Source organism: Crocodylus siamensis, chromosome 3, assembly GCF_052110815.1.
Source record: "Crocodylus siamensis isolate JL-2025a chromosome 3, ASM5211081v1, whole genome shotgun sequence".
NCBI classification, from domain to species: Eukaryota; Metazoa; Chordata; order Crocodylia; family Crocodylidae; genus Crocodylus; species Crocodylus siamensis.
Genome location: NC_143397.1, coordinates 107279868 through 107424046, shown reverse-complemented (window position 1 = coordinate 107424046; position 144179 = coordinate 107279868). Strand labels below are relative to the sequence as shown.

General features: G+C 45.1%; 1 pseudogene; it reads right to left on the bottom strand.

The window, feature by feature from the left end:
* Positions 1-140474: 140474 nt before the first annotated feature.
* On the bottom strand, positions 140475-140629 carry LOC149868632 (U2 spliceosomal RNA; annotated as a pseudogene).
* Between the last annotated feature and the right edge of the window lie 3550 nt (positions 140630-144179).

Here is a 144179-nt window from a genome sequence, read left to right as displayed (position 1 = left end):
CAAATCAGTTCAAGCTTTGCAGATCAGACTAAACCATATAAGTCTGTAGATGCTAGGGGTCCATCTGGTCTCCTCCCCTATGTAGGTAGTGCTGCAACTTAACCCTTCATTCCCTGTGTATAACTTAATGAGGTAAACTGAGACACATATCATTATAACAAAATGAACATATTTAAAACAGAAATATTACAGTAAAACCCCTAGGCTGTCACACATACATTTAAAAAATAACTTGGGAGAAAGATTTCTTTTTTTCTTTTTTCTTTTTTTTTTAAATACTGACAAATTTATGTCTGATCCTGAAATGATTTATGGTCTGAAATCTCCTCATAGTAAGTGCACATAAAGATAAGCACACACATAATCTCTGCTGGACTGTGGCCTCAGGCATAGAACAGGTCAAGTTCTTAGTGGGGATATATAGCTTAGTTCCATCAATGTCAGTGGATCTAAATCGACTTGCACCATTTAAGAACCTGGCCTGAAGTGTCATTCAAAGAACTTTTTTTTCTGTATATAACCACAAACAAATTCAAGCATATGACCCTAAGTTATTTAGAAGATTTATTATATAATAAAAGGATTGATGACATTTAAGGCTATTTAACTCATAGAAGTGCCATGTGTAAATTAACTCATGTTAACTAGACTGTGACATTTGGCTGTGTACCCTCTTAAATCACCATCCTATTAATCCCATAATTAACTTTAAAGAGGGCAGGAGCATGAAAAAGGTCAGGGTACAAGTTTTTGAACCCGCTGATAGAAAATAAAAAAGATCTGTCCCTTCTCTGGTCACTGGTCAGTAACAATCAGTAACAAAAGAGGATCGTTGCTGCCTGCATTCAGGTACTATAGACAGGATCAGTTAATCATACTTGCCTTAAACCCTTTTTAATCAGAGCCCTGTTGAAATTAATAGCACAAATTAAAGGCATAACAGCATAAGTAATATCTAACAAGATATAACTTACTCTAGTTTTATGATATGCTGCATCATCTCATTGGAAACAGTGGCATTGGCAATGCTAATTCATAGTACACTGGGATAATAGTGTTGCTTTATCAGCTGGTAAGGGTCCTATTAAAGTGTCAACACTGCAGAAGCAAAATTGCTGACAGGCCACTTATCCCTTAAGCAGAACAGTATTATTACAATATAATATATATTTTTACATGAAGGCTGTGTATTATAATGGCTACTTATAGTTTCATTAAAAGGAAGACTGCAGGCATTCTATTCCTTTTGATGGAAAAAAAATATTAACAGGGAAAACAACCTATTGTGCAGTTCCATAGCTAAAAAAAAAATAGCACAAACAGCTCAAAACTTCAGACATTTTGGCCAGGTACAGACATTATGATTTTACCAGCATAACTGATTGAAAGCCAATCTGTACCTGTAACAGAACAGAAGTTTGACATACAAAGACTGGCTTAAAAATGGCAGAATCAGGTCTAAGATGTGCAGCCCTCACACCAAAGGGCAATTGTGTGTTCTGTCCGGTACCAATCTAAACTTCACTGCTTACAGAAAACTGTATAACTTGGACTGATTTCACCTCAGGCTTTTTGAATGTCTGTGCCTAGCCTTTAAGTTTAGTCATTGGCAAAGCTGCTGCCTATGTACCATCTTGTCATTTTAAGAAATTCTAATGTATTTGTTTACTGTTGTAATGATCTTTTCAAATGGGGAAAAAAATAATAAGAAGAAATATAAAGGGAAGAAAGTCTGGGTCTCCGTTTGTGTAAACTGGCACTTCTCTATTGTGTTAACTGGACCCATGATGATTTACGCTAGGCAAAGTCTGGTCCAAAATGTTTAGAAGCTCACATGCAAAGATCATGACTTCCATGATTGGCGAATACTCAAGATTTCCAGCCCCAACAAATTTGGCATGAATAGAAATGCTGACTGGCTCTTCTCTCTACCAACCCTGCTGGCAGGCGCTGCCATAAAACAGAAACATTTGTTTATTTCAAAATGAGATCTGACAGCAGATATCTTGTAAAATCAGCTCCTCTGCTGTGCTGTCATATTGTTGTGCAGTAGGAGAATTTTATGAGGTGCCTGGTGTTGAGATTGCAATGGAGTCTACCCTGCGAAACTGGTCCCTTTGAAAAGGCAGTATTCCACTGCCTTTACCTGAAGAGGCAAAATTGTGCTGAAGCAATTTGCATTCACGGTGCTTTGTCCAAGCTAATCAACATTCAGGAGGGTGGGGTTTGTTTGTTTGTTTTTAAAACTGCTGCTTTTAAGTGCTGTGAAATATTCTGGCCCTGATTTAAAAACAATATTTTCATGAGTCTCATTAGTGGTAATGGGAGTTAGATAAGTCAGTTCCTTACACAGCTTTGAAAATCTCAGCCCAACTCTATTGTCTCCCCTGGAAGATAGCACTGTTTAGATGTGGGCACCTAAAAGCTTGGAGTTCTTTCAAAAGAGGAACTTTTCACAAGGGTAGTAGTTGGTAAATTCTAATTGCTACGTGTGAAGGAGATAAGAACATTTCAGATGCAGCAAATCCTCTCCAATTTTAACACTCCTTCATCCAGGGTGAAGCAGGTTTGTTGAATTTGAATCCTTAGCTTATTCACATGTAAGAACATGTTAGAACAGAGTTTGGCAACCCCTGGGATGTGTGCCAGAATGTGGCAGGTGAAGGCATTTTGCTTGGCAAGCACACCTCATGACGAATGGTGGGGAAAGGGCCGGGGCTGTGCTGCCACAGCAAGGATCAGGCCCCTTGCAGCTTCCCCACCATCTGCTCAGAGGCATGCATGCACCCACTGCCAGCTACAAGCTGGGCTGGGGCTTTGCAGACCTTGATGCGCCTGCTGTGAGTAGCCTAGATGCTGTGGTGGGCAGCAATGGCCAGCCCAGAGCCCAGACTAGCTGTGGCAAGAGGCTGGGAGGCTTCAAGCCAGTGCGCTGAGGTCTGTGGAGCCCAGGCCTAAATTATAGCCAGCGACAGGTGCATGTGTGCCGCCTGGCAGTCAGCAAGAGAACCATAAGGGGCCCGATCCTTGTGATAGCAGCACAGCTCCAGCCCCTACCTCACTGTCTGGCCCCTGTGTTAGGACACTTAGTGTTAGAACAGGCAGGCAGTAGAATAGACTGCCTAGGCAACTTGTGGACTCTATCACTGGAAGTGTTCCAGAGGGGACAGCTACAGATCACGGCTGATATAGTTGTAGCTATGTCTTTGTTCTACTATGGGCATTTCCCATGCTTCTAGGCTTTGCTGGCTTCTGTATGTGGCTGAGAGGGAATCCTGCCCCTCCCCTCTGCTTCTCCCTCCTTTCTCCTACATGTGTCAAGATGTTCTTTCTTTTTTTTTATTAAGTCTTCCTCATAGGCATTGGGTGTTGGCTGAAGTGAAGGCTGGGGATTTCAACTGGGGTATGCCAATGCTCCTGCTGGGAATTAAAGCTGGGAGTTCCTGGCTAGAAGGTCTTGCCCCTCTGCTCAGGGTTATACCAATAACCATATTTGGGGTCAGGAAAGAATTTTACCCCATGGTCAGGCATGTTTTTTTGTCTTCTTCTGTAGTGGGGGATGTGGCCCTGTTCCTGGGTTCTCTTGAGCATATATTAACAGCCTTTTACAGAAGAAAGGTATTAGCTGCCATGGTCTCCCTGCTTTACCTGAAGCAAGTTAGTGTGTTATAGAAGCATATAAAGAAGGACTGGAAGGGACCTGTAAGATCATCAAGTCTGGTCCCCTGCCATGGGCAGGGGGTAATGGGCTCAAATGAGCTCAACAAGGTGCTCCTCTTAAAGACTGCCAGGGATGGCGACTGCACCACCTCTGCTGGAAGTCTGTTCCAGATTCTAGTTACCCGTATGGAAAAGAAGTTTTTCTGTATGTCTAGCCTAAACTTTTCCCCGATTAGCTTGTGCCCATTGGTCCTCATCCTCCCAGGGGATGCTTTTCTGAAAAGTTGCTCTCCCAGATCTGACTGTCTTCCCTTCACGTATTTGTAGGCGGCTACCAAGTCACCCCTCAGCCTTTTACTCAGACTGAACAAACCCAGATCCCAAAGTCTCTCCTCAAAAGGCCTATCCCCCAGGCCCTTGATCATGCAGGTGGCCCTTCTCTACACCCTTTCAAGCTTGTCCACATCCTTCTTGAAATGTGGTGCCCAAAACTGGACACAGTACTCCAGCTGTGGCCTGACCAATGCTGAATAGAGGGGGAGGAGCACCTCTCTGGATCTATTGGCAACATCTGCTGATGCGCACCAGAGTTCTATTTGCCTTGCTGGCAACTTCATCACTCTGATGGCTCATATTCATCCTCTGGTCGATTGTCCCTCAAGTCCCTTTCAGATGCAGTGCCAGCCAGTGGACCACCACCCATCATATAAATATGGTGAAGGTTCTTCCTGCCCAGATGAAGGATCCAGCACTTGTCCCTGTTGAACCTCATCTGATTGCATTCAGCCCATAGGACCAGCCTGTCAAGTTTGTCCTGGATCTTTGTCCTGTCCTCGGGCATGCCCGCTTGTCCCCACAGCTTGGTATCATCCACAAACTTAATCATTGCACTTTTTATTCCCTCATCCAGATCATTAATAAAGATGTTAAAGAGCATGGGCCCAAGCACTGATCCTTGGGGGACACCACTGGAGACAGCCCTCCAGGATGAGGTTACCCCATCAATTACCACTCACTGGGATTGGCCACTGAGCCAGTTGCCAACCCACCTCACTGTAGCCTGGTCTAGGCCAGTACTCTCCAACTTAATTGAGAGGATTTCATGGGAAACAGTATCAAAGGCCTTGCTGAAATCTAGGTAGATGATGTCCACCTCCTGTCTCATGCTTAGCTGGTTAGTTACCAGGTCATAAAAGGGCACCAGGTTTGTTAGGCATGACCTCCCCTCAACAAAGCCATGCTGGTTGCTTCTCAGTGGTTGATGGCCTACTTGACAATTTTTTCAATGATTTTTCCCAGGACCGAAGTCAGATGACCAGTCTATAGTTTGCAGGATCATTCCTCTTTCGTTTCTTAAAGATGGGTATCATGTTAGCCCTCTTCCAGTCATTCAGGAGCACTCCTGAGTTCCACAACTCTTCAAACAGCCTCGCCAGAGGCACTGCTATGAGCTTGGCCAGTTCCTTCAGCACTTTTGGATCCAGGTTGTCTGACCCAACCAACTTGAAAACATTCATATGATCTAAGAGTATCTTCACCTGTTCAGGACTGATTTTATGTGGACAGCTGTCATCACTGTACTCTCTGAGTCTCTGGACAGATGACAAGTTCTCACCTGGTTTCAGGAATACTGATGTGAAGTAAGTATTAAGGAGCTCTACTTTTTCACTGGGGTCAACTGTGGGCTTCCTCTCTGTGTTCAGTAGGGATGCCACAGTGGAGCTTGATTTTTTCTTTCTCTCTATGTACCTACAGAAGGATTTTTTGTTGTCTTTAATTTTGGTTGCCAGCTTGATTTCCAGCATGCCTTGGCTTTCCTTGTCTCATGTGTGCAGACCCTGGCCACATAAGTGTCCTCTTCTCTGGATGCTGAACCATTTTTCCACTGCATGTACGCTTCTTTTTTTTTTTTGAGAAGTTCTCTAATGTGTCTGTGGAGTCAGGCAGGCCTCTTGACCCCTTTCCCTCTTTTTGACCACATGGGAATGGCCTCTTTTTGAGCAGTGAGAATAGTCTCCTTAAGGAAGCACCATCCTTGCTGGCTATGAAGGGCTTTACCAGCTAGGCTCCTGAGTTTACCAAAGTCTGCATGTCTGAAGTCTAGGACTTCTGTTCTGCTGGTAGAATTCCCAGCCTTTCAGTGGATGGTGAATCTAATCAAATTGTGATCACTGTCACCTAGAGAACTTCCAGTCTTCAGGTCACCTACCACATCTTCCCCTTTGGTCAGCACCAAGTCCAAAGTGGTTTTACTCCTAGTCAGCCCCTCCACAGCCTGTGTCAAGAACAGGTCATCTATAGTCTGTGTTTCCCCACCACCCAGCAATTAACAGGGACTTATTGTTACAGGCACAACTGCCCAACCACAAGCAGGAGGCTACATAGCTCCCCACAACCCTTCTCCCCAGAGTGGTACAGTTTGAGATGCCTGGAGGACTGAAAAGACACTAGTCACAGAATGCTTTGTGTCCACACATGAGATTAAATGAGTTCAAGGACTGGGTCAAAATACTTCTTGATTTTCCCTATGTGCTTTTGAAACATTCTTGGAAGTTAAAACCAGTCTAACGTGATGTGCATGTCTAGACTCTTGGGGTTGAAAGTGTACTTAGGGTGCTCTAAGTGTTATGCTTGTCCACACTTCGAAATGCTAACACAAGCACCCAAAGGCTTGATTGAGCTCAAACCTGTTTTAATTCTCAGTTATGTAATAAAGGTCTTAATCATCTTTCATTCTCATGTGCTACATGATTCTAGTGACATGTTAGCAGACATTGTAGTATTTTCTCTTAGAATAAGAGCTTGAGTTCTCTCTCCTTGGAAATACCTGCATAACTGATAGCAAAATCAAATCTGAGGATTCCCACTTGACTTCAAGGTTTTCCTTTCTCCTCTCCCACTGCTCCCAAATAAAAGCTCAGGTCTCTGCATTCTGTCACAGGTAACTAGAGGGCTTTTATTGCTTTACTGCCATATATCTGGTACTAGGTATAATATTTTCACCAGCCTCAGAAATGAAGCAATATTTTTGTGATATCTTGCCTAAGAAACACCCAAAGGTTACTAAAGACCTTGGCAAGAAAATATTTTATTCCAATCTTCAGGAGAACAATAAGTGATTTAAAGGACTTTCAAAAGAAGACATCAACATCCCCATCAATCTTGGCCTAGTCCTGCTAAGTGCCAAGTACTCTCTATTATCACAGACATCAATGGGCAATACTAAAGGGCCAGTTTGTCAGAGTGGCTCTTTTGTAGGTATAGAGTGCACGTGGACCTTTCTGGCTTCATGAACATGATAAGCAAGGTTCATTTACAATTGCTGCTCCCATACTCATGGGAGTCCAGGAACTGCTGTTTCTGTTTGCCACTGAGGATGCACATCAGCCCAAAGAAGTGAGGAAGAAGCAGAATATTGAGCTATTTGAGGAAGAACTTGACTTTCCTGATGCCGACTTTTCCTTCTGCCCAACCTTCCCAAGGGTAAGGGTGCATTGTATCAAGATGAGCCAGGGACTAATTGCCACCTTTTGGTCCTCAAACTATTATTTTTATATGAAGAAGCCTGATTCTGTTTTTAATTCCTTCTTGGACTTTTCACATTAGAAATTCAGATTTGTTCCATCTTGCTTTTCCTAGGAGACTTTCTGGATGACTGGAGAAGTTATGGGATAAGGATATCAGAGAAAAAAATATAAGAAAAACATAATTGATTAAGGAAGAAGTGATTTTCATTCAGGCAGCTGAATCCTGGGTATTTAAGCAGTGAACCAGGAGAGCTGGTTATAGCCCTGGCACAGATTAGAACAGCCTGTGTGTTGCTTTAACTTGACAGCCAGTGTTAAGCCCTAAGGAAGTGTCCACTGCTTAAACATAACCACAGTGCATCATATTCAAGCTTCTCCTCCTCCTTGTCCCTGCCCACCCTGTCAAAAAACATTTGCTGGGAACTGTGTGGAAAGCAGCACGGGAAGATCTGACATTACATTGGAGGAATCCTACCCAGAGACATGATCATTTTCTGCAGGGCCCAAAATGAGTGGAGTGGAGCAGAAGATGGGCCCCTGCAGAGCAGTGGGAGCAGTGGGGTCCCTTATTCACAGGTTGGACTCTAAATATAATTCTGATAGATAGGGGCATCCCATTAAACATACATTTTTTAAATGAATGTGAAAGCTGAAATATGTCATGCCATCTGCTTCTTTTTTGATTCGTGCCTGCAGGGGGAAACAATCATAATATAGGAGAAGAATCTATTGTATAATTGTACAACACCTAGCATAGGGGGGTTCTGATCTAGTTGGCACTTGTAAATACTAGAAATAAACACAATGAAAATGCATATACTGCCAAGGAAGATTAGCTCGTAGGCTCGCTACGTAGGGCCTAATTCTGCTCACACAGAAATGCACAAATGTCAAAACCCCCACTGATTTGAATGAGAGCAAAATCAACCCCTATGGTTAGAATATATTGTGAAAATGGTAAAATGTCTGATATTAATTTCCCAAATGCAAAGACATGAAGATTATAGTTTCAGGGTACAGAGAACACATAGAGAGGAGAAAAAAATTGAAAACTTGGTGACTGGGGCTGTAAAGATGCCATACAGTTCTGTATGAACCTCATACTGGACTTAGAACATAAGAACGTACAAGCTGCTGTTTGTTTGGACTAGGTACAGACATTCAAAAAGCCCAAGGCAGAATCTATGTTATGCAGTTTTCTGCAAGCAGCGTAGTTGACGTCAGCAGTGAACAGAACGCACATTCACCCTTTGGGAGGGTTGGGGGCAAATCTTAGACTGGGTTCCACTGTTTTAAAACTAGTCTATGTATGCTGAACTTCTGTTCTGTTATAGGTATAGATTGTGGGGGGTTTTGCGGCAGACTTCTGTTTTGTTATGAGTACAGACCAGTTTCCAATCACTTATACCAGTAGAAGTGTAATAACTGTACCATGCCTGGGTTAAACGATAGTTCCATCTTGCTCAGTATCCTATGTCACACAAGGTGAATGCGGCCTGCAACTTTCTCAAAAGGAATATGACTCTGGTAAGTGGCTAGATCTTTTTTTTCACATGTTGTTTTCACTGATTGCATTATCACAAACCTATATGCCTGTTAAGGATGGCTTCCCTATTCAAGAATGGAGCTTAAACATATGGTTAACTGTGGGCACATCTACATGTGCAATTAATGCAATGCAATAAATTCCAATGCACTTTATGCCAGAATTTATTTCTCCCAGGCATGATGTTTATATATGTACCCCCAGGACCACAGCACGTTGAGCTGAATTAGAGCAGCCCTGGCTGGCAGGAGGTCCAGGGGTCAGCTTGCCAGCCCAGGGCTGCTCTGACGTGGCTCAACCTGCTGCAGAGGGGCTGGCTGGGGCACAAAGGTGCTCCAGTGTGGAACTAGCCAGTAGGTAGCCCCCGTACTGAAGCACTCTCATGCTCCAGCCGGCCCCATCAGTGTCTACAAGTGTGTTGCTCCATGCTAAAGAATGATGCCATAGGCTAGTACTTGTATTTACAACTACTAACATAGTGCTGAGTTAATTAGTTTATTGCAGATTAATAGGGCCACACATGTAGATGCTGAGACTTTACTGTGGAGTTAATTAGGCAGCTCCACAGTAAACGTCTTGTATAGATATAAAATAATACAAAGAGGGTACATCACATCGAAGTAAGGACAGACACAACAGGGGGGGAAAAACCTACTGCAGTAATTTGGGAGATCACCTGCAAAACAAACAAATAAACCCCACCAAAAACAAAACAGAGATAATACCACATTTATTTCAATTTTGCTATTGCGTAACTCCATACATTTCAGTTCATTTACTTCTGATCTCCACCTGTGCTTGTGATACCAGAATGTGTCCCAAATACTTTTTTTTATTCACTGAAGTTGAGCATTTAATAGCTTTCCATAGTACTTCAGATTTGCTGTCACATTTTCAGCTTGTTTCCATGATCTAAAGATTATTTTATTGTTACTTATCTCTACATAAGAGTGGAACACAACTTTGGCACAAGAATTTCCCTCTTAAAGATAAGCACTGATTTAATTTTGTATGTGGTACATTCTGTTTTCCTCTGTGTTGAGCTGCTCATCCCAGAAAGCAAATGATATGGGTGGGTGACTATAATTCAGGAGAGGTTTTTACATTTCAACCAACTACATTTAGGGCTATACCAGCAAACAGCTTTTTTCTCAGTATGCAAATGGTTGAGGATACTCAGCCATAGGTTGCTGTACAGAATTTCCTCTATACATGTAGGTCTAAGGAAGGCCTCCATCCTGAAATGAAACTACTTGGATAAGAGATGCAGTTGGACGGGTGTACAAATTTTTTAAAGGTAGAAATGCTGGTTAAAGCACAGTAGGATACCCAAGCAAGGTAGAATTAAGGATGTAAGAATAGGATACTAAGGGCCCTTCTATAGGAAGGCACTGGAGCCCAAGTTGCCTTTATCTGGCCCCTTTTCCAGGTTTTGTCTTCTGTTATATATGGTTGGGTTAATAATTGTGACATATGATGACATGTCAGTATATTAAGGCAAAAGGAAAGACATGGATTTGGGCTGTAGCTAAAGCAATCATCAACATCTTTACCAAGGCATACAAAAAATGGGACTGATGCTTAACATTCAGAAAACTAAGGTACCAACAAGCTCCTAATGAACAGTTCCCAACTATGGTAATCCAGATCCATGGTGAGACTCTGGAGAATGTTGAGTATTTCCTGTACCGCAAAAGCCATCTCTCACTGAAGGCTGACATCAATGAAGAAATCCAACATTGCCTGAAATGTGCAAGTTCAGCCTTTGGATGCCTGAAGAAATTGGTGTTCAAAGATTGCAACATCAGATATGAAATTAAGCTCATGGTTTATCAAGCAGTCATGATCCCCACGTTGCTGTATGCAGCTGAGATGTGGACAAAATATAGGAGACACCTAAAGTTGTTGGAGAAGTACCATCAGTGCTGCATGTGGAATATCTTCCAAATCCAGTGGACAGAGAGATTCACCAATGTTAGTGTCCTCCTGCAAGCAAACTCCATGAGTATAGGCAATAATCATCCGGCATCAACTTCATTGGGCTGGCCATGTCATCCTGATGTCTGACTCCAGACTCCTGAAGCAAGTTTTATTCTTCCAGCTCAACCAAGGTGTATACTCAAGAGGAGGGTGGAAAATGTTTTTCAGGGACATCCTGAAGGCCAACTTTTAAAAATGCAAGATCGGTGTCAATTTGTGGGAAAGTACTGCCCAGGACTACCCCAAATGGAGAAACAGTCTGCTGCAGGGATCTCAGTACTTTGAAACCTCATGGCGACAAGAGGAGATGGAAAAGTGGAAGAGGCAGGAACAGCGTGTCACGGACCAAATAAAAAATCCTGTGCCACTCACCTAATGTGGAAAAAACATGTACTAGATGGAGTAGAGTCTGTCGATCCCAGATAGGCCTCATCAGCCATCTTTGGACGCACAGATAAGAAAATCATGGAAGAAAATCATCCTCAACTGTGAGGAATTGTCAAAGAAGAAGAAGGAAAAAGACTGCTAATTCTGAAATAAATGTTTTTTATTTGTTTTTAAATTTGTGATGGTGGGTTGTCTCCCCATCCTTTACATATGGACATGGGGCCCTTCAACTCCTTTGGGTTGTGAGGACAGTATTGCAGAGTAAAAGATTAGAACAAGAAATACAGCTCATAAATCAAGCCATTGTGTCATGTTTATATGCAAACACCTGACTGAAAATCCACATATGCAACTTTTCTCCTCCCACCTCTCTTTCCTATTTAAATGCCATGAATCACTTGGAGAATATGCAATGGGGTATAAAAGTCTTGAGTTCATTCTGTAAAACATAATTTTTATAAGATTGATGGCAGGCAGATGTGAATGAAACAAAAGCTAATAAATGTGAACTTTTTCAAGCACTGTACTACAGTAGTATCCAGATCATATATATTCAGGGGGGTCTTAACCTGCTTACTTCACAGCAAGTTTCAAAGTTAAAAACAACCTGCTCAGCAGCTCGCTGTGGTTTTTACTTGAAAGGCTGCTGCTTTTCCAATCAGTTGGAGCTCCTCAGCAGTCCCATACAGTTGCTTGTTGTGTGTATCCCTCATCTTTGCAGGGGGGTAAGGAACCTCACTCGGCAAAGTACCCAGCATCCTGTTTCATATTAATGGAACACTGAGTCAGTATCAGATTTGCAGCAAGTTGTAAATATAACCGTGCTTAAGTGAGCCGTTGGTCATGCAACCTACTAAAGATGTTCTACAGTTTTCATATCCTCATTAGGTATGCAGGGTGAGCAGGTTCAGTGACAATTGGGTGACAGTTGAGAGGGATGAAGGTGGCCTGTGGGGACAACAAAGAAAAGCTCCAGGGCTGTGACTGGAGAGCCCCAGAGCCCAAGGGGACCTCAGAGTGGAGTCCTCCATTGACCTCATTCTCTCAAAGGTTGGGAAACCCTCACTGGTGAGACAGAGGGACAGCTGTCTCACTTGTAAGAGCCTGAGCTGGAATACAAGAAGGCGCACCCCCATTAGCCACCCTAAGCAGCAGCCAGCACACCGCAACAGTGCTGACAGAGTGGCAGGGTGAACCTGATGGCAAGAAGCAGCACAACAGTGACTTCAAAAGGTGGCAAGCAGTTTGCTTGGTATGGGAAAAGGTGTAAAAATCAAAGTTCATGTTGACAGATGCAAAATCTGCTATGTCTTGCAAATACGTCAGTAGAAGCTGCTTTGATTCACAGCAACTACTGGGCCAGATTACAGTCCAGCTTACAAAACCAAACAGGGATGAAGAGGAGATAGATCTCTACCCACACACCCTTGAATGACCTCCTGCTTTTCTGTTGCGACCTCCAGGGCAGCATCAGATGCTGCATTCTCAGCAATCATTCAATTACCTCGCTTCTCCTGTACAATGGGCAGGGGGGAAAAATCATCCCATTGGCTCCAGCTCTTTAATACACAGGTCTAGGCAGTTGAACTGATGTTTAGTTGTATGGTGTGAGAAAATTCCTACTCACAGTTCTCATGCAGAAAGAATAAGGTTGCACTCATATGAGGCGTGATTTCTTTCCAGGTGGTGTGGGTAGCATGGTTTCTCATCACCTCTTGCACAATTCAACCTGGAGAACCTCCTATATGTAACCTGCTAACAAGTCATGCAGTCCATCCTACACATGACATTCACTGCTGGGAAGAAAATCAGGGGTGTCATCTGTAAAGCTCTGACAACATTTCAAAGGCCATTCTTCCTCACTTGCCATATCATATTTTGTGCATTATTTCCCTGACTTCTATTGTACTAGGTACCAGGAGAGGCATTTCTTGTAAGCAGAGGGAAGGTCTGATGCCATTGCAGAAGGTGCTGGGGAGACCTGGTCCAGAAAGACTGTGTACAACCCTGGCACCCATGTTCAAGGCAGAGGAATTCAAACTGGAACAGAAATGGAGATGGACTACTAGGATTGAAGAGCCTGCTTTACAAAAAAAGACTAAAAGAACTTAGCTTGTTTAGCCTGGTAAAACAAAGGCTGAGACCCACTTAACATCAGGAGTATAAAAGGGAAGCAACAGATCTATTTAAGCTTAAGATCAAATGATTAAAAACTGGGCATAACTAAACTGAGGCTGGAAATTAGAAGATGATCTGTAACCATCAGAGGAACCAAGTTCTGAAAAAGCCTCCAAATATGAGCAGTTAAAACAAATAACTGTAGTTTTAAGATGGATTGTAATCAGCCTGTGGAAGGAATTGCATGATGTGATGCCTGCAATAGCAGGAGTTTGGACCTGATGCCCCAAGAAGCCTATGTTATAGATATCCACAGTGCTTATAGTCAAGCATCTGGGGAAGCTGTCACTTCTTTGTCAACATCAACTGGGAACAAGGACAACCCTCTATTTTCTGTCACACTATCCAGCCCCAGTGTCTTGTTGAGCGGTAGGCATGCATTAGTGAAAGCACTTCGACCTGTGATGTCTTTCAGCAGCAGACACTGTCACTCTTCACATATTTAGTAGATTTATACAGGCTTATTCTACATTGAGATGTGCAAGTGAAACAATAAAGTGAAGTCAGGGGGAACTGCAGGCACAGCTTATGAGAGAATTGAGCCTCGAAAGATCATCACCTATGTATGTAGTGTAGTATGTTTGCAAGCACCAAAAACTAAGGTTAGGAGGAAATCAGCAGCTTCAATTTGCCAGGGACTGACAAATGGGACAAATTTGTGCCTAACCCAGAAATTTCCATTTACGGCTGAAGGTTGGAGAAAGTTAGAGACTTTACACTAATTAAGGAATGCAATGATTTGCATATTTTAGGGCAATGCAGTAGCTCATTTGTGTATTTTGTCTCTTTTTGTCAGTTGGTTTCATTTTCTTGCATGGCTTTAGCACATTATCAGTTGCTCTGCTACAGTTGCAGGTATGCCCTATAGAAGTCAGTAGAGACATTAATACTTTTACTAACCTTTTAGGTGCTTTTAATTGATGTATAAATAGTAGGTGAATTTAAAAGCTTGGGGTTATGATTTTAAAAGTCTTCCTGGTACTAACACACCAATGAGGTCTCCAACTGTCACTAGGGAAGGAACAAAGAATAGTTCGGATTTCATAGACATTAGGGCTGGAAGGGACTCAAGATTATTGAGTCCAGCCCCCTACCCAAGGGGCAGGAAGTCAGCTGAGGTCAAATGATCCCAACAAGACAGGCATCTAAGTGTATCTTGAAAGCATTCAGAGTAGGTACTTGCACCACATCTGGGGGAGTGGGGGAGGTTATTCTAGGCCCTGGAGACTTGGACAGTAAACAAGTTTTTCCTTATGTCCAGTCTAAAAGGGTCTTTCAGGAGTTTGTGACAGTTGGACCTTGTCTTTCCTTGTGGTGTCCTTGTGGTGAACAGATGTTCTCCCAGTTTGTGATGCACACTCTTTATGTACTTATAGGCTGCCACCAAGTCACCCCAGAGCCTATGCTTTTCCAGGCTGAAGAGTCCCATGGCTCTTAGGCTCTTTTCTGGACCCTCTCAAGCTTCTCCACATCCTTTCTGAATTGCAGAGCCCAGAATTGGATGCAGTACTCCAGCTGCAGCCTCACCAAGGCCAAGTAAAGTGGGAGGATGACTTCCTGGGTCTTGCTTGAGGTGCATCAGTAGATGTAAGCCAGAGTTTTGTTTGCTTTTCCAGCTGTGGCGTCACATTGGTGGCTCATGTTCATCTTGTGGTGAATCATGACCCCCAAATTTCTTTCAGTCATGGTACTAGCAAGCATAGCATTGCCAAGCCTGTAAGTGAGATGTGGATTTTTTCTCCCAAGGTGGAGCACCTTGCATTTCTCCATGCTGAACGCCATCAGGTTTTGATCCACTCACCTTGCAAGCCTGTCGAGGTCAGCCTGGATTGCTAGCCTATCCTCTAGGGGGACTACACTTCCCCATAGTTTGGTGTCATCAGCGAACTTAGCCAGGTTACTTCTGACACCAGAGTCCAGATCATTTATATATACATTGAAGAGTACAGGTCCAAGAACAGAGCCCTGGGGGACACCACTGGTCACCATGCACCATGCTAATTCAGTTTCATCGACTATCACTCTCTGGGTCCATCCACAGAGCCAGTTCCCCAGCCACCAGAGCGTAAGGTTGTCAAGGCCACAGTTCCCCAATTTTACCATGAGGACATCATAGGACACCAGGTCAAAGGCTTTCTTGAAATCCAAATATATAATATCAACCTCTTCTCCTTTGTCCAGGTGATGCATCACCTGATCATGGAAGGAAATGAGATTAGATCCCATAGTGCGAGACAGATAAGAAAAATGCACCAAATAAAGCAAAGCTAATTCCACCACATACCCCAAGGGAACCACACATGGGTTGTGTAAAGCTGATGAGAACTACAAACATACTCATTTTATTATACTATCTTGCAGCAAAATTCTTCTGACCAGGGAGAATGTTGTGATGTTCAGATCTTTTCAGGCAAACAAAGTCATATGCCTCTTAATAAATTTCTGCCCCTTGTAATATATTTTGACAGGGCTAATTTCAACCCTTAGGTATAGAAGACAGAAAATAAACATATATGATGTTGCTCATCACACATGCTGAGAAAGTATACAGAAGTTATGTTAGTACTCCCAGCCTCTCTGCATCCTTCCCATAAGACCCATCTGTCCATCAGGTTTGACACTGTGATAGCAGTAAAGGGAGCACACTGGGGTATGCTTGTGTATAGTCTTTTGATGCTTGCCTATTCCCCACTCCTGATCCACTGCATTTAGGGCATTGTTTCCAGGGCAAATGGAGATCCTGGGGTCAAAAAAACCTGCACAACAAAAAAGTGGGTTAGTGCACACAGGGACACTGCATGCCACCCAAAACTGAAGCCTGGCCAGCCAGAGCCATGCTTCGGCTGCCAGCCAGACTCTGAGTAGCAGGATTGCTGATGCTGCAGCCCCAGGGGGCCCCCAGCACCCCAGGTAATGCTGCTGGGGCCAGCACAGTTGGTGGCCCCAACTTCCCCTACCCTACCCAAGGTAACCTCCAGCACACCAGAGAGAGTGTGGCACAGGTGTTCCTGCCGTGGCTTCTTGTCTCCAGGGAAAAACAGCCATGCTTGTGCAAACACAGCCAAAGGTGGTAAAATACTGAATACTACTATCAATACAGTTTCTCAGAGAATGTTATAATGAGGAGAGGTGCATAAGCTAGAAAGGTTGCCACATAAAATCCAGTATATGTCTCAGTGGAAGGCTTCTTTGCAGCAGGTTCTGGATATGGTGGATATGTTCTGTGGGTTTGAGATGGTTTCTTCTTTTGTTTGTTTTTTTTTTTGGGGGGGGGAGGGTCAAATAGCATCTTTCCTAGCCTTGTTACAGTAATGCACAGCCAGGCAAAATATGGCCCGCGAGCCAGATCCTGACCACCAGGCAATTCTATCCAGTCCGTGGGGTCCCTCTAAAATTTAGTCAATTATAACCTACACGGTGGCTGCCTATGTGAAACCTGACAAGGCACCAGTGACAGGAGGCACCAGCAGCATAAGGCACTGGCTGCAGCAGCAAGCAACTCAGGCTCTGGTTGTGAGACAACCAACCCAACCCCACCCCACGCCACTCTGCCCCCAGCCTGAGAAGCTTCTGGAGACTGGAAGATTCTGGCTAGCAAAGGTTTCTGCCCCGGTGAGCCTGTGGCTGTTCCCTAACCCTCCCTCATCCAAGAGCTGAAATTCAGATAAGAACCAGGGAGGGCGGCAAACGTCCCACTCCATGGGGCTTGGAGGATTCTGGTTCTGCACCTCCATGTGCTGCTCCCAGCTAGAGTGCCAGGAGCACCATGTGGAGACACAGAGCTGGCCCAGCCTGATGGCACAAGATTTCCCACAGTTCTGGAACTCTAGTGTGCCACCAAGCCAGGCCAGGCCAGCTCCATGCCATGTCATGCAGGTCCCAGCCATGTAGCCAGGAACTGCATGCTGCCAAGAGGAGATGGGCTGGGCTGGCTCCATATCTTTCCGTGTAGGTCCTGGCTATGCAGTGGGGAACCATGCGCTGCAGCCAGGATGGGTCAGCCTAGGCCAGCTTCATGTTGTGTCATGTGTGGCAAGGCACAGAGGCAGCTCATCCCACACCATCCCCTGCTGGCAGCACACAGATCCTCACTGCATGGCGGGGACCCATGTGGTGTCTCATGGAGGGAACAGGCTGGGCTGGCTCCATGGTACCCCAATAGAGGTCCCAGCCTTGAAGCTGAGGCTGCATTGTGCCGGGATGGGTTGGCTGGCCCTGTGCCACACCGTATGGGTCTTGGACTTAGATACAGGAACTGTGCCCTGCAGCTGGGGTGGGTGGGGCGGGCTCCATACCTCCCACCATACCTCAACCACACACCCACATCCTCCCACACACACCCACCCCAGCCACATACTCCACACCCATGCCTCTCCAAACCAACCCCTGCATCCTCCCTCACAAACCCCAGTCACCATACCAATACCCCACACCCTCCCACACACCATCACATCCACTCCTCAACCATACAGCCGTCACATACACCCCCTTATCTCCCCACACAAAATATACAAGAGTAAGATTGTATTTTGAGCTATGCCTCTAAATACATTATGAAAAAACACATAAATCAGGGCAAAAACATTTTTTTAAATAAAATGAAAATAAGTTATAGTAGTTGTTTGATTTTTTTTAGTATATGACTTTTTTTTTTTTCCAGTTTCAAGATGGCAATGCCTAACTACATCTCCCTCCAGGAGTACTGGGGGTTAGGGACAGGACTTATGGCCCTAAGATGGTAAACAGGGGGCGGGGCACCTGCCAAGGGGCAAGTCTACCCTTGCAGCTCTCAGCTGTTCACCAAAACTTGTTAAGCGGCCCTCCAGCTGAAATAGTTGCCCACCCCTACAGTAATGAAATGGGGCAGGTTTGCAGTGTGCACTAATGAGCACCCTGAAGAGACAGGGTCTGCTTATCATCCTGCGTGACACACAGGGTTTGCAGTAGACAACACATATACAAAATACCCAAGGGCATCTGCTTGCCACACTGGCAGACTACTTGGTGCAACCGACATGAGTGATGTTGACGGTACTGGCAAAGCATTGAGACCACAAGCCAAGCATTGAAGTCCCAAGATTAGATGAGAAGTCTGTAGCAAATTAACATGGAGCTTGCTGAAAAGCAGGAAAACAGCAAAGTTGTTTTAATTTTGTAGCTGCATTGCTGGAAGCCTAGGACACTTCACTACTATAGGAGTATAGGGCTTACTGCTTCCTCTTTCCTTTCAGCTTTGGCTTAGACCTAGGACTGTTTTAAAAAAAACCAAAAACCTGCCTCTAACATTTTTGGACCCATGGAAAAGATGTTTTTTTCACCAAACAAACATTTTCAGTGAAACTTTCTGATTTTCCTGAAAATGTTCAGTTATTACCAGAAAATCAGTCATCCCCAAACTTAAAAAACTGGAAGAAAAAGAGTTGTATTTTCTGTAGTTCTCAGGCACTTGCTTTTTTGTTTTTAAGAGCTAGCACTAGTTAAGGGTTTAAAATTACAGATCATCTCCCTTGTGGCAATTTTGAAATTCAAAGACAGGCAGGTCTTCTAGGATTGCCTTGACGGCTCATTACTTTAATCCTGCCGCTCTTCTATATATGTTCCTCCATTGCCTTCCATTCTCCCTTGTATCCAGCCACATTTCCTATTGCCACTTTTAAAACTCTTTCCCATTTGCCACTGGTCCCAGTAGCTATCTTTTATACTTAATATTTTATCGCCACGGTGTTGACCTTTACCTTCACTCTGTCAATAATGTCAGCCTTTATTGCATACTCGCGAATTTTTCCAACAAGCACCTCCCATGGTGCTCATATGCTCAGGAAAAACCTGTCAAAACCTAGGAAGCTACTGTCTTGTCTACCCTCCAGCCCCTCCTTAATATTTACCTCTGTCACAAGGTCTACAAAAAGCTACCAGCTGTCAGCAGCTGATCAGAGTGGTGAAATGGAGTGTAGCAGGTTATCAGGTTTCTCAAGCACAAGTTTTCATTTTTCAGGGCACACCTGCCCCTCAGGCTACAGTATAAAACATAAATCAAGTCCAAACACAAACATTAAATGGCTACCTCAAACCCTGAGTCTTTTCCCAGACGCTGACTGATTATCCTAGCTCAGTGTTGCAGCTGCTAGCCTGATAACTCATTCTCTCTCTCTCTTTCTCTCTCTCAGCTCTCCCTTCTCTGACGCTGAGGGGGTTCTCTGGCTCACTGCTGCTTCTAGCCTCACAGCCTTCTCTCTCCCCCTGTGCTCTTTTCCCAGACCCCAAGAAAGCCAATCCAGCTCTATGCTGCAACTTCTGGTCTCAGACTTTTCCCTCTCTCTCAAGCACCCCCTGCATAGCTCTCTCCCTGGCAGCTTTTAACTTCTTCTGGCCAGCCAGTTATTCTCAGCAGGTGGCTCAGTCCTCCTAGCAGGCCTGCAATCAGAGCCTGCAGCTGTGCAGCAGCCCTGGAGGCATGCAGTCTGCTGTACAGAGTTATAATTTACTACGTGTAACACATTTCATTTCTATTTAACCATTACTTTGTCCTCCTCTCATCCCATTCCCTACCCTTCTATTTCTCCAGATCTTATGTCATATTGTATTTCTATTTTGTGGTCTCATTTACATATCCATCCAGCATTTGTCATGTGGCAATGGTGATCCTGGGCTGGGGCCTCTGGGCACTAACACAATATAAACACAAACACTAAAGGATTCAGAATCTTTTATGTCCCCAAAATTAAACCTGTCTCACATTTCAGTCTTTAGTACAAGCGCCAAATCTAATCCCATTTTCAGAGGGCACCGTTATTTATCCAAAGCCAAGTTTCTGTTCACTACAATAAATGTCTTTACAATTGTTACCTGATGGTGTTACGCATTGTTCTGCATTTCTTGCAGAAACCTTCAATCTGAGACAAAATGATGAGAGAGAACTGAGCTTTATTGCCTGCTCTGATATTAAATATTGATTGTAACTGCTGAGAAAAATAATCAAAAATGTCCATGTAAAAGAGAAACCAATTAGATCTGCTTTATAGCTTTGATCTGAATTTATAAAACTAATTTCATGAGTGTTTTTTGGAAATATATTATGATTAAATATAGACCAAGAGCCTGGGTCTATTTTACATTAACTTCATACTTCTAAACCGTAGAACAAACAATCTTCCCATCTTACATAGTAATTAAGCCATCATTTTTAGGGTTGACTGACAGCTTAGCTAAGCTAGTTCTATAGGCACCCTCAAGGCAGAACTAAAATTCATGTCTGATGCTTTCTTAAAATTGAATTCTGTTACAAACTTCTGTACTGCATTTTAATTATTTCTGTAAATGCATTTGAAAGAACCAGTGTTGGAATAGCAGTGCCACCATTTGCCCTACTGGAATCAATCTGTCCCCTTCTCTGTAACTTGGTAGAGTTAAGTAGGCTCTGAATATAATCACTCAGAGCATTTTATTCTTTTTAGACCGGACACATAGCTGTAAACAAGAGAGCATGATGGAGGTAGGGCTGCTTGTAGACTGGCATGGATCTCATACATGTTCAAAAACTGAGCCAAACAGACTGAAGCCTGCTTTTTCCCTGGTGTATGCAGGACCGGAACAGTCTTCTCTAATACAAAAGGGCAAGTCTGCAGAAAGTAAGTTGGCACTAACTGTGACGTAGCAGCTACCTGCCTGGCTAACCTACCGGTCTGAGCTCTACACAAGCTAGTCCTTTCATTTCATTTGCATATAATTGAGAGAGGAAAGGTGTCTCTACTGCAGCCAGATATACCCCATACAGTAGGACAAAGGTAGAAGGTACAAAGGTAGGAGATCCTACTTTGTGACTGGTCAGAGTTTGGAATGATACAGACAGGTATTGTTATCTGTCATCTGTGTAAATTTAGAGAGAGGATAAACTTGGAGAGGTAGGAATTGGAAATGTGTCTGAAGGCTTGCTGTAGGTGTTGGGACTTGGCATAACGTGATTTCAAATAGCACAGATGGAGTCTTCTCCTCAGCCAACCCATGGTTGGATATCGTTGTTGGGAGGGAGACACCAGGAAAACATGCATGGGAAAGGGGCTATATTGCTGTTCCTGGGAGAGGATTTCTGCTCACATGGAAGTAAGGATTTCAGGCCACGGTTAAGGAATGGAACTCCTGCAGTTACACATGTTGCCAAAATATACTCCATAATTCTGTTCTTCTAGAGCTGATTTTTGCCCTGACCTACTTACTCATGTTAAATACCACCTTACTTTATGAGTAATCCCAATGAAACCTAATGTGTACTAGGTTGATGCAGTCCATATGCTCCTGAGATGTGGGTCACACTATGAGTCAGAAGGGTTGAGATCAAGCCCTTGATTGCAGATATGTTTAAATACCACAAGCAAGAGAATGCCTTATTTAGCTATACACACAAACATGGGTTTCAATAGGAATACTAGCTAATAAGGAAGGCAATGAAAACTCACAGTGTACCTTGACAATTCCTCAGTGCTTTGTTTGAAAGAAACATTTCCATTCTAACCCTTTGCACACTGAAGTATGAGATTAAGTCTTCCATATTTTAGCTTACATGATTAAAATGCTATTTATGGCCATACAATGTTCCTATTCTTTTCCTATTCCAGACACAGTATTTGACTTAATGATCCTACAGAAATAAATTTCCAACATCCACTACGTGCTTCATGAAGTAGTATTTCCCTTCATTTGATCTAAATTTACTAGACATTAATTTTATCTCTTGCTCATTGTTCTTTTATTATAATGCAGGGTACAAAGAGATTGGTCAGTTTTCACAATATCTTTTATAAAGTTAAATATTTCTGGTCTGATAAGGACCTCACTTAGACCTGATTTACATAGATATGACCCATAGATTTCATAGATTTCACAGACATTAGGGCTGGAAGGGACCTCAGAAGATCATAGAGTCCAGCCCCCCGCCCAAAGGGCAGGAAGTCAGTTGACTTCAGTGGAATTACATCAGACTGAGATTATAATTAGGCTGCATATCCTTACTAACTTATTTCCAGGCTAGGTAACCTTATTTTTAACAACCTCTTAGCTGATTAACTCTTCCTGATATTTGTTCTATTTGGCTAAAAACAGAAGGATTCCCCCCAATTCCTCCGTACTGACAGGTCACCCGCCATGCAGGCTGTATGTCACATTATGCTGGCACTCCCACACTGCACAGTGCACCACAGTCCTCTGGAGCTGCCTGGTTCTGGGCTTCCATGGGGCAGGAAGTGAAAGCCAGAGGAGGGGAGGGGAGCCTGGAGATTAGGACCCTGGGGGCCACAGCTTAACGCCTCAGGGCCCCAGATGCAGCCTGTGGGCTGCCAGTTAGCCTTGGTACAGAACACAAAGTATCATGGTACTTCATATATGGGTAACCACTTTTCAGTGAATTGTCATTCAATCTCTTCCTTGATATCCCTTTTTTAAAAACACACCAAAGCATCCTATTTGTTGTTTTAAAATGTTATTTCTCTATTAATGTTTCCTGTGGCTCACTGGGAAGACATTTCACTGAGCTTCCCACCGCCTTCTCCAGAAGTTCATTCCACCTCAGATTTATCAGCATATTTTAGGAACTGAATTTGGTTTATAATGTTCATTGCCTTATGATTGTGCAAGTTGTCATTGTGCTGTCTAATGCATTTAAGTATGTCCAGACTTTCTCAAAATGCACCATGATTGTTACTAACCCTAACAATTTAGAAACAGTGGCAAATCTGCGCTGACATGTATTTTAACACTTCTCCAACTTGAGACACAGCCTATGACTTTGTCTTCTATCACTAAACTCATTTTAGTCCATAATGTGCATTTACCCTGATTACTGAAAACCTCAAGGAAACTATGTTTGTCAGACCCCTTTTGTACTTGTGCAAACACTAGTGGTTTTGATAGACAATACCTTTTTCCTTCAGGAGCTATTCTGGGGTTATAATTTCATCTCACCACCCACTCACCATAAATGCAACTCTGTTAACAACAGCTGACTACATGGATCAAGGTCAGCATTTTGCCCTGAGAGCATAAATTATTTGAGCAGATTTATCCTTGCTGGCTTCATTCAATTTCTGCCTCTATCACATAGTAGCATATTTCTAACTTAATCTTCTTGCCAAAAAAGAAGGCAAATTCACTCCTTCTGCAGCTCCACAAATACAAAAGCAGAATAAGTGCAAATCTAAAGATTTCTTCTTTGATGAATGGCACAATACTGTACCCTTTGAATAAGAGATGTCATATTGATTCAAAGGTATATAATACAAAATTTTAAGACCCCAGACTGCTCTTAGTCATATATATCACAGGCCTACACATACACACACGCACGCACGCGTACACACACAGAAACCTGCATTAAAAATCATTATGGTCATACAGTCAAGTACTCAAAGATCATAAATGCCAACTTTAAATTGGCCTGTCCAGCCTTAATTCAGTCCCCTAGTGTACGTACATAATCACTAACTCTAGGATAGTAGTCTTATTGTTAAGTCAGTCCATGAAGCCTTGGATAGACACCTTGTGAAAAAAAATAATGGATAATATAAAATGTATCAATTATTATGTGATAATAATAAGCATCCTATCAGTAGACCTGATTCTCATTTACACTGAGTATAGACTACCAAAATCACAATTTTGTGATTTTTGCAGAAACTTCAATTTCAGGTGGTTTCTGCAAAAAAGCATAGGCCCTGTGAAAAAGCACAAAATTGCAAAGCAGGGGATAAAAAAAAAGGAAAGATGCAAACAGAGAAAGGGATAGGAAGCCCTTGTGTCCTGAAGCATGAGGGGGTGGGGAGGGAGCATTTCAAAGGCTGAGCCCCTAATACAGGCTCAGTCCAGGAATGGAGGGAGAGAGGTGGGGGGATGGGGGAGATAGCCTTGCCTTGCCCCCAGACTTTCATTCCATTCCCTGTCATTTGGCATAACTCCACCTCCAATCACACTACCCCACTCCTTTACCCGCCTCCCATTCCATAATTTGCAAAACCCAATCCACATCCCATCCCCCCCATCTTTCTTTAAAATCACTCCACCTCTCTCCCTCTTAATTCCATTATTTGCATAACTCAACCCTCTGTAGAGACAGCACCACTCTACCACCCCCTCCCTTCCTCCCTGTCTCCCCTTTGCCCCCCCCCCCCATTTTCCCCCCAGACCCACACTCCATGACTTCAGGACTTTTCTTTGTTTGCTGGAAAGTTTATTTATTTTTTGCAGACAGCTGGTTGGGGATGGCCCAAAACTGTGGCTTACTTACCCTGATTGAGCCTAGGAAAGCCATTAATCCACGCTTAATAACATGTGTATTAATGGCTTCCCTGAGCTTAATCATTCATAGATTCATAGACATTTGGGCTGGAAGGGACCCTGGAGGATCATCGACTCCAGATCCCTGCCCCAGGGGCAGGAAGTCAGCAGGGATCATAGAGTCCCAGAAAGATAAGCATCCAGATGTGTCTTGAAGGCGTTCAAAGTGGGTGCTTGAACAACCTCCGACAGCAGTCTATTCCAAACCTTGGGGGCTCGGACAGTAAAGAAGTTCTTTATTATGTCCAGCCTGAATCACTCGTGGCGGAGATAGCGATCGTTCGATCTTGTCATCACTTGGGGTGATCTGGTGAACAGATGTTCCCCCAGATCCTGGTGAAGACCCCTGATAAACTTACAGGTGGCCACCAGATCACCCCTGAGCCTACGCTTTTCCAGGTTGAAGAGGCCCATGGCTCTCAGCCTCTCATCATAAGGTCTGTTTTTCTGACCTCTGATCATGCACGTGGCTCTCCTCTTCACTCTCTCAAGCTTCTCCGCATCCTTTTTGAATTGTGGAGCCCAAAACTGGACACAGTGCTCCAGCTGTGGCCTCACCAAGGCCGAGTACAAGGGGAGAATGACGTCTCGGGATTTGCTTGAGAAGTACCTATGAATGTAAGCCAGCATTTTGCTCGCTTTACTAGCTGCAGCATGACATAGAAGGCTCATGTTCATTTGTGGTCAATCATGGCCCCCAAGTCCCTTTCATCTGTAGTGCTAACCAGCGTAGCTCTACTGAGCCTATAAGGATGCTGCAGGTTTTTCCTCCCAAAGCGGAGAACCTTGCATTTTTCGGTGTTAAACACCATCAGGTTCTCATCTCCCCACTTCATGAGTCTGTCAAGCTCTGCCTGGATCAGGGTAATTAAGCCACCATTTTGAGCTATGTGGCAATCTGCAGGGAGGGGTGGGACTTCCTGGGCCCCTCAGCCAATCAGAGGCATGGGAAGGCCTGCTGCACTTGGCCCACAAAAATGGCATTGGGCCCCATGCTCTGCCTGGGAAATCAGTGGGCAGCCACCTTGAACTTGGTAGATCCCTAACGTTAAGGCTTAAAACAGACATTGGATTTTTCCCAGGAGAAAACTTTTTATTCTGGGATCCTTCACATACACAAACTCATTGTCCCACTTTAAGAACCTGTGATGTATCTGAGAAATACTAAAATAACCCTTTTTCCCCAAGAACAATCAGAGCCAATTCAAGTTAATTGCCATTCAGGCAAACAGTATAGGGCTCTAGGAGCAGCAGTGGGAAAGAGATACCCAGGCACTGAACCCTGGCCTCTGGATTCCCCCTAGAAGTACAGCAAAACCCAGAGAGAATGCAGGGTTAGCAGGGTGTGCTGACCCAGGAAGTGCCAAACACGGAAATGCCCTTGAGAGTCTGGGGCTGGGGGAACATGGCCACTTGGGGATTGCCCAGGATGGAAAATGTCCCAAGAGAGTTCAGGGTGGGGCGGGGAGGCATGGTTGACTGGGAAGTACCCAGGAAGCCCTTGGGGGTGATTGCCCTGTGTTTCTCCCTGGCAGCCTCAGAATGGGGAACGAGGGAGGGAGGCAGGGGACTCCATCAGTTGGGAGTTCCCCAGGGGAATTGTTTGGAGTCTTTCCCTGGTAGCCTCAGAGTTGGGAGAAAGAAACAGGGCTACAGTGACTTGGGAGTTCTGCAAGGTACATGGTCTTCTGTAGTGGGCAGCCAACCAGGGCTGCCCTTCACAAAGGGACACTCTCACATCCTGAGTCCGGGGGGTGGGGGGCAAAACCCCCATATCCACTCCTATACTTCTGTGCCATGGCTTAGTACTCCCCATCCCCAACACACCACTGGCCTGCACAGCTAAAAAACTGCCCTGTCCTCAGCACTGCCAAGTCAGTGGCCAATCTGAGGGGGGTACTTGCCCCCCATACCGTCCTACCAGTCGCCTGTGCCTTCACACTCAGTTGCCTCTGGGAGAGGAGCCCGCAGACCTGCCTGGGATCTGTTCCCAGGGGCTCCCTGGCTGCAGGCCATTGCCAGTGCAGGCTGTCTGTGCTGCTTCAGCCCCAAAAGCCAAACATGTATACTGTTTTCAGTCAATTAGGGTTGTAACTGATTGCCCCAAATGGTTTACATGTACCCTAAGTATTTCTCCTGGGAAAAAAAGCCTTTTATCTTGGGACCTGACAGAGGTACAAGTCCACTGTCCTGCTTTAAGTTCCTGTGAAATATCCAAGATAACACTTTCCTCAGGACAATCACTGGTAATTCAAGTTAATTACCATTCACTCCAGAGACAATTTGCATGTGTAAAATGCTCTGCCACTCCCACATTCTGACTGGGAACAATCAGAACCAACTCAAATGCAAGGTCTGTTTTTACCCTAAAAGTGCAAAAAGACTTTGAAATCAATGGCAGTGTAATTTATATCTACTTTATGGTCCCAGTTCACAGAACAAAGCAAGCAGGGCCTTGTATAAATGAGAATCAGGACCAGAAAGTGTAGGAAGAGCTTGTAATGCTGAAATATTAGTTTGGATATAAATGCTGAGTGACACATACAGGAAAAAAGCAGTTAGGGCAAGAAACATGTGCCTCATGGAAGGATTTGACAATTCCAATAAATAATGATAAATTGTGATGTAAAATAGAAGGCCCCTAAGTTTCTGCTTTCAAAAGTACATATTTTAAGGATAATTTTTGTGAACTTCATGCTAGGTGAAGAGGTGTTTTGACAGAACACCACTCTTGGAAAAAAAATACACTGATATTGCCTTATTAAAAGTGAGATTTGAAATGTATTTGGTTTTTAAGAAAAATATACCTCCCTGGTAGCAGTTTTTCCTTTTTATGTAAATGTTCTTGGGCTCCAAACTGTCTATAATAAATTAGCTTAGAACACTTTATCATTATTGCATTATTTAAAGGTTTTTAAAGTATCCTGCCAAAGAACTGCTTAATTGGCAAGCAATTTGAACCATCTCAAACCACTCTCATATTAGCAACACTTTATTTATGACAGGCTATCAAAGTGAAATAGCTTTAGATGAGAAGAATGACAGGTATTCCCTCTCTTTTTCCTTCCTTTCTTTCATATCATAAACATTTTGTTTCTTTAAAAAAGGTGTCATCATATCCTACAATACAGAGAAAACAGGCCCTAACACTTGATATACTATGTATCACCAGTTGTAGCATGGTTTTGTGGGACAGGACTGTGAAAATATTATGCCCCTCACTCAGCATCGCTAGTATAACTCAGGGGTTCCCAACCCCCAGGCCACAGCCCGGGACTGGGCCATGAAGGGTTGGCTGCTGGACAGGAAGTGACCACAGACAGGCAAACTGCAGACTGGAAGTATACTATGGACTGGCAGCCTGCCCACAGTATGCTGGTCACTTCTGGTGTGTAATCTGCTGATCCTCAGCATAAAAAGGTTGGGAACCTCTGGCATAACTGATTGGGTGGGGGAAAGTTACCTGGGTAGCAACCCCCAGTACTGACTTTTTGGGAAGGACACATAAATAGCATTCGCTGCTGCTGCCATTAGCACTCAGCAGCCAGTGCTGCCCTGTGTGTTATAGCTGCCCTGGGTGGTAGGTCTTCAGCTATTCAGCTCCTCTGTCTTTACATAGCACTGCCAGCAGAACTCCCTTTCTGGACATAGCTATGCTGTTAGAAAAGGGAATCTGACTCCTGGCTTCTTTCATTCAGAGGGAGTCTGACAACACAGCTACTACGATCATAGACCTGCAGTGACAGCAGCTCTGCAATGTAGACAGACCTTGAAAGCAATGCACACGAGCCAGATCATCAGTTCCCAAACTCTGGTAGATTGTGCACCAACAATTTAATACAATATAACGTTACGTCACCAGCAAATTTTTCAGTTCAACCTTAAGTACCACCATTTTTTGTCATATGAAGTAATTATAATAAATATGTTAATGCATACTACTGGTGGTACATATACCACAGATTGTGAACCACTGAACTAGATAAAGGTAGATTGGTCCAGTTGATAAAGCATTGGTCTATACCCTGAGAGACTTGGTCCTATTCCTTGCTCTGCCTCTGACCTCCTGCTTAACCTTGGGCAAGTCGCTACTCCTCTGTCTCCCCCAGCACCCTTTCCCTGACTAAACTATTCAGCTGTGGGATGGAACCTGCACTGTCATGTGTTTTGAGCAATGCCTAGTTCAATGCCATCTGCGCCATGCTCTGGCCTGAAAGCAACTGCGATAGCAACAACAACAGCACCAGCAGCAACATTCCACACAAGTCATCTTCTTGATTTCGGTGGGCCTGCCTGCAAACAGTATGTGTCCCCAATAATTGTTTGCACTCAGATATTAAAGTATTTTGCTGCAGTTGGAGCACTAACATATTTCGCTGTAGTTGGAGCCTATAGGTGCTACCACAGCATATATTAACTAGTTGTCTAATTAGCTCCGCACTAAAGTGTCTCCATCTACACATGCAGAACTACTAGACTAGAGTAAACGAATTCACTCTGCCATAAGTTAGTACTGCTTGATACAAGTACTATCCTATGGCAGAGTTATTTACCTTGTCGCAATGCAAGTATAGATGGTAACCGCGGCTGGCTGGGGCACAAGGATGCTTCAGTGTGGGGGCTGCCTCCCAGCTAGCCCTGCATTGTGGAGCACCTTTGTGCCCCAGCCAGCCCCTCGGCAGCACACTGAGCCAGGGCGCAGCAGCTCCAGGCTGGCAGGCTGACCCCCCAGGCCTTGTGCCAACTTGGGCTGCACTACTTAAGCAAAACGTGCTGTGGTCCTGGGCACGTGTGTAAATGCTACGACCTGAAGCAATAAACTCTGGCATAAACTGTCCCTGAGTTTCTTGCATCACATGAATTCTATGTGTAGATGTGCCCACTACAGCACTGGACTTTGCTCTTACGTAGCTGCTGAAGAGCTGTGCTAAATTCCTGTCCAATTCATCTCCCACTGACCTACAGACAGTGACAGAAATGGATTCTGAGGATCCACAATGGATTAACATTAGCAAAATAATACGCATGTCCTAACTTACTAGAGACTAAAAAGAAGATAATGTCATTTCTGGGTGGAAAGAAAGGATGAATGGATAGATAAAAAAGAAAATGAAGACTTTTAAAGCCACCCATTTATTTCTGCATGGTAACAGCATCGTCCTCTGCATCAGTGTTGCATTCTAACTTTGAGTCATCCAAAAATTTCATCTGCGCTCTTCTGATTCTTATCCATGGACCATCAATAAAAATAATCAATGTGATCAGTCCTGCAAGGCTGATCCCTGAGGATTTTCACTAGTAAACTTCCCTCCAGCCTAATGCCTTCCCCTTTTAATCTATTCCTACCTCCTCTTTAGTTCATTCTTTGCACTCCTTACAATTCTGCTACTAATGTCCACCTTCTCAAGTTAACTAATTTCTCTTATGATATCAAGAGCTATAATGAAGTCCAGATCAATGAGAACTATTGCATTTCATCCAATTTTGGAATTTCCCCTCTCTCATTACCCCTGACTTAATTAGAAAATATAAAATATAGGAAGAGATATAGCCTCCTCAAATGCTGCCTTCCAACAAACTTTTCTTTCACCCAAACTAACAAACTAGGCTGCCACATTTTCAGTGTTACAGGTCCCTGATATATCCTGCTCAAATCCTGTTCCTTCAGAAGAGGTAGAGGAGGAAAAAATTATGCTGATACCAGTGCTGAAGACAGGTAGGGAAGATCTGGCACTATAACCCATTCCACACCTCATTCTATTTTTTGCGGTGTCCTCATCAGAAAAGTGTGTAATGGATGTTCTACCCTATCCAGCAAGAAGTTTTCCCTCCTAAATTTCTGCTGTACTGTTTGATAAGGATTCTTTTGCATTCCTGGAGATTCCAGAGATGTCCTTTTCCATGCCTCTTCATCCTGGTGATCCAATCACATGCCTCCTGGGACAGAACCCATTCTTTTCAATGAAAACTAATTCTCTTACATATTGAAGTTACATTTTATCTTATGACTTTCAGCAAATTAAAGATGCTTCTCTGCATACAAAAATAATTTCATTTCCTTTTGAAAAAGTTTCTCTTGTTGGTTCGTAGACCATGATGAGCTTGTAAATGCCATTAGCAGTCATGCTATTGTTCCAAATTGCTTTGAAGGGATATGAGGTCTTGGTGTATTACTGTTGGCTCTAGGAAATTCATGCATATTTATTGATAGTCATTTTCATTTCCTTTTGGTTCCTGACAACTTTGGATGAGAAATGTTGCGAAGAGAGAGAGGCCTGAATCAAAGCTCAGATGCAAGCATTTATGACGACTGAGGTGTGTAGTGTCTAGATCCAAATTCTATGACTGGCTCATCATTTCAAAATGGAAATGTGGGCTTCTGCTACTTGCTGTTAATGGAATTTGAATGTGAATCCCTTACGATGATAGGCCAGATTTAGCAGCAATATGAATTGGGCTGTAAACTACACATGGGGTTAACCTTCCTGAAGATGTGAACAATGAATTGAGTTCAGAACAACCTGGTATGCTGCGTCAGCTAAATTTGACCCTGCCAGTAATGGGAGAAATTCCTCAGACTAAGAATAAATTTGGGGAAACTGAGGTCAGAATGGGCATAAAGAAGAGACGATCAGATACTTCAGCACTTACCTAAATTGATTTTCATGCTATTCTTTTTGGCCTTCTAGATCCAGATTCTGATCTACAGCCCATTTCTTTAATATAACTCACTCAAATTTATACTATTATAACAAAAATCTGGCCTCCATGAAGTATAAATTTAATTACTTTTCCACACTCACTCAGGCCCCTGACACACATTATTTTTCTGGCACTATTATGGTGTTAATCATAAGAGAAATCAGAAATAGGAACTGGTCATACATTCAATGAATTTATGGTATCATAAAATCATAAACCAGCCACAAAGATATTACTTGAAAAACATGTAATATCTTTGTGGCTGGCTTGTATGGTGCCATGACTTGAATGTGTGGTATGCCATGCAGGGACTGCCTCAGGGGTGGAGCCTCAGAGTGGTCAAGATTAGGTATCAGCTAGCAAAAACCTCCTGGTGGCACAAGCACCAGGGGGGTCCTTGCCTGTTTACAGCTAATTGGGATGGCCCTGGGGCTTGAGCCCAGGTGGTCCCTGTCAGATAACAGCTGATCAGGACCACTCTGGAACTCAAGTCCTGGGGTGGTCCCATCCAGCTAATGGGAGATTGGGACAGCCAAGGGGATCCAGCCCTGGGACCTGAATCTTGGGGAGATCCCTGCCATCCAACTGAAGATTGGGACTGCCCCAAGACTTGAACCTTAGGACAGTCCCAATCTGCTGATGAACAGCTGATCATTGGCCAGCTCCAGAGACCATAGCGGGGCTCAAACAGCCCTGTGGGTCCATGCAGCCAGACAAAGATCAGCTAATTGTCAAACACCCAACCTGCCCATGAAGGGAGAGCCCAGGATATTGATCCCGGGCTCTCTCTGCACTAGCAATATGCAGTGATTAGGATCTGATGCTAGATCAATTGTGTCTCTTGCCATGCATTTGGCATAGCAGGAAATGCAATTGTTGGGTTCACACATCAGATCCTATGATGCCTTTAACTGCATGTCTGTCAGGGATGTCAGTCTCTAATCAGTGTGTTTTACATTACCTTGACCATTGCAGCAATGTTAAAGAAATGTATACCTGACATACAGCTCACATTACGATTTACTTCACAACTGATTTTGACTTGCAGACTTCCATGGAAGGGTGCACACACTGTCTCCAACCTGTGTCTAGTTGGCTATATCCACACAGCTAAGTCCAGATTGGAAATTATATAGAGTTCTCATGCTGAGTACCAAATCGACATGTACCAAAATATGAATCAGTTTAAATGACCAGAAACTAGTTAAAAACTGTAACAGAACAGATGTTCAGTGTACATAAACCAGTTTGAAAATAACTGAAACCAGTTTGAGATGATACATTCAGCCACGTTTATCAGACTTAAGGGATTTAGGTCAAACTGGTTTATTCAATGTCTGTCCCAGACCTCTTGCTGGTTTAAGATAAATCAGACTCCTCCGGCATCCCAGCATGCTCTCTGGGCTGGGCAGGGCTCTCTGCTTCAAAGCAGGGCTGGCCCCTCCCCTTTGCCCTGTGGCTGCAGGCTCAGCACAGAGGGTGGGCTGCTTTCCTCCTCCCCTCACACTCCCTGCTTAGCAAGAATTCCCCACTCCCCTCTGCCTCACTGAGGAGGTGTCTGTGTATTAGCTAGCAGACCACATGCTGGCTATGGTCTGTGTTGAATCAACAGGTAGCTGGTAATGTCTTTCTGTTGCTTTCTTAATGGGGTGGTAAACACTTATCAACTCCCTTCTAGGCTACTCAGAGCATCCTATTAGGGCCTAGCCATGGCCCCACCTCAGCTCAGTGCTACAGAAGGGAAGGGAGGCCTGCTCTAGCACCCCCTGGCTTCTAGCCTGAGCCACTGCAGGCATGTGCCTACATGTCTGGGATGTCTGTGAAGTTATAAACTGATTTAGCCTAGTCAGGTTAGACTAACATGCAAAGATTGAATCAATTCAGGTTCGGGCTTTTTGAATGTCTGTCCCTAGCCATGTAGTCCATTGTATTTCACCCAGACTAGTCACAATCCTAAGGAAACTAAGCACACTTCCAGGGGTTTGTGTTTAGCCATTCTGGGTGCTACACTTTAAAGCTTTGGCAATCTTGCCTATGAAAGATTTCTCTGTCATGCTGAACACTCAAGCAATGTATGCCCCTCTGATAAAATCAAGCTGCTTTTGCTTTTGTAGATAATAACTCTGTATCTCTAACTCCAGAATCCTTTGATGTTTGCTTTGATGGCATGTTTCCCTGGAGTTGGCTCTTATCAAGATGTCTAAGGCAAGAAATGTACACTCTGTAAACTTAAAGTCAGAATGCTACCACTCTGAGAATCATGGCAAATACCCTCTCTGCCACTGCGGAACCTGAGAAAAAATACCTTATCTTGAAATTGAATGGAAACTAAATAAACCTTATGTTAAAGTCAGTTTAGGGTTGGGTAGGTTTGCATGGGTAAGAGATCTTATTGGTGTGTGGTTTCCAGGAATTAAAATAAGGATAAGAGTGTCTTCACATTGATCCTGGAAGGTTTAAAGTGATTGCTCATGATCTGAAGGTGGATCCAGCCTTCCGTACCAGGAAGAAGATCTTACCTTGTGAAATCTGTCTGACTCCCTTGCCCTATACTTCCTACACAGTCTTTTGGCACTTGAGTAGACAATGAAAGGAGTATTCTTTTGGTGAGGTGTGGATTCCTGTCACCTCTATACTCCTGCCTAATCTGGGGGGAAATAGCAGTCACCTTTTCAGTAGTGTTGGAGTGAAGTGGTAGCTATAATTCAGAAAATATGCAAGTTGAGGATTTTTTTTTTTATTAGGCAACTTTCTGGGGAGAAAAATTGGGAGTATGATGCATTTCTTTATCATCTCATGGAATGTGCCCAATGTACTATGTGAGGCAGACTGTCTAGGAGCAGCTCTGAGTGCTTCTCTGAGACACATGGACACACTTACATAATGAACATTTGCTTGTCTGACCTGTCCTGTGATAGTCCCATGCTCTGTCCCAACCCCTCACTCCCAAGCCACAGCCCCCCGCAGCCCAGCTGCTGCCCCTCACTCCCAACCCACAGTACCCTGCCCCCCAGACCATGCTGGTGCCCCTCATTCCCATCTCTGCTGATGCCCCTCACTCCTGACCCACAGCCCTCTGGTGCTGCCTGTGCCCCATGATCTTGACCTACAGTCCCCCACTCCCTCTGGTGCCCCTCATTCCCAAGCCACAGCCCCCCTCTAGCCCTGCTAGTGCCCATCACTCCTGACTCAGACTCCCCTGCTCCCCCCAGTTCTGCAACATCTCTCAGCTGCCCCATCCCTGTGAGCAAAAGCACTGGCCCTGGTGACATTGACCCAGCCATGCAACTGCCTGCTGCCCCAAAGCCCCACACTCACCCCCGTCCCCTTCCCCCACCAGAGGGGTAGGCACCTCCCCTCACTCCCCCTGCCCTGATGCAGTTTCAGTGCCCAGACACTTTCCCTGAGCACCAGCAGGTACCTCCCCACCTCACGTACCCACCTCTCCACAAACACACGCACACCCCTTCCAGACAGTTCCCAAGCCCTGGCCCTCCAGTCCCCACTCCCAATAGATCTGCCTGCATCCAGCTGCTTGGGCTGTTCCTCCCACCCTGCCTGGGTGCATGCCAGACATGTGCATGCATGCATGCAGATGTACACAGTGCCCCCTGCCTCCAACTGTCCTTCCTCAGCTTCCCCACTCCCAAGCAGTGTCTTGCTACGGCAAGCCAGGAAGTGCCAGGAAAAATGTTGATGATGAGCAGAGCAAAATCCTGGACATTTATTGATATTTAAAAAAACCCACCCAGACCAAGATGGAAGGACCCAAAAAGAGGACATGTCTGGGAAAACTCGGATGTATGGTAACCCTAAGTTAAAATTCAGCCTGTGCAAAGGACTAGTAAAAAAACAGGTACTACATTCCTCTCATTAAAGACCTCTGAAGTATTACCCATAGTAAAAAAATGAATATTGAAAATTCAAAGATAGCTGCTTTCAGTCAGACCACATAATTAAAATTACTCCTCAGATTTACAGTAATGAATAAATGGAAAAAGTGCGTGAAACTATACTAAATAAATAAATAATAAAAACCAAGACAGGAAACTGCCTAAATAAATTATTCTCTGTGAATTATTTACTCGGCTAAAAAAAATACAGCCACTGCTTTTGCTTCTTAGGGATACTATTTAAAAGCCATCTCAAACAAACTGCTTGCGACCTCTAGAGTGAAACCTGATTTTGTGGTTGGAAAAGTTACCAAGTAGCCCCATGAGTCATGATTGATTGACTCTTGAGGTATAATGTTGACCTCACTGAAGGTAGTGGCAAAATATGAAAGTCTGTCAGAGCTTTACCACTGTCTTCAACAGATTTCAGGAGTTCTTCCTTCTTACAGCCTTTACCAATCTAATTTCCAATACAGCTGTGTCCAGCTGGTAAGTCTGGTGTTGTGGAAGGGGAAGAGGGAAGGGGCATGAGGGGGCAGATCAATGCCCCCCCACAGTGAGGGAGGGAGGGGGCAGGGTCAGCTGCTACACATCAGGGGGTGGAGCTGTGGCCAGGCGCATCTCCCACTGCTGTTTGCACCCCAGGAGGGCAGAGGGGGCGGCGTGGCTATGTGCCCCTGGATCTGCATGGGGCAGGGCAGGCGCCGGCAGTGCTGGAAGGATGCTGCATCCACCCCAAATTTTGCCACCTCTCCACTCCCAGCACCACTGCCACCGCCAGCCACCCAGCACTGCTTTGGCTCTATGCCCCACCTCCATGCACATGCCAGGAAGAGCCAGAGCAGTGCTGGGCAGCCGGCAGTGGCAGTGCTGGCAGCTGAGCTGCGGTGAGATTTGGGGTGGATGCAGCATTCTCCCAGCACCACCAGCATCCACAGAGAAGAGCCCTGTGCAGCCTACCCTGCCCAGTGCAGATCTGGGGACACACCCTCCCCACCCAGGGTGCAAGCAGTGGTGGGAGCTGTACCTCTCCCCTCCATGCCTGCCCTGCCCAGGCAGCACCTGCCCCTCCCCTGCCCTCACCACAGGGAACACTGATTTCTTCTCCCCTCGCCTCTTCCTTCCCCGCCTCCCCTTCTACCACAATGGACTGACCAGCTGAAGGCAGCTTGCTATGCTGCTGACTTTGCTCCTGGCTGCTTGAGTGCTGTGCTGCAGCTGCGCGCAGCACAAGCATTTACCGGCCCCATCAGGCCGATATCTGATACAACAAATATTCTTTATATCAGTACCGATCTGATATCAGACCAATATATCGGTGCATCTTGATACTGCAAAGTGCTGAGTATGTTACCTAGATTCAGCAAATTAAGCAGGTGCTTAGCTTTACACAGGTGAATAATCCCATGTAAAAAATCTGTAATCAAAATCTATTACAAAATCCCATGCAAAAACTGTGTCAAAATTTAGCATGCTATATCACAGCCAGAGTATAACATCTAGCAGGATCAAAACCATAGACACCATTTATTGTGTAAAGGGTAGCATTTAAAATTATCGAGAGTAAATTCTGAAGTACCAGCAGTCTATAAAAAAAGTAAATATATTAAATTTAAATGATCTCTTCCTTAAATGGGAATTCTTCTAACAATTATTTTGCAGATGCCAATGAGATGTACTACAACTACAAAGAAGTTTAAGTTCAAAGTTTGTGGTTTTTAAAGGACCACATTTAAAATTCTGATTCACACACTGATTCACCTATGGGAGCTTGTATTTTCCAGTAATGAACAAGGTTATTAAAAAACCTGCATGCCTCAAGGATATCTCCTGGGTCTCACAGGCCTTGAGGGTCTATAACTGCCTTAACTTTTCCTATCTTACACAATTTCCTTTATCTTTGTTGCATCTTTATCTATCTCTTCCAGATTAGTTTTTTAGATTATCTTCCCATCATTGCCTTGGTCTAGATTGAGGTTTAATACCCTCTACTTCAGCTTTCAAAATCTGCCTCATATGCCTTTCCTTGCTGGTTTTTACAATATGCCCTACCCATTTCATTCTCTGTACTCTTATCTTGTTTAAGTCATCAGGTCTTTTGTAAAGGTCCACAAACTCTTGATTACGTCTTGTCCTCCATACACTATTTACCTGTACTGTACCAAATACCAAATTTCATTAACACTTTGTTTTCACTTTCAAGCAGCCGTTTTCCCTTTGTCTTTCTCAGCGTCCAGGATTCACATCTATATAAAGGGCAGGTAGAACAACTGCACTACAAATCTGGATTTTAAGGTGTCTTGAAATGTTCCTTGATGGCATTATTTTATCCATACTCAACAGGCATGTATTAGCAGTGTAAATTCTTGCCTTGATTTCTTCAGTTATTTGATTGTCCTCAGTTATTATTCCTCAATATTAAACTTCTCTACCTAATCCACATTGTTATTCACTATCCTGAGATTTATTTCTGAATGTGTTCATGTATATATACAGATTTAAAAAAACCCCACTCAATTCCAAAGGATTACTTAGGTGCCACAAATAAACTTGTTTGTGTTGGGAGTAAAGGGTAATGGGGGAAAGTATTTAGCTAGATGAATATCATGCAACCCCTAGCTTTAATGAATCAGTCTTTGGGCCCCATATTACAGAATTCTGGATGTAATTAGAATAAATACAGTCCTCTATATCTGGCATATAAATATAAATTATGTTATATATAAGTATAATTTTTCCAATGTTCAAATTTCTTTTTAATGGGCCTCATGGATTAGCATTCTCTTTGTGAAGATGACTGTCTCATCTAAATAAAAAAATCTCACTTCAGTTTTGTCACTCTGATAGTCTGCTTGAAATCTCATAAACAAGGGATCAGTTCTGACAGATTTCACAGTCTTATTGGCTAAGTACAGACAGTCAAAAAGCCCAAGGCTGAATCTATTCAATCTCCGCAGGTTAGTTGAAATTGTGTAAATTGAACCAAAAAGCAAGTGAACAGACATTCATTTTTGATTCCAGAAATACAGCCACGTGCCTGCAGTGGTCAGGGCAGAAGCCTGAGGAGTGATTGGAGGGCCTTGAGTCACAGCTAGCTGGCCCACCCTATAAAGCATCCTGGGATACTGAGGGACTGTGAGTTAACTTGAATCTGGAGGGGATCTGGGACAGAAGTTTAATAAACTGATTTAATCTAAATCAGTCGAGTCTCATACTACATCCTTCCAGGTTTATCTTAAACTAGTTTTGGCTATTTTGAAAGCAGTTTATGTGCACTGAACTTCTGTTGTGTTACAGATTTGAGTTGGTTTCCGATAACTTATACCAGTTTATGTGCAATTTCTGCCCCTAGCCTGTGAACATCACAACACCTTCCGGTTTTCCTACAGATATAATCCTTGTTATTCATGTGATTACAAGGAGACATTCAGCTTTTTTCAGCTTTAAATAAAATGGTGAGTTTATAGGCTTCCAGGTTACAAAGAAAATGTTGGAAGCATGACAAAGAGAAGATAAGAAGCTAGAGAGCAACTAAATCCCTTTTATTTATTTATTTTTATATGATGCTTAAGCCAAACTACTAATTTCCCATGGCCTGACTCATGATCTTGGAAAGTTTGGGACTGATAATACCCATTATATGTCAAACTATAGAATTCAATCCGGTATGTACCCCAAAGAAACACCCTGTTGACTCTCTTGAGCCCCATAAGACCAGCCCTGTGTGCAACCAGGGCTATTTTCAGGGATAACAGGGCAGCAAAAAATGTATTTGAAAGCACATAAGAAATCCACTCATGCTGTTCATTAATATGGTGAAGTCCTGCCTAGGCTGAGACTGAACTAGAATCCCTCATTCAGCATCTCCATGCCAGAAGCTTTCTTACTGTTTCTGCAGGAACTGTAATTGCAAGACCTGCTTTCCTCAGGGCCTTACCACCACCAGTGCCTAGGAAAATATGATAGATACATACAGATATAAGCCATATACCCGCCATCCCAACTACGACTTCGACAATACCAGAACACAGCAAAAGCATTATAGAAATTCTGAAGCCAATTGGTAATTAATGAATAACTTTCTAATACATTTCCAGAGAGAACCAAAGTCTTACTATTCACACATTTTCTACAATTCCATATTTTCTAAGCTGAAGGAGCATGAAAAATCATGAGACCCAAAATGCCAACTCCGTTCAAGGAAACATGTTAATTAATGTTACCATATACACTAATTAACAGATTTCCTTGAAATCCTCAGAAAATAACAACTTAACTTGTAGACTGTGTGCTGTATGTGTGTGGAAGAAAAAAAACCTGCTTCTTTGGGGCAATGCAAAGAGTTTGTAGCCCTGCTTTAACTGCAACACTGAATCTAGTATAATCTGTGGTATTCCTGCCATCCCTAAAGAACGCAATGCCTCATCAGTCTAAGTTTGATTATTCTATCACCAGTAAGTTTTTTATGACAGTCAAAATGTAAAATGACGGAAAACTACTTTACCGTTTGTCGACAGGTCATTATTCACACCTACCTTACCTATACCTTGTATGTTGTTTAGAACCTTTTACACTGCTCAATAACAAGGTTGCACTTGTCCTGCAGAAGTCGGATATGCATTTAGAAGCATCACTGCCTAGCACTTAGGCTGTATCTGCACATCTCCATTTTTAGAGCATTCTTGTAACATGTGCAAGGAATAGTATGATGATTTGATTTCTATTTATTGAGTCTTCCATGGAAGATACTAATTTTTTTTTGGAAAAGCAGATACTACTTTGTTTGCTGTAGGTTGGTCTCTCTTTGTATGTTTCTTAAAGTGGTGAGCCATCAAACAAATTATGAACTGTAAACAATATGAGAAGAACCTAAAACTGTAAGAGGACTTTATGCAAAAAGAATTAAAAAGCCAGGTAAGTAACATTCATTTTCCCTCTGGTGCATGCTGTACTTGAAATTAGGCTGCATAGCAACCTAATTTCAACATGGAGCAAATTAACAAAAGAAACAATACAAAAGCAATAGGCCATATTAAAACATTAAATTAATGCAGCTACACTGGAGGAATTAAGTAATAATATATATGGTGTGTGTGTGTACATATACATACATGTGTACATATATATATATATATATATAAACATCATACATACATAAATATAAATAAGACATACAATGGAGAAATTTATTTTTATAAATATATATTTTGTGGCATGAGTGGGGTAAAGGGGGTGCTGGGTATCAAAAATACTGGTTATCTGAGGCAGGGGTTTTCAACCTTTTTGAAAACCCTTGTGGAGTGCAGGGTGGCAGTGGCAGCGGCCACATGCAGAATGGTGGCAGCACAGGGTAGTGAGTGGCAGCAGCGGCGTGCAAGCTTCCCTCCCTCTCTCCGCTCCCTCCCCCCCCCGGCCAAGTGTCTGGCCAGCAATTCAGGTTAATAGAGAATTCTGGCTAGTAGAATGCCGATTAACGTAGCTTTTACTGCACATGTGTATTATAAGTATTGTTGGGTGACTGATACATACATAACACACACACACGCACGCGCCCACTTGTGTGTGTTATGTATGTATCAGTCACCCAGCAACACTTACAATAGAAAAAACAGAGTCTGTGTGGAAGTTGTTGGTGGTAAATGAAGACTGGAAATAAGTGAATCAGCAAAGCCTAGCAATCCTTATCTATGTATTCGAAAGATATGGCTAGGGTTAAGATAACCCACTTGGGGGAAAAAGAAGTTATGACTGAGATAGATCTGATCTAATACCTCTTTTTTATTTGCTAACTATACTGTAGTATTCACGGTTGTTGAAGCCTATGGCACAAAACAATGCTTCTCAAACAAACATTAATGCCAAAGAATTGTGATTAAATAATTTTTCAAAAGTTAACGAATCCAGTTAAGTGATACATAATTTTAATGAGAAAAGAAAGGCTGGACATACTGTTATATTTTAAATTATTAAAGTTGTGTATGCCTAGGAGTCTCTTTACTACTGAGTTTCTTCTTTTTCTTTCTTATTCACTGTTGCCTGGGTTTTGACAGCAACCTGATAGCAAAAACCTGTACTTTGACTTCAGCCTTTCCTGCTTTACAGTCTTCATAAAGAAGACCATGAAAGTGGCAACATAAAATCACAGCATGGTAAAGGGTCATTCTAATTATTTTGCTGATCCATTTTTGTTTGTACTTATTTTGAGGAACAGAGCATCTACTCATCTGAGTGGGACTAATGGTCACATTTAGTAAATTGTAATTTTCCTCTGGAAAAAAAATGGCCTGGTATGGTTTTGCGCTCACTGTGCTGCATGATTATATGCCAAGCTTACTCACTTGAGAATAAGAATATATTTACAGCCCTGCAAATTTACACTTTCAATAGGATCCAGAAGCACCTCTGAAAAAAAACTGAGACATTTGTTTAAGCGCCTATATAGTTTAAAATTCACGTTATCACAGTTAAGAATGTTAGTCCATTGCTTGAAATGCCACCAATACCTAGATTATTCTCAAGGATCACATTGTCAAACGTGCTCAGAACCCAGCAGGTCTCACTGAAAATAACAAGCTGCTACATGTATAGCTCTTTGGATAAAGACACTGTTTCTCAGCTAATCTTTTCCTGATGCAAAACACCTCCTGAATCAGGAGCCTAAACTCAACGAAAGACACAGCTGGTGCAGAAGGGCAGAGAGCAATCATCCCATCATCCTCATTAGAAAGAAGATGCTTCCCCATCATCCCAGTGGTACACAGCTTAGGAACTAGCCTGGGCTTGTGTGATATCAGATACCCAAATAACACTTGCAGGGAAAAATGTTTTCCTTCACTTTTAGCTGGCTAGATGCTATTGGAGCAAGATGTTTATTTCTGCTCCTGATCTTCAGGGCCATTTACTGCAACACCCTGTACCATGGAATGGGTCCATAGGTACTGAAAATATTAAGGCTGGTAAAGAAGGATGTCTACCAGCCCAACAAATACAGGTGAATGGAAACACTATCTATGTAAGGCAGGGGTTGTCAACTGGGGGTACGTGTGTACCCCTATGGGTACTTGGAAATGTCCTAGGGGGTATGCACGGGCAGGCAGGGATGGATCACCACCACCCACCACCCCACACGGATGCCTCCCACCGCCTACCCACAGCCAGTCACATATGCAGCTCTGTGGGCTTTCAACCTTGCTATGATCTAGAGTCATGCCTCTCTAGAGTTCCTATTTCTTCAAAACCACCATCTAAAAAGTGCTGGCTATGATCCACAGAAATAATGGAATAAGGACTCAGAAGTAACACGCAGGAGTGAAAGCGAGAATTTTTTGACAATCTGCCCACAACTCTGGAGCTACCTGGTATACAAGGGCAAGATAATGCATCTGCCCTGAGAACCTTCAGCATAAAATACAAGATTTTTTTTGAAAAAGTTTGCTCATAATGAGCACTCACTGATATATCTCAAAGGCACTTACTGACACATCACTGCCATATCTGCCTTAAGAATGTGGGAGAGAAGAAAAAGGAAAGACAGAACTACAGAGAGGAATAAGAAGCAAGAAACAAGAGTTCTGAGCACTTTTTTCCTGGTTCTAAATAGGGCAAAGAAAAATAAATGTCTGGCCTTCATGTACACTTTCATAAAGACTGTTAATTTTGCCTAGCATTAACACACCACAGGGGCAAAGAGAGACTAGAACTAGACAGACAGCTGTACAAAACTTTGAAATATATCAAGAATAAATGTAGGAAGACTCACCAAGTCAACATTTGCAATGTTCTAGAGCAAGGGTAGGCAACCCCCAGCACAGGTGCCAAAGCGTGGCATAAGAAGGCATTTTGCTTGGCATGTGTTCCTCAAGGAGGACAGAAGGGAAGGGACCAGGGCTGTGCTGCTATAACAAAGATCAGGCCTGTCACAGCTGCCCTGCCACCTGTCCTTAGCATGCCAGCATCTTTCAAGTTGAGGTTGCAGGTGTTTTTGGCACTCTGCCCAAAAATGTCGCTACCCTCTGTTCTAGAGTGTCTGTCTCTTTCCTTGAGATTGCAGTTGGATGTAAGATGTAGGACTCTCAGATTTCAAATTTCACTTCAAGAACTCAGTTAACAATAGAACCATATGGAAAGGCCAGAAGGGACCACTGTGAACATCTAGACTGACCTCCTACATAGAAAAGCCCACAGAACTTCACCCAGTGAAACTTTAAGGGAGCTCAGTAAACAGTGGCTGACTTAAAACACATCCTTTAGGAAGGCATCCATCCTGGAAAACCCCATCCTTCAGTCATCTAAGAAACCCCAATGGAATAAGGACTCTCTTGCCTTTAAAATATTGCATGATATTTCTAGTTTAACTTTTTTAATGCCAGCATCCATTGAAGAATGCCATTAGGGTGCCCAGAAGGTCAGCCTGCCAGCCTGGGGCTGCTCCAACCTGCTGTGGAAGATTAGTACTTGTGTTGACAAGTACTAACTACCCTGTGGTGGTGTTTATTAGTTTATTGGGGCCTATTAGGACTGCACACTGAGACTTTACTGTGGAAGTAATTAGGCAATTCTACAGTAAACATCTTGTGTAGATTCATAGATTCATAGATTCATAGATGCTAGGGTCGGAAGGGACCTCAATAGATCATCGAGTCCGACCCCCTGCATAAGCAGGAAAGAGTGCTGGGCCTACATTACCCCAGCTAGATACACATCCAACCTTCTCTTGAATACCCCCAGGGTAGGGGAGAGCACCACCTCCCTTGGGAGCCCGTTCCAGAGCTTGGCCACTCGAACTGTGAAGAAGTTCCTCCTAATATCTAATCTAAATCTGCTCTCCTCCAGCTTGTGGCCATTATTTCTTGTAACCCCCGGGGGCGCCTTGGTGAATAAATACTCACCAATTCCCTTCTGTGCCCCCCTGACGAACTTATAGGCAGCCACCAGGTCGCCTCTCAACCTTCTCTTGCGGAGGCTGAAAAGGTCCAGTTTCTCTAATCTCTCCTCATAGGGCTTGGCCTGCAGGCCCTTAACCATACGAGTGGCCCTTCTCTGGACCCTCTCCAGGTTATCCGCATCTTTCTTGAAGTGCGGCGCCCAGAATTGCACGCAGTACTCCAGCTGCGGTCTGACCAGCGCCCGATAGAGGGGAAGTATCACCTCCTTGGACTTATTTGTCATGCATCTGCTGATGCACGATAAAGTGCCATTGGCTTTTCTGATGGTTTCGTCACACTGCCGACTCATGTTCATCTTGGAGTCTACTAGGACTCCAAGATCCCTTTCCACTTCCGTGCCACCCAGCAGGTCATTTCCTAGGCTGTAGGTGTGCTGGACATTTTTCCTCCCTAGATGCAGCACTTTGCATTTCTCCTTGTTGAACTGCATTCTGTTGTTTTCTGCCCACTTGTCTAACCTGTCCAGGTCTGCTTGCAGCTGTTCCCTGCCCTCCGGCGTGTCCACTTCGCCCCATAGCTTAGTGTCATCTGCAAACTTGGACAGAGTACATTTCACCCCCTCGTCCAAGTCGCTGATGAAGACATTAAAGAGTATCGGTCCAAGCACCGAGCCCTGCGGGACCCCACTGCCCACACTCTTCCAGGTCGAAACCGACCCATCCACCACAACTCTCTGGGTGCGACCCTCCAGCCAATTCTCCACCCACCGGACTGTGCAGTCATCCAAGTCACAGCCCCTTAACTTGTTCACCAGTATGGGGTGGGATACCGTGTCAAAGGCCTTCCTGAAGTCCAAGTATACGACATCCACCCCTCCTCCTGCGTCGAGGCGTTTTGTGACCTGGTCATAAAAAGAGACTAGATTGGTCAGGCACGATCTACCTGCCACGAACCCGTGCTGGTTTCCCCTCAGCATAATTTGTCCTGCCAGGCTCTCACAAATGTGAGCCTTGATGATTTTCTCAAAGATTTTGCCAAGGATGGAGGTGAGACTGACTGGCCTATAGTTACCCGGGTCCTCCTTCCTCCCCTTCTTGAAAATGGGAACCACATTGGCCCTTTTCCAGTCCTCCGGGACTTGACCCGTGCGCCACGAGCGTTCAAATATTCCCGCCAGTGGCTCTGCAATGATGTCGGCCAGTGCCTTCAGTACCCTCGGATGGAGCTCATCCGGGCCTGCCGACTTAAAGGCATCCAGTTCCTCCAAGTGACCCTGCACCACCTCAGGGTCCACGCATGGAAGTCTGGTGCCTTGCTGCTGCCTCCCTACACTCCCAGTGAGAGACTTGTCATGCCTCTCACTTAGGAACACTGAGGCGAAGAACTCGTTGAGGAGTTCAGCCTTGTCCCCTCTGTCCGTCACCAATTGTTTCTGCCCATTTAGCAGGGGTCCTATTCCTCCCTGGGCCTTCCTTTTACTCCCTATATATCTAAAAAACAATTTCTTATTGTCTTTTACTTGGGTTGCCATCCTCAGCTCCATGGTAGCTTTGGCCTGTCTAACTGCCTCCCTACAGGCACGAGCAGAAGAGGTATATTCCTCTTTGGTGATCTCTCCCTGTTTCCACTTTTTATGTGCTCCCCTTTTGGCCCTTAGTCTCCCCAGGATTTCTCTGGTCAGCCAGGGAAGCCTCCTGGCCCCTTTCCCTCTTTTACCTCGCACGGGGATCATCTCGCTTTGTGCAAGAAGGATAGCTTCCTTAAGGCACAGCCACCCTTCTTGGGCTCCCATCGTTTCAAAACTACTACTCTGCAGTGCATCCTTCACTAATCGCCTGAGTTTGCTGAAATCAGCTTTCCTAAAGTCCAGCACGTTCACCCTACTGGTTACCTTACCCACTCGACGCCTTATGTTGAATTGTACTTTTAGGTGATCACTGTCCCCCAGATGGCTACCGATCTGTAGGTCCCCTACTATGTCATCCCCCGTTGCCAATACCAGATCCAGTAAGGCATTCCCCCTAGTGGGACCATGTACCTCCTGCGTCAGGTGGAGGTCCTGTACACAGGTTAGAAACCTGCGTGAGCAGTGGGACTTTGCTGTCTGTGTCTCCCAGCAGATGTCCGGGTAGTTTAGGTCCCCCATGACCACCACCTCTTTAGCTTTTATGGTCTCTGAGAGTTGCCTCAGGAGCCCCAAATCTATTTCTTCCCCTTGATGTGGGGGTCTGTAGCAGACCCCTACCACCAAATCCTTTTCTCCTTGCCCCCCATGTAGCCTAACCCACAGTCCTTCTACTTCCTCATCCTTTGATTCTGTCTTGATGAGGGTTGATGTATATTGCTCCTTAACATAGAGCGCAACCCCTCCCCCCCTTTTCCCCACTCTGTCCTTTCTGTACAATCTATAGCCCTCAATATGTACCGCCCAGTCGTGGGATGGATCCCACCAGGTTTCCGTCAGCCCCACTAAGTCGTAGTCGTTTAGTGCAACCAGGAGCGCTAGTTCATCCTGCTTGTTCCCCATGCTCCTAGCATTAGTATATAGGCACTTGAGCCCTGTGACTGGTGCTTTTGCTACCCCCTCGCTCCAAGTCCTAAAGGGCTTTTTGTCCCTAACCTTCCCGTTCCTTACCTGTGCCGTATTGCTGTCCACCCCCTGCCTTTCACGTTCCCAAAGCTCTCTTTCTTCAGGCTGGGCTGTCCTTGTGGGTGCCACCTGGTTTGGTGGTCCACAGCCTCCCCCACCCTCATCTTCCCCTCCCCCCGACGAGCCTAGTTTAAAGCCCGCCGGAGGAGATCCGCCAACCTGGAAGAAAACACACGCTTACCTTTGGGGGACAGGTGAAGCCCATCCCAGCTTCACCTGTCCGGTCCCTCCACCCCATAGATATTTCTCGAATAGGATTTACCCTTCTTTCTAGTTTACTGAAGAGATGGATAGTACATACAGGCACTTTGTCTTTTATGAACAGCTGTGATCCCAGTTCTCAGACCCGTCTTGTAGCTCTTCTCTGAACTCTGCAGTTTTTCCAACATAATTTTGAAGTGTTCAGCCTCTAACTAGATACTGCTTTCCAAGGTTTCTTGCTCATGTTGCATACTTCCTACTCAATATACCTCTGCTTATTCAGCTTAGGATGCTATTAGCTCTTTTAGTCACTGTACAAAAATCAGTCTTACTCAGTCAATGCTAATCAAGATACAGCCCCTCTCTCCTATCAGTTCTTTGTTACTAGATGTATGGCTTCACTCCATAAAATATATCTTTATATGCTAAAATACATACTGTTTGTCTGAAGTTTACCAAGCAAAGCAGATTACCTACTCTCAGTGACTTGTCTTAATCCTTATTTACAAACTCTGCCAACCTTTGGGTGAATCTGCATGTTACACTTAAATCATACTAAAGGCACTTAAAATGTGAATGCCCACAGGTTAAAGCTCATTCACTTGTGCTAAGTGTCCTCTGAGTGTCTCAAAATTGTGCCACTTCAGGCAAGGGTTAACTCTGGGCGATGCTACCTAGCTTGTGTTAGGGTAGCTTCAGTCTGCTCCATGGAGGTAAAACAAGCAATTTGTAGTCCTCCAGCATCACAGGATGCACTGCTCCCAGCTCTCTCAGCTCCTCAGAGCAGAGACAGAACCCAGATGTACTCTAGCCCTCTAGTGGCAAGTCGGAACTGTGCAGGCAAGAAATGTTACTGACTCTTAATGCGTGACTGCTCACAGCCTGTTCTAACTTTAACACTATTTAACATTCCACAGATTTAGTATGGTCTAAGTATAACATATAGCTTCACCATTTGTGTCACCCACAAACATTATCAGTAGATTGTTGATACATATGGAATAATGGTGGCCTGAGGACAGATTACTGTTGTATCCCATCAAAAGCCTTACTTCCCACTAAGGGATAAAGCCCAGAAATGTAGGTTTTGACACTTATTATTTAGACAGATTTTAATCCATTTAATATACATGATAGTTTTTAAATGCACTCATTTTTCAAAAGAAAATGTCATTCAACATGAAGTTAAGTGCCTTACAAAAATCTAAACAGGTTATGTCAACACAATTAATTACCTTAATCAACTAAACTGAGAATCTTGTAAATAGCCATGTTGAGTTCACTTGACAGAATCTCAAATTTGAAACCATACTGACTGGTTTTAATTATGCTTCCATCATTTCTTTAAGGACCAAGTCCCATATCAACTTGTTAATTCTCTTGCCTGGAACAAAATCAGACTAATCAACCTATAATTTCCAATGAACCCTTTACCACTTTCAAAGATCAGATTTTTTACAAATATCTCCAACCAGACAAAAACTGCCAGAAAATTTACTCAGCAACCTACGTGCAAACTGGAAAATGAACCACAAAAACAGAGAACGCAAGCAGACAGAGTATCTAATACCATTTTATAATGCTAGAAATTATTAGTTAGAGATGTTCTCTAACTACTTAGCATGAGGGACTGTCTTTATTAAATCCACTCATCGCACCACATTCAAAACACACCTAAATAAAGCTGAAACAAAACAAAACAAAAAGGAGCATATTACAAAAATGGGCTTCTGAATTCAGGGCCTATAAATAACTTCTGGATACGTGTCCTCTAGAATTTACACATAGCTACTGCTTGTTCTATCCTGGAATGAGATCCAGCAAAAAGTAAGCACACAATTTTAGAACAGCACAACAAATGCAAATAGCCAAAGTCCTCGCTAGAAAAGATAAAGAAAAATAGATAATATCCTATATATATTTTAGGGACTGTGTATAGAAGCAAAGATTTTAATCACGCATTCATGGATTCATGAAAAAAAAAATCATGCATCCCTCCCCCCCCCCACACACACACTCTCTCTCTCTCTACAAAACCCAAAACCTTTGATATATACCCAGATAAAGAAACCTAGTGCATTAAATGCTAGCAGGCTCATTCCCAAAACCTGCATGAACAATAAATGAAAAAATATCAAGTCAGTAACAGTAAGCAAATAGATCACCAGAAGAGAAAAATCATACCATTATTAGGTTGATAAACAAGATTTTTAAAAGACAGAACCAAAACAGCCTTGAGGAACAATGGACTTTTATCAGTAAAAGTTACTTGTAACCTACAAGAAACAAAACCAAAATGCACTGACCTTAAGCTACAGTTAGGCTGAACTCTGGGAGGAGATTAATTTCTGTTAACACCAGATTGCTTACCCAAGTATCTACATTCTGTACCAAACACCCACCCACATATGAATGTACAAAAACCCTACCTAGCTTTGGTCAGATTAATCCATCTATGACAATATTCCACCATATACCTTCATATAATAAAACTGCACCAATTGCCCATAGCTGTTCTTATATAGAATGGCATGAGGTATTTATGATTTTATCTGCACACAGTAATAAAAGATAAATACATACATGTACCATGAAAACACACACACACACACACACACACACCTGTAACTATCCATATGGCACACAGAGCGTATGTAAAAATAAAAAGTAGTAAAGCAAGTGCTAAATGTTAGGAAGTCACAATTCAGAATTTGATTTTCCCCACTACTTTTTTTAAACAGACGTGAAAAACGTAAAATGAGATGTGGGGCTCTAAATACAGGAACGTACAAGTTTATATTTAGAGCTGTGCTGGTTGAAACAAAGTGCAAAGTAGTGGAAATATGTCATCATTTTAAAGTTCAGCTGTCATTAAACCACTAAGGTAGATTAATTTGCTTGGGATAACAGGGACACAGGGAAGCTGTGAAACCTTAATTAAGAAAGACAAAAGGTGATCACACATCTGAGAATGGTCAAGAGATTCTTCTGATTCTCCAGAAGCAATGTCTAGAAATTAAATAGATTAATGTGACATTTCAAAGGGATTTCTGAAATCAATACTTCTCCACAGCAGTCAATGGTAATTCTGTATTATTAATGTAAATATTGAGTTTCTTGAAAGAAGAATGGAAAGCAAATACTCCCCAAGCAAAAGGAAGATACGAAATGTATTTCCCTGCTTTTATTATTTTCTGTGACAGGGAGCTGTCCTGGGGCCAATCACAATGTCAGCCTGCCCACATGTCTAGGGCAATCCTCCCACCTGACTCGTCTACTATGCCTCTGATGTAAAGAATAGTTGTTTTTAGGCAGGAGGCTGCCCATTTAATGCCCTGATGCCAAGGGCAAAATACACTGCTCTGACCTCCCCTTTACCATGTCCCATGCCTCACAGGTAGCATTGAAATTCTCTATCTGTTATTACTCCTCCAGCCCCATTGCTGGGCTGCACTTGGCCTCTGGCCCAAACTTGGCTTCAGGCATCCTCAGACTTACCTTGGCTGCATACCCTCACTGAGGCCTCTTCACTGGGGCCTCTAGTCCCACACACACTCTCGGCTCCTTGCCGCTCATTAAGCTTCTGACCCCTTACACTCTGCCCCTTCACTGGGTTGCAGAGCCTTACTTCTTGTGGGCCTCTGGTGTCTATTGATACGCCTGGACCTCACTCTCCTTCAGGCCTCCCACTAGACCCCACTCCCATTTAGGCCTTGGGCCTCAGGCCTTCCTGGCCCTTGCATCGTGGCCATAGCCTCACTCTCAGGCACTGAGCCTCAGGCCCCCCTGGCCTCCATGATGTTGCCCAAGCCTGGTGGTGTTCATCTCTTGGGGTGTGCTCCCCTAGACTTTCCCCTCCACCAGGTCACCCGCTAGGTGGGGGTGGGCTGAGGGTTTCTGGCACCTCACACTCACTTTTCATTAACCTTCCTCTCAACCACAGGCTCCATCTTTCTCAGACTCCCTTGCAGGATACCTCCCTTCAGGAGGCTGGGCTTCAGCTTTTGTCATACTAACGTGCTGGCTGGCTGACTGCCTATCCTCCCTTTGGAAGTGATGTCCCACTCATTGAAGGGACCTTCAGCCTCTTTTAGGCTCTGGCCCCACCTCCAGGCCAGCTGGGGTGCCAGTAGCTCTCCACAGCCCTGGCCTGCCGCTTGCAGTAGGCTTACTTGCCCTTCAGCCTTCTGGCCCTGGCCCCCTTGCTTTGAACAGTCAAAAGTCTGTGGCATCAGTGTGGCAGCAGCTGACTTCCCTAATCAGCAGGGGTCCCCCTTGGGCCCCTCCATAAAGCCATCAACTTTATCCCTAGGCTGGCCTCACTCTCCTTGGGCCCATAGCCATTTCCTCAGGGCTTGGGACCCCCCTGGGACCCGAGGAACCTCCTCCTTCCCCATAGCTCTAACCCTGATCTTCAGATGTTCTTGGGAGCAGAGGTGCCCATGCTGGGCAACATCACTCCAGCAACATCCCTGCAGCAACTGCTGGCTCTACTCCTTGGGACCTGCTGTTATGCTAAGCCCTGCTCCAATCAGGCAGCCTCCTGCTGTCATAAGACCACCTGATTGGCTCTGCAGTTACCTGCAGGCTGCCTCACTGCCTGCTCAGGCCCTTAAAGTGGCAAGCACCTACAGGTGCATGGCCACACACCTTCCCCCTTAAAATCCTTCCAGGGTGGGGGTTGTCTCTCTGTAGCCTGCACAAGCCCTTAAAGTAGCAAGCACCCAAGGGTGTGCTGCCACACTTTCTTACACCTGTCTATTACTGTTTCTCCCTATATAGAGAATCAAACTAGCAAGCAAACATCCCTGCTGTAAATGTCTATGTATCACTGCACTACAGTAACAAACTGTCAGAAGCTTTAAGGCCTACTTTATTTCTAAGGCTCTCATTTAGAAAAGCATCTGAATTCAGGGAAGCATATATGTATTTATTTTTTAATAATGTAAGAGCAATATAGCCATGGTAGTTCAGAAATTATGCAATAGGAAACCTTAAGATTTCTTAGGGTGATATCTTTTATTAGACCAAATAGGTACAGCAAAGTGCATTTCTTAATATCAGACAAACACCAGCAGAGAGTGATTTGAAATGATTACTTTCCATAGGGGATTTGGACTACCAGTCCTTATTTGTTTTCAATATTTGAAACCTGAAAGAAAACTAAGTGCCCAAACTTCCTACATGGCTGTGACAATTTCAGCACAAATATTTTTAATATGAGCTATCTAAAGTGTTTGAGTTCTCTTATGTGAACTGTATTTATAATGTCCATGAGAAAATATCTGTTTTCTGAGATGTTGACACTTCTAGTAAAATTTATATCTGCCTAAAGATTATACCCATAGTCTTCAAACTACATATATATCTGCATGATGTCCAATACCTAATTTTCCACTGTTCACCTGATCACCTTGTGAAAAGATATCAGTTTTCATATTTAATAATTATTTTGGAAAATACCAATCATCTGAGAATTTCATGACTAACTTTGTCAAAACTAGGTTTGGTATTTGACCAGTCAAATAAAGTTTGGTCAATTGACTGGACAAATATTAGTCAAAAATTGTAAAAGGAAAGTGCCAATAGGTCCAAATAATACACAGAAAAAGAACAAATTTTGCATTAATAAATGGGTCAAAAATAATTTTAAAAAATCATACTCCTTTAAAAAACAAAAAAAGGTAGTTTTTTAGTAAAATTGCTGTAATCTTTGCCTGCTAAAAAATATACAGTCAATTGACAATATTTGACTGTTCAATAGACCAGCTTGCCAACCATAGTCAAAACCTGCCTGCGTCTCTGAAAAATACATTCTAGAATAACTTAATTGTTTATTTTTGTTAAACTGATATAATAAATGAGAAGTCAATCAAGAAGATCTCATCAGTGGCTGGAGGAATGTTAGCAGGTACATATCTCAAGATTTTCAGTAAATCTACACATTAATTCAGGTTCCTATTTATAGGAACAGGTTCCTGTTTTTCCTTGGTTTTTTTATGAAACATAATTTACTTTAGAGAATCATTGTTTTTATTACCATTTGGTACTCTGTGTGTATCTATATTTAAAAGTGTTTATTAAAATGTTGAAAAATTATTCATGTGGAAAGTAAATGTAAAAAAGTGCTTTAATATACACAGGAGCTGGAACATTCTGCAAGACAATATTCCAAATGTCAGAGGAGGAAAATAAGTTCAAAAGAATACTCATTGATATGTCATGAATTTCCATTCCGTTTCCCTATACAATTTGTGTTAAACTACATTCATAGCTTCTGGGGCTACTCTTCTTGTCCATAAAAGTCAACAGAATTTTAGTAAGTGTCTTCACTGGGGAGAGAAGATCCTAGTGGAAAGCAGAAGTTGGAGCACCCGCAGATAAAAATTCATTTTGCTCAATCTTTCCAGGATCAGCCATTCCAAACATTTTCAGTTTCCAGTGTAGCAGGCAACCTATATATCTCAGTTGCCCCATTGTCAATTGTTGCACCCAAACAGTACCACTGAGATCAACAGAACTTGTGTAATATTTAAAGACCTGTTTCAGTAAAACACATAAAAAATATGTCTCTGAACCCCTTTCAGCAAAAAAACCAAACAAAACCATACACTAACTTTAAGGATTTGAGTCAGATCACTGAGAGGTGAACTTAGGGTTAAGCATGAGGTTGAGTGCTTTGGTGAACTGAGCCTAAGCTCTGCTTCTCTGCTCATTGCTATCTATACTATAGACTCTATATAGCAAAGCTCCTACTGGCTTTGGAGCTGCAGAATCAGTCATGTAAGGCTGCATGGCTTCAGCTCCTTCATCCTAACATAAATTGTCTCTTGAAAATGAGTAAAAAGCATGATTCCATCCTTCTTATTGTCCACCCTTAGCAGAAATAATTAAAGCATCACCATTTTTAATAGTTTCTATTAAAGATTTTCTCAGTCCTGCACCCCTTTTACAATATGTCCAGCCTCAAGAAATCCTACTGACTTCAGTGAGACAATTCATATATGAAAGGAATGGAACAGCAAGCCCAAAGTGGCCACTAAAAATAATGGATGCTTTGCTTTTGTGTTTTGAAGCAGGAGATTTCTGCCTTTAGTTTCCCGTGCATATTGTTCTTAGCTTAGGCAGTTATACACTTACCTACAAATGCCCCCTCTCACATGTATGTGTCTGTGGGGGGGGGGGCAGGCGGTGTAAATAATAAAACAAGGAGTAATACATATTTCATTTTGGTGCAGTGGTAGTTTCTGTTTGCAAACTGCTGGATTTCTAAACATAAATGGCTGACAACAGTCAGTAGTAAAGCTGGACGCTACAAAACAATGAAAGGAAATACTGTGAATACAGAATAAACGTTGATTTTAAAATGATATTGAAGGATCCTCACCAATATCACGTATTTTCTGAAAATATTTCATATGACAAATATTAAATATGTTCTGATTTGTCCCACTGGTGAATACTATCTAAGGTTAGTACATTTTCCATTGGTATATACCTTTCAACTTCCAGCATAATGGAATTAATGATTCTTCAGTAGCTACTAATGAGATAGCTTAGCATAGTTAGAAAACAAATGTAAAAGATGAGATGGAAAAAGAATGCAACAACAGTACATAGGCTATTGCAAGAGGCCAGAATGTTTTAGACAGCTGCTACAAAAATTGAGTCCATATTCACCTGTTATGAATCTGATTCCCTTCTTCCACTGTACTACCAAATGCTCCTTTGCACAAAGGCAGTGCAAACACATACATTTAAATAACTGTTAAAAACCAGACAACTGTTCCTGTCAGAAGTAGGTGGATTATATAGGAATCTTAGCTGTTGCCATAAAAAGAGTTGTCAATAGCATGATAAAAAAGATGTATTGCTGTCTACAGAGTTACATTTTTTGACAACTCATCATAAAAACACACTTAAAAAACAATGAACAAATACTATGGCAACAGTTTGAAAATGCAATAGAAATATAGGTGGCTAGTCTTCATGTGATGCCCAGATACCAGTATTAGCCCTGAATGCATCCAATAAAAACTTCATGTAGACTTGACAGAATTTTGCTTTCACTCTCAACCTCTTCTAATCTACTTTACTGGAAAGTACGGCACACTCTGAGGCTCCTGGCTTGCCCCTCCCCTCAAACATGGGTACTTCAATTTGTGATGGGCATGATGTCCTAGGCCACCTGATGCCATCTTCGCCAGGTTCTACACTACCTACCTACAGAGGATCTCCTCCATAGACATATGCATGCAGGGTAACCATCTGACCTGTGATACCTCATTCTTCCAGGTTATATGCCAGTTTTTAGACTTGGCATATCAAAGTTCTGCTGGACCATAAATTGCTATTGGAGGCATCCACTTGAGATATAATTCTTGACAACAGTTGCTACTCTTTACCATGTAGAAGCCATAATACACAAAATAAGCAATAAAACAGTCTGAGAAAATTTTCCATGTTATCCATGATATGTTTAACTGAATCTTACATTTTGTCAGGTAAAAGTAGATGTTATACCAGCTGGTCATTTATAATTTATTTTACATTTAGTGAAGACATACATTGTGGAGACTTAAATATAAATATTTACTACATAGCTTGCCTATAAGATGCTAAATTAAGCATATAAATTCATGAAAGAAGCTTGAGTTAATACACTATTTATTTATATTATGACATATTTTTTCTTTTACGGTGACTTGTATATACTGATAAACTGAAATATCAGTTTGAGATGCTTTGTATATAAATTTGTACACAAATGCTGTGAGTGTACATGATTCTCTTTTTATTAACAACATCATGATCATGTTATGTTCTATTTAGATGTGTATCTCCTTCCTTGCTAAAGATAATCTTGGCATGCAGGTAGCAATATAGTAATGCAGTTCCAGAACATTACCCAGTCATAAGGTATGACATATATCCATCTGAGACATAAAATAAACATTCACAATCTCAAACAAATAATTATAGCCATTACCGGAATTCAATAAAAATACCTTACTAATAAGAACTAGATTGCAACCATTATGCAAATAATTGATATATGTACATGTATGTGGGTAAATATATATATATGTTTCTAGGTTATCTGAAAGTATCTGTTTAATCCTTACTCCTTAGTCTTGTTCCCCTGTAAACCTTCAAATAATCCCATTTCATAAGTATTACAGACTGTATCTTGCACAACAGACAGCCAGATATGATTAATTATGAATATTATTTCTAAAGAAATGGATCTGTACTTCGAAAGCAATTTGCTGGTAGAGCAGCACGAGAACTGCTCATGAAGCCCTACCCACACAGAAGATGTGCATATACACAGCACACATGAAGACAAATTCTCCTTGCTTTAATCCCATGAGATGTCCCACTGAAATCTGTGGGACAAATTCAGAGAGGTGAGGAGCTACAAAAGAGGTGATCCACTCCTTTCAAGGATGTAAATCAAAATGATTATTCATTGGTGTGAAAAGTGCTTACTCTTATAAGGTAATGAGTACCTACTATTATCATAAAAGGTTGTATCTGACTCTCACTAGGATCCAGATTTAAACTCCTAGATTTCAGTTGTGTGGGCTGAGGCTCTTTGCAAATAGGAATGAAGAGTATACAGCCCTTGGCAGGAGGTACTCAGTGACTCACAGCGTTAGTTCCTGACAGGTGCAAGTCTTATAAGATGAGGGTGGGCTGCCCAGAATAATATGAAGGATAGGTTTGGAAGGCAGCAAAATGCAGCTTGCAGGGAAATGGGGAGGAAAGCTACTCACTTACACACCAGACAGCCCTTGTGACAGACAAGCAGCTAAATCCAAATGAGCTGGGGAGGAAAAAAGAAGAAAACAACTTGTGCAGCTGTTGAGGCCACTGCATAAAGAAATCCTATGGAGGGCACACATGTAGGGGCTGATTCTGCACCTACTGAAGTCAACAACCAACTTGTTCCCATTGATATCAGTGTAGTAGGAACTAGCCTTCATTTCAGACCTTCACCACTTCCTATGTATGAAACATATAACTCAGGTCAAATTATCTATTTTAAAAAATTGTTCATGTAGATACCATTCATTATTTTTTTAAAATATATATGAAATTGGAACCATATGAATATAGAATTTCTGGAGGAGGTATTAGTCACACATACAGATGTGTTATGGGTATATAGTTTTACAGTGCGTGCACATACACAAACACAGGGTTGGAAGTGACCCCAAGGTCACGTCCAAACTACTGTGAAGATGAAGATAAATCTACCTATATCTACATATCTTGTATAAAATCCATCATTCTTAGAGGTATAATGTCAATACATAAATCAAAGTGAAGCTGAATATATATAAAATTAATGTGGCCTTAATTCAGCAAAGTCTTTAACCACATGAACACTGAACAACTATTTTCAGGTAGTGACATATGCCTTTTTTGTTTAAGAGGCGTATGAATCAATCTTAGCCAGCCTCATATTGATATTTATCCACATAATCTTTTAAATTAACTCTTAATTAAGTTTATTTCAGTAATTCTTGGAACAACTAAAACCATGAAAATGAGTTCCTGCCAGAGTCAAGTATTTCTAAACTATTTGAAATTTGGATTTTCATTTTAACTTTAGCCAATTTGTTTGAAGTGACATTGAAATGATGTGAATCAATCTAAAAACTGAACTGACAGCATATTTAAAGTGCAGGACAGACATTCATATCCCATTCTCATTTATTTGATTACATACATTTATAGGTCAGTAAGAGATACAACTCTTAGACAGGGCTGTTAACCACAGTGAAATGATTTAACACCCTTAGGGAATGGATCTAACCTCTGTGTATAAGAGGGTATGTGTGTACCGTCTTCTAAAACTGTGAATGTACAACCTATGTTATAAAGATGAAAAAATACTCCCTGATGTGGGTAAACACTAAGTCAACTTTGATTTTAACCCAGCTCTTCATCTGCAGTTTTACATGTTTTGTATTTAAAGGTGTTTTCCCAAGCAAGCACGCATTTTTTTTATTTGGTGAATAAGAAACTGTTTTAATGCAGATTGAATATCAGGACATAAAATCGGATCAAGTTATACCCCTTGTTAAATAAGGGAGTTTTCTCATGTGATGCAATTTAAACACTACCATGTATGTGTTTAAACATAAATTTAGGTGAACCCTATTAACTTGGTAAATTACATTTATGGAAACATAACTATAACACTTGTAATTAATCTACTGCTATTCTTATCATTAATCACTTAATATAGTTTGGTAATCTCCTTAATGAATCTGTTTAATGCTGAATAGGAAATCCCTGCAGTAATATTTTGATGTGAATATGTGCTTACGGTCAACACACTGTCTGTATGTTTCTTCATACTGAATACAGTAGCTCAAATAGAATGAGGAAACAGTTCTATGCACAACTGACATATTCATATACGTAGCTGATGTATATTAAAATTGTACTGAAAATTAACCCCTGTATACCACAGATAGCATGTGAAGGCAGTAAAACGTAATGAGGAAATGCTAATTTCAATTACAACATTTTAACGGAATAGAAAAGAGTTCTGCGTGTATTTGAAAAAAGCATATACAGATAACCCTTACAACACAAACTGCCCAATCCTCTGAACCCAGTGCCAGATTGCACTCTAGTACATGTGGCACTGCCCCAGCCCTTCCCCAGACCCAGCTGGGGAGGCATTCCATGACCCTGAGACTTTCTGGGAGGAAGGAACAGGGTCTGGTCAAAAAAACCCAAACAAACAGGCCACCCAGCTCTGAGTGCTACGCTTCATCCCCTCTGCAGGACTGAGGGAAGCCAGTGAAATGCAAGAAGACCATCTTTGCTGAGTTTTCCTCCCCCGCTTTAGTGACCCCTGGCAATTTTATCATGAGGGATAACCACATCCACCCCTGCTTTCTTTTATTTGGAAATTATGAACCACCTGTGTGAGTATGGATTCATCATATAAATAAAGTACATACAGAAGCTGGTTATTATTGACTGGAGGCCTAGTCTTCAAACTTCTAATGTAAGTAACCTTTATTCATGTGGATAGCTCTTCTACTGAAAGTCAATGAGAAAGCTTACAGGAACTAAAGCTACTTGTATGAGAAAGTGTATAATCTGCATCCCTACCTTCCCCTCTCCAGCTATAAATCACAATAATCAAAAATATTTGGAGTCCAGTCCTCTCATTGACACCTGGAAAAACTTCTACTGATTTCAATGGGAACAAGATCTGGAAAAGTGAGTGTACTGTTCAAAATTAAAGATGACAAAAATAAAACAAAACAAAACGCAAAACAAACAACACCACCCCACCTCCCCCTCCCCCGCCAAAGCAGGTCAGTTTGCATCAGCTGGTGATGTGTCACAGAGACCTAAACACCCTGGGGTAAAATTGTAGCCCAACTGAACTCAGCAGGAGTTTTGCTACTGATTTCAGTTAAGCCAGAAATTAACCTCTATTATTCCAGAAAAGCAAGATAAAGATTTTTTTTTTTTTTGGGGGGGGGGGGGAGCACAAAATACACTCAGAAAATGTGAAGGTAGAATACCATGTTTTTAATACAGTGCCTCTTTTCTTTCCTGAAATTACTACCATGTATTTACCTCTGTGGTTTCTTGTCTGAGGTACAAAGCCTGTTCCTCCCACTCACTGTTATCCTTGCTGATCATTCAGTAACTTCATAGCCAGAGAATTTATTTCCCTCCTCCAGTCTCTATGGGTTTCTGTGTTATGCATTACTATTTGCCAAAGACATTTTAACAGACTATTTCCTTCTGTTTTCAGAGGATGTTTCCCCATATTCTTCAGAGCACTGAGCATTTCCAGCAAAATATTCAGGGAGCTCAGTTCCCACTGAAATCAATGCAAGTTGCAGGTGCTGGGACCCTTGAAAGTGTGTGGCTGTATGTACAGTAACCTCACAAACACAGAAGCTGAGGGAAGGGATTTTTTTTAAAGACGCAAGGACATGTATTGGAACCCTAGGAACACACTAGATGAGCTAATTTCTACATGATTATACCTCTTTTCTTTATGAAATGCATGCACGCTCCTCTTTCCTCGGTGTTTCAGTGCCTAGAAACTGTGGGCTACAGAATCATGTAAGAGTGAGTGAGAGGGAAAGGTTTCAGAAACAAAGATACAGTCACTACCTTTTTACTCACAGGAGTACTTCTGCTGAAGTGGATGGAATTACTCAAGGAAAGCGAACAACATTTGTCCCAGACAGAAGCTTCATTCATTCTGTGATTGAAGCTTTAATCAAATCAATAATAGTACATGTACACTTTAACAGCCATCACAACACATTTTCCTAAGTTCACATGCAGCTAAAAAGTACCCAGTAGTTTATGTTTACCCAATTACAGGCTTCAAACAAATTATTTTACCACCACCCTAAGTACCTACAAATATTGTATGGTATAGTCTAGAAATGGAAAAAAAACCCATGCTTGACTGTTATGAATTACTACATTAATTTATGTTTGTATCACCTTTTCTTGCATTGATTGCTCATAGTCTGGCTGTTGGCAGCATGCCGCAAGGACCAAATTTCCCTGTTTGGACAACACAGGCATAGAAAAATGCTCAGCTAAATAGTGCCTTGTTGAGTACAATGCTAAAAACCATGCACGCACAGAAAATATGGTTTTATATTTCAAGTAGCCATGGAATGCTTAATAGAACTGTACATGAAAATTTGAAACTCTTTAGGTATTCATACTGCTATAAAATATACCAGATAAGAGTATGGAACAAGGCAGTCCTCACAGTGAATATTTACACAGTGATGTGTATCCCACACATTTCAAATCAGTCTTTAGTTTCTTAGTCAGGCCTATTCTGTAGCTGAAGCAAATTCCTTTTCTGTATATTTGTAATCACATCAGAGCGGCTATTACAAGAGGATTAAACAGGCATGCCTTCAAACTCTACAACGGGAGGACACAAGCTGCTGTATAGTGGTATTGAGCTTTTGTGTTAGCTAATAAGACAGGTCCCTGCCGAGCCGTTCCCTTGTTTCACAGTGACATCTACCAGCCAGTGCTGGGGAATCCCAGCATCATTCACCCCTGCTCAGCACCAGTATGTGTGAACAGCTCCCCGATCCCTATGCGGGAAGACGGGTGTTTGCGCCCGAAAGCTCGCGAAGAACAATTTCCCCAACTATTTAGCTGGTCTAATACAAAACATCACATCTACCCAGAGAACCCTGTTTTCCCTATGTCCTTGGACTGACAGGGCTACCACCACCTACCCCCCAGGTCCCCTCTGCACACTGGGGCAGCTTGACAGCAGTCAAGAAAAGAAAGGCCAGCTTGGCCGCAAAAGTTCACCAAGCAGAGAAGACACGGAAATCACGAGCTGTGCTGACAAGGAGCCTCATCCCGGCATCTGGGGCTCTGACAACAACATCGCGTGCCCCAGCTATGCCATCTCATCCCCGTGAAACACTGGAACGAAAGAGGAGCGCCAGCCTAGAAATTGCAGGTGTTGTGAAACACGGCAAGGTGGCGAGTTGAAAAACGACCCAGTTTCACCCAAGCCTTTCCCGCTGGCTGGCGCCTGGGCGCTCTCGGGGAGCGGGCTGGGATGTGGAGAGTGCTGCGATATGTGCAGCCATTGTGATACAGGGGCCGGGAAGCAAATCCTCCTTCCTCTGCGGGAGGCGAGGCTAATCGGCGGGCGGCTTCCCGAGCCGAGCACGGCGGGCAGGGCCGAAACAGCAAGCGGGCGCCGGGCAGAGCCCCCTGGGCTGCCCCGAGCCCGCGCACAGCACAGCTCGCTGCCTGCGCTCCTCGTCCCTTCCTGCTCACGGCCCTGAGGACCTGAAGCGCTGCCACCTGCCAGCCCGGCCGGGCCCAGGGGAGCCCCGCGCGCCCAGCCCCGGGCTGCAAAAGTTTCCCCCTCACCGTCCCGTCCCGTGGCGGGCGCCGCACTTACCACATCCCCGGCACAGCGCCCGGCCCACCTCCTTCCTGAGGCTGCCGCCGGTCTCCAGAGGCGCGGCGGAGGCGGCGAAGAGCGTGGCGGTGCCGTTGTCCGCCACGGGCTCCATGAAGAAGATGTAGCGGCTGCCCTCCTTGAGGCGGCCGCAGGCGGGGCCGGCCGCGCCCAGCACCCAGATGAGCGCGTCCTTGCGCAGCCCCCCGCCCTTGCCCGCCCACACCTGGCGCACCCGCACGCGGGCGGCGCCGGGGCCGGGGCCGGGGGGCTGCTCCGGCGCGCGCCTCCCCTGCAGCAGCAGCAGCAGCCGCCGCCGCCCCGCCTCGGCGCCCTCCTCCGCCGGCACCACCTTGCCCTCGATCACCACGGCGGCGCGGCGGGCCAGCTCCCGCACCCAGCCCACGCCGGGCGGCGCGGGGGAGCACGGCGGGGCCGCCCGCCCGCCCAGCACCGGCGCCAGCGCCAGCGCCACCAGCACCAGCACCAGCAGCGGCGGCGGCGGCGGCGGGCAGCAGGGGGCCGGCGGGGGCCGCGCTCGCATGGTGCCTGCGCCCGGCGCGCTCCGCACACACCCCCGCGGGCGGGCGGGGGTCAAGCGCCGGGCGGGGAGGCGGCAGGAGGCGGCGCGGAGCCGCGGGCCGGGCGCTCGGCGGCCCCTCGGCGAGATGATGCGCCGGGCGGCGAGAGGCCGGGAGGCGGGGTCGGGCCGCGCTGTTTGTCTCGGCCCCCGGCCGGACCGGGCTCCGGGAATCGCCCCCCTGAGGAGGGCGCTGCTGTGGGGACCCCCCCGCGTCCCTCCTGAGCCCCGCGCCGCGGACTCCGCCGGGGTTGAAGCGGTGCCTCGGGCTGGCCTCCGGCTCCATGATGGGGGCCAGCTTCTTTTGTAATGACTATTTTGGGCTAGAAGGCACAGGAATTGAAAGACCCCTCATCCCGCCGCTCTCTCTCTAGGTACCATAGCCAAACAGGACGTTGGGGACCACTGGTTTTCCACACATCTCTGGAAAGACTTTCCAGTGTCGGAAGGGCCCTCCATTTAGATAGACTGGTGACATAAGCCAGCTTCTGTCTCCCGTGATCTCGCCTTCCTTCCCTCTTTCCAGTTAGGACCAGACTTTCAATGTCGCTCTCCTCATAATGTGTCTGAGAAACTCCAGTTGAAAGACCAGCAAGCATGAGCGCTGCGTGACGGCAGAGGCTGGCGGGGTGCAGCAACTGCTCACAGGTGGTGGTGGTGTGGCCATGGTGGCAGCTAGCGGGGAGCCCCCGCAGGCAACCACAGTAGTGGCAGAGAGAGGGGGTGGTTGGTGACTACATGCAGATGCCACCGGCAGCATCGGCAGTGACCCATAGCAATCAGCAACTGCCCTCAGACACCACCAGCAGTGTCGGCAGTGAGTGAGGGGGCAGGTGGCAAGCGGTGACCACCCAGCATTGGTGGTGCTTCTCTCAGGGTGTACACTGCCCATCTCAGGGGGTGCATGTGCAATGCTGGCAGGTTGCTTTTTTTCCCCCACCATACAAAAAATAATTGAAAGCAAATCTTGGAGACACTCCTAGCCCTTCCGTGCAGGGTCCTGGAGGTTTGGTGGCAGGGCTACAAGGGGTGGCTCCTGGGTTAGGGGCTGTCCCCACAAAGAATCGTTTGTATTTATGTCAGCTTTCAGCCTCTGAGTCAATCCTAGTTTGCTCACATACAACAGAGATTTTGCTACAGCTTGGCAGCTAAGTCTTAAGTGGTAGCTGAGGCTAGAACTAGGGAAGGAGGATGGAGCACAAGAGGATAGGGAAAGGATTGGGAAGAGGCCAAAGGATCTGCACCATCTACAAATTCTGCCATACAGAGCCTAAGACTGAGGTCACTGTTCCTGAGTCTCAGTATTCTTCAGCCATCTAGCCAATAGCTGTGAAACCTACTGACATGCTGTACCTTTCCATCCTTTTCTAGCCTAAAGTCCATATGGAAGCTAACAACCTTCCACTGCAGATGACTCCAAGCTGGGTGGAGTAGCAGATCCACTGGAGGTAAGGCCAGTATACAGAGAGATGAGACAAATTGGAGGATTGTGCCAAAAGAAATCTTATGAGTTTCAACAAGGACAAGTGCAAAGGCCTGCACTTAGGATGGAACAAAACACCGGTATAGGCTGGCAACCAACTAGCTGGGCAGAAGCTCTGCAGAAAAGGAGCTGGGATTGACAGTGGACAATAAGATGAATATGAGCCAACTTACAAAGAAGGCTAACAGCTTACTGGGCTGCATTAGTAGGAATGTTGCCAGCAAATCAAGAGGAGTGATTATTCCCCTCTACTGGCAATGGTGAGGCCATATCTGGAGTCCTGTGTTCAGTTTTGGTGCCCCTACTACAGAAAGGATGTGGACAAGTTGATGGGAGTCCAGTAGAGGGCAAAGAAAATGGTTCGGGGGGGCTGGGGCACATGACTTACAAGGAGAGGCTGAAGGAACTGGGCTTATTTAGTCTAGAGAAGACAGAGAGGATTTAATAGCAGCTAGCTGAAGGGGGGTTACAAAGAGGCTGGAGCTAGACTCAGTGGTTGCTGATGGCAGAACAAGGAGTAATGGTCTCAAGTTGCAGTGAGGGAAACAGGTTAGATATTAGGAAAATCTCTCTCACTAGGAGAGTAATAAATCACTGGAACAGGCCCCCCAGAGAGGTTGTGGAATGTCCATCCTTGGAGGTTTTTAAGACCTGGCTGGACAAAGCTTTGGCTGGGATGATCTAATTGGGGGATGGTCCTGTTTTGAGCAGGGGGTTGGACTAGATGACCTCCTGAGGTACCTTCCAGCCCTCATTTTCTATGATTCTAATGACTCTAAACTGCATTAACGCTCATGGTAGATGGTTGCATTGTGGCTCTAGAGGTCCCCCTGCTTGATGTTGGGACTCAGAATAGTTCCACAGCATAACATTTGTGTTCATTTTATATTTACATTTTTAAAAAGAAAACACCTTAAGAAATTGCTTAAAAAAAAACAACCCCTAGGTTTAGGGGAAAAGAAAACACACTAAAGTTACAGTCACATGCTCAAAAATTAGTACTGTAAATGCTAGAATCTTAGTTGCTCTTGCAAGGTTAATAACTTAATTCATCCCCATTATGTATATGCATTTTGATACAGCTTTTGCTTCATGGTCTTGTACTCCCCTCCCTGCCCAGGACCCCAGTCTCATCCCATACACTAGTGCTGCAGGAATCAGCTCTGTGTAGTGAAGGAGGCTGTTGTTTGAAAGTCTCTTGCTTTGTTTATTGCAGAAGAGGCTGAAGTAAGCCACTGAAAGCTGCTCTAAAGAACTAGAGTCCTATCTGGAGCCCTACTGCTTCTGCCACAGAGTTCCTATGTGATACTGGACAAGTCACTTGAACCAGAATTGTACTTTGGGCTCATTTTCTGGATACCCAACCTAAGGGACCTGAAGTCTGTTTTGCAGAAAGCTTGAGGCTCACAAATGCAATGGGGTTACTGGGAGTGTGTTTTTAATCCTATGAAGAACTATAAAGCACACAGCACTCTCAAAAATCAAGTCCCAGGCTTCTCAAATAGGGCACCCAAAATTCACTGACATTTGGTAGCTTTTCCTTTAATCTCTGCACTTATATTTTCAGGTGGAAAACAGATAATAATACTGCCTCGCCTCGCTGGGGTACCGTAAAAATCAATTTATTAATATTTATAAAGAGCTAAGATACCACCATAAAAAACCCATGAGAAAATCAATGATTCTGCAGAATGGAATGTAATCCTTAATCTTAGTTTGGGTGAGTGTTTCTTCCCTGTTTGGTCACCCTTACAGAGATGTCTGTCTAAGGCAACACAGTCTGCACAGTCTATGCACATCACATAGTCCTTGGGCTGTACCTCTCCTGCAGAACAAGAACAACAAAAACTTCACCTTTTCTCTTACTCCACTTACTTATAAATGACTTTGTATTTGAAACCACAGAAATCTCTAATACACTGTCTAGAATCCTGGAGAGCTTTCTGTAGGACACATGGACATTGGCCACTTGTATAGCACTTTCTCTTTGAGAACCCCTACAAATGTGAGCCAAACCTCAGAGCAACATATAGAGCTGCCTGTCTAGGGGAACACAGTCTGCATGTGCACATGGCTCCCTTTAGCTGCCATGGAGTGTTACTTCATCAGGTTTGTTCCCTTTTAGTATAATTATATGAGTATATGAGAATAATATGAGTAATATGTCTATGAATAATACTCTTTCTAGTTGTGTGACAAGGCTGATTGTGTTGTTTTAATAATAGGTTAGACAAGGATTTGTATGGGATAGTTTGGATAGGGAAGATCCTGCCTCAGCAGAAAATTGGACTAGATGACCTCTGGAGGTTCCTTCCAACCATACTTTTTCTGTGACTATTTAGGCGCGTCTACACGGGACACATGAATGTGCATTAGCCTAATTTAATGTGCATTGTGGATGCACATCTACAAATGCACACCCTTCATGCACATTAAAAATGGTAAAATTAAGCTAATCATGACTAAATTTGACACTTGCAAATACAGGTATCAAATTATGCACGAGTAGTTAAAATTCATTAACGCACACATAGACATGACCTGAAGCTAACTTTAATTCTGGGTCTGCCCAGCCACTGGGGCATATGGCAGAGCTGCAGGGATTTGGCACTAACTTTAGTGCCAAGTCCTGCACATGTAGACACCTGTAAAAATGGCTTAATGTGCATTAAATGTAATCGCACTTAAATGCCTGTGTTCATGTGCCCTATGAGTATGGTAAAATAAGTTTAATGTTAGCTGGTATAAAACTAATGATTTCATCAGTAAAACTGGAGCTTATTGATATGCATAGGGCCCTTAAGAAGCTTAATTTTATTTCAACAGTTCTTTTCAGGGACTATTGTATTGCCCTCTGTACTGTACCGATTTCATTTAGGATTCCTGTTTCATTGGCTTTGCTTTTATCTGCTTCCGCATGTTAGCTTTGTCTGTGCACCTCAGAAGCAGCCCAGGAATGTCCCAGGTGGAACTGCAGTCAGACAAAGCCTGGCAACTATGTACTGAACACAGAAACTGGGTGAGTGTGGAAGTCTGATATGGCATTTTATGGTGGGGAGAGACAGTCAGAGGCAGTTGTGATGTGTGATGTACGGAGAGTCCAGTGCATAAAGTGACCCAGATACGTTCATAGGTACTCAGACAGGTAGACATGGCCATACGTATAAACACAGAAACATAGAGGCACACACTTTTTATAATACAAAGATAGGAAATACTATTCTGGAGGTGGAAAAGGGTGGTCTCGAAAAGAGGAACAACCTCATCTGTGAAGCTCAGTTTTAGCAGAAGTGGTCATATTACAGACAGACAAGCAGAATGACCTTCAGCTGACTGGAAAATGTCTCTTTACTTGGCCAGTTAAATAACACATTCATTAGAAATGTGGCAATATACAAGAATATATATGCAAAGTGTCTGAGCTAGACTTCTAGGAGGAAGTAGGGGAAGGAAAAATAGAAATGTATCCATTTCATCACTTTTACAAAATTTTAACAGTGTACTGTTATCACAGGGTAAAGTAATCAATTTGTACTGAACAACAATTTAACTTCTACAAGCAAGATAATTTGTTTATTTACTGCAGCAGAAGTGAAATGATACAAACGGCCACATTGAGACAGAAATCCAAATACGCTGAACAGTCTGAAGTGTGAGCACATTAGATATTGTTTGACTTCATTCCCCTGATGCAAAAAAAAAAAAGAGAGTTCAGGAAGAACACTCTTGCAGTAATATTTACACAATTTAAACGTGTTGTAATTTACTTTTATACAGGTAGAATCCAATTAGAAGATGATTTAGAAATCATTCATAGAACAAATCAGAGTTGCTCTTTGAATACAGCTGAAAAGTTTCTCCAGACAGCAGCCTCCCCTAACGGACTGGATAAAATCTATGGTATAGCATTATGCAAAGAGTTACACTAGATGGTCTCTTTTGGCCTCTTTTCCATTAGAAAAATGTCATTTCATTGCAACTGCAGTGTCTTGCAAAAATAGATGGGTTGCAATGAAAGTTTCATCAAGAAGTTCTCTCAGATACAGGAGGCAGTAAAGTATTTGGACATGCAGACCTCAACAGAAGAGTCAACAGCCCGAACATTTAAGGACTTCTGTGTGAGATCTAAGCTTAAGTCTTGTTTCTGTCTGATTCAGAGCAATGACTCCTTTGTCCCACGCTAGTCTGGACTGCATTGCTCACTCAATCTCACATTTTTCAAAAGGTCAAGTTTTCACCCTGATGCATTTTTCATGAAATTAAGTTGCTCTCTAGCCCCTCATCCCCACCCCCCCCAGCCTTGGAGAAGCATTATGCACATATTTACTATGAGATGGGCCCTGCCATCAAAATATGTTAAGTCTAAACAAACAAAAGTGTAAAGAAACACAGAGTGGGGAAGAGATTCCCCATAATCTCATAGGCAGTGTCAGAATCAAAGAGGGAACCTAGGAGTCCTGATTTCTAAATGCTGGTTCTGTCCCTTACATCACCCTTTACCTCACCAGGAACATCTCAACATCCTTGTCTTCTCTTCAGTGTTTACATGTGCTAAACTGAAAACAAATATTATATATATATAGATATATATAGATATATATAGAGAGAGACAGAGAGACAGAGAGAGAGAAAGAAAGAAAGAACACACAGACAATTCTGACCCTTCTCTTTCCTTTCCAAAGCTACAACAGCTGAAGTCCATCATTGCTAAATAGGACTTGAAACACATACCTGATACCTACCAAGCTGTAGATGTCTCTAATTTCTGCAGAATCCTAGATAGGAGAGAAAACTGACAAGACTGTAACAGGATTTCCTTAATCTCTGATCTAGAAAAACTCTGAACTACAGCAGAAGCACTGTAGTGGTCTGCCTGTAGACAGAGAAGATGAATCTGTTTAATTTGCGATCATAAGAACTCTTCTTTTTTAAGTAACAATTCTGCAAAGGGCAATGGCATTCAGCTGGGAAAAATCCCTACCTACTGTGGGTGAGTAAATTTTTCAAGCTCTGATACTAGCCTATTGACTAGGCTAGTAAGATTTTTTTTTTAATTTGGATTCATATGAGCTCAGAGGCCCTATCAATAATGTTAGGGGAAGCTTTGCTTGAGGAAGGGTTTCAAGACTGGGCACAGAATCCTTTGGAGCTGGGCTAGCATCTTGCAATCCAGCCTGAGTACATAGCAGCACATACTTACTGCTCTGTGCCTGCTTCTTCCCTCCATGGGGGGAAATAAGTTGTTTCAGCATTTTTCCTGAGGCAGATTACTTCCTAAGCTGTGTTGACAAATATATTTGGAAATGGATGAGCTCCACTTCCATTCACTCACCCCCTGCCCTTTGTTCAGGAAGAGAAGTAACACCTGGCAGCGACTGCTATCCCATGGATGCAGGGTCTGGATGTGTGGGTAGCTTCTATAGGAGAGCAAGGGAGCTTTGTAGGCCTTCTCTTTCCCCAGCATGGGGAACATAATCAGACTCATGACAGAGCCCTGAGCAATTAACAAGAAATGAATAATTTTAAAAATCTGCTGAGAATTCCAGTTTCTTAAATGACTCATTAATTTGAGCTGCATACCACAATGAGATCTGATTTATTCTAAATTTGTGACTGGAGATGGTATATTTCTAGACAGCACAGCTTGCCCATTATTTTGTGCTTTGTGGGAAGTAAGGTACTCAGACTTCTGTCTTGTCAGATTGGCTTTTCCATAACAAGATTACTGCTGTCAGGGCAATGGCCTCAGTTCATTCAGCTTATCCCTGATTTTACCTCTGTACTGAAAATTGGCTTGAATAAGTACAATGCTGAAGACACTTGTGCCTTCTATTTTCTACTGTTAAAAACTGCTTTCAGGTAGTTGTTTTAAAATATCAAGAAGTACTGCATTAAGTTTTCAGATACAGATATGCTCTTAGCTTTTCCACACTTTTTTCTGGCTATGCCTCCACTAAAAAATGACAGATGTCTCCATATTGCTAGCATATGTTCACTAATTCAGCATTGAGTATCACCAGCCTTGTAATGCAGTTAGTGTTTTGTATGTTGGTATTTTGAATCCTTAACTTAGAAAAGCACTTAAGCACATGCTTAATATTAAGTCTACACTTATTAAGCAAAGGACTGAATGATCAGATGATCCATGGCTTTAGTCTGGAGCAGAAAACAAAACATTAGCATTTCATGTTAAGAAATGCCATAGTAAGAGGGTGACCATACATCCTAATTTCACTGGGAGAGTCCTGAATTTCAAAGGCCAGTCCCGGCTGGCTGGTGAAAATTAAAACAAGCATCCCAAGCACAGAGTGGAGAGGTAGAGCGGCACAAGCTGTGAAATACAAAGCCCTACAGACAGAAAAATTTCCCTAAAATATGTTAGCTTAATTAGTGGAATGACTATCAAATAGGAAATGATTCTTAAAGCCTGTGAAGTAAATAGCAATGGGTCATTAACATGCCACTGACTCCCTTAGTTCCTGAATAGTAATATCAGAGCTGCAACATGCCACCCTGCCCTCACCTCTGCCTGCAGCAGGGCTGTTGACCTGGGTGGGAGGGGCAGTGTTCCAGATTTCACATTGTCCCCTATAGTCACCCTACCTAGGAAGGATGATGGAAACAAGTCTCTTTGTAACCTGAATATAAACTGTGGCTTTAATTAGATTCAATGCCTCTTTCAACACATTTATGTAGTAAGGGGCATAGATCACAAAACAGGAATTTTTTATCTCAGGGTTGCTTTTATTAAATCATAGAATCATAGAAAATTAGGATTGGAAAGGACATCAGGAGGTCATATAGTCCAATCCCATGCTTAAAGCAGGACCATCCCTAACTAGATCATCCAGCCAGGACTTTCTCAAACCAGGCCTTAAAAACCACTGAGGATGGAGATTCCACCACCACTCTAGGTAACCCATTCCAGTAGCTCACCACCCTCCTAGTGAGAGAGTTTTTCCTAATATCCAACCAAAACTTCTTTTCCTGCAACTTGAGACCAGGCTCCTTGTTTGTCATCTGCCACCACTGAGAAAAGTCTAGCTCCATCCTCATTGTAACCCCCTTTAGGGAGTTAAAGGCTGCTATCAAATCTCTTCCCCCCACCACAGCTTCTCTTCTGCAGACTAAATAGCCCGGTTCCCTCAGCCTCTCCTCATAAGTCATGTGCCCCAGCCCAACAACCATTTTCATTGTTATCCACTGGACTCTCTCCAAAATGTCCACATCCTTTCTATAGTGGGGGACTCCAAACTGGACACAGTTCTCCAGATGTGGCCTCACCACTGACAAAGGGAGGGGAATAATTCTTCCCTCAATCTGCTAGCAAAATGCCTACCAATGCAGCCCAGTATCCTGTTACCCTTCTTGGCAACAAGGGCACACTGTTGACTCATATCCAATTTATTGTCCACTGTAACCCCCAGGTCCTTTGCTGAAGAGCTGCTGCTTAGCCAGTTGTGGTCCCATAATTGTTAGTGGTGCATGGGATTGTTCCATCCTAAGACAGGACTTTGCACTTGTCCTTGTTGAACCTCATGAGATTGATATTGGCCCAATCCTCCAATTTCATAGATTTCATAGACATTAGGGCTGGAAGGGACCTCGGGAGATCATCGAGTCCAGCCCCCTGCCCAAAGGGCAGGAAGTCAGCTGGGGTCATAGGTCCACTTGGTCCTTGGATGCAAGATAAGCATCCAATTTACTCTTGAAGGTGTTCAATGTAGGTGCTTGAACCACCTCCGCTGGCAGACTGTTCCAGACCTTGGGGGCTCGGACAGTAAAGAAATTCTTCCTTATGTCCAGCCTGAAACGGTCTTGCAGGAGTTTGTGACCGTTCGACCTCGTCATCCCTTGGGGCGCTCTGGTGAACAAACGTTCCCCCAGATCCTGGTGGTCACCCTTGATAAATTTATAGGTGGCCATCAGATCACCCCTGAGCCTACGCTTTTCCAGGCTAAAGAGTCCCATGTCTCTTAGCCTGTCATCGTAAGATATGTTTTCCTGACCTCTGATCATGCATGTGGCTCTTCTCTGGACTCTCTCAAGCTTCTCCACATCCTTTTTGAATTGTGGAGCCCAAAACTGGACGCAGTACGCCAGCTGCGGCCTCACCAAGGCCGAGTACAAGGGGAGAATGACGTCCCGGGATTTGCTCGAGAAGCATCTATGGATGGAAGCCAGCGTTTTTGTCGCTTTACTAGCCGCAGCATCGCATTGCAGGCTTATGTTCATCTTGTGGTCAATGATGACCCCCAAGTCTCTTTCTTCTGTAGTGCTAACCAACGTAGCACTGCCGAGCCTATAAGGGTGCTGCAGGTTTTTCCTCCCAAGGTGGAGAACCTTACATTTATCGGTGTTAAACACCATGAGGTTCTCATCTGCCCATTTGCTGAGCTTGTCCAGGTCAGCCTGGATCACCCGCCTGTCCTCTGGCGTGGATGATTTGCCCCAAAGTTTGGTGTCATCGGCGAACTTGGCCAGTCCACTCCTGACTCCAATATCCACATCGTTAATGAAGATGTTGAACAGTATGGGTCCCAGGACAGAGCCTTGAGGGACCCCACTGGTCACAGGGCACCACGATGAGTGACTGCCATCAATCACAACCCTCTGGGTCCGACCACGGAGCCAATTTCCCAGCCAGCGGATCGTGGTGGAGCCAAGGCCACAACTGGCCAGTTTGGCCACGAGGTGATCATGGGATACCAGATCAAAAGCTTTTTTGAAGTCAAGATATATGATATCAACCTCTTCTCCCTTGTCCAGGTGATAGGTCACCTGGTCATAGAAGGAAATGAGATTGGTCAAAGAAGACCTACCCGCAACAAACCCATGCTGGCTATCCCTTAGAATGTTGGCCTGGGCCAGTCCCTCAAGGATGGCCTCCTTAATAAACTTTTCTAGGATCTTCCCCAGGATAGAAGTCAGGCTAATGGGCCTGTAGTTAGCCGGATCCACTCTCCTCCCTTTCTTGAAGATCGGCACCACATTGGCCTTCTTCCAGTCTTCAGGCACTATACCAGAGCGCCAGGAGTTTTCAAAGATCCATGCCAGGGGCTGGGCTATGACGCTCGTCAGCTCCTTGAGTACCTGACTTGAAGGTATCCAGCTTCTCGAGGTGTTCCTTCACAAGGTCAGCATTTATGGAGGGTAGATTTCCCTGTCCCATAGCAGGCATGGGCATCCCATGTGACTGATGAAAGACTGATGCAAAGTACCTATTTAATAGGTTGGCTTTTTCCTGGGCGTCAGTTGTCAGCTGCCCCATCTGGTTTAGCAGGGGTCCAACGTTGCCCTTGCTTTTCCTCTGGCTCCCCACATATCTGAAAAAGGACTTTTTGTTGTCCTTGATGCCTGAAGCTAGTTGGAGTTCAGTTGCAGCCTTGGCTTTCCTGGTTTGCTCCCTGCAGGACTGGACCAGCGCGGAGTAATCCTCCTTGGAGGTGAATCCCATCCTCCATCCTTTGTAGGCTTTCCTTTTTAGCTGCAGGAGGTCCACTAGGTCCCTAGAGAGCCAGGGGGCTGCTGTGCCTTCTTGCTGCCTTTGGTCCAGTCATGGGTGGAGTCCCACCAGGTCTCCGTTATCCCAATGAGATCATAGTTCTTTGCACTGAGCAGGAGGACGAGCTCGTCCTGCTTGTTGCCCAGGCTTCTGGCATTAGTGTACAGGCAGGCAAGTGTGCCCTTGGGGGCTCTTGCCTTGCCCACAGATTGTGCCAGGGCTGGGGCAGGGGTGGTCTCCCTTAAGTGCCTTGGTCCGCTGGCTTTGCAAGGGTCGCTCAGCAGGCCAGCAGTGGCAGTTGTCCCCCCATCCCCCAGCGGGCTTAGTTTAAAGCCCGGTGGAGCAGGTCAGCCAGCCTGGCTGAGAAGAGCCTCCTCCCCAGGGGAGAGAGGTGGAGGCCATCTCTTCCCAGCAGCTCACTGCCTCTCTCGCCAAAGAGCGGGCTGTGGTCATGGAAGCCAAAGCCTTCCCGATGACACCAGTGCCGCAGTCTTTGGTTGACTACGTGGATCCTCCTCTCCCTCCTCAGCCCATAGCCCGAGACTGGGAGGATGGACGAAAACACCACCTGAGCTCCCAGACCCCTAAGCCCTGCTCCCAACTCCCTGTAGCGCCTCATGACCTGGCTGGGGGTGCTCTGAGCCATGTCATTGGTGCCCACGTGAATAAGGAGCATGGGGTAGTGGTCTGTGGGCTGGAGGAGCTGCTGGATCCTCTCTGCAATGTCTTGGATGCAGGCCCCTGGGAAGCAGCAGACTTCCCGGGCTAAGGGGTCGGAGCGGCAGATTGCCCCCTTCGGTCCCCCGCAGGATGGAGTCTCCCACAACAAACACCTTTCGCTTTGTCTTAGGGAGAGTGGGGGCAGTAGCTGCGGTCGAGCCTGGGTTGCCTGCGGGAGCTGTCAACTGAGCAGGCTCTGCCGGGGCTGCAAGAGGTGTGAACCTGTTGCTAAGCTCCAGCGAGGGAGGGGCCTTGGTGCGGCGGGCCTTGGGGCCCTTGACCACCTTGGTCCATGCCCCTGACTGGGCAGAGCGGGAGGTCCCAGAGTCCTCCTTAGTCGTGGAGAGAGATGGCGCTCTCCCCTGCGGCTCTCGGGGGAGAAGGGCCTGGCAGTAGGAGTCTATCTCCTGCTTGCAGTCCCTGATGGCACGCAGTCTCTGGACTGTGGCCTGGAGCTCCTCCAGCTGGCGCGCCAGACACCCCAGTAGGGAGCAGACCCCGCAAGGGGAGGTGGCCATGCTCCCGGGCCCCAGAGCCTGAAAAAGGGACAGGCAGCCCCCGCAGCCAAGAGCCAGGGGCTCCGTCTGCATGGATCCTGGGACCATGGGCTCCGTCTGGGTGGCTGTCTCTGAGGTGGCCAATGAAGGGGCCACAGAGCCCGAGGGGACCCTCGGGGTGCGGCGCGTGCCCATCCGTGTCATGCCTCTGGTAGGCTGGCTATGGCTGGGGCTAGCTATGGCTGGGCGGGGGTCACAGGCAGGGTCTCATGCCCTCCCACGCCCTCTCTTGCGCGAACTCCGCGCTAACTCGGGCGCCTGTTTGCGCAGCCTGTTCGCACGGCTCCGGTCGCGCGGCTCCCTGGGGGGCTGGGCCAAGTAGGGGCCTGGGCGGGGGCTTGACCCGGACCGGCACCAGGCAGCGGCCTCCTCCCAGCAAGCGAGGAGTTAACCCCTTCCCACCACGAGCCCCTAATTTGTCTAGATCACTCTGAATTCTAGCCCTACCCTCCGGTGTATCTACTACATACCCCAGTATGTCATCCGCAAACTTGCTTAGAGTGCAATCCATCCCATCTTCTGGATCACTAATGTAGATATTGAACAAAACTGGACCCAAGACTGATCCCTGGGGTACTCTACTTGATACCAGCTGCCAACTAGATCTGGAGCCATTGATCATTACCCACTAAGCCCAACACTCCAGCCAACTTTATGTTCACCTTATGTTCATCTAGCCCATACTTCCTTAGCTTCCTTGCAAGAATGCTGTGGGAGACCATATAAAAATCTTGCTAAAATCAAGGAATATCATATCCACTGCTTTCCCCACAGCCACAAATCCATTTATCTCACAATAGAAGTCAATCAGTTGGTCAGGCATGACTTGCCCTTGGTGAGTCCATGCTGGCTGTTCCTGATCACTTTCTTCTCCTTCAAGTGATTAGAACTGGATTCCTTGAGGACCTCCTCTATGATTTTTTCTGGGGGCTGAGGTGAGGCTGACTGTTCTGCAGTTGCCTAGATTCTCTTTCTTTCCTTTCTTAAAGATGGGCACTATATTTGCCCTTTTCCAATCGTCTGAGACCTCCCCCAGTTGCCACAAGTTTTCAAAGATAATGGCCAGCAGGTCTGCAATCACATCAGCCAACTCCCTCAGGATTCTTGGATGCATTGTATCTGGCCCTATGGACTTGTACATGTCCAGCTTTTCTATATAGTCCCTAACACATGTTCTTTCAACACTAAGGATGCTCACCATGCCTGGTGCAGCAGTCTGGGAGCTGACCTTGCCTGCGGAGACTAAGGTAAAAAAAGGCAGTGAGTACTTCAGCCTTTTCCTCATCATCTGTCACTAAATTGCCTCCCCCATTCAGTAAGGGACAAATCCATTCAGAAAGAGACAAATCATCACATTTCCTCAGGTAGCTTGCAGAATCAGAGAGAATACACAATATGTCTTCCAAGATTTCAGCAAATGTACCTTTCACTTTCAGGTTGATGATTTGTTTCAAGAATGCACAACTTTCATGTCAGCTATGACGGTACATCTCAGCAAGCCATTTGCTTGATCAGTGCAGGTAAATAGATAAATAAAAACTGCTGCTGCCAGAGCCCCTTGGATTTCATAAATAGCTGTCAAGATGTCTCTAGCATGGATTTGATCAATGCCTTCCTTATATGCTCAGTTCTGGTCTTAAAGACCTTCAGTGTAAGCTTGTCTGAATTGCATCCCTTCTAGCATGGATCAGGTTAATTCCAAACAAACTCATGCATCATGCCCTTCTCCTCTTTTCATATGTTTCTGAATGCCACATGTACTGCAGAAAGTAACACCTGATATGAAAAAGTGTTATTCTTTGCTACCCACTCTTAAAGGCTACCCAGTGTTTTGGGCAGGGTCTCCCTGATAGTAGCCTGTGTAGTTATATGACAACATCTGCAGGTTATGGGCTGTTTCTGCTCCCTGGTCTGCCCTTTATATGGTGTCTCAGGGCCATACAGGAGCCACAACTGGTCAGGAGAAAGCCTTTCTAATTGTAGGAGCAGCACAGAATCAACATTAGCAACCCTTTCCTGATTTGCAAGACTTAGCAAAGGGGACACACTGAGGCAGTGCATCTTGGCAACAAGATGTGTTCTGTAAAAGCTAAGGAGGATGAAATTCTGAACAGTTGTCCAGTTCAGAAGCCACCATAAATTAGAGTTGCCTCAGGGTTACTGTAAGTTATACTGGGTGCATCTACACGTGAGCTTTAATGCCTATTAGTCTATTTTAATGTGCATTAAAGTGTAACAAAAAAAAGGTGTTTTAATTAATGCACATTAAAATAGACTAATGCTCATTAAGCGCCAATTTAAAAACATGCTATTTAATTAATGTACAATAAGGCTAATGCACATATTCCTAGTATCTCACAATGGAGAGCACTCTCACACGTGCTCTGGGGAGAGGGGCAAAGGGTGATGCTTTAGTTACAGTGGCTCCGAGAGCTGTTTTAATTAAAGTGCTGCAGCCTCTCATGTGTCAGCATCCCCATGCTTCAAAATGATAACAGGGGTGCTTGAACTAAAGCTTGTTTGACAGATTTTAGTTAAAGCACCCCTGCTGCCATTTTGAAGCATGGGAGCACTGATACATGAGATGTGGGAGGCTGCTAGAACCTGGTAATTACTACGCTCTAGCAGACTCGATTAATCGACTCCAATGTACTGTGAAGCAGCAGGCATACTCCAGAGCAGCACTCCAGTGTACTGTGAAGCAGCCTCCACACTCTAGTACAGGCACCCAATAGTACTAGATTTAATTTGCATTACCTAAAGCGCATTAATGCTTGTGTAGACACACCCCCTGGGGTCTAGTTTGGCCCCTACAAAAGCAAAGATCAGGAAGATATAACGTTTGCTCTGTGTCTTTTTTTCTGTGTCTCTCAAGAAATGTAGCACAGAACCAATACTCTGGAGCCTCTTACTTATTTGCTTCCCATATGATATAATCTTTGTATTTTGTGGCATCTTCATAAGCTGATTTGGATCTCCTTGGCATTTTAATCCGGTGACATTCAGAAGCAGGAATTCTTCTCATTTGAAAAAAATCCCAGTAAGCCAAGGCCTAGTTTCAACAATGAATGATTAATGGCAGGCAGTGCTTGAAGTTAAAAAGTCTCTGGCATAGAAATTGGCAGTTTTTTGCAAGCTGCCCTCAATAAAAATAAACTGATGCCATCGGTCATCACTGAGCATGAGGGTTAAAAAGAGGCACGCAAGCTGGCAGCTTCTTTGGAATTCAAAACAAAATGTGGAGATGGTATCCCTTAGAGTATATGTGTAATACTGTAATCATCTCAGGCAAGGCCATAATAAAAGGAAATAAAAAGCATATAAAAGCCTGGGAAATTTGGAAAGCATCTGAGAAAATAAAATGAGTAAGCAAATGGCAAGTCATACTAGCCCTGGTAAACATAGCAGTTATTTGGTCAGGAAGTGTGTTGTTCTTTTTAATTCTATGGGATCCATTTAGCAACATTTTACCAGGGAGCATTGAGATGAGGCATGTCATACTCACTCCATGTGAAAAATCTCCTATAATGAGAATAAAGTTGTTTGGTGGGGTACTGGGCACATGCCAGTAAGTGCTATTTTTCAGGTCAGCTAAAGTAACTGCATTGCTTTTGCTTTGCACTAGTACACATGGAGCAGGTACAGCAGAGCTCCCTGCCAGGACACTGAGACAATGCAGACAGGCCCCAAGCATGGTTAAATATTCCTTCCTTGGCAACCCAGTCCCAGGTACTGAGGTTTGAGTGGACAGGTCAGACATTATAAATTCTGCTTATAACTGATCAGAGCACAGTTATTGAGGAGAAGCAAGAATGGCAGCAAAGGGAAGGTCATTCTTGAAATTGGTTGGAAAATTTTGGGCGAAACACTGGAAAATGGAAATAAAAATCAGAGTTTTTCTGCAGAAAAAGATATAGTTGGGTAGAATTTTACATCAGGAAAAACTAAGCCAAATGTTTTGTTTCAGGTTGACATTGATCTTTGTTCACCCAATCACCTGTGATTAGGGTAACCACCTTTTCAAAATGGAAAGGTGCAACACATGCCCGCCTCTCCCCCCTACCCCTGCCTCCACTGGTGGCATGGCTAGAGCAGAGCTGAGCAGAGCACGGGCAGATGTGGGCTGCCTGCTGCAGGCTTGGGACTCCCTGCCCTGCTGCCTTTCCCCGGGGAGCCCTGCATTGACTGCACACCCCGTCTACCCAGCAGCAACAGAAGAGTGCATCTCTACCCTACCCCCCACCCCCGCTGCCAGGTAGGCAGGGGGCACTTCACCATGGTGATGCAGCCAACACAGGACTTCCAGGGGCAGGGCAGCAGCATGGGAAGCCCTGAAACCACAGTGGGCAGCCCACATCTGCCCCTGTCCTGTGTACAAATCTGGGGGGGGGGAGCCTGTGCCTCCCCATGCTCCCCCTGGGGGTGTATGCAGCAGTGGGGAGCTGCTCCCCCTCTCCCCCCAAGACGAGCTGCCCATGGCTCTGTCCCACTTCCTGCCTTGGCCCCAGACTGCATGCACTGCCTTGTCTGGGCAGTGCCCCCAGCCCCTGCCCCACTTCCTCCCTCAATGTGTGGGCCTCAATCTGCATCCCCCTACCCCCCACCCACCTCTCTATGCTCCCTCCCCCCATAGACTTACCTGCAGGGAGCTGCTGTTCATTCTGGCTGGCTGTATTCCCATTCATGTGCACATGCACATGGAGCCCCCTGCATCCCCGCTCCTAGCAGCCCCAAGCAGCCCCTTGCAGGCTGGAATGATGGCAGCCTACAAGGGGAAACCTGCCATTTCCCACAGTTTTCCATGATGAATGAAAAACCCAGATCCCTGCACTATATTGTGAGTCCAGGACAAATGTTGTCCTGGAGTCATGCAGCCGGGGACCAGGACTTGATGTTTCCATTCTAGGACTGTCCTGCCAAATTAGGGATGGGTGGTCACCCAGCCTGTGATGCCTCACAAGGCTCAGCTCCAAATCTCAGCTCAGCCACAGGGGTGGGGAACAGTGCATTGTGGGATATGTAGTCCAACCAAGGAGGAAGGGTAAAGGAAGGGTAAAGAAAAGAAAGGGGGCACGAGGGAATGCAGAACTTCAATTCCAGCAAAGCACCATGGTGGTTCAAGAGAGACTCAGAAGAATCTTGATGCAACCTGATAGGAAAGACATTTAACTAGCAATGTTAAAATATTTCATTTCTATGTAAAAAAAGTTAAAACAAAATATTTCAATATTTATGAATTGGAATTTTTTGGAACTGTTTTTTTCCCCCTTACAAGCATTTTTTGCTATTTTGTCCATTCATTCCGATTTGGGATGGAAATCAAAGTTGAAATACAGGAATGTCTGATGGGGCAGAAATTCCATTTGCCAGTTAGTTTGAGTTGTCCGTATTATTTATTTTTACTGCAGAATCACTTGGAGCTGTGATCTATGATTGCTAGATGCTGGTAAAAGGCAGAACAAAAAGATAGCTGCTACTCCAAAGAGATTACAATCTAAATGAGGTTGTGCCAGGAGATTAATTTCAGGTGATAAAGTTCTTTTTTTAAAGTTCTTGAACTGCTTGAATTTTCTAAGACACTTTCCTAGAAAACCAAACAATAATACAAGTTGAGCGATCATATCAGCACTGGTGAGCACTGGTGAAAGCACTGGTGAGACCGCAGCTGGAGTACTGCATCCAGTTCTGGGCACTGCACTTTAGCAAGGACATGGAAAAGCTTGAGCGAGTCCAAAGAAGAGCCACCCATATGATCAGAGTCTTACAAAGCAAGCAATACAAGGAAAGGCTGAGGGATCTGGGACTCTTCAGCCTGTGGAAAAGAAGGACCTGGTAGCAGCTTAGTGATAAACTAGTGGAGTACATCAAGGGTTCAGTGAGCAACTGTTCACCAGGGCACCCGAGGGGAAAACCAGGAGTAATGGCCACAAAATCCTGGAAGAGATTCAGGCTCAACATTAGGAAAAACTTTTCCATAGTCATGGTGTCCAGACTGTGGAATATTGGGAGGTGGTGCAATCACCTACCCTGGAAATCTTCAAGAGAAGACTAGACAGTCACCTTGCTGGGGTCACCTGACCCCAGGTTTTTTTTTCTGCTTGGTGCAGGGGGCTGGACCTGATGATCTTCCAAGGTCCCTTCTAGACTTACAATCTGTGAATCCATAATATTTCTAAAAGCACCATGTAATCAAGATGTCTCCCTCAGTGTGACTTCGGATCTCATTTTAGATCTTATTAGAGCAATATCACACAGAAAGTGAGAGTACATAACTTTGTAGTATGTGTAGTTTGCACAAATGTTTCTGAAGTGGCTTATGGCCACTTTTAGAGGGCTTAAAAATGTTTTGAAGGTTAGCATTAGATGCATTAACTATGACATTGGCATAAGAGTTACAATGACACGATGTTTACTGATGTCATATGTTATGATAGCAACATTTTACAACTTTTTTCTGTGAGAGTTATGTTAATACATTGGCAGAACACACTGTAACAGACATACGGTTACCATGACAGATGCTAGAGGACATCTGAGCATACTACTGTAATGTGTGTCACTCTTTGTCTCTAATAGCTAGATGATAAATAGAAGTTTACAGGTCTACTATTGCCTCTGAGTTAGGCCTTTCATGTCAAGCAACTGATGCTTATGGATGGAGAATCAAATGTTTGTGATTTAAACCTCAAAAGTCACTAAAAGTGGGCTTCTGGTAATTAATATGAGCTTTCCTATGCAGGGGGAGCATGTACTTCATACTAATCCATCATGTGTTTTTGTCATCTTGGAATGGAACACAAGTTCCTCTGGATCTGAAAGCATGAGCCATTGTAGTTTCAGTCATTAGACCCTTTCTTGGTTTAACAGCTCACATCTCTTTATGGGGTTGAGCCAATGGGAGAGGATAGAGTCCAGCTGGTTCACTACACATTCTTCTCTGACTCGAAGTGGTATCACTGTGGTGAGCCCTTGTCCCTGCAGGGGAGTAGTACATTAACTCTGTGTGCTTGTTTCATTTCACTGAACACAGAGCAGGTGATTTTAAGAAATGGACATTTCCAGATATAATAATTTATTTGTATTAGAGCTCATACGAACAATGTGTGGCAATTTTTATTCTTGCAAGCTGGGAAACACTTATACTCTCTAGCAAAAGCTGCTACAAAACAACTATACCCAGTGGTGAGCATTTCTAAATTTATTTCCAGCTTTCTGGCACACTGTGATTTCTCCATAAGGAACAGGAAATATGATTTCTAAGGCATCTGCTCTCTTCTTATTGTACTGTAAAGGCTCCAGGTGCTCAAGAGACCTGATGTACCTTCAGGCCTGTTCTTGTTCTATCAAATGCTCTAAGGCTGTGAAACACAGTACTTAACAGAGAGCAAATGCAGTGGGGGCATCATCAGCTCTATTAAAGTTCTCACTGGGGGGCTGGGTTTTGAATGATGTCATCATGGGAGTCAGATATCCCAAAAGTTGGGTTCAAGGTGTCAAGTATAATGAAGAAGAGTTTAAATAAAAACTGTTTCAATCCCACCAAGTTTTGCTGGAAACAGATGTCTATATAGCCTCCCAAACACATAACTCAATAGGACAAAGTGAGAAATTCCCCTTGTCTAGCTGCTGAATTCTGCAGAGGGTTGGGAGAAGGCCAGCACCTTTCCAGTGACTGTATTGTTCAGTTCTTCACATACAGAAAAAGAATCCATCCAGGAGGGAGTCTTTTTCACATGCTCTTCAGAGAGAGAGGCTGGAATGATTTACTCGGGGAGGATCCTGCTTGGAGCTGGAGGTGAGACTAGATGATCTTGTGAAGTCCCTTCCAGCCTGACTTTCCTATGATACAAAGATCTTATATTAGTTTGAATTCAGGAAGAAGGCAAGGCAGCATGGCACTTAAACACTGACTGGTTAGTCTCTAAGGCCCTTGCCATGCCTTATGCCTCACATACTTTTGTATAGGTCAGAAGCTCTTCACAGTGGATGGACAGTGTGTATCAGTGCCAGTTGCTCCCCAGATGGATAAATATCAACGCTGACAGGGACTCAGAAATGCTGAAGCTATTCCTCAAAAAAAAAGCTTTGTTAACTTTTTAAGATTGGCAAGCTGCATATCCCAATACCACAAAGGGTAATGAGCCAGAAATAGGTTAATAGATTTGTGTTGCCTCATGAGCATTGCAGTTTGGTGTGGTTATACTTTTTCTCCAAAGGCCAAGATTCAGGCCCAGATTACTTCTCCTTCCACAGTCTGGGATCCTACCAGGGACAGTTTTCTTCTATTGAAAGGAGATTACAGTATATCATGGGGAAATAATGTCTAGCCATGGAGCCTGGCCTATAAAAGAGAATATACATGTAAGGTGTATACACTGAAATGTACATGAAGCCCAGAAGCAAAATTATTTGGTTTTCACGAGAAAAACACATTTTAAGGAAAATGTATTTGCTACCAGTTATAGCAGTAGCAGACTTATAAGCATTGCTGGGCACTCAAGGATGGGGAAAGGGGAAGAAATGCAATAGTATGGGTTACAGAAGCATCATCTCAACAACACAGAACAACAAAAATTAATGGTAGATCTTTTCTCCAGAAGGTAGCATGTCAGAACTGGTATATTTGAAAAACTCAGTCAAAACCACTTTTTAAATTCACAACACTTTCCATCTGAAAGTTTTGGAAATCTCATTGTTGTGTTTGTTTTTTCTAAATGTTCTGTGCAATTAATTAAAATGCTATTTATTCTTCTCTAGACATAAATTTGTTTTGCAGTATTTAAACATATCAGTATTTGCTGCCTGTCAATTAGCAGTGGGCATCTGACTGCAAACATATTTTACTTTATTGTGATTTTGTATGTTTATACACAAAGCAGAAATAGTCATGCATTTAGTCTTCAGATTGCCAAACTTGAATCTGTTCTTAAAAGCAGAGCAATTCTGAAGTTAAGCAAAAAAAACCCCAAAACTAAACATAAAAAGACAATTATCTGAATATAAAAAGTGCAGGGCTGATTATCACTTATACCACAAGACTCCAAAAGGGATTTAATGTAAACAAGAATCAGGCCCATTGACTGCAGTTCTAGCAATACTCCTTTCTGAGAGGACTGAACATAGTTATTGAATGTGTGTCAAATTCAGCACTGGGCAGAGGGACAGTAAACCTTGCTGAAAGCACTTGGCTGAAGCGAGTTTTGGATCAGGCCCTTCAGACTTCGTTAGGACACTGGGTTTATGCTGGTTCTTTGTGCAGAGGTGGTTTCTTGCCATTATGGCAATAGGATACTGTATATTGGCTGAAGATCTGTGAAACATGGAACAGTTAATAAATCTTGCTTCACCTGTGATTTTTCTGCATGTCAACTCATATTTCTACATTTAATTGCCCAGCTTTACAGAAAATGTGGTCTTGCTTTTCTAACTGCTAATAATTGTTTTAAGAATATTGTAATGGACTGTAATGTTTATTGTCATGTACTGTAATGTTGTAACATAAATCACAGCTCCCAGAAGCCTCCAGAGGACTGGAGGAAGGGACTGCAGTGTGAACTGCAATTCCCAGAAGGCTGTGAAGGAGCAGAAAAGCAGTGATGGGCATGGGATGCTGCGGCTGGGAACAATGCATGGCTGGAGACTTGGAAGGAGAATCAGAGTCAGGAATATGAGTTGCAGCAGCAGGGCTCAGATGTGGGAGCCCTGGCACATGGCAACTAAGTCTTTTTGGGGCCGGAGGCTGGTTGGAAGTTGCTCTGGAGTTGTGGGAGGGTGTAAGGCTTCTCAAGTGTATATATTATGGTATTAGTATTCCCTACATGTTACCTGTTCTTGGGTGATTTGACCACAGTGTCACTGTTTATTACCTGTTATCTGGATCCTAAGTGTATGTTCCTTAACTTTTATGTTTTTTCACCTATGCCTGTCCCTCTCTCTCTAGCCCATTGGTTTATGACCATAATCCCCAGCATTCACTTTATAAAAGTGGGAGCTTCTCTTGCCAGCTTCCTGTGCCAGTTCCTGGGGTGGTGGGGCTTGGTATAACTGGTGGTAAAAGTAGGATCAGTAGTCACAGGCCATAAGGTGCAGAGCTAACTACTGCAGGAGTGTATTGATTCTGTTCCTGTGTGGGCATTTGATCTGGGAAGTTGAGCACCATAAGGGAGGGAAACACCCTCCAACGAGTATCCCAAGGCTGATATTCAATCCAGTACCCTTTAGTGGGGAACAACAAGAATGGGATGACTAGCACGAGCAGTTTGAAATGGCAGCTGAGTTAAATGGGTGGGATGAGGTCACAAAACTAAAATTCTTGATCCTGTTACTCACAAGGAGGGCCAGGGGGGCCCATCATAAGCTTAGCAGTGAAGCCAAGCAGGGTTACCAGCACCTGAGAAGGGCCCTCAGGGATGCATTGCAACCAGGTATAGAGCCTCTTTAAGACCATGCTGCTTTCCTTAACTGTAAGCAGATGGCAGAGTCAGCACAAAAGTTTGGCCTGGCCACAAAAGCTATAAAAGCCTTCCACAAGTTGGCCCAGAGGTACAGGGCATGCAGGCCTGAGACCACTTTGTCAGCAATGCTTTCTGTGAGGAGGCACAGGTTCAACTTTGGCTGGGAAAACCCCAGGGTCTGGATGAGGCCATAAAGCTAGCCACTGAGGTAGAGTTGGTAAAAAAGCTGGGGGCTCTAGGCACCCAGGACACTGAGGCAAGAGTACAGGGAAGAGGAGTCTGCAGTACACATTCCAAACCTGGAACTATCTTCCTTACAACTGATGATAGAGGCACTGAAGGAAATCTGGGGTGAACTCAACCAATTCAAGAAGAGTGTGGAAACCTAGTCCCAAAGCAAATGTGTTAGGTGAGGCTCTCCTGGACCCTGGCAGCTGGGGTCTCATCAGGATGGATGGTGGCATTGTGGTGTCTGTGATCACTTGCAGAGGGAGTGCCCAGAGAGGTGGTGGTGTTCCAAGCAGGGAAACTAAGGCAGGCAGTGGAGAGGGGCCCCTTTACTGCCGGTACACCAAGGATGAAGTGGTAATGGTTGGTGCTACAGGATTGGGGTACTATCTAGAGGGGAAGCTAAGAGAAGTTCCTTGCCAATTCCTCCTAGAGTCTGGCACCCAAGTATCCATCGTCCATAGCTGGATATGAGAGTAAGTGTAAGCAGAGACAGAAAGCAAACTTCAACCCTGTGGACTCATGGCCAAAGTGGCTAATGGGGAAGTGTTCACAATTCTGGGACAGCGGTGTACAGTTACTGACTTCCAAGGTGTGCAGCTGCCATGTACATTCCTCACAGAAAAGGGTTCCAATCAAGATGCCTTGTTAGGCACCAACTTTTTAAAGAAATTCCAGGCCACTAGGACCTTTACAGACTGTTCCTGCTTCTTTCTGGAAAGGTGTTTCCTCCTGTATACCACAGACAGCCAAACAGGAATATGTGCAGTGATTGTAGAAAAAAATTAACAATAAGTCTTTTAAGAAAGAAGATGATCACTGGCAAACTGAGGAGGCCGTGTTGCAAGGAAGAGGAGGATTTATTTGAACCTAACTGGGAAGTGCAATGGGTAAGAGCCACAGGGGTGAACTACCAGTGAGTGTTGCCACCACATCGACAAAACCTCAGGTCATACTGTAATTGGGATGTTTGAGACCAGGGTACTGTTCTGAAGGCAAATACTGTGTCAGGGAGATCAGTTGCTATAAGGGCACTGAGTACAGACAAAAACCATCATCTTGAAGGGCTGGGTGATAACCTGTTATGGACAGGAAAATTGGAATGCGAGTTCAAGTTGAATCACTGTGGCCTGGACCAAGTGAAGGCACTGCAAGAAATCCTGCTGGAGTATGCATATGTATTGAGCCTGAAAAACCACAGTGTATGACAGACCATGGTCTAGGACATACAGGCCTGATGAAGCACCAGGTTGACAGTGACAGAACCTGTTAAATGGGCCTATAAAGATACCCATTCATTTCCAGCAGGAGTTTGACCAGCAGCTGCATGATATGAAAGAGATGGGCATCATCAAGCCCTCCGTCAGCCCATGAGCTTCCCCTGTGGTGCTGGTGTGGAAGATGGGGGAGAGGTGTGCAGGTCTGTATGGATTATCACAGACTGAATAACATCATTGTTAAAGATGCCTTCTAGAGCTAAAGCTGTGATTGATGCCGTTCCCTATCTTAGCATATCCTGACCCTCAGTTACTCTTCTTATTGGATACTGATGCAAGTGACATTGGCATTGGAGCTGTTCTGTCACAAGTTGAAGGAGGCCAAGAAAAGGCAATAGCCTACACAAGCTGAACCCTAAACAAAGCTGAGTACTAATATACAATGACAAGAAAGGAATTGCTCACTGTGGTGACTTTTACCAAACATTTCTGACATTTTCTCCCTGGGCAGTGCTTACCAGAGATCTCGGAGCCTCTTGGAGTCAATCCGAGGCTGGGGAGGTGGGGAGTTGAGTGTGCATGCACATGCATGCCCCAGCCCAGCAGGTCAGTCCATGGGGGAGGGAAAGGGAGGAGGCAATACTGAGACCTCCATAGTGAGGTCTAGTGCTGCAGAGGCAGGAGCAGGGCTAAGCTGAGTGGGGCCCCAGCCGGTGGTACGTACCTGCTGGGGATGTGTGCCCCCAAATAAAATTTCTCCCTCTTCTCCCCTTCCCCACAGACTTACCTGCTGAGTGGGGCAGGTGGGGAGGAGATGACAACAGTGCATGATAGATATTGGGTTGCTTTTAAATGCCAAAGGTGATCTCCTACTTAAAAAGGTTAGAGACCACTGTCCTAGGGAGATGCTTCACATTAAGAACAGATCATGTTTTTCTCTGGTGGCTGGCTATTTTATTTTCAACAACCTGAAGGACAGTTGGCTAGGTAGGTGGAACATCTAGCTGAGTTCAGCTATCAGATAGTGCATTGCCCTGGATGACAGGACCAAAATGCCAGTGCCTTATCCTGTAGGCCTCCCACAGTGGAAGCTGAACCCAAAGCAGAGGCAGTGGGAGTGTAGCCACTACCAGCAAAAGAGTCAGCCTGGAGTGAACCAACCCTGGGTACAAGAGAGGCCGCAGGTTGGCAGATTAGTGTGTAAAACAGTGGGGAGATGCTGGTCCTGACAAACTAATAAGATAGAAGAAAACCAATAGTGAAGAGTTCCCTGAGGAAGGGCAGAGTAGTTCATGCCTAAAGCAGTATTAGACAGTGTGGCCTGAGATAAGCATCAAGTAAGGAGTACTGGTGAAACAACTTCCAGAATCAGCCCAAGGATCCAAATGTATTTAAACAATGGTATCCAATAAGGAAATACCAACAATTTTGCAAGCTTTGCCTGATTCTAATACTGATGAACATTTGGCCATGGAGAAAGTCTTGCATAATGTCCAGTCCTGGTTTTTCTGTTTGGGCTGAAGAAAATCTATCAAAGAATGGTGTTGCTTGTGTGAGGTCTGCAGTGCATGAAAAGGAATGACAAGAAATCCCAAGTATCCCATGGTCAACACACAACCTAGATGACCCTTGGAAAGGATAACCATAGATATCCTGTGTCCCTTACCTGTAACACCATGGGGAAACAAGTGCATCCTAGTAGTGACTGACTATTTTTCCAAGTGGGTGGAAGTGTAGCCACTCCCTGGCCGCACACTGGCAAAGTTTTTTTTTGTTAAATTCATGTGCTACCATGATCCCCCCACATGGACCAGGGGAGAAATTCTGAATCTCAGCTATTTTACCACATTTGTGACCTTTTGGAAATTAATAAAACCCACACAACACCATACCACCCCCAATCTGATGGGTGGTGAAATGGTTCAACCACACTCTGGTTGGCATGTTGTCCTCCCTGATCAAAGACAATCAGATGATATATTTCCTTATGTTATGATGGCCTACCAGAACAGTTTGCAGTCATCTGAGGGGTATAGAATCACAGAAAATTAGGGTTGGAGTGGACCTCAGGAGGTCATCTAGTTCAGCACTTCCCAACTCATGAGTTGTGACCCAAAAGTGGATCTCTAGAATATTTCTAAGGGTAATGAACCTGTGCCAGAAAAATGCACCAAAGCGCAGGTTTCCCCTTGCAGGTTGGCAGCGTTCCAGCCTGCAAGAGGAAACCCACACTTGTGCAGCATTCCAGTCTGCAAGCAGCTGCTGGAGGAGTGGCCAGCACATAGCCAGGCAAGGTCATGGGAGCAGTCCCAGGAGCTGGATGAAGGTAAGTCTATGGGGAGCAGAGCGTTTGGAGGGCCAAGGAACTGTCAGGGTGGGGGGTGGTATGTGCATGTGTGTGTGTGTATCGGTGTGTGGAGGGGATGGGTGTGTGTTGGGGGGTGGGACAGGTGCCTGCTGGCACTGAGAGAAGGTGGCCGGGCACTGAGGCTGCAGTGGGGCAGGGGGCTGTGGGTCATGCACTGGCAGGGCTAGGGGGGTGAGGGTAGGGACAACCCACTGATCGTGGCTAATGAGTCCCGGTAGGAAAATGGTTGAGAACCACTAATATAGTCTAACCACCTGCTCAAAGTAGAACCATCCCCAACTAGATCATTCCAGATAAAGCTTTGTCTAGCTGCTCTTAAAAACCTCCAAGGATGGAGAGTCCACTACCTCTCTAGGTAACCCATTCCAGTGCTTCACCACCCTCCTAGTAAGAGTTTTTCCTAATATCCAACCAAAACTTCCCTTGCTGCAACTTAAGACCACTGCTCCTTGTCTGTCATCTGCCACCACTGAGAACAGTCTAGCTCCATCCCTTTGTAACCTCCTTTCAGGCAGTTAAAGGCTGCTATCAAATCCCGCCTCAGTATTCTCTTTTGCAGACTAAATAAGTCCAGTTCCCTTACCTTCTCCTCAGAAGACATGTGCCCAAGCCCCCAAGCCATTTTGTTGCCCTCCGCTGGACTCTTTCCAACTTGTCCACATCCTTTCTATAGTTGGGGGGGCCCAAAACTGGACACAGTACTCCAGATGCAGCCTCACACATACAGAATAGAAGGAAATAATTACTTCCCACAATCTGCTGACAACACTCCTACTAATGCAGCCCAGTCTCCTGTTAGCCTTCTTGGCAAGAAGGGCACACTGTTGACTGTAAGCCCCAGGTCCTTTGCTGCTGAGTTGCTGCTTAGCCAGTTGCTCCCATGTCTGTAGTAGTGCATGGGATTCTTCCATCCTAAGTGCAGGACTTCGCACTTGTCCTTGCTGAACCTCATGAGATTTCTTTTTGGCCCAATCCTCCAATTTGTCTAGGTCACTCTGAATCCTAGCCATACCCTCCAACATATCTACTACACCCCCAGCATGTGTCATCTGCAAACTTGCTGAAGGTGCAATCCATCCTATCTTCTAGATCTTTAATGAAGATATTGAACAAAACTGGCCCCAAGACTGACCCCAGAGGCACTCCACTTGATACCAGCTGCCATCTAGACCCTGAGTCATTAACTAACTGTTAAGCCCAGCACTCCAGTCAACTTTCTATCCACCTTACAGTCCATTCATCCAACCCATACTTCCTTAACTTGCTTGCAGGAATGCTGTTGGAGACTGTATCAAAATTCTTGCTAAAGTCAAGGTATGTCACATCTACTGCTTTCCCATATCCACAGATCCAATTATCTCATCACAGAAGGCAATAAGGTTGGTCAGGCATGACTTACCCTTAGTGAATCCATGCTGACCATTCCTAATCACCTTCTCCTCCAAGTGCTTAGAAATGGATTCCTTTAGGGATTCCTAAATGGATTCCTCAGCACCCTTGGATGAATTACATCCAGCCCAATGGACTTGTGCAAGTCCAGCTTTTTTAAACAGTCCTTAACCTGTTCATTCACCAGTGATGGTTGCTCACCTCCTCCCCAAACTGTGCTGCCCTGTGCAGTAGTCTGGGAGCCTGGGAAGACTGTGGTAAAAAAGGCACTGAGTATTTCAGACTTTTCCTCATCATTTGTCACTAGATTGTCTCCCCCATTCAATAAGGGACCCACATTTTCCCTCACTTTCCTTTTGTTGCTAACATACTCATAGAAACCCTTGCAACCCTTCATGTCCCTTGCTAACTGCAACTCCAATTGCACTTTGGCCTTCCTGATTTCCTCCCTGCATGCCCAAACAAAATTCTTGTACTCCTCCCAAGTTCTTTGTCCAGGGTTCCACCTCTTGTAAGGTCCCTTTCTGTGTTTAAGCTCACCAAAGAGTTCTCTGCTAAGCCAAGCTCGTTGCTTGTCACTTTTGCTATTCTTCCTGCATGTTGGGATGGTTTGTTCTTGCGCCCTCAGTAAGGTTTCTTTAACAGCCAGCTCTCCTGGACTCTTTTCCCCCTCAGACCTGCCCATCAGATGCCCAAGGGAAAAGTCTGCTTTTCTAACGTCTAGGGTCCATACTCTGCTGCTTTCCTTCCTTCCTTTTGTCAAAATCCTGAACTCAATCATACTGAGGTCACTGTTACCCAACTTACCATCCACTTCTACATCCCTCATCAATTCCCTGTTTGTGAGCAGTAGGTCAAGAAAAGCATCACCCCTAGTTGGTCTCTCCAATACTTTCACCAAGAAGTACATAGATTCTTAGATTCATAGATTGCGAGGCTGGAAGGGACCTTGGAAGATCATTAGGTCCAGCCCCCTGCACCAAGCAAGGAAGATGACTGGGGGTCAGGTGACCCCAGCAAGGTGATTGTCTAGTCTCCTTTTGAAGATGTCCAGGGTAGGTGAATGCACCACCTCTGGAGGGAGCTTATGCCACAGTCTGGACATCCCAACTGTAAAGAAGTTTTTCCTAATGTTGAGCCTGAATTGGTCTTCCAGGAGTTTGTGGCCATTGCTCCTGGTTTTCCCCTCAGGTGGCCTGGTGACACTTGCTGACCAAGCCCTTGATGTACTCCCCTAGCATAGGAGTAAGTTGCTACCAGGTCTCCCCCTCGGCCTTTCCTCATATGGCTTGACGTGTAAGACTCTGATCATACGGGTAGCTCTTCTTTGGACTCTCTCAAGCTTGTCCATGTCCTTATTAAAGTGCAGTGTCCAGAACTGGATGCAGTACTCCAGCTGCAGTCTCACCAATGCCGAGTAGAGCAAAAGAATCACTTCCTTGGTTTTGCTGGAGATGCATCGGTTGGTGCATGCTGGAGTATTATTTGCCCTACTGGCTACAACATCTCACTTCCGGCTCATTTTCATACTTTGGTCTTTTATAACACCCAGGTCCCTTTGATTGTGTCAAGCACTCTCCAAAAACTTCCTGGAATTGCCTGTGCAGTGCTATATTGCCCTCCCAGAAGATGTCAGGGTGATTAAAGTCCCTCATGAGAACAAGGGCCTGTGATGTGGAAACTAGTGCTAGTTGTCTGAAGAAAGCCTCATCTACCTCATCCTCCTGGTCAGGTAATCTATAGCACTCACCCGCCATGACATCACCCTTGTTGCTCTCCCCTCTAACCTTAACCCAGAGACCTTCAACAGGCCTACCTCCAATTTCATATTTGAGCTGTGAGAAATCATACAGCTCTTTTACATACAGCATAACTCCTTCTTGATTTCTCCCCTGCCTGCCCTTCCTGGATAGTTTGTATCCATCCATGACAGTGTTCCAGTCATGTGAGCTATCCCACCAGGTCCCTGTTATTCCAATCATGTCGTAGTTACTTGACTGCGAGGACTTCCAATTCTTCCTGCTTGTTTCCCAAGCCCCATGCATTCGTATACAGGCACCTAAGGTGACTAGCTGATTGTCCTACTTTCTCAAAAAGAATGAGGTCTCCTCTATTGCCCCTTCCTGCTTCTGCTTCCTTCAGGTTCCCCACTTCCTCATTTACCTCAGGGCTTTGTTCTCCATCCCCCAGTGAACCCAATTTAAATCCCTCCTCCCTAGGTTAGCAAGCCTGTCTGCAAAGATGCTCTCTCTCTCTGTCAGGTGGATCCTGTCTCTTCCTAACAATTCTTCTTGGAACAACATCCCATGGTTGATGTCCCTGCTGGTGACATCACCTGTGCAGCCATGCACTGATCTGCAGGATGCATCTGCTCCTGCTAGGCCCCTTCCCCTTGACCAGAAGTATTGAAGAGAACAGGACCTGTGCCCACATCCCCTTGCACCCAGAGCCCTGTAGACACTCTTGATCTGCTCAGGGTCTCCCCTAGCAGTATCACTGGTGCTTACATGGATAAGCAGCATGGATTAGAAGTCAGAGGGTTGAAAGAGTCTTGGTAATCATTCCATGATATCTTGGATCTGGGCTACAGGCAAGCAGCAGACCTCCTGGGACAACAGGTCAGGCTGGCACATGGATCCCTCTATCCCACGCAGAAGGGAATCTCCAACCACCATTACCCATTGCTCCCTCTTCCTGGTAATGGTCTCAATCCTCCCCATATTGGGGATGTGTGACTTGGCTTCTGTGCCTGCCTGCACTCGATAATCCACTCCCACGCTGCCTTTGCACGGGCAGCTGGTCTTACGTGCCAGGGAGCTTCATGTAGGCCCCAGAGGGTTCAATCACCTTTGGAGTGGCCCCCAAACTCACCTGCCACGACTTCAGATGGATCTTCAGTAAAGGGGGGCAACCCTTTGAGTTTGCCTCCAGAATTGTCATGCACCTTGGTAGATGTCCACGGGGCTCCAATCTCCCCTACATCCCGGCCATGCGCCAACCTTCGAGACAAGCCTCAAGATTTTCTGTGGCTAGCCCTTTATGATGTCTTCCTTTGGTCCTATGTTTCCTCCTTTGCAGATGGACACCTGGGGGTCTGACTAGACCAAGAGGGCCTGGGGGTACTCTGCCTTTGGGGTTGTCCCTTCAGATGCCCTGAGTCTACAATGGATGCTGCCGGTCGTTGCAGTGTTCATACATTGTCTTGTCTTCAATGGAGATCTCTAATTCCCAACACCCAGTAAAGTGTGCTGGGCTAACCTGCTCTAGGGAGGGAACTAAAATAGAATAGACCAAAGGAAAAAAACACAAGGAGACATATGCCGACAAAACTCCACACCACAGGAATGATCCGAAGCGAAGAAAGAAATAAAAGGAAAGGTCTGAGGAAGAAAAGAAGAATAAAGAAAAAGAGGAAGGGCAGCCATGGAGCCGAGAGTCCTCTGCCCCCTCGCCTCAAATGCTCCCTAAGCTAGTGCATCCCCTGGGACCCATGCTTTTACCCCAGCTGGGGTTTCTTTGTTCTCTTCCTGGATCTGCCTCCGCTCTGGAATTGGCACCAGCCGCCTCCAGCAGTAGCTCCTTCGATGGCTCTTGCTGCCACCACTGCTGGCCTCCCTGCTGGCTCTTCTGATCCCCACCAGTTATCTCCAACGCAGGGATCTCCCGCAGCCCCTGCTGCCACCGCTGCCACTCTCCACCCTGGCTCGATTGATCCCTGCCATGACCAGATGTGCTTAACCTAGCAGTCCCCCACCATTTTTCCTGCTCCCGGCATTCCTTTTCCCACACTCCCAGGGCTGGCTTTTATCCCTGCCGGGTAACGTCTCTTCATGACGTCACCCGGCTCCAGCTGTAGATGAGCACAGCTGATAAACCGTGCAGGCAGTTTTCCCCAGCGTGCCTCTTTGTCTCTTCAGAGTCCTGCAATCCCTGGGACAGCCTCCTTCTACCAATGGAATGCACTCCTCCCCCTCTGTTGCTAGCACTCCATATCTGTTCTCCAGGCAAACCACTGCAGGTGGGGTCTTGCTGCCAGAAGATACAAGCTTCCAGCTTCCACCTACCTGGGAGCCCATGCCCTTTTCCTTTCCTAGCACCGCCTCTGGCAGTCCTTCCTCCACAGTCCTAGAGGTTTCCTGCAGCATGGAATTGATGAAGACCTCATGGCAGCGGATGCTTTGGAGCCTTGCTACCTCCTCCTTTGGCTCTCTCTTGCTTTCTCGAAGGTGGTTAGGGACACCAAAAGGAGGTACTGAGTATATCACAGGCACTCCCCCTCCTGGCTGACACTGGAAGGAATCTGTAAGCTGCAGTCTGCACAACACCAAACCAGGACCTGGCTGGAAGCCTCTATGGTGTGTGGTCCTGCCTGGACAGACATCTGGTGGAAGCAGAGGAAGAGCTGGAAGTGGTAGTGGCAGTGGCTCTGGGATCATGACATCCTTCAGCATGTCTGTGGGTCTTCTAATCTGTTGCCCCTCACTTTGTGCCTCTCTTTTCAAGCAGACTTTCCCTAGCAAATTCCTCTATAGCTGGCCTGTTTGCTGTTCCTTGATCTGAAAGGTTCCCTTTTCCCTGCAACCTCTTTCCTCTCAGCAACCTTATAGTGAACAAAAGTGAATTTCCAAGCAAACTCCCTAGAAAACTCCCCCTCACTCTGACTCATGGTCTAGCTGCTGAGTTTTAGCTGCTAAAGTAATACTATATAGTTAGGCCTAATTACATATAAAAAAATGTTTTACCTTTCAAGCTTCCCTTCAAAGACAGGAGTTGGCAAACTGACCTGCAAACTGACTAGAGAGCTGCTTGCAAACTGTCCTGTTTGCTTCTCCCTGGTTGCTGCCATATAGTGTGGTTTGGACAGGAAATTTGCCTACCTCTTGATGCTATCTCTGGAATAAATGTATTGGAGGAATTTAACAACCCATCTGAATATGTTATGAAGGTGGTGGGATGCCTAAGTTTGGTTAACCAAGCAATTAAGAAACATCAGGCTGCAGCCACACAAGGGCAAAAATAGTATTATGGCCTTAGATTCACTGGACAAGTTTATGAATCAGAGAATTGGTGTGGGCACAGAACCAAACTAGGTGGCTGGGGTTGTGTCAAAAATTACGTAAACAGTTCAGTGGCCCTTATACCATCATCAGGAAGTTTTCTGAGGTGCTATATGAGCTAGCAAGCAGGCCTGGCGGACAGATATTGGTTGTACATTATAACCAGATGAAAAGCTATGTGTGCTCAGAGAACAGAGACTCTGGCCTGACAACACAACTCAGGAGGCCTGCTCATGAATACCCAAGACAATGCCAGGGGCTTCAGGATCAAACTTTCACCAACCCAGTCCCAAATAGGCCCAACAAGGTGGTACCAGAGATGTAGGTGGGATCCATGGCTTGATGGAGTTGAGGATAGTGAGGATGAGTACAGGGGACAAGACCAGGGCTGGGAACACCTAGGGGTACCCAAAATCAACTAGAGTCAGTAAGGGCCCCCATTTCTGAATTCTCGGGTAAACCACAGAAAAAGCAAAAACTTCCCATGTGGCTTAGTGACTATAGGGTGTAACTTTGGTTGGTGGATGTAGGGGCACATCCAATTAAAGCGGGGGAGGAGGAGGGTGATGTAGTGGACTGTAATGTTGAATAGCATGTACTGTAATGTTGTAACATGAACTATAGCTCCCAGAAACCTCCAGATGCTTCGCATGAAAAGTACTATGAAACTATGAATAGCTTTTGTGTAAAACCTTATCGTAAAAATATTTATTACAAATATTTCTTTATAAAAATGATGCTTTATGTTTCAAAAGGAATATTCTACATTTCTGTGTAGCAAGAACAAGCTTCAGCACAATGGGGCTTAGTTCAGGCACAGCAGCCTACCTTGGTGTGGCCTCAGCTGGAGTACTGCATCCAGTTCTGGGCTCCTCATTTTAAAAAGGACATGAAGAAGCTTGAGAGAGTCCAGAGAAAAGCCATGCACATGATCAGAGGTCAAAAGTGCAGGCCCTATGAGGAGAGGCTGAGAAGCATGGGACTCTTCAGCCTGAAGAAATGTAGGCTCAGGGGGACTTGGTGGAAGCCTGTAAGTACATTAGGGGTGTGCATCAGGAACTGGGAGAATGTCTGTTCACCAGGGTACTCCAAGGGAAGACAGAGTCAAATTGCCACAAACTGCTGGAAGACTGTTTTAGACTGCACATAAGAAAAAACTTGTTTACTATCCAAGTCTCCAGAGTCTGGAATAGACTCCCCCTGCCCAAAGTGGTGCAAGCACCTACTCTGGACACATTCAAGAAGCCTTTGGATGATTATCTTGCTGGGGTCATCTGACCTCAGCTGACTTCCTGCCCTTTGGGCAGGGGGCTGGACCTAATGATCTCGGGTGGTCCCTTCCAGCCCTAAGGTCTATGAAATCTATGAAATCTGGATGCAAGACATTGCATGACCAAGGCCTTACTACAGTATAATTTTACCAATATATAGGGCAATGCAATTTATCTATAGTGATAAATATTAAATGAATGCATTTCTTTGGGATAATAAAACACAAATTAAATTATGTGTTTAAAGTCATCTCAGGTTTTCTGTCTCCCTCCATGTGTCTCTGGGCGTGGGTAGTAATTTGGGTATCTCTGATGTGAATACCATCCTCTGGGTCCTCAAGATGAGCAGATTTACGCCCAGTGTTGGGTTTGTGCTCATTATTTGGTGGTCCACTGGTTGAAACTGCATCTGAAAGGGACCAGAGGATGAATATGGGTCACCAGTGTGACAAAGTCGCCAGCAGAGCAAATAGAATTCTGGCCTGCATCAATAGATGTGTTGTCAACAGATCCAAAGAAGTGCTCCTCTCCCTCTATACTATGTTGGTGAGGCCACAGATGGAGTACTGTGTCCAGGTCTAGGCACCACACTTCAGGAAGGATGTGGACAAGCTCAAAAAGGTGCAGAGAAGGGCCACCCACATGATCAAGGGCCTGGGGGACAGGCCCTATGAGGAGAGACTTTGGGATCTGAGTTTCTTCAGCCTGAGCAAAAGAAGGCTGAGAGGTTACTTGATAGCTGCCTACAGATATGCCAAGGGAGAACACCAGGATCTTGGAGAACAACTTCTCAGAAAAGCACGCCCCCCCCCGCAAGAAGACGTGGACCAATGGACCCAAGTTAGTTAAGGAAAAGTTTCAGCTGGACATAAGGAAAAACTTATTTTCCATATGACTAACTAGAATCTGAAGCACGCTTCCAGCAGAAGTGGTGTAGTCACCATCTCTGGTGGTCTTTAAGAGGAGGCTGAACAAATACCTCATTGAGCTCATTTGAGCCCAATTACCTCCTGCCCATGGCAGGGGACCAGACTTGATGACCTTACAGGTTCCTTCTAGTCCTTTATATGATCTTATAATGTGTAATTATACAAGTGTAAAGGGGCCTTTGCCCCATGCTGAGAAGGGGGAGGGAGCCCAGGACCCACTGGCCAGCACAACCCCTTTGAACGGACTTAATTGTAAAAAGGATCTAAATAAGAATGCTGCCCAACACAGGTATAGGCAATGATGGACATGTTTGCAGAAGAAGTAGAGGTTCAGATGACCCAGGGAGAGGCTCAAAAGCTCAGGGTCTAGCTCCGAAGAGGGAGTCTGGCTGTAGTAGCCGCTGGAGGCAGAGCTCCAGGGAAGAGCTAATTGAGACTACCTGGAGGAAAGGACTGTGTGCCATAGAATGCTGGGAAAGACCCTACGCTGCAAGCAATATGAAATAAGTACTTTGCACCTTTTGCATTTATGTCACCCCAGGGTAAGAATTAACCACAACAGGGGAGCTGGTGTTTGGCAAGCCTTGTGTTTGGGAGCAGACACTCATGATTGATTTACATTTGCACCAGAGGGCCAAAGTAGAAGTAAGGGGTGGCTTGGAGGCAACTGGAGTACAGCAAAGGCACTCAGTTTACAGCACTCCTAAAGGAACTGGAGCCCTAGGGTGTTTTGTATGGTGTTGTGCTCAAATACATTGCAACAGGGAGGACTGTGGCATGTCAGCGGACTGAGTATCTGGCAGCAGGACTGGCAGGGAGTGTAAACCCTGTGCCCGCAAAGGAGGTGTACCTAGGGGCTGAGTGGCCCAGGGTCCACAGAAGGCTAAGCTGGAGCTGGAGCTGGTGGACCCTGGGTACAGGATACAGCCAGAATAAAACCCTGATGTACCCTGACATCTCGTGGGAAGAGCACTCGGCCACATCCAAATGGTCACAAAGCTTCCTCATGTGTGTGGATGATCTCTATCTGACTCAAGAAGTGTATGAACCAATGCGAGGCAAAGTGCTGCTTGACCTGGTACTGACAACGGGGGATGACTTAATCAGCAACCTAATGATTGAAGGGAAGCTGGGAGACAGTAACCATGAGCTGATCACCTTTACCATCCGCTGTAAAGCTGGCAAGTCAGTCAGCAAAGCAGAAGCCCTAGACTTCAGGAAAGCTGACTTTGACAAGCTCAGGAGGCTTGTTGGCAAGGCCCTAAGGGACCATGACCCAAAGGGGAGGGGAGTTCAGGAAGAGTGGTTGCTCCTCAAGGGAGCGATCCTGGAAGCTCAAGCAATGCCTATCCCATCTCAGAGGAAAGGCAGCAAAAGGGCACAGCAGCCCCCTTGGCTCCTCAGGGAACTAGTGGACCTCCTGTGTCTAAAAACAAAGACCTACAAAGGATGGAGGATTGGATCCACCCCAAAGGAGGAATACTCTGCACTGGTCCAGACCTGTAGGGAGTGAATCAGGAAAGCCAAGGCTGCAATTGAACTCCAACTGGCTACACGTATCAAGGACAATAAAAAGTTCTTTTTTAGATATGTGGGGAGCCGGAGGAAAAGCAAGGGTAACGTTGGACCCCTGCTAAACCATATGGGTTAACTGACAACAAACGCCCAGGAAAAAGCCAACCTGCTTAACAGGTATTTTGCATCAGTTTTTCATCAGCCCTAAGGGCTGGCCCTGCTCAATATGGTATGGGACAGCCAGAGCGAAGGAGAACTGTTACCCTTCATCAGTGTTGACCGTGTGAAGGAACACCTTGAGAGGCTGGACACCTTCACGTCAGCTGGCCCAGACAGCTTACACCCCAGGGTACTTAAGGAGCTGGCAAGCATCATAACTCTGCTGCTAGCACTGATCTTCGAGAACTCATGGCACTCAGGTGAAGTGTCCAAAGATTGGAAGAAGGCCAATGTGGTGCCTATCTTCAAGAAAGGGAGGAAAGTAGATCTGGGGAACAACAGGCACATCACCCTGACCTCTATCCCAGGGAAGATCTTGGAAAAAATCATCAAAGAGACCGTTCTTGACAAACTGGCTGAAGGCAATATCCTGAGAAATAGCCAGCATGGGTTTGCTGTGGGTAGGTCTTGCCTGACCAATCTTATTTCCTTTTATGACCAGGTGAAATATCACCTGGACAAGGGAGAAGAGATTGACGTCATATATCTTGATTTTAAAAAAACTTTTGATCTGGTATCCCATGGTTATCTCATAGAAAAACTGGCCAACTGTGGCCTTGGCTACATCACAGTCTGCTGACTGGGGAATTGGCTCCAAGGTGAGACCCAGAGAGTGGTAGTTGATGGAAGTCAATCACTGTGGTGCTCCATGACCAGTGAGGTTCCCCAAGGCTCCATCCTTGGGCCTATTCTTTTCAACAGCTTCATTAATGATGTGGACATTGGTAGCAGAAGTGGACTGGCCAAGTTTGCTGATGACATCAAACTTTGGGGTAAAGCATCCACACCCGAGGACAAGATGGCGATCCAAGCCAACCTTGACAGGCTCAGAAAATGGGCAGATGAAAACCTGATGGCCTTCAACACCAAACAATGCAAGGTACTCCACATTGAGAAGAAAAACCTGAAGCATGCTTATAGGCTTGCTAGCACCATGGCTGAAAGGGACTTGGGGGTCATGATTGACCGCAAGATGAATATAAGCCACCAATATGATGTTGCAGCCAGCAAAGCAAACAAAACTCTGACTTGCATTCATGGATGCTTCTCTAGCAAATCCCAGGATATCATCCTCTAACTGTACTTGGCCTTGGTGAGGCTGTAGCTGGAGTACTGCATCCAATTCTGGGCTCCACAGTTTAAAAAGGATGTGGAGAAGCTTAAAAGAGTCCAGAGGAGAGTCATGTGCATGATCAGAGGGCAGGAAAACAGGCCTTATGATGAGTGGCTGAGAGCCATGGGACTCTTCAGCCTGGAAAAGCGCAGGCTCAGGGGGGACCTGGTGGCTGCCTATAAGTATGTAAGGAGTGTACATCAGGATCTGGGGGAACGCCTGTTCACCAGAGCGCCCCATGGGATGACGAGGTCAAACAGTCACAAACTCCTCCAAGTCCATTTCAGGCTGGACGTAAGGAAAAACTTCTTTACCGTCTCAGCCCCCAAGGCCTGGAACAGACTGCTGCCAGAGGTGGTACAAGCACATACTCTGGACTCCTTTAAGAGTCAATTAGACGTTTATCTTGCTGGGATCTTGTGACCCCAGCTGACTTCCTGCCCCTGGGGCAGGGGGCTGGACTCGATGATCTTCCCAGGTGCCTTCCAGCTGTAATGTCTATGACATCCATGAAATCTATGAAAAGTGAGCTGAGGCTTCGAAGGGCCTGAGTTCAGAGAGAGACCTACCCAAACCCCACATCTTTCTCCTGGGGCAGCCTCCCTACAAACCTATAACATCAAGTCATTGCAGGTGAGATAACGATGAGGGGGCAGGACCCAGAGACCCTGGAATCAAGGGTGAAGAGGTTGGAGCCTGGTGGCAAGCCAGGCTTGGAACTTTGTACTGTCAGCCTGGAACAATTTATCTTTCAGCATGCAAAGGGACTATGTACCTGTAGTATGTTAGCACTGTTTAAAATTATGCATTTATGTGTATCAACACTAAAATGGAAGAGAATAATAGAGTCTTATGAAATTTAATCATGGGAATGCTAAAAACATAAATATTAAAACAGAATACATAATAAGAAAGAATTCAAGTCACTTAGTCTCTTAGTCTCTTTGCATTTTTTTGTTTCCCTCTCCATAGAATGAAATTAAGGATAAATCTTTTTTAAGTGCTTTGAGATCTATAGTTAGGAAGCACTATAAAGGATTTGAGCATATATTCCATTTTAGCATTAGTAAGTGAAATTTAGCTTTTAGTCTATGGTTGAAATGTTGTATTTTATCATAGGTTCTAAGCCCCTGGTTCAATGTAATGCTTACATACATGATTAAATAACCAGATGCATAATCTTATTACAATGGTTGAAACTATTCACATGCTTACATTCATGGAAAGTCATAAGTTTATCTTGCAGAGCATGAACCTACCTGCTGGTTGATCATAGTGCTGGACTTGCAGATCCCATTAAAAGGGGGGAAAAGGAGGTGGGACCATGACTGAAGAGAGCAAGCTGCTGAGGTAGGGGTAGGGGAGGTGTGACTTGTGCTCTTTCAAAGTCTGGCATACTAGATGTATTTTCACTGCATGCTGGCATGGGTCCTGATGCCCCACTGGGCTGGGGCTCCATTCTGTTCCCACCCAAGACTGTCACCTCGATCTACATTCTGAGTAGTGTTTTACAAGTGTACAAACATATGCAAGTATATACTGACCCAACATTGTTGTGAAGGGAAGGAGAAGGGACCATGTTCAAATCCACTCTTACATGAGTCTAGGGCAGCTCCTAATGATGAAGAAAGGAAAATAGGCAAAACCAAGACAACTTGTGCTGTATAAGAAATACAAGAGGGAAGGACACGGCAGTGCTTGGCAAATAAAACCTGGGAAAACCAGAAGGGGACAAGATTGCATTTCCAGGCTTGTAAGAAAATCCTGCTCACAGGAAAGAATCAAGTTTCCCTTGGTAGCATTCCTGCATACTTAAGTTTTGGTTTAAAACAGTGCCCTGTATTTATAGCACTAAATGACTTACAGTGGTATTCACATAGTAATGCTGGCTGGCAGCATCTACTGATATCTTCTAGGCACCCAAGAAGAACTCTGTCCCAGGCTTGAGCAAAGTGAAGTGCATTGACGCAACCTCCAACAGACCAGGCATAGCACAGGTACTCACTGGGCACATGTACACACGTTATTAATGCACCTGAATAAACTCCAGCAGTTTGCACCAGAGTTTGTTGCTCCTGGGCACAGCATTTACACATGCACTTAGACCTGTAGTACGTTGAGCTATGGCAGAGCAGCCCCAGCTGGCAGAGGGCCTGGGTAGTCAGCCTGCCAGCCCAGAGCTACTCCACCTGCCTCAGTGTGCTGCAGAAGGGTTGGCTGGGGCATGAGGTTGTTAGTGTCGGGCCAGCCATGGGACAGTACTTGTCCTGTACAGTACAATCAGCGGAGTTAATTCATTTACTGTGCCCTAATAGGGGCATATGTATAGATGATGATGCTTTTCTGTGGAGCTAATTAGTCAACTACAGTAAAGTGCACATGTAGATGCACCCACTAAGGTCCAGTCTATTCCCTGTTTCCCCTCCTGTCCAGTGCCAGGCTAAGCTTTTTCCTCCCTAGCCCACCCATTCTCTGCTCACCTGTATAGAAATGGAGTGTGATGAATTTCATAGAGCTTCTTCTCCCCTCTCCCTACCTCATTCTAGAACCTGAGATATAGCTAGCCAGCTTGGGAGGGGTGGGGGAAAGGGATGCTCATGGCCTTTAGCTCCATGGTTGCACACCAGTCCAAGGTCCATTTAGCTTCTTCAATCATATGTGTCAAAATGGTTAAGCAGGCCCCCCTTCAAAGTATCTGCCAAGTCCCAAACTGAAGCAACTCCTTCAGAACCCCTCACCATGATAGATGAACTCAGCTACAGCCTAACAACTTGAGCAGCATGACGCAAATGGCGATACTTTAGCAGAAGTAGTTCAGAAAAATGTGCATGCCTCGTGTAGTTTAGATACTACTTTGCTTTGTACAGAACATTTACTGGAAAATTAGGCTTTCATAACAACATTACTGTGTCACATTGACATTTGAAAATAAATTAACTACAGATGTTGTAGAAATAGAGCGTCTGACTAGTATTTTTCTTGATATGGAAAACTCGATTGGTAAGGCGTGAGATAAGAACATAATTTACCTTTGCTGGAAATATCTTTTGTTTCCATTGAAACAAGGTGGTGGAGGAGGGAAACAATAGTAACAAATGCAATGCTTGGATATTCAGCTTTTATCATTAATCATATAATGCTGCACCATGTTGACATATAGCTCAAATATATGAGAGCCTATTGTGTGTAGTGCTTTTTTTTATTTATTATTGCCATTTAATATCATTAACAATATTTTTTTTCCTCCAAAAAAGGAGAAATACTTTTTCAGGAAAACAGTTATATTAAATACAACATTTTTTCCTGGATGAACTTATTTTTATTTTCTTTTTCAACATAATTGTTTTCTTACCTGCCAGAAAAGGCTGAATTTAAGCCAGTGAATTTACTGGTATAAATCAATTGATGTGGATGCACATTTGCTGGATGGTGATGTATGAGAGGGGGAAATCATGCCTAGGATCTAGTTTGCTCTAGTTCTATTTATCACAGCTTAACATTTGTTTTGCAAAATAGGCTTCTGGGCCTTAAGGGGGGAGGTGTATTATAGACACAGAACAATTTGGAATTTTGAGGTTAAGCCACCCATTGATGTAAGGGCAGGGGAGAACTTCTGAAGACTTCAGAAATCCAGGTTATGGAAGATGATTGTTTTCTTTTTATAGGACCGTGCTCATTGCAAACCTGCATGCAAGCATGCTCTGCTTGGGGGTGGAAAAGGCAGAATTCCAATCTAAAGGGCTGAGTCCCCAGAGCCCAACTATTTTCTAGGTTTATTGGTGTGCTAAAACACACATTTTTTTTTACGAAAGTTACAGAGATAGTTATCATTTTCACCCCTGGGACTGATTAGCCAATTCTGACACAAGGTGAGTTACAACTAGGGTTTCCATCACCTCTAGAAAAGATCAGGATGCTGCTGCAGACATGGTGTAAGTCTGAAGAAAGATGGCACAATACAGACTGTGGAATGGTTATCTGCTACTGAAACTCTTTTAATGCATTTTCAGTTAGAGAATCGAAAAGAAGGAAGGGACCTGGGGACCCCACAAGTGAAAACTCCATGGGCAGAAGAGGAATTCCCCCAAGCTACTTTCCTAGATTTCTTTCAGAAGCTAGAAAAAAACCCTACTGAACAAGGACCCAACTTCTTCTACTACAATATCTTACATATTGTGTGCAGTTCTGGTCCCTTCATCTAAAAAAAGGATGTAGTAGAATTAAGAATGGCACAGAGAAGGACATTGAAGAGGGGATAGATCACTCTAAAGATATCTGGGTCAATGCTCTCTCTCTCTATAGCATCCATTTCTGCCACCATCAGAGATGGAATACTGAGCTAGATGAAGCATTTGTCTGACTCAGTATGGCACTTCTGATATTTTTGTGTTCATGCTGTTCCCAGTCTTGTCCCTGGTATGTGTTAGAGCAGCACTGGGGGGTGGGATATGTTAGTTGCACCAGGTGGTGGACAGTCCACACAGACGCAGGAGAGCCGAAGGGTAATCCACTCCACCCATTTCTCTTGCCCCACCCTGATAGACTCTTGGACTCTCAGAACAGCAGAGACTCCCCATGCCTGAAGAAGGGTGACTGTGCCTGAAAGCTTGCCAAGAATTTTTTTTCCAACTGCTCAGTCAGTCTAGAAAAGATATCACATCTACTCAAAGAACTTTGCCATCATAATATGAATTTTTGTGATTATCCAGTACATCTCCTAAGGATTAGATGCATAATGACTTTTGAATTGACATTTCATTCATTTGATTGGAACACATGCAAAGAATAAAATGTCTATTTCCTCCATAATGGAGGTTTAATCCTTTTCACTGAAATACAAGTTTCAGGTGGAAGATGAAATATGTGGTCCAGAACTGGCAGATTTTCATGTTTCCATTTTTCCAGGGGAAATTGCTCAAACATAGAGAATAAGAGAAGATGATCTAGGGCCTGGTTTTTTACATCCTTGTTAAATAACCCTTACAAATGGTGAAACTCAACTATATTGCACTGTTTGTTTGAAGAAGGACTACTGCTGTGAATGAATATTTGCAGGTTGCTCTTTGCATTAGGAACTGTGTCAGGAATCATAAAGTTACCTGATGTAAGGACAAACCTTTTCAAGAGGCATTTTATTTCTTATAGTACAATGATAAAACAGCTAGCTGTGCAACATGCAGAAGTAAAGCAATGATGGTTCAGTTTTGCAAATTGCATCCGGGCTTTTAAGGGCCCCTATGCAAATGAATGACATTGGACACTGTAAGGGGGTTGGTGTCTGTGCCCTTGTGTAGACAGGCTTGTCCCCTCAGCCAGTCTAAAGAAAAGTCCATATGTAGGCTTGAGTGCCTGTGGCCTCACTGTTTGGCTTTGCTCCCTTGGGAACTTCTCGGGCAGTCCTCATAACTCAAGCAATAATCCTTGCTCAAAGCAACAAACAAATAAGCAAAACAAAACTTTAGGCCTTTTCTCCAAGTGACAGGAGAGGGCCATTTAGCTCTGGCCCTTCCTTGAAGTGAGCTCCTCTGGGCTTGTCTATCCCACTTAGAGCCAGACTACACCATGACAGGCCCATTTTATGTTAAATCCATTTACATTATAAGTGGGATTAGCTGGTGCATTAACACTGCATGCCTTCTGTGAAAGGAGCAATTTAACCCTAGTATGGTCAAAATACAAGGCAAATGTTCTGCCGCAGTCAATGGCCAGAACACTCATCAAAGCAGTAGGCTGGCAGCAGAGGGCAGCTTTTTCTGCCAAATGATTTATTTTTGTTTTTTCTTCATTAGGAGAGGGGAGCATGTCCGCATTAATTGGATTTGACCCAATTTTTAGTTATGTGATCATTTTTGAAGAGGGAGCAGTAGGGCAGACTGCAGAGTTGGCATTTTTTCTTAGATTAAAGATTCTTTATGGCTCAAACATACTCAGTTTCAGTACATTTTGAAATGTGTCTACTGGAGCAAATGGCACTGTCAGTCAGTGTCACTTGTGCTAAATGGCACTAATCAATGTTTGCCCAGGCTGCCACATGAAACAAAAGGAAGCTTCATTGTTGTAATGGTTGGACTATAAAAGCTCATAGTCCCAAAGCCCAACATGTTGATATCATCCAAGAATGCACATTCTCTACTTGTGCATAACACCCTGGAAAATCTTTGTCATCTTTGAGCACAGGTTTCTAGGCTGTCTATCCCAAGGACGAGGACTTTACTAGCTGCTTCCTGTGCGCAGGTACCCCATTATCGTTACATATCTTACTGCTTTAAAAAATTGCTACAATTTATATTAGTACACAAAACCAATGTAAATTACACCCATCCAGATTCTAAGTGATTCATTACTCCTTGTGTGTACCACTTATTACCATATTTATTCCCATACCATATGCACCTTTCCCCTGAAAATTAGCCATCCAAAACCAGCATGCAAGTCTTAATCAAGGAAACTGATTTCCACTCTGGAATCAAGGCAAAGGCCACTGCAGTGGTGGCAGGCAGCTGGCCCTCTAGCCTTAAGGGGCAGGGGAAAAAAAATCGCAAATTCTCTGTTAACCCCCCCAAATCCATGATTAAAATAAAAGGTCCCCTACAGCCCTTCTGGTGCACACACATATGAGCAAGGGTTCCACTAGAGGAGGAAGTAACAATGGGTATAGTGCAGAGCTGGCTTAAATTTCAAAAGACCAAATTTTGAAATAAATACACGATTGGGAATATTTTTGACAAAATGCTCGCATTTTTTCTGCTCTTTTTTAAAATTAGATATAGAGCTGGTCAATCGCTTTTCTAATTATAAAAAAAGTTGAAATATTGAAATGAAACAGCTATCATTAAAAAAAGAAAACCCTCACAAAACTCCTCCTCTTTTCCAACAAACTCTGATGTTAGGTTTTGAGAGGAAGGGTCAATTTATCATTGAAAACTTATCAGAGAGCCAAATGTATGAAGCAGGGACTACCGGGAATGATCCCTAAGTTGACAAGAGAGCTTCTACTATTACAACATATAGATGCTGAGAATGGAAGGAGGAAGAAGGAATGGCAAATGAACAAGGGGTGAGGTTTGTGTTGCTTAGAAGCTTGGTCATAAAATGTGGAACAATAATTTGGTGGAAGGAAAACTGACATGTTATGGAATCGTACCGTTAAAATATGTTGCTATTTTTTGTAGAACGCAGAGATAAAATGAACCCATTCTGAATCTGTCCTAGTTTTCCTCACAGTTTGATGGTTTTTCAATCATAGTTCTCCAGAGTTCCAGCATTTGCCCACGCAAACCCACATGTACACAAATACCGCCTTGGAAATAGGTCATTCTGAATTTTCCAGGGGAAAAAAAGGTTAAAGCTGGGATATTTCATTAACTTACACCAAGATTATTCAAAGTTAACATTTTTCTCCTGGTCTGAGTCCTAGCTTCTCATTACAGCAGAAAGATAGTTTTATGGTGAAGGGGCTAGGCTGAGAATTGTGGAACTTGGGCTGTCATAGACTGCTGCATGTGAACTGGTTGTTCACCGATGATCATATTGTCAAAAGGGCCTTTTGGGAGGGCTGCAACTTTTAGGGGTCTAAATAGGTGTCTAAAGTTAGGTAGGGAAAAGGTGAGAATCTCAACAAGTAGAGCACATTTTTGATAACTTGGGAATTTAATGTCCTGATATATAACAGAGGTCAAAGATCCAGCCAAGCCTGGTAGTACACAGAGTTAGTGAGGTTAAGGCATGTCAGTTTCTTTAGCCAATGGAATATGACAGAGAAATATGGACAGCATCACATCTAGCTGCTTTTGACTGCCTTACTCAAATGACCCTTTAGAGCTGGGTCAAACAGGCACAGCCTTTGGCATGTATTTGGAGAGAGGCTTGAACTCGCTCCTCTGGAGGGGATCATACTCAGAGAAATGTAATTAATGTATTAATATTTGTAATGCTCAGATACAAAGTACAGTAGAAGTACAAACTATTATCATCATCAGGATGTGTCCTTGGTCTGCACTCACCATTGCACTTGAGGTTAAGGCCACTTTGTTCACAAAATGTTCAGCTTGAATATTATCAATCTTGCCCTTGACAGTGCTAACAAACATGTTGTTCTCCTTCACACCATTATGTATTCTCTGTGAGCCTCTGTTTGCTGTTCTATAAATAAAGTATAGACTGAGAATATTGAAAGCATATCTAATTTAGTAATTTGAAGACTTAGTCTAGGAAACACCAGTGCAATAGTTGAAAATTTCCCTCCCTGCATCCTGTTAAATACTCTGTTTATCCCAAATAGGATTTCCAAAGTTCCTGCCCATAGATGACATGAAAGCTGGTAGCATTGAAAATCCATAAAATCCTCTTGGTCCCAATGCACAACTCCTTCTACGCTATTGCTCCAATCCACTCTGCTCACTAACAGCAGCCTATCAAGTAGTATGAAGTTATTAAAAAATGGTGCAGCTAAGAAGCTAATAAAGATGGTACAATCACTCTCTATCCTAGAAAACCAGAGGTTAGCAAAATCTGTATGCATCATTTAAAAGGGTGATAGGGTAACTACTGACCTGTGAACAGCACACTGGCACTAGGCAAACTGACTGGTATCATAACTCAGGATATAATGAAGACAAATCAGCTCGGCTTCTGTAAAGGAAAATTGTACTCCTCTAGTCTTCTAGAAATTGTTCTGTGAAATGCTGACACAAAAGGAGTCATGCAGGATATAATAGGACCAGGTTAATATTATAGGGGAACCAGCTGTGTCTGGTTGAGGATAACTTTACTTTTGCAATTGAAGTAAGTACTCAATTTCATTATTATATAAAAAGAAAAACAAAACAATTCCTTAGGCATGGAACAAACTTCTGAAAATTTACAAGTAAATCCAGGAATTGATTTATGAATCTAAATTAATTTTAAAAATGGGTCCTTTCATATGGTGCCAAATTCTGCTTTGTTTTGACTAATCTCAGTAATGGAACAAAACAGACTCTTCAAACTTTCTACATCCTTAAATCCTATTGAAATCTCATTCATAGGCTAAAGCTGAAGGATATATTTTAAAATTAATTGGCACTTCTGGTGTTATTTCTCTTAACTGAAAGGCTCCTTTTCAGCACAGATTAATGAACAATGTCCTTCTGAAAATTTTGTTACTAACCCCCTTTTTCAGAATTGTTGGCATCTTCCATTGCTCCCTCTGGGATGAGGCCCTTAGTAGTTACCATTTACTTGCTCCTCACAATACTATTTTGCATCCTCAGGCAATACTGGAACTGCCATTTTCAAATACCGAAAGAACAATTACAGGGAAGACAGAGATGGGCTTTTCTATGTGGTTGTAGGGGACAGGACTAGGAGTAACAGCCTCAAGATGCACCAGGGGAAATTTAGGCTGAAGATTAGGGAGAATGTCCTGACTATGAGGGTGGTCAGGCACTCAGGCAGGCTACCTAGAGAAGTTGTGAAATCTCCACCCTTGGAAACTTTTGAAAGCAGGTTCAGTAGTCACTAGGCTGGGATGGTTTAGTTGGGAATGACCGTGTTTCAAGCAGGGAGCTAGGCTAGAAAACCTTATTTCATATGTACAAATCAGGAAAATATAACATTCTTTGTGGCTTTCTTGTCTGCTTTTAACACATGGAATCAGTAGAGTAACTAGAGAGCAGCGAGTGGGGCACCAGTTCTGGGTGCCTACCATAAGGAGGTACCAGACTTGCCTGGAGGTGTCTTTGCCAAGGCAGGGGAAGCCCTGTGCTCCCCTGTCCAGCCATAGGAGTAAGGCAGGGTAGCATCACACCAAGCAGTGTATCTGGGGATGGTGGGGTAAGGGGAGTGAGCAAAACGGTGCTCCTCTCCTTGCTTAGGGAGCCTTTGCAAGTGCAGGCATAGCCCTGTGCCCAATAGATAAGTATGGGGGGGGGGCACCAGGATTAGCTCTCAAGGAGCCAGGCTATGGAGATGCTGCCAATAAAAGGAGCAGCCACTGCTATATACAGAAGTAGCAGCTGCAGCAGTAGCCCAGGAAAGTAAGCCTTCCCTTCCCCTCATCTGTTCCTCCCTCTCACAGTAGTCAGCAAACCCCCTTGCCCCAGGTGTGCAATGAGCTCACTATGCCTCTGCATGGAACTATTAATCACTTTAAAAATCCAAGGGAATTCCCAGACAAAAGTTATGTCAAGACAGAGACATTAATGTTGACAGTCTCTCTATGTAAGTCAGGATAAAAAATATTACAGATTGCTGCAATCAGCTCAAGTAGAAGCAATTACACGTTCAAGAAATGTAGAAAATTTAATGCAAAAAGAAACAAAAATCAAAAGAAAAAATCCAAACTTGCTATGCATAACAGAGCCCTGATCTCGGTTTGGCCCATTAGGTGCTAATGTAACGCACACAAAAACACTGAAGTCATGGAAGTATAAGAGAGAGAGAACACAATGGTAGCACATTTAAAACAGGCATATGAGAAAGTAGCAACATAACTTTATTCCATGCAACCAACTGTGTTAAAAGGAAATTTGTAGCAAAAGAACTAGGTTGCTTTAATGACACAAGTGTTTATTTCTGAAAAGTCACTGGATCTTCACATTTGCAAATGAGTTGTTTGTAAGGAAATGGTGGTTTGGAAGACCAATTTGGCATTGTAATAATCCCCCTGTGATCTGCATGAGTCAGTGAGAGCTCCCATTTTTATGGTTTCCTTCAGACATTTAAAACAAGTTTGTGTTTTCAATAACTACAACACTCTGACAAACACCGGAATTTGCTGGCATTGTTGGCTGGTGTATATATAGAATATTTTTGTGCCATGAGGAATCTGCAGCTGCTATCTGAATACATATGAAAAGCAAATGTTTGCAATGCATTATAGTTGTGCATGCTCCTCTTGTTTCCTGCACAGCTCCATTCTGAATGAATTTCCCTGGAGCAAAGTCTCAGTCAAGTGCAATTTTCACATAATGAGAAGGGTGTAAATGCCCACTGGAGGCTCTTCCGAAAGTTTTAAAGGTTGATGGTAACATTATTGGTTGACACAAAGATCGAATCATGGATGCTTTATAACCTGAGCAGCTGGGTGTAGAATAAAAGATCATCAGCCAATTTTGCAATGGTGGAAGAGCACACTTAGGACCCTTTTTTAATGCCATGCAAATGGAAATGGATTGCATTTTACCAAAAAATGGACTCTACTTCACTTGCTTAGTACTCCCTGCCAATTTGGACTAGGGTTTGATTGTAAAGTACATTTGTACCTCTTTCACACTCCCATTACACTTCCTGAGTGCTCTAGCGAGGACTTAATGTCCATGGGAATCAAGCTCTATAGGTAGTTTGTTTTAGGCATGGGTCATTATTTCATTGTTGAGTGAACAAATCCATCCATCCATTTATTTATAGTAGCAAAGAGGACATGTGGCTTGATTCATTATACATACAATTGTCTAAAACTGCAGATTGACAATAATAAAATGTAGTATTTCCATTTGCATAAAGCATAAAGGGACCCGCACTTATATTTTTATAGTCGTTACTGAAAAACATTTTTATTCACGGTAAATTTCCTAACCAATGACTGAGATGATAGATGCCTCAGTTTAATATGTGATTTATACCACAGTTATTTGACAGAAAGCAAACATCCCATCTAATGTAAAAGAACTAATAGGAGTCTGTTTCTGAAGTACTGTAGGGCAAGCCAGATCCTTAGTCAAAGGCTGATAGGAACAGCAAGAGTGGCTTCTGCGTGCCTTTTAATATTTTATCATAAAATGTAATTATATTAAAACAAGTAATTTTGCATCCAGAAAGGTATTAATAATTAAAACCCTGCTGATTTTTTTTAAATATTGTATAATAATAGATACAAAGAAACTGGAGAGAAAAAAATAATTACATTTTACTGTTTAAATTTCTTAACTTTGCTGGAAGTTTTAGAACCCTGTGATCTTACAATGCAAATCCTATGGGGAAACTGCTCCATTCAGGCAGTCAAGCTGAATGCATTCAGCTCCCATGTTCTTATCCCATGAAACACAGTCTCTCTTTAGGAACTATTTGTCTGAGCATAACTGAAACTAGGCTTTTTGTCTGACCAAGGACTATCTGCCTGGTTATCATTAAGCTTGTTCCCAAACGGCTTGTCAGACTGGTACCTAAGCATGGACTTTTCTTATGGCTCATGGGAATTTTTGCCATATTCCTCATGCTTGTTTGTTGCCTGGGGGAAACCATGGTTCCACTGAAACCAGTGGCAGAACTTCTATTGGTAGCAGGACGACCAGGTTTTCACTTCACTCTACCAAGAGTTTGAGTCTGAGGGCAAGTAACAGCTCAAACATCTTCCATTTTGAGAGAGGCTCCCTGTGAGCAAGTCTGTGTGAAAATCTCAGAGCAAGCAGGAGCTCTGGGAGCACACAGCAGCAACACTAAGAACCAAATCTTCAGCCTGGTCAGAACTTCATCCCCCAATGCCTCAAGCAGGTAAAAAAGGCAATTACAGCAGGACAAATAGGACTGATTTAAATGATCGGCACTGCTGTAGCACCCCTGATAGGTGGCCTTTTACAGAGGGCATGTCCTGTTCAGAGTGAAAATAGAAAGACAAAAACTATCTTGGGCATAAAGAATTCCTGTGACTTTTAGCTGAATATTTAGACCATTTTCCATGACTTGCTCTTTCCACCACAACTGGCACGACATATTCCCTAAAAATGAACACGATTAAACTGTAAGTAAGGGTCTCATTCATGTTCCCATTGCTGAGGAAACCCCAATTTGCTGTACAGCATTCACCTGTCAGTTGAACAGCTAGCAGATCATATACAGAGTCTTCATAAAGTGCACTTTTAAACTTTCATAACTTAGGTTGTGCACAAGGACTTTCTGAAGACCCTGTACAGACAGCAACAGCCCAGATCTGGCTCCTAATCCTCGTAACACAAGGCACCCTGCAACCTGAAGAGGGCACAAGAGTCGGGGTCTAAACATACTTTTCACCCTTTCCTTCCTTGTGCACCTGCACCCAGGTACAATCCAGACCAAAATTAGGTTCATGCTTTGTTTACTATTTAATATTGCATTCCACAAAATGTTCTGTGGCTGGGAGGCAGTGGATAAAGCTCAGCAGATGTGGGTTCTTATTTCTGGCTTGGTGACCTTGAGCAAGTCTATCTTTAGACTGTGAACTCCTTGGAACTGAGACTTTTTCTCTGTATGTGTATGGCACGATGGGACTCTGGGCTCAGCTGGGGCCCCTAGGCAGTATTGTAATAACAATATTACTGAACATTACTAAAGCTTTATGAGAAAATAGCCTGTGCCTAATAAAAATAATCACAAAACCATAAAACCAAATGCACTATTAGTGCACAGGCGGAAGACACAATGATTTTTGTAAGCAAAATAATTTTTGGTGATTGACATTTCAGCTCAGCAGATTAATAGGAACAAGCAATGTATAACTGATGGGTGAATACACAAATTGGTCCAGTGGGTTTTCCCTTTCTATTCTCACAGAAAAAAGTTCATTAAGCATAAAGTTGTTGAAGAGTATTTTCCCCACAACGTCATGTACAGAAACACAAATCAAGGAGATATTCATACCTGGCACAATACTGAACTTGAAGAATTAATCTACTGTTATGACAATAGCAACAGGATCCTGGAGAGAGTCACTTTCCTCCAGCACTGGGCAAGGAACTTATACATTGCCATGGAGCATCCTCAGGGCTGTATGGCACTACTATGTTGTGTTAGTTAGCCAGTTACCTCCCAATCTGCTCCTTGGTAAGTGGAGTTTGTGGTGGTCCTATTAGGCTGAAGAGCCTATCCTTTAGCAGTTGGTGGACCTTCATTCAGCAGCTGGGTCCAAACAACGGGGCTAGGGACAGACATTCAAAAAGCCTGAATTGATTCAATCTTTGCAGGTTAGTCTAACCTGGCTAAGCTAAACCAGTTTGTAACCATCCAGATATGTCCTCTGGACTGAAGAAATGCCAGCACATGCCCACAGTGGCTTAGGCTAGAAACTGTGGAGGGGGGTAAGAGTGGGGGGACATAGTGCAGACCTCCCTTCCATTCCATAGTGCTGAACTGAGGGGGCGTGGCCAGGCCCCAGAAGATGCTCAAATTAGGGAGGGGTTCCCCCTTGATAACAGAGCATTTATCAGCTCTGTTATTAGCATTTAGCACCCCATCAGAAAGCAAAGCCTCTCTCATTAGTTCAAGTTGTTCTTAAAATATTTTTTCTAAGGGAGGGACAGAGGGACATTACCAGCTACTTGTTGATTAGGTTCAAAAATCCCTAAGCAGACACCTCTCAGAATCAGCTGGCATACCACATGCTGGCTATGGTCTGTGCTATGGGAGACAGGAGGGAGGGTCCCCTGCTTGGGCAGCAAGCAGCAAAGGGTGGGGGGAATGAGGGGAAGGGGAAGCCAGGCAGATGCTGCTGTGCCTGCAAGTCTCTGCTGGAGCTCCAGCCAGGGAGCAGAAGGGAGGGGCCAGCCCAGCTCTCTGGAGCAGAGAGCCCCGCCCAGCCCAGAGAGCATGCTGGGATGCTGTGGGATTCTGATTTAAATTAAACCAGGAAGGAGTCTTGGACAGACATTGCTTAAATCAGTTTGACCCAAATCAGTTAAGTCTGATACTACATTCAGTCAGGTTTATCTCAAACTTGTTTCAGCCATTTTCAAACTGGTTTATGTGCACTGAATATCTGTTCTGTTACAGGTTTAAACTAGTTCCTGATCACTTAAACCAGTTTATGTGAAATGTCTGTCCCTAGCCCTAGAGCATCCTTTTTGTTGCATTTAATCCTATGCAAATTCAAGTAAAAGCCAAAAAAAATTACCACTTGCTCATTTGCCAACTGGGAGGCTTCAGAAAAGCAACTTGTACAGGCAGAAATAAAGCGGCTATGGGAACTGCCTGCCTAGTCTTTTCTTGATGGCCCTTGATGCCTGTGAGGGCTGGAGCAGGAGGCTGACTGATAAACAGGGTGATTAACTGCAGGTCCTGGAAAGACTGGATGGTTGGGACTGGCCAGAGGTGAGCTCTGAGCTCAGGCAGCAACAGTGTCTTGGGGGAGAAGTGGCTGCAGGACATTGGGTTCTCCCTGAGACACTGTTGCTCAGGGCTCACCTCTGGACAGTTGGGTTCAGACCAGAAGTGCAGTTGCAAGCCGAACAAAAGCATGTTTTGCCCTCTAAAAAAAACTGGGAAACAATTGCTGTTGCAGACTCATCCATCATGGCCTGTAGCCCAGCCACCACTTGAAGACTGGTTTACATTACTTCAAGATCAATTCAGAGGCATTTTTACCTTGACAGGGTGGCTTGAAATGGCTGAAAAGTTTATATGAATTAAGCCCCTAACCTCAGAATACCCCCCTAGTAGTCTGTCGCTTATCAGACTTCAGGGATGCTCCACCACTTTTCAGCCCTGCTGAAGTATAATCCTGACAAAGCCTGCAGCATACATCAACTTTATTTGTTAACCCTTCTTTAAACTAAATGAAATGTAATTGTTTTCTAAGAGCATTATCATTGCCTATTTTCTCTCTTCCCTTATGCAGGCTCTAAAAAAATATCTTTTCCCTGCAGCCATTCATAAAGCATAAAAGCAATGAGGGAACATATAAATATATTCATGAACAAACAGTGTTAAAATTCCATCCACATTAGAGTCGAATAAATTGCAGTTATCACACCCTGAGCTGCAACCTAGGAGGGAAAGTGAGGGCTAGCAAGATGGAGGTTATATTGAATGGAAGTGCCTTGAGACAGAAAGTGCACTGCCTTCATGGTTGCAGCAGGAAAGATGGAACAAAACTCCTGACTCCCCTTTGGTTGCTGTACAATATACTTCATGAATCTAATGAGAACAAAAACATTTCTTCATGCGTCCCCTCTACTCAGTCCCTGATTTTTGGTACTAGAGCAGCCTACAAGGCTTATAATCACAGGCAGCTCCTACCATTTTCATTGGTTTGATCATTGAATCAGATCTCCAGTGACACATGAGCTAGAGAACTTCAGCCAGGTATTCCTGTATCATGCTCCTCTTGTGTGTGAATGAAATTACATGTTCAGGAAGACAGTTTTGCTTTTGCATATTGCATTGGCTTGGTTTTTTGGTGGGAAAAGGTTTTGCCGTCTCTGGGATCTTTGTGGAATACTGTGGCTTTGGGGAGGAATCTTACAGGTATGGCACAACATTTCTCCTTGCTGTTTACAAATTAACCCACTTACACACCTTTAGGTATCTCAGAAGTGCAAAAGGAACGTGAAGCCAGATCAACAAGCCAAATGACCTTACCTTAGCAGGAAGGAATCCTTGAGGGGATTCAACCCTCCTCATTCACAGCATAGGAGGGAGAAGGCATGTCAGGCTGGGAAAAAAGTTAAGGGACTGGAACAGTATTGTTTTCTAGCAACCTGTGATTGGCACTAAAGTTATTCATATTGGCGAGCCTGTGGCTGCTGTAAGAAGTACCATGCAAAAAGCCTGATCTTTAGACATAGCAAGGGCTAGTTTGAGCAGTAGCTTGTGTGACTTATTCCAGCCAGCAACCAGACTGGATGCCAGAATCAACAGGTCCACATAAAAGCTAATTGCCAATAAAGGAATGCTGGCTGCTTAATATATTTAATGAGCTTGTTGTCTTGTCTCCCCTTCCTAGCCCCTTCTTTATTTCACCCAGCATTTTGAATTACATTGCTCCTTATTTCTGGCTTTGCCTTAATTATGAATTTTGGATCTTGGCCTCTGGGTTTAATGCTCCACTTCTTGAGGCTGTGGCTCAGCCTGGAGTTCCAATCTAGCTTTTTCTAACTTGGGTGTTTGTTCCAACTCTTGTTCCGTTGGGCTGTTTCTGCTAGGGCTGAGAGAGAGGTTGAGTCTATCCCCACCAAAAACTAAAATAAGCAATTGGCAAGAGTTTAGTGATCTTTGTTCCAAACCCTCTGCTCAAGGCTACAGCTGAGCTCCACTCTCAATCTGAGATCCCAGCTCTTTGTTTAGCTGTGTTCCCTGGTTGCTAGTCTGTTATGAAAGCAAGAACACAGAGCAGTTTGCAGTCTCTTTTGCAGCACTCAAGTAATGCTAGGTAGCAGAACACTGCTTTTTAGCACCAGAGAGTATTCTGTAACATAAGGCTACACAATGGCCATTTTCCCTTTTGCTAGTAAACGCATAATACGGCTGTGCGAAGCTTCGGTAGGTGATTCGATTCAGAGGAGATTCTGTCCAATTCAAGGACCAAATCTCCAAATCTGAATCAAATCAGGAGACCAATTAAAAGCTCTGAATCAATTTGAAGCATCTAAATCAATTCGGAAAAGATTTAGCAATTTGGCCATAGACTAAACAGGCAGCTGACGCAGCAGCCTCCAGACGGTAAGTCTGTTGGAGTTGGGGGAGGGAAGAGACATGGGGGAGGGAGGGATTTGGGCTTGGGTTGGGACAAAGAAACCATAGGATTATGCCTGGAAATCTTTCTTGGGCCACCTCACACCATGCCTCCAGGGCACCAGAGGACACTCCCAGACATCTCTGACCATGGTCTTGCCCAGACCAAGGCGTGGTTTGTTTGTGTCAGGCATCCATCTGACAGCCCCCCAGACTCTGAACTAAGTATGCAGGCTCGAATAAGGAATTGGGTTTTGGTCTGGAATTATGGCTGGAAATCTTTTGAGGACTATCACACACCATGGATCTGTACCACCTGGGGACTATCCTGGACATCCCTGACCGTGGTCTTGACCAGCCTAAAGCAAGGCTTGGCCATCCCAGGCTACCGACTGACATCCCCCAGCAACTGTACTAAGTATATGAGTTTGAATTTGGAACTGGTTTTTGGCTTTGGATTAGAGATGGAAATGCTTTTTCGGCCACCCCACACCATGACTCTGTGGCACCAAGGGATTCTCCTGAGTCTTGCTGGGCTCAAAGTGTGGCTTGGCCATGCCAGGCTGCCAAATGACAGCCCCCCATGCCTGCTGAACTAAATACATGAGCTCAAGTAAGGAACTGGGTTTGGGGCTTGGAGTATGTTTGGAAATCCTGTTTGGGCCACCCCAAACCATGCCTCTATGGCACCAGGGGACACTTCCAGACATCTCTGACCATGATCTTGCCCGGCCCAAAGCACAGTTTGTTTACGCCAACCCCCACCCCCCTGACACTACTAAGTATATGGACTCAAACAAGGAATTGCCTTTTGGGCTGGAATTACAGCAGGAAATCCTGTTTGGACCACTCCACACCATGCCTCTGTGGCACTGGGGGACTCTCCTGGACATCTGTGACTTTAGTCTTGCCCAGCCCAAAGTGTGATTAGGCCTTGCCAGGCTGCCAATTGACAGCCCCCCATTCCCACTGCACTAAGTATATAGGCTTGAAAAAGGAACTGGCATTTGGGCTGAATTACAGACTGAGATCCTTTTTGGGCCATGTGACGCCATGCCTGTGTGCCACTGGGGGACTCCTCTGCACATTCCTGACCAGAATCTTGCCCAGCCCAAAGCATGGACATTCGTGATGGTGCAGGATTTCCAGCAGCTCCTGGCATTCTAGCAGACCACTGGACCAGGCTGGTTCCATGCCATGCCACATAGGTCCTGACCATGCAGCCGGAAACCACAAGCTGCAGATACAGGATGAGCCAGGCCAGCTCCATGCTGCACTGCATGGTTCCTGGCCATGCAGTGGGGAGTCACATGATCGTGGGAAGGTATGGGTCTGGCTGGGCTGGCTTCATACCATACCATGCAGGTTCCAGCCTTGCAGCTGGGAACCGCATGGTACAACACAGAGCCAGCCTGTCCTGTCCTGTCCCCTAATGGGAGCATGCAGTTCCCTACTGCAAGGTTGGGACCCACATGGTGTGGCATGGAGGGGACAGGCCAAGCCATGCTGGCTCCATTATGCACTGTGTGGTCCCTGGCCTTCAGCCAGAACCGCATTAGAATCATAGAATCATAAAAAATTAGGGTTGGAAGGGACCACTGGAGGCCATCTAGTCCAACCCCCTGCTCAAAGCAGGACCATCCCCAACTATATCATCGCAGCCAAAGCTTTGTCTAGCCAGGTTTTGAAAACTTCCAAGGATGGAGCTTCCACCACCTCTGTGGGTAATTTGTGCCAGTGTTTTACTAGCCTCCTAGTGAGAAAATTCTTCCTAATATTTAACCTAAACTTCGCTTGCTTCAACTTGACACCATTGCTCCTTGCTCTGTCATCTGCCACCACTGAGAACAGCCTACCTCCATCCTGTTTTGAACCACCCTTCAGGTAGTTGAAGGCTGATATTAAATCCGCTCTCAGTCTTCTCTTCTCCAAACTAAATAAGCCCAGTTCCCTCAGTCTGTCCTCATAAGTCATGTGCCCCAGCCCCCAAACCATTTTTGTTGCCCTCTGCTGGACTCCCTCTAATTTGTCCACATCCTTTCTGTAGTGGGGGCCCCAAAACTGAACACAGGACTCCAGAAGTGACCTTAGCAGTGCTGAATAGAGGGAAATAATTACTTCCCTTGAACTACTGACAACATTCCTACCGGTGCAGCCCAGTATGCCATTAGTCTTTTTGCAACAAGGGCACACTGTATTCAGGGCTCATATTCAGTTCATTGTCCACTGTAACCCCAGGTCATTTTCTGCAGAGCTGCTGCCCAGCCAGCCAGCCCTTAGCCTGTACTTGTCCATGAAATTGCTCCATCCTAAGTGCAGGACTTTGTGTTGTGCTGGGGTGGGCCGGGCTGGCCCAATGCCATATGGGTCCTGGACTTCCAGCTGGGAACTGTGCACTGCACCCGGAAAGAAATGGGTGGGGCTGGCTCCCCACCTCCCACCATACCCCCAAAATACACCCATACTTTCACCCCCACACACCCTACCATCACCCCACCATAACCCACACACAGTCCCCCATCTTATCCACACACATGACATCCTCCCACACACCCCACTCCCCACCAGACCCCAAACACACCCACACCCTCTCACAGCCCCCACACACACTTCCACCCCGCCACCTCCACCATACCCACATCCTCGCACATACTCCCACCCCAACCACATTCCCCACACCCACACCCCCCACACACACTGCCCACACCCCATGACACAAATACACCCACACAGCCCCCATATGCACCCCCTTATCCCCCCCACACAAGAGTGTATTTTGAGCTATTATGCAATTGCCTCTAGATATACTGTGCAAACACATATAAATCAGGACAAAAAATATAGTTTTAAATAAAATTAAAATAAGTTATAGTAGATGTTTGATTTTTTTTTTTTAGAATATGATTTTTTTTCCAGTTTCAAGATGGAATTTCTACCCCCACCCCCAAATACTTCCAAGGCAAGGGAAGGGCCTTCTGGTGGCAAAGGTCAGGGGTTAGTGGTGGGACTTCCAGTCCCAAGATGTAGACCAGGCAGCAGGGCTCCTGTCAAGGGATGGGGCTACCCTTGCAGCCCTCGAGTTCACCAAAACTCTTGAAGTGGCCTTTCAGCTGAAATAATTGCCCAGCCCTGTTCCAAAACAATGTGGCTCTTAATACCCAGTGGATTTCAGAAGGCATTTTGCTTCTAGTGGTGCTATTTATGGCTCATTATGGCGTGCTTTTCCCTTTGCGCTGAATGGAATATTTGTTAATCTGGTCCCAGGTAACAAGAGCCATTAATTATCATTGCTCTAAATTGGCTTTTTGCAAGACATCCCAGGGAAGGAATTTGCCTAATAAGTCCATTCTGATTTAGCAGTGTGTACCTGTGACAAGATGACAGGAGTCTCCTTTGGCCCCAGGCACTGGAGTCATGCAGGTTAATTACTGCTGGCTCATTGGGTGTGGTGTGGCTCATGAGACTTCATCTTGACTATAAAGTCATGTTATTCTAGATTACTTGAAATTTTACATTACAATTAACCCATATGTACATAGCACTCAAGGGACGCATCTACATGTGCTAGTAATATGCCTGAATTTTCTTTGAATTTACCCATTCCGATCTCCATTTGACTGGGAGAGCTATTCTGGCTCAGCAGGATGCTGCCTCGCAGCCATGTGGAGATCGGAACCCAACTGGATCTCTACCTGGCTGGGAGGCAGCATCTTGACAAGCCAGAACAGGTCTCCCAGCCATGTGAAAATCAGGATGGATATCCACAGGTACTACAAAATGGCACATTAGACTCATCTACTGCACCTTAATTGCTGTGCACATATAGATGCTGACACTTTACTGTGCATTAGATTAGTCTAATGCACAGTAAAGCATCTCATGTAGATGTACCCAGGCTTGATTAAACAAGGGCTCATATCAAGTTTCCTAGTATTATTCTGACATTGCAAAGTGACAGCTCTGGGAAATAGCTGATTTAAAGTGGGTCTTTCTTCTAGATCCCGAGCAAGCCAACGTCTGTTAGCCCTTTGTGCTCTGAGATTGCAGGCACTTCTCTCTTGCTGCTTAAGAAAACCAAAATGGCTGGTTTCCTTTGATTTATCACTGAGCTTATATGGATTTGAATATGGAAGTTGTTGTCTACATGGCAAATGTCTGTCAAGTACCATATGTAAAATGTGATGTATTTAAATTGAACAGATCGTCACCCAAAAACAGCAGATTTATTGAAGTCAGTGGAGCTTTGGCCATTTTCAGTTGAGGATTTAGTGTAATGTGACCTATATTAACTTATATGGTGTTGTTGCCTCTAACAGCAGTGGGCTGGACTCAATAACCCACAAGATCCCTTCTGCTCCGATGTTTCTAGCTTTTGTTACTTAGCACTTCCACAAGATTGACTGTAGATTTTTAGCACCTTTGTTGAAAGGGGAGCTCCCTGCAAGATGGTGCAGCTCATTTAGCAATTTAATTTCTAGATCATCGCAATTACAGAGCCTTGAGACTCTTGAGCCTTTGGAGGAAAATTCTGGTAGTTCATCCAATTTACCTCTATTCCAAAAAGTAGGATTTATGTAAAATTTGAACCCAGAATCCTCACAATCAAAGGGAAGCCGCTCATAAATAAACAGGCCAGGCTTTGGCAGCCACGGTAGGTTACTCAGTCTTCATTGAAGAGAGTCTGTCAAGGGAAACCCCTGAAACAAAGTGTATATGGATTTTTTAAATTGAAACTCTATGATGTGTTGATCACACAGGCCAAGTTTTTCAAACCAGCGTAGTATGTTGGGAGCTTGGAAGCTTAGATCTTTGAATTAGGTACCATCGTGGGAGCTCAGATCTTTTGGAAATTTCTCCCATGCTGCATAATGACTATTAGGGTGGCCATCATAGAGGACAGTCTGGTTGTCCTCTGTCCTCTATTGAGTTGAAACCAGATGCCTTTATATCCTCTATTTTTCTCCTGAAGAAAAAAATAGAGGACATAAAGGTATTGGGTTTGGTATCAATAGAGGACAGAGGGCAGAGTAGCAGAAAACTGGAATGTCCTCTATGGTGGCCACCCGAATGACTATGGGGGCTGAATTGTCCATCATCCCCTACCTTAAAATGGTTATCATTTGGGGATTCATACCTTCATCTCATCTCTAACAAATGGTTGGGTTTAAACTTCATACTTAGCCTCATCAGTTTGAATGGACTGCTTCAAAGAACTGTGGAGAGTGTCCCTGTACTTGCAGGCATTGTTTTTCTGATGCTTCTAGTTCTTTGCAGATTTTTGTCATACCCCACAGTCATTGGTGCTGTTTTAAATTTTCCTCAGCTTTGAATTCAATGACCTAGCTTGGATCCATGTGTAGTGGTGTCTTATTAACACTTTGTGCTATTTCTGACAGGATTTTTCAGCTGCTCAATGTTGCCTTTGAGAGCTTTCATAGCATCAGCTTCACTATCTTGTTCCTGATGGTGTTTTCAAAGTCAGCCCTTGTTTCCAGAATATTTTTTTTAATGTCTTTAACAAGATTTTCCAACTGGGGCTCAAAGTAGGGGCAGAGAGAAGCAGAGGAGGGACTTGATGCTTGTCTGAGCTGGGGAATACATAAACAAGCTGAGAAAATTATCTGAACACAGAACATATTTAGCCAAAGGATTTATGGCTTTAATCCTCATCTATGGGCTGGGATCCCCTCCTGGTTTGTTACTGATGTTGTCTTGATTACAGCCTCTCTCAAATATCATCTTTCTGCTCATTTCTTTTTCCTGTGCCCTTTCCTCCTTTGCAATCTGGAGGGTTTACAGGCTCCAGATGAATGCAGGCTTGCACAGCAGAGGAGCCTGAACATTTATATTTCTCTCTTGTCTTCTTCCTTCTTTGCTTCTGCCTTTTCTAGACTCTTCTATATATTCAGAGGGAGACACTCTCCCCTTTGCTACAGTCTCAGTATAAGGCTGTTGGGGCCCTGGAGCCAAACAGGCTGTACAGGAGAAGAAATTCTCCTGGGATAGGCATTTCTTTTGACAGTTATAGACTGCCCTATGCAAGCTGATTTGTACATCACAGAATAAGCCTCTGCTGAGGACAAAGCATTTAGCATGACAGAGATTCATCACAGCATCACTCTTCTCTAGGTAGCTGGGAGGAGTTAATGTCAGGTAAGGCAGTTGCCTGACTAGCGTGGCCATCATAGAGAACAGTCTGGTTTTCTGCTACTCTGTCCTCTATTGATATGAAACCCTGTGTCTTTATGTCCTTTATTTTTCTCTTCAAGAGAAAAATAGAGGATATAAAGGTATCTGGTTTTGTATCAATAGAGGACAGAGTAGCAGAAAACCAGACTGTCCTCTATGATGGCCACCCTACTCCTGGCACTCCAAATCCTTCTTGGGGCCTCTTTAAGAACCTGAAATTTGGGAGTGGGAGGGGATAGAAAGCCATTTTTGCCACCCTTTTCCCCTTAGCCATGTGTTTTCTGATGGGCCTTGCTCGTAAGTTTTCAAATCAAAAGGAGCTGTTGTACTGAAGGTCAGGCTAAATGGTTGTAAACCTGACTACAGTATTTTACCCTGTCACTTCTGACCACTGCCTTCCCCAATCTTTTTTATTCTTCCAGCACTTCCATACTTTCACAGTCCTCCAGAACTAAGCCCTACTAGTTTCTTCAGGTCCTAAATGACAGAACCCCAAAGAATCTCAAGTGAATAATGTCAGCTAGGCTGCGTCTTCGCTGGAACAGTACTTCCCCAAAATTAAATTGCACCCTAGGAATTGGCACAGGCTTGAATTTGGAGATCTGGGTAGGCTGCTTATGCATAAATCTTGGACTGGCAGGTAAGTGCTGGTGGTGTGAAAGGGCTGGATTCTAGAGCAGACCTTAGAAGTAGCCATGTGATCTCATCCCACACGCGTGAGAGAGAGAGAGAGAGAGAGAGAGAGACCCTGGGTGAGATCAAACACTCTTGAAACAGACAGTGAAAGGCATTAGAAAAAATATTAATTTAGATTGTAATGGACAGAGGTTTTACCCTCACTTCAGGCTGAGCTCTAGGAAAAGGGTGCAATAAATTAGTGCCAAGTGGTATGTTTTGTGACTGGGTGAGGGATCAGTGAGAATAGAGTAAAAAATTAGAGGCTTTTGACCAAGGGACCCAAACTTCATTGAACCTTTAATTGCAAGCAAAGGCAACCTGTTCTGAAAATGGTTATAGAACAAAGAAGATAATGCTGTCTGAATTGATCACCAGCCTTTCCGTCATCTGTCCTGGTGCTGAACTCCAGAAGTTCTCCAGGCTGAATCAGCACCTTTACTGGCCCTGCATTATACTGCATATACCACAGGCATATGCAAACACTGACAATATGGCAGGATGAACCCAGCCTATGCAATGATCTGTGCTTCTACTACTAGCCTGCTTACTATAGCTTAGCTACCCTAATTAAAGATACCTGAGGTACCTCCATTGTACACAGCAGAGCTCAATGTAGACACACCCTGAAGAAAGAATGATGCTTGACCTGTAGAGGTTTGAGAGATGAAGTGAATGGCTGTATCACTCTCTCTTTTTACACAACTGAAAAAAATATATGAAGACACCGTCCTGGCACAGATGGGTCCCAAATATCCATCTTTGCTAAAAAAGACAAACATAAGGCATAACTACATCCAGGCTGCTTTTCTAACTGTACTGCCTTCCACAGTACAGATACAGTCAGCACTACTGAAAGGCTCACAAAATATTTCAAAGGATATTCCCTTACCAGTGGCAGAAGGAGAAAATATTATCTGAGACGGCTGGGAGTGCAAGGGGACAGCACAGGGCATACTGTGATGGGTAGAGCAGAGTTGTGCAGGGCCACTTCTTCCTGCAGGGCCATTGTGGGGCCAATGCATGGTGGGTGTGCTGGGCACAGTGCTGCACAGTGGGGCATGGCAGTGGTGCTGGAACAAACAGCAAACAAAACACAAGCCCTTGAGCTATAACATAAATTCTAACTGCCCAGCTATAACATTATTCAAGCCACACCAGGGGTGCACCATCCTTCACCAGTCTTGGGACTATACCTACAATCAGGCCTATCCCCTTTGCTTGCTCTGGGAGAGCTGCTTCCCCTTTAATTGCTGGCAGGGAACTACTACCCTAGCCTCAGCCCTGGGGTTTTTATGTGAACCAGACCCTGCCCCTTCTGGTCAGCTGACCTTTGGCAGGTGTGGGTCACTAGCTAACTCTGGTTGCCCTGGTAAACAGCAGCTGGGGCTCCTCATTCACTGCTAGGGCTCTCTCCCTAGCAGTTTCCCTTCTTTAAAAGGAGCAGGGCACCTAAGTGCTCTGTGACACCCTTATACCTATACACTATACTATCACTGTTATAAGTCAGGGCTGTCCAACTTCTGAGCAGCTGGGTGACCTCTGAGTTGCATACGACATAGGACCCCATGAACCCCCTCCAACCACATAGGTCTCCACACAATGTGTACAGTGCAACCTCCCCTGTGCAGGCCACAGGCTCCCTTACAGGTTGTGTCACCACACCCCCAGGGGCAGGGGGAAAAGTGGAAACTGGAGGAGAGAGGAAGAACTAGAAACCCCAGGCAGCAGCAGGAGTGGGAGTCAGGCAGGAGGCCCTGAGCCAGGTATTAACTAGGGGTGTATAAAACAGGCTGTATTAGATTCAGATTCAAATTTGGCCTGAACTGGGGACAGTGATTCAATTTGTTGATTTGGATCACTGTGCCAGATTTGATTCGGCCGAATCCGAAGATTCGCTGCTGATTCGGCAAATCAGCAATTTGGACTTACACACAGCTCTAAATGTTTTTTCTATATAACTTGAGGCACCAGGCATGGCTCGTGAATGCTGCAATGCTGGGGTGGATGGAGCATCCCACAGGAGCACAGGAGGGGCCCCTTGCATGCTCAGCGACGAACCTGGAATTGGACTGGAAGTACTTATGGTCCACTTCCGGGTTTGCCAGGGAGTGCACTGCCCCCCACCCCCGCACCCTCCTGCCTTGATAATCAGCCACGGGGGGACCCCAGGTGCCCCCAGACCCAGGAGGCAACAGTCACCAAGCCAGGGGGACCAGTGCGCTCCCCAGCAGACCCAGTGCTTCTGGTCCGCTGCTGGGTCTGCTGCTGAGTGTGCTGGAGAGTCCCCAATGCTTTTGTGGGACACTCCATGCACCCCAGCACCACAGCATTCATGAGTCACCTGCTACCTAGAGGTATGTAAAAAAAACATTTAAAGCTGTGTCTATGTCCGAATCTTTGAATCTTTCCGAATCTCTCCAAATCAATTCAGAGGGTTCCGATTTGATTCAGAGAGATAAAAGGGTCTCCCAATTCAATTCGGATTCAGAGATTCAGCTACTGACTTGGGCCAAATCTCCGCCAGCTCACATCAGGGACCAAAGCTCTGCACAGCCCTAGTGTTAACCACTCACAGACCACCTGCTTGACTGCTCTGTTATATGTCATGAAAATAGCTGTGAGGGGATCTCTGTTGAAAATCCCATTCTCATACCTTTTCCTTCCTTGTAGTTACACAGAGACTTCTATGTGATTAAGCACTGTAAATGCACAAAAAAAAGTCAGCAAGTGACAGGATTGGTGGAGTAGTTCTGAAGCCATCCCTACCAACCCTGCATTGTTTCTGTTTCCAAGGCTGCAAATGCATACTGGTTCTACCAGCTGAGACGACTCAAGAGAACAGTTGCCTTTCATATTATTGCGACAACCAATCAGCCAGCATCAAAAGAAAGGTCCCAGGAGACAGGAATCTCTGAACTAAGATACTAAAAAGAATCCTGACACCGCTAAAAAGGGTGACAATAGCACAGAGCAGAACCAGCCTCTTTATCTGCCAAATAATGTGTCAGAAATGACACAAACTTGGAGCTCAGCAGTTTGATACAGAACACTAGGGAAACTTTCTTGTCTATTGGAAGAACTTTGAATGGCAAATATATTGGAACCTCAAAGCCAGTGTAAGACATACGATACCTGCTGGGTGCACAGATGCACAAGATCCAGAAGACAAGAAAGGCCTGACCTGAGGTAAAACATTGACAAGGAAAGGATGTTTCTAAGATAGTTGTAAGATCCTCTGTCATAAAGCATTATCTCAGACTTACTTGACACAACGCCAGTCCTCATTGGTCTACAGTGGGCACACCTACATGTCCATTAATTGGCACATTAAGTTTAGTACCTGTAATATTAATGTGTCGTAATCAGTGCTACTACACAGTAGCACTGGTGCACGCTTCTTTTTTTTTACGCTAATACCCAGTAGACTAATTCTATTGTGTATTATCACCGTTTTTGTCTGCTGCACTAATGTGCAGTAGAATTAGTCTACTGTGGATTTAGCGTCTTGTGGAGACACGCCCAAGGCATGATATAAACGCTTTACTTCAAGTGCTCCCACCGCCATTCTGAAGTGTGGAGATGCTGATACATGAGATGCTGCAGCACTTTAATTAAAGCAGCTCACAGAGTGGTTCTTGGCATCCAGCACAGAAAAACTGAGCATAGAAATTGACATTCTCCAGCAGCCTTCTGCATCACATGTATCAGAGTTCCTGCACATCTCTGTGCTGAAAAATGGTGATGGGGCACTTTGAAATAAAAACATTCAATGAGCTTTAGTTTAAAGTGCCTTGCCACCATTTTTCAGCATGGGAACATGCAGGGACACTGATATACATAACACATGGGAGCTTTTAATTAGCATGGCTCACAATTAAAGCACCTGGCATCACTGTATCCTGGAGAATGTGTGAAAATACCCATTGTGTCAGTGCCAGCACCAAGGAGTTCATGCTGCCATTTCTCAGTCCTTGTTACTATGGCTGCCAGAGCCTCACTGTCAGTGAGGCCAGAACCAGGGGGTGAATGCCACCAATTTTAGTTGCCAGCAGTGATCAAAAATCCTTAATTAGATGGCTGTGGGCACATCTACATGTGCATTTGATTAGGCACCAGTTTACTTGCAAGTAAACTACTCACAAGTAAATACTCCTAGGCAAACATCTACATGTGCAGGGAAGCAGGAACAGATTTGCTGCTCCTAGCAGCAAACTGCTCCACCTTCATAGGGCCCTGCAACAGACCCCTGCCACCACCAAGGAGAGCTGTCTGCTGCCCTGCTCCTTGCTTTAAAAGGCAGCTCTGCTCCCTGCTCCCTGGCCAGCAATTTCTTTGGCCAGGAGCAGTGCGGAGAGCATGGAGGCAGCACATGGCAGCTCTCTCACCACAGCCTCTGCCTCTCTCACTCCAGACACTGCCCTGGCAGTGACACCCAGCATCCTGGGTTCCTGCTGGCCACTGTGCTGGCCCTGCTGGCCCACTGCAGTGACTGCCATCTGGCCCACGGCTGTCTTGGCCCCACCATCTCCCCCATGCACAGTGACTACCTGCCCAGCCTCACCACACTGTCCCAGGGCCCCCACCGCTGAGCATCTACTACCTGGACCCCATCCTGCTGGCCAGACTCCAGCAGGGGCACTGAAGCCATGCTTCTAGATGCACCTTTGGTGCTGTCCATGCCTTCCTGGGCCTCCAGTCCCACTGCTTCTGGGTGTGGTCGGCCAGCCAGGACTGGTGGCTGTACACCATCCAGACCTCTTGGGATAACAAGCAGTGGCTGGAGGCATTCTGCATGACCCAAGCCACCTTTCCGGAGCTTCTGGAGTAGCTCTGCCTATACCTGGAGTGGCAGGACACCACCATGCAGCAGCCCCTCTCTGCAGACATCTGACTAGCCATAACCCTGCTGAAGTTGGCCATGCCCACTAACCTCTGCTATATTGACCACCTTTGGTGTGGGCAAGGCCACTGCTGGGAAGGCTGTCTTGGAGGTGTGTGGCTCTCTCCAGAATGTGCTGGGGCACACGGTACTCCATGTGCATGACCCCTTGGCAGTGGTGGCAGGATTCTGTGCTCAGGAATTCCCCCAGTGCATCAGGACTCACGTCCCCATCACCTGCCCACCCCATGGCAACCACCCCTACTACAGCTGGCAAGTCTTACATTCCATTGTGCTTCAGGCCATTGTTGACCACCACAGCACCTTCAGGAACATGAGTGCCAGTTGGGCAGGCAGTGCCCACAAAACCTGTGTCTTCCACAACTCTGCCCTGCCAGCCCTGGTGCAGAGTGGGTGCATCATGCTGGGGGTGCCAGACCTCCATCTGGGCACTGTAGTGGTCCTGCCCCTCCTCATTGGGGACCCCACCTATCCACTTCTGCCCTGGCTCATGTGGCCCTACACTGGCCACCTGGAACCTCACCAGGCCCACTTCAACAGGTGCCTGGGTCATACCTGTGCCCTTGTGGAGTGTGCCTTCAGCCAGCTAAAGGGATGATGACACACCCTCATGTCAACCTAAAGTTTGTGAAGGCCAACATCCGCTGGGTTTGGAGCTTGATGGGACAGGCTGCTGGTGGGCTGAGGGGCCCTCCCCCAGTGACATGCAATGTTCCCTCTAAGGAGTAGCAGTCCATGAGCATGCGGCCTCAGTCCATTAGTGTGCCACCTCGGTCCAGCATGGGACACTTATTGAAGCGGGCTGGGGGCTGGAGGTTAGGGGCTGGGGCCTGGAGGCTGGAGGCTGGGGTCCAGAGACTGGAGCTGAGAGGCTGGGGGCTGGAGGCTGGGGCTGGGGGTCAGAGGCTGGAGCTGGGGGCTGGGGGCTGGAGGTCAGGGGCCAGAGGCTGAACCGGGGGGGCCAGGGGCTGAAGCCGGGGGCTGGTGTGGGCTCCACCAGCTCTGGAGAAGTGCTACGCTCCCCCACATCAGGGCCAGGGAGTTGAGCACTTCCCCAGAGCTGGTGGAGCCCATGCCAGCCTCCCGCCTCAGCCTCCATCCCTGCCTTGCCTCACCTTGGGGAGGAGCTGCTACCTGCCTCAAGTGAGGCTCCATTGGCTCCGGGACACATACCCCGAGGCCATGCAGGGGAGCAGAGCAGTGTCTCGGAGTTGGCAGACCCTCACTCAGGGCAGGCAGTGGCTCCTCCCCAAAGTGAGGCAAGGCAGGGATGAAGGCTGAGGCGGGAGGCTGGCGTGGGCTCCACCAGCTCCGGGGAAGTGCTCCACTCCCTGGCCCTGATGTGGGGGAGCGGAGTACTTCTCCAGAGCTGGCAGAGTCCATGCCAGGCTCACGCCCCCACCTCTTCTGGTGCGCAGCCTTGAAAAGGCTATGCGTGGCCACACTTTTAGTTGTGCACGGCCACGCACACACGCACCTGAGAGGGAACCTTGGTGACATGTCACCATGGGTGCCAGACCATAATGGGGGCTCAGGTAGCCCACCTGTGCAGCAGTATATAGCACAGCTGCAGCCTGGGTCCTGGGACGTGAGGATGACATCCAGTTGCTACATAAAGGGTATGGACTTGCAGGCACTCCCCAACCAGTAGTTTTTGTCGGTGATGGTGACCCAATGTGACTGCAAGGTCTTGAACTTTATGCAGTACTTCCATGCTGATTGGCCGTGCCCACACTCCCACATTTGGCTTGACAGCCCCTCATACACATGCGCATTGGAGTGCCCACCCTATGTGTACTGCCTCTGCACCTTCACTTTACCTCACAGCACCATAAGGTCACCAGTCTCCTCCATCAACAAGCTTGGACCCTGGGAGGCAGCATGTGGATCCTGTAATGGCTTACTGGGCCTCCATGTGCCTGTCCCAGTGCTGCTGGGCCTGGGCAGCTGCCTGCAGTGCCCAGCACAGGGGAACAGAATGGGACTGGCAGCCATGCAGAGAAGCAATGCCTCACAGCACCTGCAGGGTCCAGGCAGGCTGCTGGGGTTGCCTGTGGCCAGCTGGTTCCAGTGGCCAGGAGTTGGCTGCAGCTGGGCCTGGGTGCTAGTAGGCCTGACAGTACTGTGCAGGGCTGGACAGTGTGGCCCTGGCAGCTATGCAACACTGTGGTGCTAGGGAGTGGCACTGGGGTATAGGCAGGTTGTACAGGAGGAGCCAGTGGCCAGAAGTCACGCCAGGGCTCCAGACTGCCTGCAGGCTTTTAAGGGACCAGAACTGGGGCTGCCATGGAGCTGGCCCATCCCTGGGACCCTGGGGCTAGCCTGAGGTTGGCCCCCTTTTGGCAGAGCTGACTAGGAGTAAATTGCTCCCAGTTGGTGCTACACATGTATTATTGAGCAATAACTACTTGTGAGTAAATTTGCTACTTGCATATTCAGGTAGCAAATTTACTTGTGAGTAGTGTAGTTTATTGAGCTGTAAGTGTGTGCATATGTAGAAGTACACACTTACTGTGCAATAAATTGCTATACTGCACAGTAAAATGTCTTGTGTAGATGCACCCTGTGTTCACCTCCTAGGGAGCTGGCTACACTGACAGTGGACCTCCAGGAGCCATGGCAGTGGGGACTGAGCAGCAGCAACATTAAGTCTTTGCCTTATGTTTGAAGGGCAGTGTAGAGATAGTTGAAGTAGGTCCAAGTAAACTAACCCAAGATCCAGAAGCAGTCTAGACTTGGCAGTCTTAAGTTTATTTAAAATTATTTTGGATTATGCTACATTGTATCACAATGTGCAGCGTAGACCTATACAATGTCACTTGCAATGTTTAAAGTGCTACAGCAAGGTGTCTGTAGTCTGAATGCTGTCAGGCCAGGTAGACAGGAAATTTCCAACTGTGTTTTATATGTTTGGCAAATCTGTAACACCATAAAGAAAACAGAATTGAAAGAACTTTTGCTGCAAAGGGAAGCACTTGCTTCCCAAGAAAAGCCCATTCAAATGTATCTTATTTTTGGTGTGTGTCTGGTAGAAGTTTGCTTGCTGCACCTTTGACAAGGAGGGTGAAGGGGCTCATAAGAATACATTCTGCAGCACTTCCGCAGAGATTTGTATGTAGGCAGAATGCCTATAGTCACTGCCCGTGGTGAGAGGTGCCTTCCTCTTAATCCCAACTCCAAACATAGCAATATCACTGTAGTTCTTTGGGGCTAAATTGCAGTGCAGTTCCCACACTTGGCCTTCAGAGGGGATTTCATCCCTTTTACTACAGAGTGGGTGTGTCTATACGTGCTCTTACATGCACCTAAACTTAATGCGCATTCGCCTAATCCGCATTAAGATGATTGTCTATACATGTACATGCTAAGGCACATTAATGTGGTATGTGGACCAACCTGGGACTACAGTTAGTTCCAAGTCTGTTGACATACACAGCATTATTGCACCTTAGCACATCTACATTTGAATTAAGGAGCTCTAGCAATTCATGCATAAATTTGATACCTGCTTTCTCAGGTATCAAATTTAGGTGTGAATAGCCTAAGATGGCCATTTTTAAGGTGCATTAAGGGTGTAGATCTGCACCCTTAATGTGCCTTAAAAATGGCTAATGAACCTTAAATTGGCAAATGGAGACACACCCAATTTGTAGAATTATAGAACAGTGCTTGAAGGACCTGACGTTGGAATTTCAGGCAGTCATACAGTCTAACTGTGGGCTCAGGGCAGGAGCATCCCTCTCTAAACCATCCCAGATAAATGTTTGTCTAACCTGTACTTAGGAATTTCCAGTCATAGAGCTTCCACAGCCCCTCTAGATACTTGGGTCAGTGTTTCACAACCCTCACCTTTATAAAGGCCTTCCTAAAATGTAACCTAAACTTTCCTTAGTGCAATTTCAGCCTATTACTTTTGGTTCTCTTCCTTGTGGACACAGTACAGTTGATCACCATCTTCTCTAGGGCACCTCTTTTTTGTACTGGAAGGCTGTTATCAAATACCTTCTAAATGTTCTTTTTTCCAGACTTAAATACTCCCAGTTCCTCCAACCTCTTCTCACAGATCATGTTTTATAGACCTGCAATCATTTTGGTTACTCTTTTCTGGACTCTGGACTCTTTCCAACTGGTCAGCATTTTTCTTGCAGTGCATTGCCCAAAAACTGAACACATAACTCAAAGTGCAGCTTCACCAGTGCTGAACAAAATAGAAGAGTGGCTTCCTGTGGCATGCATACGACACTCAATATGCTATTGCAAAATTTAGAACTCTTCGTTCCAAAAAAAATTTATTTTTTTTTTGCAATTTCTCAGTTGGTCTAATAAAAGGTATCATTTTGGAACCAAGAATTCTGGATTTTTGCATTTCTTTTTGTCTCAGACAAACACGGCTACTTCATACATCCCTCAACATGCTATTAGCCTTTTTTGCAACAATAGGACACTGTTGACTCATGCCAGCTACAACCTCCTATGACTCCCAGTCATTTCTGCAGTACTGCAGCCTAGCCAGTCTTTCCCTATTTTGCATTTTTGTAGTTGCCTGTGTCTAAGTGCAAACTACTATATTTATTCTAATTGACTTTCATCCAATTTATTTCAGATTGTTTTTTTCCAGTTTATCAAGGTCATTTGAAATCCTAGTCCTGTCCTCTGAAGTGTCTGCTACTCCACCCAACTTGGTGTCCTCTAAATAAGCATACATGATTTTCCTAGAAATTATTGTTCATTTTCAGAGGTATGAATATATCATGCTGTGTCCCAGCTGACCTCTTTAGGCAATGGATTCAAGCCTGAATCACATCAGAATGGGTTTGCAAAAGGTTTTCATTTTAATATGAAATAAAAATGTTCATCTCCATGGGCTAGGTAGCTTGTCACATGCCCTGTGGCTCATCACTTGCTCAGCCTGCAGATACCTCCAGGAGTTCCCTCATTACTGAAGCTGGTTGCATTTGTTTAAGGTTAGCTGCGTGATATGTCAAATGGTTTCCTGCTGCTCTGCCAGTGATTTGTGAGGCCAAAAATTCTGGGTGTCAGCACATCACAGAAGTAGTTAAACTTGGATACATCAAAAACTAAGCTTAAAAAACTCCCTGGCCAGAGTAATTTTTTTCATAATGGACACAAAGAATATATGCTCATACTATTTTTTAATGCATCTCATTGTTTAGTCCCTGATTTTAAAGGAAAAAGAGGTGTTTTTTTAGTTGCTATTTCACATCTTGCTTAAAAGCAAGTTATAAACAAGCCCATTTAAATATTTGCATAAAGTGGATCCTCACAGCTCTATATATTTACCTGAGTTGAGACCCCTTCTGTTTAGACAAGATCTGACTCTTCCCAAGGTTTGTTTTGGAGTCCTGGTCACTGCAAGAAGTGTTCTCTATTTCCATACTGTAAGGCCACAATTCCTCAATCAGATCCATAATGTTTAGATGACTGCTCTGCTCTGATCAATCATACATGGTTGTTATGATATAACCAGGGCCATTCCTCTAGCAAACAGAGCTTTTTCCTTAACATTCAGTGTAGACACACTTACAAAATAGAAAAAGGTCTTAGCTATATTACTGGAGTTCTTATAAGGCACAAGCAGAGGCGTAACTAGCAAGGTTTGTGTTGGGGGAGGGAAAACATGCAGGAACGTGTTGCTGAGCACAGGAGGGGAAGGGGTGCCAAGGGCTAGGAGTGAGAGGAGACTTTCCAGCTTTGGGGACTGCTACTGCCACAAAGGCTAGGGATAGAAATTAGATGTAAACTGGTATAAGTGATTAGAAGCTGGTTCAAAGCTGTAACACAACAGAAGTTCAGTGCACATAAACCACTTTCAAAATGGCTGAAACTGGTTTAAGGTAAACCTGGATGGATGTAGTATCAGACTTGACTGATTTAGGTTAAATCAGTTTATTGAACTTGCATCCCAGCTCCCTTCTGGATTAATAGTTTTATAGTTTCTAGGGTTGGAAGGGACCTGAATAGATTGTCAAGTCTGACTACCTGCCCTGGGCAGGAACGAGTGCTGGGATCATAATATCCCAGCCAGATATCTATCCAACCTCCTCTTGAAGACCCCCCAAGGTAGGAGAGAGTACCACCTCCCTTGGAGCCCATTCCATAGCCTGGCAGCCCTAACCATAAAGTAGTGCCTCCTGATATCAAGTCTGAACCTGCTCTCAATCAATTTGTGGCTGTTATTCCTTGTTATCCCAGGTGGTGCCCGGGGGAACAGAGCCTCAGCTATTTTCTACTGGTCCCCCCTGTTGAGTTTATAGATGGCCACCAGATCCCCTCTCAGTCTTCTCTTGTGGAGGCTGAATAGATTCAGGCCCTTTAGTCTATCTTCGTAGGGCCTGGCCTGCTGCCCCGTGACCATGGGAGTGGCTCTGCTCTGGACCCTCTCAAGGTTAGCCACATCTTTCTTGAAGTGCAGCACCCAGAACTGGATGCAGTACTCAACTCACAGTTCTCCAGAATCCCAGGATGCTTTGCACCTCTCCCACTCCTTCACAGGGTGGGCAGGCTAGCCTTGACCCATGCTGTCTGCTCCAGCCAGCCAGGGAGTCATGCTCTAGTGCCCCTTGACTACTGGCCTGGGCCACAGCAGGATGTGGCTGCATTTCTGAAATAAAAAGTGAATGTCTGTTCACTTGCTTACCTGTTCAATCTATGCAGCTTAAACTAACTTGCGAAGATTGAATCAATTCAGCCTTGGGATTTTTGACTGTCTGTACTTAGTGGTCTGTTAGCCCCAGTTGTTGTGCTACAGCAGCGATTTTGTGGCTATGCAACCCAAGTTTTGCTAGTGGGTACAAGCAATAGAATCTGAGGGGAATGGCAAAGATTACTGCATGGCCCTTTCTAAAGACAGCTGCAGCAAAGAGGGACCATTAATCTGACAGTGCCTGGTAAAAGGAGTGATTAAAACTCCAGGCAGCTGTTTTGGAAATTAATTGATGAAGGCCTACTCAAGCAAATACATAAACATGCTTTCATCAGAGCTTTGCTTTATTGAAACCTAAATTTTGAGGAGGTTCCTGTCCTTCAGCTTAGGCTTTATAATGTTGGTTTAGTAACTTTTTGCTTTGTCAATCTGCATTCTCCATTGAATTGGAATTGTTCAGCCTACTTCTGTACTACTTACATAGGCAAAATGTCCACTTTCACTGAAGTATTATTTGAAGGACATAGCTTTTATGCATTCCTAGTGCTACAACAGGGAGCATTTGCATAGCTGAAGGGTCCCTGAGACCTTTGCCACCAGTTCTGTTTTCTGTGAAATAATGTTCACTTTCTCCTGTTGGCATATGAGAACTTGATCTTCATGACAGCAGAAGAAACTGTACCATTTTTTTTTTTTGACTGATGAACAATGAGGGCTAGTATTGCGGACAGAGTGCAGTCAATAGGTTGTCAGCTTGTTGGTGTATAATTAAAATGGGAATATGTTATGAAAAGTTTTGAAAGTAGAAACAAGTGGCTTGTGCAGCATTATTTTAAGTAGACTTAAGGAGAGCCATTTTATTGGCACTTCTCAAGATCAGAGAAGAGCACGTTGCAATAGACATGAGATGGTGAGAGTCTGCACAAGTTTTAGCTCCACAGACTGAGAATAGTCCAAACCTTAGACATGAAGAAAGAAGAAGCAAAATGTAGATCTCCATGATATATGTGGGTCTGGAGGGATTATGGAAATCAAAAGGGCCTTAACCACAGTAGGGGAAGAATAACAGTGTTGTCAAGAGTATCTAAGACAGGAGAGAGGGGACATTTGTGAGAAAAATGGTCAAGGACTTAATTTTGTGTTGATTGAAGGCTGGATGCCTAGAAGATACTGCAAAGAGAGCTGAGAGTTTGGTTTGGGTGGAAGGAGGCATGTCTAGTATAAAGAGATAGGTTGTGGGCCATCAGCAGAGCCATGGTAGCAAAAGCTATGTTTTTTGAAAGGAAAAAAACCATTATTTGTGTACTGTGATGTGTAGGGATCTCCACTTACCAGGGGAGTTGTTCTATGGAAATGAGATAGTGCTGAGTGGGTGCATCTACATGTGCAAATGCTGATGGGTGCTGATGGGTGGGTTTACTCCAGAGTAATTTATGGGTGAGTTTACTCCAGAATAATTTACTCTAGAGTAAACCCACCCTGGGCAGGCATCTACGTGTGCACCCATTTGGGAGCAGATTTGCTGCTCACGGCAGCAGTCTGCTCTCACCCCCTCAGCTCTTGCACTAGCCCTCTGCAGCAGCCACAAGGAGCTGGAGGCTCTGGCCAAAACTGCCTGTAACTGAGGGCCATCTTTAAAAGGCAGCCCCACACACTGCTACCTGGCCACCTGCTTTCCTGGCCTGGAGCAGCATGTAGAGCACTGTGTGAGTATTCTGCGGCTCTGTTGCCAGAGCCTGTGCCCACCATGCCAGGGCTGCTCTACTCCCAGGTCCCAGGAGTGATGCCCAGCACCCCAGGCTTCTGCTAGCCACCCTGATTGCCCTGTTGCCTCGCCACGGTGACTGCTGGCCTGGTCCAGGCCTGTCTCAGCCCTGGGAGCTTCCCCCACCTCCCCACCTTGTGGGACGGCTGTCTGCCCAGGCTCAAAATGCTGTCTTAGGCCTCCTACCACTGCACTGCTGCCTCCCACTCCCTGTGCTGCCACCTGGCACCTGAACACCATCACTGGGACCATCCATGACCTCCTCAGGCTCCAGCTCCACTGCCTATGGGCCCGCCCAGTCAGCCTGAAATGGAGGCTGCAGGTAGGTTACCTGGACAGCTGGCCCTGGATCCCCTCCCCACCATGCACCCCAGCACCACTGTCACTGTGGACAGTTCTCAGGAAAGCACTTTATTCCCCTCCGAAAATACAGACCCTCACTCCCTTCCCTCCACCACAAGAGAGCCCTTCTCCACTCCCTTCACCACACCAGATCTTGTCCACCCCATCCCTCCTCCCTACAGAGCCCCTCCACCACTCACCCCATCCACCACCTCTTCCCCTTGCAAACCCTGTCCAGTGTGTGCTGTTTGTGCCCTCCCAGGGTGGGGGTCATTGGGCACCTCAGGGGTAGAACCTGGGGACAGATGCCCAGCATCCCAGCCTCTGGATGCACCCCTGTGGGTAAGCATGCCACGGTGAGGCTGGTGGGCAGGGTGTTTGCCCAGGGGCAATGACGGCCACTGCTCTGCTGGTGTGGGAGGCTCCCCATCCTGCAGCCAGCAGGCTGGGCTAGCAGGGCCCATGCACCATCCTGGTCCTTCTGCAGGCAGTCCCTGCTCTGGGCCTGCATGAAGCTGGGGTGAGCGGCAGAGCTAAGCCCAGATGCAGGGGGTGACTGGGTGGTGGGGGCCCCAGGACAGTGGTGGGCCGGGCAGGGGCTCCTGGCTGGTGAAGGTGTTGTTGCACCTCAGCCCAGGCCCACATGGGGGCTTGTACCTGGGACACAGGCTGTTGCCAGGGGGGGACAAGGCTATGGCCAGTGGCTGGGCAGCGGATGGCAAGAAGGTGACCACCAGGGCCGGGAGGGTATCCAGTACCTGGAGTCTTCCTCCAGGGGCTTCACTGCCCTGATCACCAGGGCAGCTTGCTGCTCCTGGGCCTCCAGGTACCCCTCCTCCAGGGCCAGAAACCTGTCCCAGAGCTCTTGGTCTGCCTGGCCCCTCTGCTTGGCCCTCTCCTCCTTGTGTATATTGCACTCCTGATTGTGGGTGATGTCTTCCACTTGCCAAGCCCGTGAGTCCGCTAGGTGCTCCTCAGCCACCATGACTACCTAGTCCAGCAGGTGAGTCTGATCCTGGATCCTGCATTGCTGGAGCTGGCACACACACAGGGTGCCAGCCAAGACTGGTGGTGACCCTAAAGGTGCATCCAAGCTGCCAACTGATGCCTCACCTCTCTGTGCAGCTGCATGACCCTCAGAGCCAGGAGAAAGAAGCTGTCTCTGAGAGTTTGCCACATTTATGAGATACAGTGCTCCATACCAGGAAGCTGTGCACTGCCCAGCCTCAGATTAGGGGTCCTGTATGCATGGGTGCCCAGAGACCATGGAAAGTTGCCCCCTGTCTCCACTCACTCCACATTGGCAGGTGGGCCACTGGGTGCTGGCCACAGGTATCCTGTCTTGCCTATCCCCTTCCAAGGCCGGGACAGGCCTAGCTCCTGGCAGTGCCTGCTGCCATGGCTCTATAGCCATTCCCCTCACTTCTCCTGTAGGCTGGCCTGTTTCCTGTGCTGCTGCCAAGCCCACAGCAGCTGGGATTGGGGGTGAGGGACTCCCAGCTGACTGGGATGTGGAGCTGTTGGCACCCCCACCCTCCCCCCCAGGGACCTCTCTGGGGAAGCACCGTAGGGCCAGCCCCTCCTCCCTCCACTCCCCCCCCCACCCCGTGCTAGCTCTGCACCCTGAGCATGCCTCTGCTGAGAGTGTCCCTGGCATGCCATGAGGAACTGTTTGCACAGACTGTGGGGTGCCCACGATGCCTCCCTGCTTTTGATCACCATGGTGCTGCAGGTGCACCTGCAAACCTGGTATAGGACTCTGAGCTTTGATGATTCAGAAGGCAAGCCTGCCCTGCCCCGAAACCTCTGCCACTACCTGGAGGGCTACCTGTGACTGCATTACATGTCCCTGCCCCCTATAGCCAAGGACAACATTGCCACTGGTATCACTACATTCCTCCGCATATGAGAGGCCCCTGCCTGCCTAGCTGCAGTGGCACCGGCTGCTTCTTAAAAGTTTTGAACTGTCTCCCACCTCCCTGCCTGCTGTGGGGGGGGGAGGAACCTGGGGCCAAGGGAGTGCTTTTTTTTTTTTCCCTGTTTTTTTGCACTGGTCCTGGAAGCACTGCAATACCAGGTCAATGCATGGAGTGGATGGAGCACGCTCCAGTTCCACCACCCAATACCAAAAAGAATCTGCTCAATATAGACCTCCTATGGAGAACATATCAGAGACAATTACCCTGGGGAGCTCGCCTACGTGGTCACGCTGCTTCCCCAAGGGAGTGCAGTCAGGCCAGGCAGGGAGAGACAGGGGCAAAGCCAGAGCTCAGGCTGGGAGATAAGGGTCTCCCAGCCCAAGCCCCATGACCATGGAGCTTAGGCTGGGACATAAACATCTCCCAGCAACAGCCCCACAGTCATGGAGCCAGCACTGGGAGCTCTCTGCTGGGAGGTGCTAGAGACCTTGTTCTCCTTCCAGCTCCATGTGCCGGGGTGGGGACAATGTCCCCCTGCCTTAACAGGAGGCAACTTCCAGTCTCCTTGTGATCACAACTGTGATTGGAGAGTGGAGGCTGGGAGCTTGTTCCCAGCCCCCACTTCGCAATCAGAGAGTGGGGGCTGGGAACAGGCTCCCCAGCCCTCACTCCGTGATTGCGACTGTGATTGTGGAGCAGGGCCTGGGAGCTCCTTGCATGGGGACAGTTCCCCACCTAGCCTGGAGCTGGCTGGGACCTGCCTCTGACTAGGACAGTTCCCAGCCAGCTCCAGGCTACATGAGGAAGCACTTACAGCCTGAAGGTGGCTGAGGACTCTACTGTTTTGAGCAGCCCCCAGCCAGCTCCAGGCTGCATATGCAGACTTCCCCGTGCAGCCCAAATGGGAACTGTCCCAGTCAGGGGCAGGTCCCAATCCCAGGCCTCGATTGGGTGATCAAAGCATGGGGCTTGGAAGGAGTTCCAGGGGTTGGGTAGGTCCCAGCCCCCTGCCCTGATCTGTCTCCTGGCCCAGTGCTCCCTGCCAGCCCCTGGGCTAGCACCCAGGGGGAGCCTGGAGCTTTCCCTGGTGGCAGCAGCAGCCCATTGCAGGGCTGCAGGGAACTAGGTATAAATCTGCTCCCTAATTCCTGCATGTGTATGCACCTACCCAAAAAGTCTTACTCTGGAGTTGCTTACTGCACAGTAAATCTAAGCTGGAGTAAATGCATGTGTAGATGCCTACTGAGAGAGAGACAATGAGAGAATTCTATGGAAACACTGCAAATATGGTTTGTTTTAATGGGCTTTATATATGTCTTTAAATATATATAGTTTTATGTTATATCTAATTAGATTCAGTTCCTAACATTAACTCTATTTAACCACATATTTTAAGAGCTGGGTTCCACTTCATCTGATGAAGCTTTGGATTCCAAGTAAGAATGTACTGCATAGCGGACACCCTCCTAGGCCATTCAATACCGGTAGAAAATCACAGGGAGAATAGAAACATAGAGCTGAAAGAGACCAGGAAAGGGCATGTAGTCCCCTTTGTACCAAATATATCTGCAGTATCCCCAACAAATGTTTGATTTCCGAAAGAGAAGACTTGTGTTAAAGGATTTATAAATGAACCCTAATCTTTCATGCTTTTCTTTAAATACTGATGTTTCATTATTTTGCCTTTTGTCTAAGAAGATATTTAATCTCCCAGCCTTAAAACAGTAGCTCAGAAAAATAATCGGTTCAGAAGGAAAAAAATGTTGATACACTCTGGCCTTTCAATATTTAATGAGATTCTATAAATAATTTTCCTTTTCACATTACCAATTTGGAGATAAACAATCTTAAATAAGTTAAAATGGCCAATGAGATGTTATTTCTTCCCTGTTCTACACAAGTAAATATAAACAAACAAAAAGTTACCAGGAATGAAAAAATGACTGAGACATCTGAAAATTTAGGTGACTGTAATATAGCTGCAATGCTGTATTTAAACACTGCTGAATATTTACAATGCAGTTATTGAACATGCTCTTATGCTAATAATTTTTTCTGAACATGTTTTTAATCAAAGGCAGGGGTTTTCTCCTTATAACAGAAGAAAATGAATATTTAAAGTATGTAGCTTTAAAGTATTACTGAGCTACATGAAGTTATTACATATGGACTTATCTGGATCACTGTAAGTCCCCTTCTTGTTTTAAAAATAGAATAATCAAGAAATTCTCCTATGACCACAGTGAGGAGTGTTTCAGTACCTCAGTTAAACATTTTTTTTCCTTGGGACTTTATCTTTGTTTGTCTTTTGGGGCCCTCACAGAACTAAAAGTTAAGAAAATGTCCCTTTGTGAGAATCAACAGAAAAAATAATTTGACAAAAAGATGAACTGCAATTATGGGGCAAAAGGCAATCCTTAAAATAACTTTTATTTAGTTATAAAAACTAATTCTAAAACATCTGATCCATTGCCAGAGTGCGTGCATGTGCACATGTTATCATGACATGATGGAAGAACCCTGGACCAAGACCTCCAGTTCAGCTAGATGAGTTAACCATGTGAGATTTTCCATTGAACTCACATGCTTCATATTTGCAAGCTAAAAGGCCAGACCCTGGAAACTGCAACATTCTAGGGGTGTCCAATTCGTATAGCCCTAGGCCTTATCTGGCTAGACTGGCTGCACACATGGCACAGGGGGCTGACCTCGGGTGTGTTCTGCATACGGTGCACCACTGAACCAGCTCCGTGCACCGACTCTGGCACACATGGACAGCCTGAGGCCCTATCCAGCCCCAGAGCCAGCATACACAGTCGATTTGGCTGGGTGACACACATAGTGTGTGCCCTGGACTGCACCCCCATTCTGCATGCAGCACCTGTGGCACCAGGCTCAGCCTGAGCACCACACCGGCTCCTCAAACCGCATGGGCACATGGGGTTGATTCAAGACCTATAGACAGCTCTGTGGGCTGGATCTGGCCTACTAGCCCATTGTCTGACACCTCTGCTATACTCCATTAATTCCCTGTACCTTTTCAAGATCTGGATATAGCTCACCTATAACTCTGTAGTAAGAGAGACAGGAAGTGAACATAAAAAATGATACTCTCTAAGCATGAAGGAACAAGTGCCTAGGGTGTGTATGTGTGACTATTCCACCTTGTTCAAGTTCCTGAAAATACATTAATGAATCTGCTTTTTCAGTATGCCAGCACCTGACCTTTAATATTCATCCTTAATATTGGTCTAAAAAAAATGGCAGGGAGGAGGAGGAGGACCCACCTGCCTTTTGCATTAACTGTTTTCTTTCAGGCATGTACTCTATGGGTGCATCCAGACAAGCATGCACATGCCTGTTGTGGTGTCTCAAAGTAGGTTGAGATGCTGCAAGAGGCATGCTAGGAACAAAAAAATGTTCCCCTTGCACAAAAATGTTCCCCATGCTGCATATTTGATACCAGGCTGCATATTTTATACCCACTCTAAATTTAATACAGGAAATCCCGGTATCAAAAAAAATATATGCCTGAAAAAAGCAGCACAGGGCACGCTTCTGGAGCATGTCGTAAAGCAACCAGAGGCTGGGTCCTCAAGAGATGCTCTGGCACCTAGCCAGAGAGTCTCTATGGCTGCCCTATGCCCTGCTGCTCCAGCTTGCTGCCTCAGCATACTGGGGCAAACAGGAGTGGGGCAAGGCTGCAGCAGTGGATTGGACTGGACACTGTCCCAGGTAAGGAGGGACATGGAGGTTGGGGGTCTGTGGGGGTGGGGGGACTGTGTTGGGGTGGGAAGGACTACTTGGAAGGGGTGGATCCCCTGTC